The 118,824-nt window shown below is 37.6% G+C and overlaps 2 protein-coding genes across 4 annotated transcripts; one reads left to right on the top strand and one right to left on the bottom strand.

Annotated features, from left to right (window-relative positions):
* Positions 1-7,230: 7,230 nt before the first annotated feature.
* On the bottom strand, positions 7,231-7,557 carry LOC122097831 (60S ribosomal protein L38). The gene has a single exon (XM_042668421.1). It carries the CDS (start codon positions 7,499-7,501, stop codon positions 7,289-7,291), a length of 213 nt encoding a protein of 70 aa, XP_042524355.1. The 5' UTR covers positions 7,502-7,557; the 3' UTR covers positions 7,231-7,288.
* Positions 7,558-33,248: 25,691 nt separating this feature from the next.
* Gask1b (golgi associated kinase 1B) lies at positions 33,249-87,247 on the top strand. 3 transcript variants are annotated; one of them, XM_042668433.1, is made up of 6 exons: positions 33,302-33,334; positions 33,691-33,837; positions 34,641-35,768; positions 53,043-53,257; positions 81,345-81,571; positions 86,868-87,247. In XM_042668433.1, the coding sequence occupies exons 3-6, from the start codon at positions 34,859-34,861 to the stop codon at positions 87,073-87,075; spliced, it is 1,560 nt and encodes a 519-aa protein (XP_042524367.1). In that variant the 5' UTR covers positions 33,302-33,334; positions 33,691-33,837; positions 34,641-34,858; the 3' UTR covers positions 87,076-87,247. The 3 variants fall into 3 exon arrangements, with proteins under 3 accessions (XP_042524369.1, XP_042524367.1, XP_042524368.1); XM_042668435.1 differs by lacking the exon at positions 33,691-33,837 and having other exon boundaries at positions 33,249-33,326; XM_042668434.1 differs by lacking the exon at positions 33,302-33,334 and having other exon boundaries at positions 33,826-33,837; positions 34,586-35,768.
* Positions 87,248-118,824: the final 31,577 nt, after the last annotated feature.

Genomic DNA, 118,824 nt, shown 5'->3' with positions numbered 1-118,824 from the left:
GGAAGAAGGATAAGAATTATACCAAACTATTCAGAACCATGAAATAGTAAAATATTTAGAAAATATTTAGAAATATTTAGAAAAACAAAAGTTGCTAACCTAGGGTGTGGTATCTAGTGTTATCATCCTTCAAAACTGAAAAAGAAGACATTCACAGAAAAGCAAAACTAAGGACAACTGCCTTGGAAGAAGTATTAAAAGAAGCTCTTCAAAGAAGAATATTGGAAAAAGAATATATTAAGGTAAACTTAAATCTTTCATTATACTTTTTTTGGGATTAAAGTCAGAGTCTTTAACACTTTTGACCCATGCTCTCAGTCAATTTTTGCCCCAGTTACTTGCTTTATGCCTGGGCAGGCCTTGACTGGGATCCTTCTACTTACACTTTCAGGTGTTGGTGGGGATGACAGGAGCGTATTTCCCCTGCAGTTGGAATAACAGGTGCTGGACACAGTGAGCCACTGGTTGAGATAGAGTCTTACAACCTTTGATTAAAATTCATCATTCATTCATAAACTGCTTTGGTGAATGGCAGCTCCTTTGTACTACTACTTGGGTCTTTTCTAGTCCTCTATTTGTAATGGTGCAAATTCACCATGCACATGCTCAGGATGAACAGTGCTGAACCAAACAGCAGCATCATTTAATTGAGTATTTACAGAATGTTTCATCCTATAATGGCAGACACTTTCTCACATAGAATACTAAGCTGGACAGATTACATTTGAGGCCCTATACATCTGTCAGAACTCATAGAACTGTACAACATAAGAAATGAATTAAGCTGGAGGCCATTGTCTAATGTATAGGTGGCAAAAAATTTTTAAAAAGCCCAACATGGGGCTGGGAAGGTGGCTCAATGGTAGAGTGCTTCCCTTGCATGCATGAGGCCCTGGGTTTAATTCCTCAGCACCACATAAGCAGAAAAAGCAGGAAGTGGCACTGTAGCTCAAGTGGTGGAGCACTAGCCTTGAGCTAAAGAGCTGAGGAACAGCGCCCAGGCCCAGGCCCAGTGGCTTATGCCTGCAATCCTAGCTACTCATGGCTATAATCCTATACTAAACTGAGGGCTGAGGTTCAAAAGCAGTCTGAGTAGAAAAGCTCTTCTCCCCAATGAATCAGCAAAACACCAGAAGTGGAGGTATGGTTCAAATGTTGTTAGAGAATTAGTCTTGAGCTGGAAAAAGCCAAGAAGAGAGTCAGGCCCTGAGTTCAAGCTTCAGAATAGGCACAAAGAAAGAGTAAAATAAATTTATGACAAATGCATCAATTATTGCTCTGCTAATTACACTAAGCACACTAATACCAAGGCCACTGTGATATGAGGGAGAAGGGCTAAATGAGAACTCACTGTCTTTTCAAATTTTCTGTTAACACTATTGTAAAAATAGTCTATATCTTACTTTAAACTTGTAATTGTTTTATATCAGTTATACTATGTCTCAACCACTTAATTAAACCAATTACATCAGCTATCTATCTATCTATCTATCTATCTATCTATCTATCTATCTATCTATCTATCTATCTATATGTAACTGTATAATATATAATATATAAAGATACACACACATATATACATATAAATGTATTTTTCCTTTCTTTCTTTCTTTTTTTTCCTTTTTGCTTTAGAGACAGGATCTCCACACTGGCATCAAACTCACAATTCTGCCTTCTTAACCTCCCCAGTCCTAGGGAGTATAAGTTTGTGCCAGCTCTGTATTTGCATACTGGAATATATTTAAGTTACTTGGTATCTTTTTACATTCATTGAATAATAGAAGTACTTTCTAAAGTGAGAGATATACTGTCAAGTAATATTTTATTCCTTTCTATAGAATCCAAATGAATTATTTCCACATTTAATCTCTGAATACCTATTTACTGTTTTTTGAGGTTTCAGAGGTATGTCTATGGAAGTTTTAACAAGTCTCAGCCACTTGCCATTGTCTCCTGATTGCTAAATGCTTTTCAGACTGAGTGATCCTGCTTCTTGTTTTGAGGATCACTGTTTATCATGAGGAAGTATGAATTGTGTTGGGGGTGGGTTGGGGGCTGCTGACTCCTTAGATTATGAAATATATGCACTGTTAGTTTATTTTAGAAGGAAGAAGTTAATTTAACATACATATTTAGATTACTAAGCATGTTCTCATTAAGCATGGGAGAACTTACAGATACCAATGAGTCTTCTGGATTTCACAGGCACAAATTGCTATCATTGTAAACCAAAGTGTTCTTTGGTTCTTCATGGTGACTAACTTAAATTACTCCATTGACATAGTGACTGCTTGCTTTGCCTGGCACATCAACAAATCTTCTTCCACTTAAGTTGTATCTTTTGCTTTCCCACATGCCAGAAAAAGTCTTGCAGTTATGTGCAAGTGGACTTTCTTTCCTCTTGGGAGACTGGGTGATGTTTCCTGCCCTGTGTTGGTCCTACAAATCTGATCCCTGTCACTGTTCATGAGGCTGAGAGATAGGATGACATCTTGAGATGGCACTGCCATTCAGATATCTGACTCAGGAAAGTCTCCAATGGCATCGTGGGAAGGGGAGGCCATAGAGGAGCCATTTCTGCTATCCTCCATGGGTCAGAAGCATACAGCAGTTCAGGATTTTCTTACTTGTGGACCCAGATGTCCCCATCACAGGTGGCATGTCCCACTCTGTTACTGTTACAGCTCTGAGGTGAACAGATGAGGCCAGTCAAGTGTGTGCATGCTACCATTCCAGTTCCAGGCTTCCAAGGCTTCATTTTGAAAATATCTGCCTTGTGGGTGGGTGAAGTCTTTCATTTCACACTGTTGACAATGTACTAATCTGACCGTGTCATTTTATTCATTTTGATTTATTGGGAACCAAAAGCCATTAATAAAATTCAGCTAACTACATTATCCTAACACAGTTTTTCAAGAAAAAATATATCACATCATGGACCCTAGGAAAATTTCCAAGAACAAAGTGAAATTAAGATGAAGAGTTGGAGAGTGAGAGAGAGAGAGAGAGAGAGAGAGAGAGAGAATGAGAATACGAGAGAGGGAAGAGAGGGAGAGGAAGGGAAGGGCAGGCCTCACTGAGGGAGAATATTCACTTAGGAAAGACCTGAAGGAGGCATGTGGGGAGGACAGAGGCCCTGTGGTGATCTGAGGAATGGTAAAGATGTGATTTTAGTTGTTACACAGGTGATCCAAAGAGTGAGTTACATTACAATAGGTAATGTTTGTGGGCAGCATGAGAGAGGACTGGTAGTTTCTGAAAGGACTTAGTTATTCCTCAGAGGGAAATGGGGACTCACTGGTACCATATAATCATAAAATCATATAATCACTGGAGTCATATAACCACAGTCAGCCATCTGTTTTTGTGTGTAATGAATGCAAATATGTAATGGTAGCAAGAGAAGACACTAAGATTTGGTTATCTCTTAGTATCTGTGGGCCAAGAATTTAGGAGCTGCTGCCTAGAGGCTGGAGATCATCTAAGGAAATAGAATCCTGTCTATAGGGTTTACTCACAGCCTGGAAAAGTTGCTCTGGATGTCGAGGAAGACCTCAGGTCCTCCTCACAGCGATCTTACAGTGGGGCTGCTGGGCTCTTCAAGTAACTTGGTGTTAGCTTTCCACAGAGGTGAAAGGGCTAAGGTGAGAGAGTCATTGTCTTGCTGACCTAGCCACTGAAGTCACAGCTGCCGCCTCTGCTGGGCTGTCTTCATCACAATGTCCATCTCTGGGGAATTGTGGATGTCAGGAGCTGAGGATCAATGGGCTACCTTGGAAGTTTGCTCCTAGCAAACAGAAACAAGAGAGTTACTACAATACTGTCCTCCAATGGACACACATGGGAGGATTGAGTGCAAAAACAGAGGGAATTACCTTTGTTAGGTGCATGAAGACATCAGTAGTAAGGACATGTTGCTGCAGTTACAAGGAGGGGAATAGTGTGGTAGTGTATATTTGGTTATATTTGCTTCAAGATGACTGCTTCTTAGTAAAAGAGGAATAAAGAACCTAGGTCAAGGGTAATGACCAGGAAGTAAGTGATGGAGGCTCATAATTATTTTAAAAAATTCAGTATCCTTCAAGTGATTCAGATGTCATTGTCACTAACCCTTGCTCAGTTATATTGCAAAGGAAAATTATTGTCTGTCTGTCTGTCTGTCTGCCTATTTTTGTATCTAGAAATGTGTGCTGATACTGGAGCTTGAGCAGGGCTTTATGTTTTTGCTTGTCTTGTCTACTTAAGGTTGGCACCCTTCATCATTGGAGCTACACCACCACTTCTATTTTTTGTTGATTAATCGGAGATAGAAATCTCATGAAATTTTCTAGCTGTCATCTCAGCTTCCTGAGTAGCTATTACAAATGTGAGCCACCAGGATTCAGCTGAAAAAAGATATTTTGACCATTGTTCAAGAGACACAGCCTTAGTGTTACAATAGAATGAAAGAGAAACAGTTCCTGTTTTTGCTTTGGGAACTTTTATGCCATACACATCTTTTTGTTTGTAATCTATTGTTATTTCTGCTTATGGAACAATGACAGAAATATGCTCATAATTGCAGTTTTAACAATAACCAGGTTACTTTCAAATACACATATTTTTAAAAGGTGGCATCTTTTTTCCTCTTTTTCTTAGTCTTCTATTTCTCACTTCCAATCCTCTGTGTGGGAGAACTCAAGAATGTCATTACAGTTCCAGGCAAGGTCACCACATTCCTCTCCTTATCTTTCTGCATAGGAAGATGAAAGCACATTCAGGACAAGGAATACAACTCTGCAGTCTAAAACCAGCATAGGAAGAGATAAGCAATCCATGGTCAATAGCCAGCAGAAAGTCACAGCTCCCCACAGACATCTGGAAGTCCATTGATCCTAGGTATTCTGTAAAAACTATCCTTCTCCCCATACCTACTAAAACTGTGCTTCCTTCTAACATAACAATTCAAGCAGTCTTCATTTTGCCTGGCAAAATCAATAACCTTTATTGCCTGATCTCACCATTGTGAATTAGCATTGTGTTCAGGGACCACATTTCAGGTAACATTTCTTATGGAACACAATATATATAATTATACTTACAAGAAAGATTTAACAATGAGATATCATCTTGTCCTGGCCAGATCAGCTCATAACTACCAAGGGCAAATCTATAGAAAAACTACCAGGTTTTTAGAGCAGTGTATGTCACCGGATGAAGAAAAATAGAGTTAAGGAAGAATATTTTGAGCTATGCTTTTGCTCATGTAAAATAATATTTATCAAAATGAAAAAAGCATATTTTGAGTGGAGTTAAAGAGCAGTGCAAATGCAAAGTGGAAGTGAAAGGAGTCAGCATCATCTCTAGACTGTTAACAGGACCTGTTTCCATGGAATCAAAATGAAGATATCAAATGTGTCCACAGAGGCCCTACCTGAAGCTCTGCACATAGGAACCAATGCTAATTTGCTGAGTCACAATGTCTCAGCCCCTCCAGACAACAGTCGGATGTTCTAGTCTCAGTGAAGTGATTTCAAACAGCAATGTTTCTGACAGTCCATGCTTTCAGAAAATCAAATTTCTCAGTATGAAAATCATAGTCTCTCCAAGAATTGGGCCATTGGGACATTTTATAACTATGATATGTATTTGGGAAAAAGTGATTTTTTTTTCTGAGAAATGCCTATATTGGCTTTATCTGTGGCCCTGATCCTATACTGGTGAATGTCAAAGAAAATTGTGTTTTGGACAATAGAATGAAAACTTAAATAACTTCAAAATATTTATGTATATCACTATCCCTTCCTGAGAAATCTAAGTCACCACACAGAGATGTTTATCTCATATTCTTAGTATAGAATATAATAACATCGGAAGAAGTTCTTGCCAGCCTATGTATAGAAAATCAGAGTGCCTTGATTTTTAATGCCCAAATTACAGTGCAATAAGGCATAGTTTTCAGCACCCCAAAGTTCTTCAATAAGGCTTACAGTTGCCAAAGGTAACTACCGTTGTGTCATGTTTAAAGTTTTGTCCTTTTTATTTATTTTTATTTTTTTTTATTGTAAAGGTGATATAAAGTGGGGTTAAGTCAGGTATTGAGTATGTTTCTTTTTGAACAGTATCACCCCCTAATTGTTAGACCTGGCTAACAACTACAGCCATCAGACTCTTCTGAGGAAGACCTGCTGCAGTGAGTGATATGTAGAGCGTTGGGTTGCAAGGCCTTATCACCGTGCACATATCTGCAGCTTCCCATTGCATTCATATTCTGCTGGATTCTGTAATATCCATAATGAGGATCTCATTATTTGGTCTTCACCTCGAAGCAGTTTAAGTGACTCATCTTCTGCAAGTAATCCTCTCAATCAAAACATATAAACAACATCAAATGAAAAATGGGAGCAGCAATTAAAGACAGTAGCAAAATCAATTGGTTACAAAAAGAGAAAAAATAAATGAGGCTAATATTCTATGTCCCCAGTTTTAATTCGACATTATACAGTGATCAAACTATGACATAACCTCATCTTACAATCCAGGATCTTTTGTCAGGAATAAGTACTTGATTACACTGGTACCAAAAACTCAGTAATTTTGTAAAATAAAAAAGTAAAGGAAAAAAACGTAAAAAAAAAGACAAAAGGATGAGAAAAGAAAAAGAATAGTGTGTTGAGGTAAAAGTCTGTCAATGTTTAGAGAACAGAAAATAGTTATCAATGTTAGCACTCCCTTTTTCCTGTGGGTCACTGGGAGCTAGAGAGCTATAAAATACTACTATAACATTGTTAATGTCAATTAAAATGTCTATTGTAAGCATATCTTTTAATGTTCATCTTCTCTTTGAATGTGCTGAGATATTGATGGTGGGACAATTTGATCCTCTAATTGACAGCTCTTAGACTCTTTCCTGGGGTGCTGGCTACTTTCTAGTGAAGGACTATGGGCCAAGCAGCCAGTCTGAGTGCCCTCATGCCAGCATCAGCTTCTTTGCTCACTCCATGGATTCAGTGAGGAAGCTACGCATTGAAGCACAGCTCTGGCTCCTGAAGGCACTGTCTCAGAAAACAACTTGTGCAGGACATTAAAATCTTGGCAAACTCTAAATGATCTCGCTTCCATTTCTACCCAGATGAGAGAAGGCCACTAGCAGAAGTGGCCTGCTAGTGGCCTAACAGAAGAGGTGTGCTTACTGAGCAGTGCTTCATTTGCATAAGGGACTGCCATAGTTGCTGCAAACTCAACCTATTATTTTTTTTTTTTTTTGACTTTTCAAGGTTTTAATGTACAGTTCCGATCTGTGTCTGGTTCATTTTAGCTCCTTCACCGCCAAACCTGGAGGCAGGGACTGCTTCAGCTTCTCTGCCTTCTCCTTGTCTGTGATGACCAGGGTGTACAGGTATCTGCTGCAGCGCACCTTGAACTTCACATTGTCTTTGTTTTTCTTGATCTTGACAGATTTGGCATCCTTCCTCCTGGCCGTGAGCAGGAAATCTTTGATCTCTTCGATTTTGCGAGGCATGGCGACGCGCGGCGCGGGCCGGAGCAGCAAGCGGCAGGAGCCAAAGAGACCCGAAGAGTCAACCTATTATTTTTAAGGGGCAGACACCCTTGCCATCTCTACTTCCTTCTTATTTTGTGTAAGTAGACTGCTCAATTCACTTTGTGGACACTGGGTGACATCCTCCTGTGCTGCTCCCCCTGGTATTGCAAAATTAGGTCCCAACGAAGACTTTAAAGTGATCTTGCCTGCCTGACTTGGCTGAGCTGGTAACAAAAGAAAAAGAAGAAAAGAAGCAATGGTGGTAAGAGAAGTGGCACCAACGTCAGTCAGGAAGGAAGCAGTATTGCAGCAGGGCAACAGCAGACCATCAAGGGGTTCCCATGGCAACAGGAGCCACAGTACCAGGGCAGCTCTGTGGAAGCCCAATTGGCCTGGAGGTGGTGATGACCGGAGCTATGGAGGTGGTAGCAAAAGTAAAGCTGGCATGGACAGTGAAAGTGAAATTGATAGCAGCTAGCTGGAACTGTCAGTGAAAGAATAATTTCCTGTGAAGGCCTCTGCCTGGAGGCACCAAAGAGCTGAGACACATAGGACCTTACCCAGGACCTAGAATAACCGGATAAACTTCACCTTGCTCCTTCATGATTGCTATAGATTAAAAAAACCCTAGCCTTTTGGGGTCTTTTTGAGGTCCCAGCTGGTTTTCAATAGTGTCATGATTAAATACAAGTTAATACTTGATTTTATTCATTAAGAACTTCAAATTGCTTGAGTCTAATGTAAGCTAGGCCATCCCATTTAATGAATAACCTTTAAAACGTCTCTTATTGAATACAACTTCCTACCTCTCTTGTAGTCATGAATATAATCCTCTTCAGCAGTGTCACCCAGTTAGGGAGTCAGGTGAGAGGTACTTGGTACCTATGGTTCAAGGACAGATGAGAAAGTTTACCAAGAATGCTAATGAGAGTATTATTGATGGGACCCAGCAAGAACTCTAAGAGTAGTAGAGAGATAAGTGAGCAAAGAAAGGCCTTGGTAGAAAGACCTAAAAGATCATTTGTGACTTGTTATAACACTATGCATTACTAATAATTATAAGGCGCTTGCCACAGGCAGGTGCACAAAGACCTTTACCTACATTGCCTTGTTCAGTTCTTTCAGCCACTTAATGAGTTAAATGCTGTTAAGATTATGTGTATGAGAATACAGACATCGAAGAGCAACTTGTGCAGGTCCAACATGGCTCATTTGTGGTAAGGACCATTCTTAAACCAAAGCCTTTCTGATTTTTGTTTATTCTCCATGTTTTCCAAAATATGAGATATAGTCTTCATTCTGGCCTCTTAAAATAGAACTGAATGAACACTCAAGTAACTATTTGAAATTGGTAAAAAGCTATACATACATGTTCAGGAGACTCTAGTTCTGCTTCATACTTTTGTTTCTAATTTCTGAGTCTCCCCATTTTGACTCACTTCTCATTATCCTCCTAATTTGTAGGGAAATATTCATTGCCAAGCTATATATTCTCATCTTAGAGTCTTATTTCAGTGATACTCAATTTTATAAACCAAATCACCACTATGACAAAACTTTAGAGTTGCCAGAAAACTTCAAGAAAAAGACTGGATCCTCAAGAAAATGTTCAACTATAAGCTATGAATATGATATAGGAAATGCATTGGTAAAAGCATAATGAAACTGGGTGCTGGTGCCTTATACTGTATTCCTAGCTACTCAGGCGCTAGATCTGAGAATTGAGGAACAAAGCCAGCCCAAGCAGAAAAGTTTATGGGACTCTTATGCGCAATTAACCAGCAAATAGCTAGAACTGGAAGTGTGATTCAAGTGATAGAGTACCAGTCTTGAGTGAAAAAAGCTAAGCAAGAGTGGAGCCCAAGGCTCTTAATTCAAGCCCCAGTAGAGGCACAACACACACACACACACACACACACACACACACACACACACACACACACACACACACACACGCACACACACGAACCTACATAAAGGTCAACTATTGAACACAGACAACAAATCTAATATGGATAAAATGTAGTTTCTTCGGGTTTTGTCTACAGTTATTTTGTTCTTTACTGATTTAAAGATTAGTCTGATCTTCTAGTTTAAAAAAAGAAGCTTTATCCAAGACTCAGACATTTTGGAAAAAAATTAAAACAACATGAGGAGTGCTTAATTTATCAATAATCTTGCAACCTCCTAGTTATTTCCCTTAGGTAAAATATTTGAGTAGGTATGTATAAGGTAAGGATGTTACTTACTGGACATTATACATATGGAAGTGTCAAAGTTCTAATATGTTCCATGTTTTGGAATTACTCTAGCTTTCAGAGCAATGTCCTATCTAATTTATGTCTTTGCTGTTGAAAGTCATTTCTAAGTTATCATTCATTTTGTTACCATCACTCCATGAGCTGTCAAAAACACCAAAGGATGATGTGTTGCCAGGTCCAGTGGTTAATCCTCTGTGTGATTTATGTGACCCTTTTGCAACATCTGCCATTGAGTTTTTTTCACTTCTCCTTGATGTTTTTTATTCATAAGGCTTCCAAAATGCTACAATCTTTTCTGGTCTTTTCCAAGTACTTTAAAAACTTCTCCATCCATTTCCCTGGAAGGTTTTTCTATTTATTTCTGATACTTTAATTTAGGAGTTTCTGGATTATTTTCTAAAATCTGGTCCCATTTTTCTTTTATAAAGTATTTTTGTATTTGTAAAGGTGATATAGCGAAGGGGTTACAGTAACATAAGGCAGGTAATGAGTACATTTCTTTTGAACTGTGTCACCTCTTCCCAGTTTTCCCTCCCAATATCCCTCCCTCACAAGTTGTATAGTTTATTTGTAACAATGTTTAGTAAGTATTACTGCTGAATTTATTCACCCTTTGTCCCACCATTTCTGTGCTCACCTTACCCTCTCCAAAACAGATAAACTTACATACAAGACAAAGGTATAGAAATGAAAAACAGAGCTGGGTGCTGGTAGCTCATGCCTGTAATCCTAGCTACTCAGGAGGCTGAGATCTGAGAATTGTGGTTCAAAGCCAGCCAGGGCACAGGAAGTCCATGGGTCTCTTATCTTGAATTAACCACCAGAAAACTGGAAGTAGTGCTGTGGCTCAGAGTTCAAGCCCCAGGACTGACGAGAGAGAGAGAGAGAGAGAAAAAAAGAGACAGAGAGACAGTGAGACAGAGAGAGACAGACAGAGAGAGACAGAGAGAGACGGAGAGAGACAGAGAGATAAACACAGAGAGACAGACAAAGAGAGGGAGAGAAGGAGAAAAGGAGGGAGGGAGGGAGAGAGTGGCTCAAAGTTCAAGCGCCATGACTGACAAAAGAGAGAAGGAAAGGAGAGAAAGGGGGAAAGGAGGGATGAAGGGAGGGAGGGAGGGAAAGAAGAGAGAGAGGGAGATAGAGAAAATAACAAAAACTCTTTGTTTCCATTTCTTGGAGGTTTTTTTTTTTTTTGTCAGTCATGGGGCTTGAACTCTGGGCCTGGGCACTGTCCCTGCACTCTTCAGCTCAAGGCGAGCGCTCTACCACTTGAACCATAGCGCCACTTCTGGTTTTCTGGTGGTTAATTGGAGATGAGTCTCATGGGTTTTCCTGCCCAGAGTTGGCTTTGAACCATTATCCTCAGATCTCAGCCTCCTAAGTAGCTAGGATTATTGGCATGAGCCACCGGTGCCTGGCTTGGAGTTCATTTCATAAGTAGAAAACCCACAGAATAGGAGAAGATTTTTACTAACTATGCATCAGACAAAGGCCTCATATCTAAAATATACTTAGAGCTCAAAAATTTAACCCCCCAAATAAACCCTCAAAAAATAACAACACTATTAATAAATTGGCTAAGGACTCAGACATCTCAGAAGAAGTAAGAATGTCCAATGGACACATGAAGAAATATTCAACATATCTGACCATAAAAGAATTTCAAATCAAAACAACATTAAGTTTCCACCTCATTCCAGTTAGAATGGCCATTATCAAAAAAGTAAATAATAACAGATCCTGAAGAGGATCTGTCCAAAGGGAAGTTACTACATTGTTGGTGGGAATGTAAACTTGTCCAACTACTCTGGAAAACAATATGGAGGTTCATCAAAAGACTAAACATAGAGCTTCCCTATGACCCAGCAATCCTACTCCTGGGCATTTATACAATAGACCACAAGCAAGGCCACACTAAAGCTACCAGCACAACCACACTTTTTATAGCTTACTAAATATCTCCCATTAGATATCTGAGAAACAACTGAAATTTATTCTTATTAGAGATCTATGCAATCTTGAGGTAAAAGTATACAGAGACTTTGAAATTTATCATTTGAGAAAATCTGTTTTAGAAAAATGAAATGCATGAACTGTCCTTTACAGACTTGAACAACCATTTCAACTAGACATATTTCCTTGACTTCCTTCTAGCTCGCCATGGAGTCTCAAATTCAACATGATTGAAACACCATCCTTCTCATATGTGATGCCTTTTACCATGATTGCCCATGTTCTGGGGATAGAACTTGTGTTATTTTTGGATTTGTTTTCTTCCTGGTTGGTGGCTTTTTGAGTATTCAAATTTTCTTATAGCCATTTTACTGCTCCATCTCGTTGGTTCAGGGAGTTCAATATGAGCCAAGCTATTTCGAAACCCTCATTACAATTCCATCTGTGATACTAAGTTGGTCAGTTACAATTCTTTCTTAAGACTATTTTAACTAGAATTCTAGTTATTATCCCCTTTTGAGTTATAACGAGTGAATATAAAACTTGGTAGCTATATGTACACTTGTAATCCTAGCTACTTGGATAGTTAAAATGTGGAATATTGGGGGTTGGAGGTCACTCTTGGCAAATTTTAGTGAAACCTCATCTCAATCGATACCAAAAGCTGATATGGTGGTATGCACCTATCATCTCATCCATTCAGGTAGCATAAATGGGATAATGGCAGTCCAGACTGGTCTGAGCAAAAAACTAGAACCTATTAAATATACATACTGAGAGCAAAAACAGCTGAAGGACTGCTTCAAGTAGTAGAAAACTGCCCAGCAAGCACAAAGCTCTGAATTTAAAATCCCAATATTGCCGAGGAAAAAGGAAGAGTTTGTAGTCATATCCCACCCATACACAATAAGGTAGTATTCAGTGAGAAATAAGGAAACCAGTAGCTGGAGAAAGGTCCAATTGGAGAAAGACCAATAATATTCTAGTCCTTGGATCTAGTTTTTCCTGGACCCAAGTTAACTAGCTTAGCTGGTATCAGCAAAGAATGTTGTAGAGACCCATTACTAACGAGTCTAAAGTAGGGAAATACATTTATTCTTTTTTTTCATATGGCTGGGAAAGATATCAAAGTAGCTAACAGAATCAAAGAAATAGCTGCAGGATCTAGTTCTTTATTTTTACCTGTAAATGAGTGGCTAGTTTTCTCTTTTATCCATCTCTCTTTTTTCCTTGTCTTAGATTTGAATTTGTTTCAGTCAGACTTAATGTCATTAGGCTTTTACTATGGGGCTTAGGAAGATGAATTTTAGCTGCTCTGCTCTTTTACCCTTCATGAACGATAAACCAAAGGACAGAAGATCTAGAGGGAAAACTCTTGGCTAACTTCAATTCAAGAAGTCAGATGATGCCTCCTGATTAGTGTAACTCATGTCACAGGACTACCTCCAAGTCAGTTATTCTGGCTAGAATCATGGCCTACTCTGGATAGACCCAATTCACGTTCTGCTTTAATGGCTGTAGATAGACCAGGTAGGTACTCAAAATGGGAGAAGCATGGTAGGGTAATGTTAGCACAGGGATATTATAATATATTCTAAAGAGACAACACTACAGCTACCAGTCTACTACAAATTTTTGTTGATCTAATTATTTCTAGGGGTCTATGTAGCCACAAAAGCAATTTTCTGAGTAAGCCAGTCGAGCTGTTTTCTTATTTGCAATCAAGAGTTCTTATGAATGCACACTTATATCTCTTTCTTCTTAGATTCCTGTCACCCCAAATGGCACTGCATACTGAATTAGCCTACTTAAAAATGTGGAATCTTTTTCAATTTCTCCCAATCTCTGATCTTCATACATAAAGTGTGAGATTATTTTCAGCTTTTGCCTAGTCTTTTTTTTCTGTATCCAATCAGATTTCTTGCTATGTCAGATCTAACTTTAAAATATCTCTGAAATCAATCTTGGTACCCCATCTTGTTGTCATACATTGCTCATGTCTTCATCATCATATGCTTGTTATGTATCCTTCATTTTCTTGCTTTTACTGTTGCTTCTTTTCTATCTTTCACTCTACTGTGAATGCTGTGAAGGTTACCCTATTTGTCCCTTGGTGCTCAGAACTCAGCATCAATCTTACTGGTGTCTGTTTTCTCTTTTTATGGTGTCATCTTTGTCTTGTCCTTTTCAGTTATTACTGTCCTGACCCTATTCCTGCTCCCAGAATGAGATAGCTTTCATTTGCTTTTGAGATTCCCTGATAGCTGATTCCTTCAGACTTCATGACTTATTAAATGACTAAATCTTGTATTATAGATAGAGATTGAAAAAATTGCTTCTTTTCTTGGACCAACACAGATGCACTGCATTAGAAATATTAAAAATAAGTAGCACCTGGAGATTCAGAGGCAAGTGGTTTATGAAAATATTATTTGACAAATGTGATGGTTGGGTATCTCTGCTCCTGTCTAATACTCTCCATTAAGTTCTTCACAGACTAGATTTCTTCTTTACCTACTCCTACTCCTAATACTTTTTCTAATTGGATGATTTGGCTTTTAAGTCTCCTCTGGTTTTTACTATAGTCATCTCTGCTCTGTATCCTTGGGTCAGAACCTAGAATCAACTGTTTCAAACATTTTATTCTCACTTAGTTACAAGAGTAAAATTCATTTTACTCATGCATTTATTCTGTCCATCTTGTTTGATCATCCCTAATTCAATCTCCAGTTCCAGCCTAAACAATTTTTCCTGACTACCTCAGTTACATCTCTAGGCACAAATTCTCCTTCTACTTGGCAGCATGAAGCTGCCATTGCTAGATGCTCTCTGGCACTTTACAACCACAGGCATGATTCCAGTCAGTGAGTGGTACACTATAGTGCAGGGCAGATTGTGTGCATTGCCTTCCAACTCACATTTAACAAAATCACATTGGTTGGTTGACGTTGGCTATGGTGGGAATATTTACATCTCAGGAATCAGCAAAAAGGTTTTATTCTCCCTGGAGGAGCGTGGTTAAATATTTATCAGCATATCACTAGTTCCAGTAGAAAACCAAGCTTGGGGCACTTCTTACTGGCTTGAGGTACTAGTTTAATTAATTCAGGCAAGCAATGGGCACCATGGACAAAAAATAGCTAAATGCAACGGTGGATTGAGCCTGGTGATTAGTGATCTCTAGACTTTAATAAGTCCAAAACTAAATTACTAACACAGCTCTGAAACTATTCCACTCCTGTCAAGATCTTTCAATTAATGGCAACAGTATTTTGCATTCACTGGGAACATAAAATAGTCATTTAAGCAAACTGTGCATCCATTCTTCATCTCTTGTTGGTAGCATGTATCTTGTAGGTTACGAGGATTTGATGAATTGTGATCAGTAAAGTGCCTAGAACAATATCTAGCACAATGAACATTTTCTGAAATAGTATACAAGTATCTACATAATTTCTCTGACTAAAACCCTTAGAGGCAGCCTTGATGCCATCTTTTATACTGTCTCCGGTCTGTCAGGAGATTCTTTTTCCTAGACTTTAAAATATAAGCCATATCACTGAATTGTTTTGATAGCCCAAGGATAGTTTCTATGCTTTCTCTCCCTGAATCCCTCATTTTTAGTCTGTTTCTTTTTCATTCCTTCTTTCCATCCCTTTCCTTCCCACCTTGTTCTTTTCCCATTCCTTCCTTCTTTCTTTTCTTTTGAGACAAGGTATTTCAGGCTGATGTTGAACTGGTGATCCTTCTGCCTTGAGATGACATGTGCTGGAATTATAAATGTGAACCTGTACACATGTTCCTAACATAACAACCAGAGCGATCTGTTCAATTTCTTTCAGACCATTTCCACTCCTCAACTGAAAATCTTCAATTGCTCTTCATTTCCCTAAGGTTAAAGCAAAAGTTCTTACAATGGCTTACAAATCTTTGGCCCAACTCTGAGCTGTCCTCTGAATTCATCTTCTATAACATTTACCCATGAAAGCCAATATGGACCTAACCATGAATAGATGAAAGTGGATGCGTGTTGTGGGGGTTTTAAAGCAATATGGGCAGGAAGGCAAGAAGGGGCCTAGTGAAGATGACAGGGATATGTAGAGGGTATGGTTTTTCTTTAACCAGCCATTTGGAAGCAGGCCTAGTATGAGGAAGGCATAAAAAAAAGCTCCAATAAGAGTCTGAAGAGAATCTGGAGGCCTTGAGTACAACCAAGTCCTAGAAAGGGGCTAAGTGTGGTATGGTTTTGTTTGAAGAATGTTAGGAAGCCTATTCAGGTTCTTCCAGAAAAACAGTGAACAGTGTGAAATCAATTTCATTGAAAATAATGACCTGTTTTTCACCTAAAAAGTGATGGGATGGCTTTCAATAACTGAAATTTCTTACTATATGTGGCTAGCACATAACAAAGAACAAAGAATAAAGAACAAAGAACAAAACTGGTAGCAGCCAGAGCATGTAGAAGAAATCAATCTTCCTCTAGCTTATGGATAGCCCCTCTTTATATTCACAGGTGGAGAAGAAATATGCAGAATATCATCTTTAAAATATAGTCTGGGGCCAAGACTAATGGGTCACACATGTAATCATAGCTACTTAAGAAGTGGAGACAGAGGACCACGGCCCAGGGCTGGCCAAGGAAAATACAATTTAAAACAAAAATGAAAGTAAATGTCTGAAACATGACTCAGTTGGTAGAGTACTTGCTTAGTAAGTTTAAGGTCCATAGTTCAATGCCTAGTAATCTCCCTTCCATCTCTGTCTGTCTATCTATAGTACTTACTGTGCAGCCATTTGTGAACTTTAGGTATCTCTGACCACTTTGTTACAAGCATTTGCCTATCCTGGCCTCTTATTGACCATGTCTCTGAGTTAATCCAGCTTACCTTCAGAGATCTACAAGGTATGCTGTGCAAACATGTCATGACATGGTAGAAATTCCATCATAGCACATTCAAACACCAAATACAATGTGCTGACATGTAATAAGGTCAAAACATAGTCTTACTATGAAAAGCTGTCCTTGGTGAGAATTTAGGATTACTCCATGATTAGTCCTTCCTCTGAATCTCTTCTGAAAACCTCTAATAATAATAGTAGATCATTTCTACTGATACATGACTGGTGTTATTGCTTTCACAGGAGCTCTTCATTCTGTAATGTGCTCTCCTCCAGCTGCCTGAAGTACAGCAGCTCAGGCTGCAGAAGCAGTCCTTGTTTTCAGAGATTTCCTTGGCTGACAACACCTACATTGGACAGACCTTCTGGGAAGTGATTCCATTTTCTGCCATTCATCTACCTGGATGAGATTTAAAATTTCAGGGTTTGTGCAGGATGGAGCTAAGGGGAAAATATACTTTCTCTCTCAAAATCACCATAAATATTTTTCTGAGAAAGGGTCCTCATTTATGACTTCATGCCATTGGGTGATGGAACATTAAAATTATGTGGGTCTTAAGTCTATTTTGTGATTTTTATATTTTTAGTCATTTCAACCATTAAACCTTCTCCCACTCAGATTAAGCCATTATTTCCTAAAGAGAGCTCTGATGCATCTACAGACCATCAAATTTATACTTCATACATGCTTTCTCTCCCTGTAAGGATGTGCATCCTTTCAGGTAATAGATCTTCAGATTCTTAAGATACAGGTAGAGGGTTGTATATTAGCTTCTCTCATCAAATTGCATTGATGTGAAGTTCCAGAGAGAGGTGTTGGAATCTGTTTCCATGGCAACTGCTTCATTGCTCAAGGGGAAAACAGGAAGGCAATTGAAGTCTGTGTTAATGGCAGCTCTAAAAATAATCAGCAATGTATTGAAATCAAGTGAAAGACCCAGGAAGCAATAGACAAAAATGATACCCATGAAAGGTGGAATTGAACAATAATGTGTTGTACAAACAGTGTTACAGTTATAATATGCTTGAAAAATTGCAGGAATGATTGGCAACAAATACATTTTTTAGGAGAACCAATTTTTCTCTTCTTTAGTCATTCATTTCCATTAACATGTTACTTGCAATTATAGGCAGCCCTGAAGTAGAATCAGAAGACACTGTCTAGGACCTAGTAATTTGATGGGGGCAATAGACAAGAAAATTTACTCTGTGATTGTTATAGACATTGTGTTTGCCTACCCAAGAGCCATTTTAATCTTTTCTCACTGCTTAGCAGCTAGAAAATGTTTTATATAAGAGAGATTCCCTCAGCCAGCTCTGGGGACAATTCAAAACCATTTACATCTGTTCATTGGCTTAGTAAAGGCCATTTAACCTAAGTATAAACCTGCATGGCACTGACTTCTACATATAGTTCAGAAATCTTGTTTGGTGCTTGTGGAATGTTTATAATCTGTTAACCTAGACATTCAAGGAGGCATATATAGTATCTGTTGCTTCTAATAACCATTTTGTGATCAAGGGTACAGTCAGCTTACATATGAAACCCGGTTTTAGGCAAAGGAAAAGCAAAGAAAATTGGCAAGAGATTTAACAGGACCTGACTGAAATACACAGAATCTGCCTCTGCCTCTTCTCATAGTAGCAACATTGCCTTTTGTGGAACCTTGAGTTTGTGTTCACTTTTTCCTATTGCTTGAAATAAACAAACAGAATACCAATGGGATAACTTTCTACAATGAGAAGTACTGCATTTGGACTCAGCTTCACTGTCAGTATAGCTCATGACTGTTCATCTTTAGAACTGCTGGTTTTGGGCAGATGGCCCTTTGTTCATCCAAGCTTTATGTAGAGGTTCACAGTTATGAGCACAAGGAATCTCAAGTTCTGCTGTTCCTTGGCCACACTACACCTTTAAGTTTGGTATAAAAGTGTCCAACCTGGTGATATGCTTAGGTTATGGATAAAACAGTAGACCATCAGTCCCAAGTCTCTATTTTCCTAGGCTCTAATAACAAGCATTGCTGGGCCCATTGTCTAGATCTCCTGAATTCTGACTCCAAAGTAGTTAAAAGTACAGATATGTGCCACCATGCCTGGCCCTGCAGTATTTCTTGATCTTGAAAAATTCTTGGTAATTTTCTCTTCAAGAATTATTGTATTTTTTGGGCTGGGAAGGTGGCTCAGTGGTAGAGCGCTTGCCTTGCATGCATGAGGCCCTGGGTTTGATTCTTCAGCACCACACAAGCAAAAAGAAAAAAGCCAGAAGTGGCACTGTGGCTCAAGTGGTAGAGTGCCAGCCTTGAGCTGAAGAGCTGAGGGACAGCGCCCAGGCCCAGAGTTCAGGCCCCACGACCGGACCCCCTCCCCCCAAAAAAGAATTATTGTATTTTTAAACTATCTTTAAGTAGTTGTACACAGACGTTGCCATTTAACAAATGCAGTTTATGAATACAATGCATCTTGATCAATGTCATTCCTTTCAGTATTCATACCCATCCTTCCCTCACTCTTCTTAATTACATAGGATGTAATGTGAATTCTTGACTGCATTCTTCCCCCTCTTTTTCTTTTCATTCATGTACATCTCTCCCTTTGACTTCACCACACCCCTTTCAAGTATACATTTCCTGGTACTTATTTTTTGAACTTTGATTTGCCATTGAACCTACTGTATTTCAGTTAATAAATTTATACACACTTGCATACTACTTATGTATTTATTTACAAAGTTAGAAGCAAATTATAGCTTCCACATATGAGAAAAGAACATTCAACCTTTGTCTTCTCTGGGCCTTACTAACCACATTTAATGTAATTCTTCCCAGGTCTTCCCATTCTTTTTAATGGATGAGTAAAATTCCATCATGTATGTATACTACATTTTCTTGATCTATTCATCCACTAAAGGGCATCTGGTCTGATTTTATACCTTGGCTGTGGTGAGCAGTATTGCAATGAGCATGGTTGTGCTAATGACTACTGTATTCTGGCTTGTAATCTTTTGGATAAATGCCCTGGATTAGAATTGTTGGACCATAGAGTAGTTCTGTTTTTTTTTTTTTTTTATCATGGGGCTTGATCTCTGGGCCTGGGCGCTCTCCCTGTGCTCTTCAGCTCAAGGGGAGTACTCTACCAGTTGAGTCGCGTGCCACTTCTGGTTTTCTGGTGGTTAATTGGATATAAAATCTCAAGGACTTTTGTGCCCAGGCTGGCTTTGAACTGCAATCCTCAGATCTCAGCCTCCTGAGTAGCTAGGGTTACACGTGTGAGCCACCAGTGCCTGGCATATGTTTAGCTTTTCAAGGAACCTCCATTCTATTTTTCCAGGGTGGCTGAACAAGTTTACAAGGTTCTTCTTTGTCTAAATCTTTGTCAGCATCTGTTATTATTTGTATTTTTGATAATGACCTTTCTAACTGGAGTGAGGTGGCATCTCAGTATTGTTTTGATTTGTATTTCCTTTATGAACAGAGATGTTATACATTAATTCATATGTCTATTGGCCATATTTACTTCTGAGAAGACTCTCTTTAATTCATTAGCCTGTTTATTAATTTGGTTGTTGGTTCTTTAAGCTCTTTATACACTTTGGATATTAGGCCATTGTCTGGTATATAACTGGAAAAATCTCCCACTCTCTAGGCTGTCTTTTCAGCTGTTGGCTCTCAAAAAATATAAACTACCCCCCCCAAAAAAACCCCAAATCTTACAAATTAACTTAACCAAGGATATGAAGGACTCTATAGTGAAAAAGATAAAAAAAATTGAAGAATGAAATTGCATAAGGAAGTAGAAATACTTTTATGCTTTTGAACTGGCAGATTTAATATCATAAAAAATGGCAATATTGCCAAAAGCAATCCTCAAATTCAATGCAATACCCATCAAAATCCCAACATTCTGCAACAAGATAGAAAAAATAATCCAAAAATTCATATATGACTACTGATGGCCCCAAATTGCGAGAATAATCCTGAGGAGGAAAAGAAGTTCTGGGGGCATAATAACAACAAACTTCAAACTCATCTAAAGAGCTATAATAATGAAAACAGCATGGTATTGGTACAAAACAGGCCTGAAGACAAACGGTGCAGAAGACCCAGAAACAAACCCATAGGCCTACAGCCATCTAATACTTGATAAGGAAGGAAAAACATAGGCTGTAAGAAAGACAGCTTCTTCAAAAACCGATTGGGAAAATTAGATATATACATGCAGAAAACTGAAACCATACCTTATCTATCATCTTGTACCAGCATCAATTCAAAATGGATCAAAGACCATATTTTATTGTCTAATTTGTTACCCCTTCTCTTGATTTTCTCCTACTTTCTCTCCTCCCCCTTGGATTCATGTCCTTTTTCACTATGAAAAATCTCCATCATTATCTTTTCAAGAAGTGTTTATGACGCATGTTTTACTTTTTTTCTTCTGGACATCTACTTACATATGTATTAAACTTTTAACCATCCAATGCATCTCTTTAACACTCCAGATCCAGTGTCTCCTACTGCACTGAGGCAGCTAATATTTTATCTTATTTTAATACATATATGAATCTTACTATTGTAAAGTCCATGTTACCTGTGGATGTCTTATTCAGAAAGAAATTATTCTGTATTTATTTATAGATAGAAAAACTAACATCCATTGAAAAATGATTAGTATGGTTAAATTTGTTTTTTATTGTCAAGGTGATATACCGAGAGATTACAGTTAAATAAGTAAGTTAATGAGTAGATTTATTGTCTAATTTGTTACCCCTTCCCTCGATTTTCTCCTACTTTCCCTTCTCCCCATCCCCAACCCCCAAGTTTTACAGATCAATTCCAACATATTGACTTGTGTATATCACTGTTGCATTGGTTCCCCCTTTTTGTCTCACCATTCTATTATTCCCAGAATCAGCACCTTAATCGTTATTTTCCATTTAGTGTTTTCAAGAAATATGTTATAATAAAAGCCCAAATCATTTGCATTCTGGAATGTTTATAATGAATATAACTAGATTAGAGAAATTTAGAACTATTCACCATTCCCTGTTCTTTACATATTTAATGCACATAAACTTTTCACCCCTTTAAAAAAAACCAATGACTAAAAGTGGGATGCACAAAGCTTATTTATGGGTAAAACTTGAGCACTCCATCACATATTAATACAATTTGAAACTATCCTTTCTCCTCTGATACATAATCCAAAAAACTTTGTGCAAAAGAGAGTGAGATGAAGCTTTATATTTCATACAAGTTTATTTGGAATATTTTCTATTTTCTATTTCAATCCCACCTTATTAAGTAATTTTCAATTAAAAAACTATTGTAGAAGGAAGCTATCTACCTGCTAGATAAAATGTAACCAAGTATAAAGGATTTTTTTTTTCACATACAGGAAAAAGGAATGATTTCCCTTCTCCCTCCTCCCTCAAGGAATCCAATCAGTATTTAAGTGGAAATTAGTTTGGTCAGTTCAAAACACATAACAGATTAGTAAGGGAATTATTTATCAACTAAAATGAATTATCTATGCAACTACCCAAACCAGTCTAATACTGTCACTTGAAAGGTGATGAATCTGACACAGAATTATAATGTCTGAGATTGTATGTAGGCATGATATATTTAGTTGTGTCAGGATAAGCTAGAATAGAAATAGAAATCTTAGTTAACTAAGATCATTAGGCTTCAGCAGGTTCTCAGAGTAGGAAACTAGGAACTAGTTAAAGCTTAGAGTTTTTGCATGGAATCAAATCTCAAAGGTGGGATCCTTTAAATCTGTACTGCTAGGTCACTGTCTTATGCTTTTTTTTTAACCTCTGTGTCTAAAGTCACTTGAAAGGGCATATTACATAGTAGAGCTCACATAATATTTTAAATTAAAAAAAGAAAGAGTAATATAGCAGCCTAGATATATGATAGCAAACATCTCAGTCTCTGATAAACTATGACAAATGTCACCATATCAAAAAGATACCTGCTGGAATGATTGGCTAAGTAAACTGATACAATAATTGGAGAGTCTCTTCTCTGATCAAGTATGAGCAATGATGAATCTCTTTTTTGGGACCTAACAAATAAACAAACATTTCTAGCTTCTATTTTTCCCTACTACAGTTTTCTTCCTGGTCACGAAAAGTTAACTTTATGTGTATGTGTCTACTTTTATGTGCTTTAAGAACTTTCATACATTTATTTATCTACTGGTCACATTAACCCCATGGGATAGGTATTGTTACTAGGAATGTTAAGATTAATATTAATCTGTTATCATTAATAATTATATTATTAATTATTATTGATAATAATCATATTGTTATATTATTATTTTTATTATTAAACATTATAATCTTGGTGATATTTCCAGAGGCCTAAAAAACATCTTTCTAACCAGTATGTAGGTGTCATAAGAAGTCTTTCAGTTTCTCCACTACCCATACTATCCTTTATGACAACAAATGCCTCCAGTTTCCATTGTATTACCTTACCATAGCTACATCGTTCTAGATTTCAAAGGCAAAATTGATCAAAGGCTTGAACACAAAGTAGTGTATGGAACCTATCTGTGATTATCTCTTAAGCCCCATATTAGGTATAGAAAAAAATGGTGAAGCAAATTCTAGGTGATTTGCTACATGACTAGCTTGGAAAGTTTGACAACTATTCCATGAACCTGAAACTGAGTGTGGAGCAGTTAAGTCTATGGTTGCCTTCTCTGGGTCTCTGTAGAGCACTCAGCCACTAGTATCACCCTGGATAGAAAAGAAGAACAAATGAATGCACAGCCATTTCATACAATTCACTAAATATGGTGCAGGTGCTTTAGGTGTTACATAATTTAGATGTTGGAATTCCCTGAGGGACAGGTACAATAATATTTCACACAAGGAAACTGCATAAAATTAAGATCTTGATAAAAGCACTAGCTAACATTTTTTGTTTACAATTTCTTCAGCCCAACTAAATTAAATGTAAATTTAGTGTCATAAATGGTACCACTGGGCTATGTTTGTGTTATAAACAATTACTGTGAAAATAAAATGAGAGTTGCCTCTGAACTGGCGATTACCTGAGTTAAGGATGGTTTCCTTTTCTAAACAGTTGCAATCTAATTGCTTTCTTTATTAAAGCATTGGTCATTTCCTGTGAAAAAATAATTGAGGTGAGTCACATTTAGAAAAACTGCATATTTGTTCTTATGAAAGTTTAATCTTTTCCAGTGTTACACTCTGCTGTTTTTATCTTTCTCCTTTTTTATTGTAAAATCAATTCTAGGCTTCTAACCAAAAGCTTGAAGTTTATAATTATTGGCTATGGTACATGTTACATGACCATGAGAATTTGATGACTAGGTTTTGGAAAATACTGTGATTTTTTTTTTTATAAGAGGCTCCTTTATGGGCATACAACTGGTGATGCTGGTGGAGGATTAGTTTCTTATGGGTTTTCCTTAGATGGTTGCTCTCTACCTAGCTCATGTCATGAGCTATGAATTGTAATTGATCCAATCTATACTGCTTCTTGCTTTCCTACTATTTACATGCTCTGGCGTTGCTTTGAGAAAGGGGTTTGATTCTATTAGACGGGGTAAGTGAGGGTGGCAGGCTGGACGGAATAGGTGATAATAACACATTCCGGTTTTGCCAAAGCAATGGCAAATATGTCAGGAGAGAAATGGAACTCTCTGAACTCTCTGAAAAACAGGAATTTAGAGTCTGAATCTTCTCATAATTTTCTGTGATGTCCTTCCTTTTTGGATAGTTTCCTATTTTCCTTTGGCCTGCCGTATTCTTTTGGGGGCCTTTCATGTAGCACAGTGATTCTTAGCATGGAAGGTTGTGACAATACAGATTACAGAGCTGCTAATTCAATTGATCTCAAGATTTGCATTTCTGGTAAATTCCCAGGTGAAGGCAACACGGCTATTTCAGGGATGCTTTGAGAGCCACTGATCTAGTGACTGTGCTATGTTCCCTTAATATTTCTATAAGTCATTCCTTTTTATCCGACTTTATTGAGCCATTACAGAGCCAGGCATTAGAAATTGCATATCCTTTGTGGAACCCTCTGGGCATTTAGTAGTCTATATCCTCCTGATCCTCTTCTCCTGAGTAGTGAGTATTACAAGTACTGGCATTGGGCTATTATTATTATTATTGTTATTAACATTTTAGTAGTACAGGAGTATGAAATAAGAGGCACTTACTAGAAAACTGTTTTCCTACTTGAGCTATGTCTACTGCCACTTAGATTTCAGTTTGTTTTTCATAGTAATGTAATTTGGAGCCACAGAACTCCAACTTCTGGAACCACAAGTATGTTTGGCCATTATAGCCCAGTAGAAGTTAATTAATAAATGTTAAATGGATTAGTCATCTATGGCTCTCCATATCTCATTAGCTTAAGGCTACCAAGCCTTCTTTAGCAGGAGTGAGTCAAATTGCATTGACCCTCACTCTGTCCTGAATATGGTATGATAAGACCCATAATACTCTTTTTTTTTTTTTTTTGGTGGGCCATGGGGCCTGAACTCTGGGCCTGGGTGCTGTCCCTCAGCTCTTCAGCTCAAGGCCAGCGCTCTACTACTTGCACCACAATACCACTTCTGGCTTTTTCTGCTTATTTGGTGCTGAGGAATCGAACCCAGGGCCTCATGTATGCAAGGCAAGCACTCTACCATTAAGCCACCTTCCCAGCCCCACCATAATACTCTTGATAGAGCTCTCAACTATGTCTCAGGGATGCTGGGATAGTCATATACATGCTTATAACTCCAACAATTTGTGTATATGACATAGACACAAGTGTCTCTCATGATTGATTTCTGTCCGTATATTTGCTTCAGGGTAGCTCACTGTTGTATCTGCCACTGCTGCTGTTGCTGTTACTTACTGTGGATCCCTCACAAGAGGCACTGCCTATACGGGTTCCAAAAATAGCACAGCTGGAGGCTGATGGTCCTTGCTTGTAATCCTAGCTAGTCAGGAGGCTAAAATCTGGAGGATTGTGATTGGAAGATACAGCCAGGGCACAAAAGTCCATTAATCTATATGCAAAATAATCAGCAAAAGCCAAGTTGGAGTCATAGCTAATGTGGTAGAGTGACAACTAAATAAGCAAGTTGAGCAAGTGAGTGGCCCTAAGTTCCAGTCTCAGTACTGTTACAAACAAAGGCAGAAGTGGTACTCACTAGCCACTATGTTATAAATGAACTATACAACTTGTGGGTGGGGACAGGAGGGAAAAATTGGGAGAGAAGGAGGGAAGGGGTGACATGGTTTAAAAAGAAATGTATTATCTGACATGTAACTATAACCTCTCTATACATCACCTTTATAATAACAATCAAAAATGCATAGAAATATCATAAAAGCTCAACAGAGCATACAACTTAGGTTGCTACTACAGAACACAAAATAATGATATTAAAATATAAATTAATCTAAAAAATATATATGAAAACTAACCAACACCAAAGTGAGAAGAATGAGACACTTCCAGACCCTATACCACATCTTGTCACCTGACAACCAAAGTGTACTGCTGTTTTTTCCACATGTCACAGAGCATACATGAAAGTGTCTTTGTCAGTGTTCTTCTGTAGCAGGTGTCATCCTATTGGGATTTGGACACGGGAGTGGGTGGATGAGAGAGGAATGTGATATTAACCACTCTGCCTTTCCTATTCCAGTTGATAAAATCCATGTATGTGGTTACATATGCTGGCATGTTATCAGACACAACACATATGTTAGAATCACAGTAGGGGACAAAATACAGTCTCACAACTACTAGATACAAATAAATAGAAGATCAAACTTCTCTCTGACTTTTTGTCCTCCTGTGTTTCATTCTGACTGCAATGACTGCAATACCTTTCTTTCTCTCTCTTCTCTCTCTCTCTTTCTCTCCTTTCTTTCTTTCTTTCTTTCTTTCTTTCTTTCTTTCTTTCTTTCTTTCTTTCTTTCTTTCTTTCTTTCTTTCTTTCTTTCTTTCTTTCTTTCTTTCTTTCTTTCTTTTTGTTCGGTCATGGGGCTAGAACTCTGGGTTTAGATGCTGTCCCTGCCCAGGCTGGCTTTGAACTGCAATCCTCAGATCTCAGCCTCCTGAGTAGCTAGGATTATAGCCATGAGCCACTGGCATCCGGCTCCAATGCATTTCTAAAGTGCCAAATTAAAGATAGCATTGCCAGGGGCCCTTTCTTCTTTTAAATGTAGACTCCACAGCTCATTTAACTAGATCTTAGGTGAGCTGAGGAAAGATAACCCGCAGCTCTGCACATCTCCTACAAGGAGCCTGAAGACTGTGATGGCACCATCTAATCCTTACTCCTTCTCAAAGGCACAGAACTAGTGCTGAATATGGTGTTCTATCTAAGGTAAGGATGACTAGGGCCAGATCTTGCTTTCTTCTTTGTGTAAAGGGCCTGGGGGTGGAATAAGGGCAGTCTATTCAGGGCCTAGTGCCTACTTCTGAAACAGAAAAATAGTTGTCTAGATTGCTGGTGGCTTTTAATAAAGACAGGGTAGCCTCCAATTTGCCTATTTGGTTGTTCAGTTTTTTTAAAAAACAGTATTTTTCTTTTGTCTTTTATTTTTATTTTTCTTGGTACTGGGGATCAAACCCAGGACATTGCACTTACTAGGCAAGTGCTTTGCCAGCTCACAATTTATAATTTTTTTTTATAAATATTCCATTATGACTAAATTATAGGACTAAGAAGTGTAAAACAAAAGCTAATTATTCCAATATGCAAAGACCATTTACTTATTAATATGGGGAAAATAACCTTAAACATCTTTTGTTATATCTTTTACATTGGTTTGGAACAGGCTTTTTTTTTTTCAAAATAAATTAATTTTCTTATTATCTGTAAGTAGTTTCACGTGGGACTTTCAATTCAACATGTCGATTTATTTGTACAATGCATCTTGATTGATATTCCTCCTTCTATTGTTCTATTTATCTCAACCCATCATCCATCCCCTTACGGTTCCTAATTCCATTTTCACATGTCTACATTGGGTGTCAAACTGGCTGCGATCATTTCACCTGCCTGTTACATTCTGGACTTCATGCAAGCATTGCTCTGCCTCCAGTCATGTGTCAGAGCCATTCTAACAGACACAACTTCAAAGACATGGAACAAATATTCCCAGGGAACTGAGGCTAAAGGATTTTTTTCCCCAGAATGCAAATATATATATAGATATATATATTTTCTTTTCTTTTTTTTTGGTCGGTCGCAGGGCTTGAACTCTGGACTTGGGCGCTGTCCCTATGCTCTTCAGCTCAAGGAGAGCACTCTGCCATTTGAGCCACATCGCCACTTCCGGTTTTCTAGTGTTTTATTGGAGATAAGAGTCTCACGGATGTTCCTGCCTGGGCTGGCTTTGAACCACGATCCTCAGATCTCAGCCTCCTGAATAGCTAGGATTACAGGCGTGAACCACCGGCGCCCAGCCAGAATGCAAATATTTTATTAGGAATTTTCACATCAATGTTCATTAAAGAGCTTGGGCTATAATTCTTTAGTGGCACTGTGGCTCAAGTGCTAGAATGCTATCCTTGAGCAAAAACAAATTCAGGAACAGTACCCAGGCCCTGAATTCAAGCCCCAGGACTGGCCAAAAAAAGTCTCACAGCTGAAGGATGATTGCAGGAGATTTCCTTATTGTGAAAGCAAGCAGCCTAATTCTGTTCTTAACCAGGTTTAGTAGTAGGTTATAGTGGGGAGATAGTGGAAGGTATTTTATTCCCTGGAAATATGCCTGCTTGGTGCTCTCTTGGGAATGTCTGTGAGACTAAGCAATGGCATTATTTTGTGGATTTATAAGGCTATCTCTGAGGAGACACTGGTGTTCTTCTGAAGCACTTTTATACCAAGTGGATGTCATTGTATAGGTCAACAGCAACAGCAACAAATCTTTAGGTGAAGCATCTCATATTCTGTGATTGTGCCTGCATTGCTATGAAATATAAGTAACTTCTTTTCATACAGCTCAAAAGACAAAATATGAAGCATTATTTAAAGAGTTATAAATGTCTTCGTGCCAAAGACAAAATTTCAACGATTATTAGGATAAGACTTAGGACAGGCTCAGTATTAAAATAAATTGCAGAAGTGAAAGAAAACACCATGTGGTAAGTAACACTGAGGTTGTACATGGCATAATTGTTGGGCTATAATTCGAAGGGACAAAAATACCAGAGATTAGGAGGGGATTGAGCGGATTGATAGAAGGGTCTGTTCAGCCTAGGACTAGGAAGTTCTGTAGCCTGTAACAAGCCAGGGTCAACAACAGCAAGGGATGCTTGATACTCAGCTTCCCCGCATGAGTTCTTCCTTACTTTCCCAGTGTCTTTCTGGAGGTGGGCAAGCGTAAGTCCACAGCAGCAGCAAGTTAGACATCTACCTGATCACAGTGGGGAAATGAGATGCAGTAAGTGGAAAAATTTGAACCTGTTTACTGTTTAATCGGGTCCCAGAGTTGTTCCAGGCTGAGAACAAAGACAGCTTCCAACACACTCAAAACTTACAACTGGGTCTTGAAGGATTTACGGATTTCAATGCCTCTCAATCTTAAGACTCACCATTGAATTTTAGAAAAGGTGTAAATTTACTTTGGGACAAGACATTTAACCTTAAAACACTGAAGCATAGCCCTGTATGTGAGAGCTTTTTAAAAACTATGGATTCCTGGGCTCTATTAAATTAGAATCAATTAAATTAGAATCTCTGAGAAGATAGGAGGGGCCTAGGCATCTATATATCATAAGATTTTCAGTGATTGTATTTTTCAGTCCTTAAGTGACCAGAGCAATATGAGCTCTTCATTGTAAAAAAATGGTGTAAAAATGATTACTCTCATACTCTCTATGTTGAGGGATAAACTGGGCAAGGTACACACTGTGAAATGAATAGCTACTTAATCACCATCACCTCTTTTATAATGATACGATGTATGTGGAAAAGTGCAAAGATCAGAAATGCAGGGCTAGTGAATTATCTCTGAATAGACAGACCTTGGTTGGTGATATCTCAGGGAAGATGAAGAGTATTTCCACAGTCCCTAGGTCTTCCCTATCACTACACACCCTCCCTTACAGGGTGGATAAGAAAGTCCTCAGGTAGTTCTAATAGGTTATACTATTGTCTTTGTGTCTCTTTTTTAAAACCTTGTTTCCCTTGTAGATCCTCTTAAGAAGAGAGAAGGAAAAAAAGAGCTTGACAAGTCAATCACAGCAAGGCCTTCTTTCATAGAGGCTCTGCATTCTTCATCATGGCCTTCAGAAGTCACACAAGTAGGTCCTTGGGCATTACATCATGGTCCATTGCCCCAGGCTGATTGGTATGTGCTCTACCAGGTACCCAGTTTGAGGGGCTAAAGGATGTATGGAGAGCTGTGCAGAGTGTGTGAAGCCTGTGATTGGGTTTGGAAACTGATACGGCTGTAGGCTCTTCAATAATCTTGAAATTCATGTAGCTTTCTCCTAGAGACACCTTGTGAACTCCTGAATAAGGAACTCCATGCAGTGCCTTCCCTGGGGATCCCTCCTGTTTAGCAGGATCTCTCTTCACCTTTTCTCTTCAGTTAATCTTTGCCCCTTTATTTCTTCCTCTGTGTCCATGGACTCATTCTCAAAAATCATAAAGACAGGTGTTACAGTATTTCAGAATCATCCTTGTACAAGGAGGAAATACTTTAGGAATGAAGTTTATTAGTCCTCCTGATCTAGCAATAATTAATAGCAATAATTAATATTTTAAGGGCACTAGGTGTGCTCACAAGCTATATGGCAAGATTATGTCAACAAGTTTTCAAATTCATTTCTTTGCTGAAGGAATTTAGCTTTGTTAAATATAAAAATAAATAAAAATTTCTTTCAAGTATCAGGTTACCTTAGACTTGAGAAATAGATTGTAGGGAAGTAGTTGGCAGTTGCTCCCGCATTTTGTGATGAGGTGTGGCCCCATCTTGTCTAGAGCTGTGGGAAAGTTGAGGATGTGGCAAAGCAGGATGACTGCCCATTGGGCCATTTATGAAGCCCAGATGAGAAAATCAGCTTGTTGATCTTTTTAAATGATGCCCTGGAGAATGGGCTAGAGGACGAGATAAACTTGGTAAATCAGAGTGCTTGCCTGATTACAGTGGGTGAGGAGGTATCAACAACCAGCCAGAGCTGATTTTACAGTGGTGTCATTGCAGTGACTGCAATGCCCACCAGAGGGCACTGTTATACACCTGGGACAGGGACAGCCTGGGAGTTTCATTTTCTTTCTTTCTTTCTTTCTTTCTTTCTTTCTTTCTTTCTTTCTTTCTTTCTTTCTTTCTTTCTTTCTTTCTTTCTTTCTTTCTTTCTTTCTTTCTTTCTTTCTTTCTTTCTTTCTTTCTTTCTTCCTTCCTTTCTTTTCTTTTTTTTTATTGTGAAAATACTGTACAGAGGGGTTACAATTACATGGGCAAGATAATGAGTACATTTCTTATCAAGCATTGTTGCCTCCTCCTTTGTTTCCCCTTCCCATTCCTTCCCATCGCCTGCACCCCCAAAGTTGTAAAGTTCGTTTTTCGACATAACAATTTGTACATCTCATTGTTGCAATGGGCAGCCAGGGAGTTTCTAAGTGGAAACAACTGTTTCTAGGCAGAGGTAAGAACTTTTTACAATCTTTCCTCCGAGGAAGACCTCCAGCCAGACTTAGTGTGGAGGAGTAGGTGAGTAGATGAGAAAAGGAAAATTTGGACAGAAGGAAAAGAATCCCAGTTCCTCTCCTTATTTTCAGTAGGTGTGGACTTGTTTTGATTTTGGTGCTAGGGAAGAACCCCAGGGCTCTGGTGTATACTAGATAAGTTCTTCATGAGTAAGCTACTCCTTTAGATCCTGCTGTGTTTTCTGATAAATCAACTGTAAGAGAAGTTCAAAGGTAGGGGTTAATTACAGCTTCTCTGGAGCCAGAAATAGAAGGATGAAGGTCAACACTGGCAAATTGAAAGACTCTCTGAAAAAATAAGCTAAAAGAAAAGAATTTGGTGTATGGCTCAGGAGATGGTCCTTTGCTTAGTAAGCATAGGCCCTGAGTTCAAACTCAATATCACAGAAACACACAGAGAGTATAGTCTAACATGCCAATTAACTTGTTATGTATATATTTTATGGCCCTTAAATGGACTGGGAAACTTAAAAAAAAAAAAAAAACCTGCTTGAGTTTTCATCAAAGGGTATGAAGAAGAACTACTTGAGCAGGTTCTACTGGGTAGTGAGTAGAATGATTTACAGAATCATTCTGATCATACACAGGAAGCCCTATTTACTGCAGTATTGGTTTTATTAATGTGTTGGCTACAACAGTAATTCCAACGCAATTCACCCATGATATTATGAAGGTCTCAGAAAGAGCAATGAAGGAGGAGAGAAAGACAGACCCATCCCATTTATTCCAAAGGCTCATTTCATCAGCACAACTTCCTTTAATTGCCACAAGAAACCTATGGGATTGATGCTATCTGGTAAACTGAGGTTTACACAGGTCCACAAGACCCCATCTAGCAAGTGAAGGAGGAACACTCAAAACCAAGATTTTTCCTTCCTCACTCACTTTGTTAATTATCGTACACTTTAGTGGTATCTGCTAGTCACTATTCTGGCTTTAGGAGGAAACAATATATTGTATCTTTCTAATAAGGAGACATTTTTGAGGTAGGAGAGTATACCAAATTTAATATGTTACCTAACTCTTATCTGCTTCCTAGGTATTTTTCCATCAAAATAACAACAACAAAAAAGTCTAGAAGCAAATCTGCTTCTTATAATTGAGCTCTGACAAAGATTTTAAAGTTGAGGTAGATATGCTGTGTGATACTTCTTACTTCTTATAATTTTGGGGGACAGTTATTCTTCTGAATATATAAATATGATGATAGAAAAAAACAACTCTTCTATGGTTTCCTTGTAAGAAGTTTGATTTTGCCGTCTAGAAATAGATAGCATGTGGCAGCATGTGCTCCGAATGTTGGAGGACAAAGATTTGATATCCAAATTGTCACAGTTTAGTTCAAGCCTAGGCTTCTGTCAACTTTAAACTTCTTTCCATGGTGTGACAGAATTTTAAAGACAATGAGAGGGCTAAGTTTAAGAGTCTGAAGTAACAGTCCCATTATAACTTTTGGCATGTCACCACTTGAATGTTTATTTCCTTCTTCTACATAGATTTCCAATTCCTGACTATTTTTGCATTGTTAAATATAGTATTATAAGGATTATACATCATATTCTAATTTCTTATCCATCTCTCAGTATCAGAACCTTCTTTCCTAATGGGGGAGACTTGTCCCTTTGGAACCATCTGGCCTTTTGACTCTATTTGCAGTGGAAGTTAGAATAAGCTGAGTGAGACCCCAAGGTCATCAGCTCCTGCCTTTGTGCCAGGACATGCAAACAACCTAGGCCAATCACTAACCTGTTTTTTAAAAACCTCCAATCAGAGAGGACCTGCGCCTGCTTTTTATGAACTGCTGCCCTGTGTGACTGTAAATGTCGTTTGCTATCTCTGTGTCTCTTATCTCACTGTGGCTGCATTTTCCTCCTCACATGAACTAACCCTTTCTTAGCTTTTGCTCTACTTCTAGGCAGGCCTTCTCTTGTCAGAATGGATGGGAGACCAGTGTCACTCTGCAAATGACCAGGATGGTAAGTAGGTTCTGGTACGCCATGTACTTGGAATGGGTGGAGGAGTGAAGTCATCTCTCATTTTACAAATTATTTATTTTTGAACTCATCCTCATCAAGCTAGGCAAGCACTCTAGATCCTGTATAATAACAGAAGATGGATATTTCTCTGTGTGTTTGCAAATGGGACACTAGAGGGCTCCCAGGGGTTAAAAACAGGCAGAAAGTTGTTTGAATGAAAACGGATTCTCTATGGCATTTGCTTTTTCAGAATTGCAAATTAAAGTTTAGTTTTTAAATCATCATTAAAAATATCTCTAATATGTCTGAAAAGTATGCACTTGCCAGTTTACAAGCAAGCATTTTACTTTTTTATCACTGGAAGGGAATTTTTAAAGCTGAGCTGAAATGTTTGCACTGTGGAACTCTTGACCATGAAAAATATGTTCTACTTACATGCCTCAGCCTTCAAAAGTTCCTTGCATTAGAGTCAGGATCACATTCTTCCCGAGCCAAGCGTGGGGCCCGCTCTGTAAGTAAGGTCGCTTATGCTCTTCTTCTGCTACTTAATGATGTGAAAAAAAAATGCAGCTGGAGGTTTGTTTCTTTAAGCTGACTTTAGTGGAAAGAAAGAAATAAAAGAGAGTTGGATTATGTGTGTGTGTGCGTGTGTGAGAGAGAGACAGAGATAGAGACAAAGAGAGACAGAAAGATATTGAAAGAATGGAGAGAGATATTGAAAGAATGTCGGAGCTTCTAAGTACTATAATTTATGGCTTTATATTTCACAAAGTTAGTGTAAGATAATGGAACATATTGTGAAAGAAGTCTGTAACATTAAGTTCAGAGAATATGGCTCTGAATTTAATGCTGATTCTTGGTACTTTTGCTCAAATAATGTAAAAATAATGTGGGATAGCTGTAAGTTGTTAAAAGATGCTCTATTTTTTGTCCTAAGTTATTTCTGAATTGTGGAAAGGAAAAGTTCAGGTTGATTAAATTTTAATGCTTTGCTTCAGAATCAAATGAGATGATTCTGGATGGAAGTCACAAAAACCTTATTTTTAAAAATGTGTGTGTGTGTGTGTGTGTGTGTGTGTGTGTGTGTGAGAGAGAGAGAGAGAGAGAGAGAGAGAGAGAGAGAGAGTGGTTTGTTTTCACGACTTTAAACTGATAACCTAGCCTACATATCTGTTTTGTTTTGGGTTTTTCAACTTTATGTCCAGTTGGGTGGTGCTATTTATGGCAGGCAAGGGTTAATTTCTTCTTTCCCCTGGCAGAGGAAACGAAATGGTTTGAGATGGTGACTCAGTAAACTGTTTCCATTCATTCCAGAACCAGCCCTCCTTTCTCCTTGGGAAGGCAGATAGGAACTTACAAGGTTTGTTGTGGTTGGTGTCAAAAACATTCCCAGCTCAGGTCACCAACCCTTGCCTTCCACCTCTGCCCCCCTGGAGAGGACACTATCGCTGAATTCAAGAAACCATGCATCATGCCAGCAGGAGCCAACTGCAGACTTTAAACTCGGTTCAACATGCGGATGCGGCAGAGAAATGACCTGTCCAGGCAAGCCAGGGCCACTCATAAACTGGCTCTTCTGCTCCCTGTGCGGCCCGAGGCTGCGGAAACTCTGGAGCAGCCGGCGACCCAGGACCCGCCGGAACCTCCTGCTGGGCACTGCCTGTGCCATCTACCTGGGTTTCCTGGTGAGCCAGGTGGGCCGCGCCTCCATCCAGCAGGGGCAGGCCGCCGAAAGGCAGCGGCCTCACAGCCTTGACAAGGCCCAGGCCTCCTTCGCTGAGATCCCCCTGGATGGGACTCTGGCCCCACCGGAGTCACAGGACAATGGGACCACCCTGCAACCCAACGTGGTGTACATTACCTTACGCTCCAAGCGCAGCAAGCCGGCCAATATCCGTGGCACAGTGAAACCTAAGCGCAGGAAGAAGTATGCGGTGGCCTCTGTGGTCCTCGCACCGGAGAAATGGGTTGGACCGTCCCTTCGGCCGCAAGAAGCTGCAAGGGCAGCCTATGCTGAAATGCCTGGGTATTCTTGGGAAGGACACCTAGCCAAGGTCGGAGAGCGCCCCTGGAGTTTGGTGCGAGGTCCTGGAGTCCGATCTGCAGGTGCAAATTTGCACCTACCCGAGACCAGGGAGAGTAACATCAGGATCTACAGCGAGAGTGCCCCCTCGTGGCTGAGCAAAGATGACATCCTCAGGATGCGCTTGCTGGCGGACGGCGCGGTGGCGGGCCTCCAGCCAGTGTCCTCCAAGAGCGGAGCCCACCTGCTGGTGCTGGAAGGGAGCACCCCAGACTCAGTACGCCGTTGCGGGCCTAGCCCCTGCGCGCTACTCAAGCAGCCCTTGGACATGAGTGAGGTGTTTGCCTTCCACCTGGACAGAATCCTGGGGCTCAACAGGACCCTGCCGTCTGTGAGCAGGCAATCAGAGTTCATCCAAGGTAACAGATTCATTCCCACGTTCCTTTCTTTGGCAGCTGTTGGGGATTTGGGTTCTTTTTCCCTTTTCCTTTACTCCTTTTTTTTTTTTCTAAGTGATTTTTCTCCACCCACGTTTGGAGAGCAGCAGCAAGTGCGAGTCTTTCCATTCTCTTGGCATTCTTTTATTTTCCCAGCCGGGGAGGGTGTGAGTTCCAGCGAAACGCTGCACTGGACATGCAAGAATGAGCCCACAGTGTATCATTTCTGCTCTTCATTTCCTCGCTGCACTTCCCAGCGGTTTATTAAATCTAATTACAGCCCATGGCAATTGGCATGATGCAGAGAGGAAGACAGGGTGGAGTCACAGAATTTGCTGGCAGTCAGGAGTCTTATTATAGGTTACTATGGACACAGAATTCCCTTCTTTGGAAGTTTTATTTTACAATTAAGATTGAAGTAAGTTATCTATTTACACTACATAGGGTCTTTTTAGGAGGCCAACAGCCAGACCATGTTCTATTCCATCATTTTGATTCTCTCTCCCTAGTATTTAACCCCTTTACTTAGCAAATTAGAGAATGGAAGCAAGAATATTTGGCACTCAGTGTACATATTGACTTGCCATATGGTGGTCAAGCTTCAAGACAATGGCTTTGGAGCTTGATTTCTGAGAATCTCTCTTGGGAGATACAGGTTTTGGTAGGTTGTAAGGTATGCAGCAGTTACAGCAGGCAGGGCAAAGTGATGGCATTGGTCTGTGGTCGTGCCTATGCCACATAAAACACATTCTGTGAATGTTGAAGCTATGCCAAGATTGGCATCCAAAATCCAGGGAGTCGGTTGCTTGTGTTGAAAGCACAATGACCCTAGAAGTTACAAATGTTACAGGTGGGCACAAGGTGCTCAAAAGGTTCTCAAAGGTCTTACCATCACCCTAAAATTTAGTCTTTTGCTTGTTGCTGGTGGCTCATGCTTCTAATCCTAGCTGCTCAAGAGGCTGAGGTCTGAGGATCATGGTTTGAAGCCAGCCTGGGCAGGAAAGACCATGAGACTTTTATCTCTAATTAACCACCCAAAAAGCAGGACCTTCAAGTGGAGTTAAAAAAAAGTTGGAGTTCAAGTGGTAGAGTGCTAGCCTTGAGCCAAAGAAGCTCAGAGACTGTGCCCAGGCCCCGAGTTGAAGCTCCAGAGCGCTCTCTCTCTCTCTCTCTCTCTCTCTCTCTCTCTCTCACACACACACACACACACACAATTACACAATTAGCATTTCAGAGAGATTTCCTGGGATGGGTGAGTTAAAGCTCTTGGAGCTTCTAGAGAACATGCCACTTTTCCATTGGCTTTGAGATTATAATCTAGTTTTAGAATGGGTACTGCTTGACACACCAGTTATTTATATAGGGCATTCTTTCCTTATTCTGGTTCATGTCTAAGTGCTCTAGATTCACAGTGATGTTTTGATGTCTCAGATTCATAAAGCATGCCAATGTTAGAAAGCCCCTTGAACCTTTAATCTGATGTTGGGAAAAGCACTCACTGCTAAGCACATTACTGAATAATGGGCTTATAGAGTTCATGTAAGCATGGGCTCCTAAAGCTTTCACAGTGATGGTATGAGGTAGGCATTATTACTGTTTTCATTTAGTATTTAGAAAACTGAGGCTTATTGATGCAAAGTCACTGGCACCAATTGTCATAGCTGGTAAATGGCCTAGAATATTTCAGAAGCAGAAGTCTTGTTAACCAGCGGATTTAGGTAAGTATGTACCTGATTATCCCAACAGTACCATGCATGAGTGATAGCTCATTGGGACAGGCATTGGTTACACAGGTGTTCATGGAGCTGTCCTGGCTCAGTAGGACAGAGGTCTCTCCTGAGTTATTTTTCTTTACTTTCATGTCATAAAGGATACAGAGAAGAGAAAGTGGTATAGCTTGAGGCAGAGTACTGTAACATCTTCTTTGAGCTTTCTTAGGATGTTGGGAAAAATTCCAAGTAGCAATTAAGATCATGAGCTCTGGAGCTGGACTGCCTGGCTCTGAATTCACCAGCCATGTTATCTGGAAATGTTGCAATGTTTTTCCTCTCTCAGTTTCTTCCACTTGAAAAGACAATACTGTCTCCCTCACCAGGATGGCTGGTAGTTGGTACATGGAAAATACCGCTGACTCAAAGATTGGACTAGTTTTGTTAACTACACTAACCTCATGAAATACCAACCATATGGAGTTGAGTTGGAATGGGTGGCTCAGTGATCACTGGGCAAAAATCTTTTAGCCTTCAATCCCCAGTGATCATTTTTTTCATAAAAAATCCATGGCTGAATCTCTAGTCTTCTGATTGCTTAATTAAGTTTGCAATCTTGTTACCAGTATTCCTCTTAGATAATTATTTCTTTGTTCTCAATCTCCAGAGTAAAGATTTAGAATAAAGATTTGAATTTGAAGGAGGGGGAGTAGAATCTCAATATGGCCTGAGTGTTCCTCTTCCCATTCTCCTCCAAATGGTGATGGAAAGGAAGCAACAGGGCCAAAAGTATTTGGACTCAATATGATGGATTAAATCTGTAAAGTTATATCACATTTCTATATCTTCATTTGTTTTTCTTTTATTTATTTTTTTGTTTCTCTTTGATACCTCCTCTCATTTAGTTACTTGCTTATAAAGCCAAGTCTTATCAGGAACCTAAGAAACATGTATTTCTGAACACTCAATACAATTATATACATGCAGATTATTATACTAGTATGCAAAGTGTGCAAATAGAGTAGCTCTAGTTATGATATGGATAATCTTACAATCTCAGTAGCTCTTTCTGTCTACTTATTTATAACCTTTTCTTGCCCTGTGACTTTTTTATCCTAATTTCCTCAAGAATGTGTTTCTTTTTCCTTCTTGGACCATAAAATTGGTCTCCTAGTTTGAGCTTAGCTTTATTTGGACTGTTCTCTCAACCCAACAAGGTAATAGATCTTACCTACTAACCTGGATTCTCTTTCTGGCTCATTCCTATTATCACATTATACATATCTGCATTGTAATCATTGTCTAATCATCTTTTCCTTTTCTCTATAATCCAGGTGTAAGGAAGCAGAGATATTTTTTGTATTCTTTATTGTATTTGCTATGTCAGGGTCCTAGTAAAGAATTGAGCACATGGTAGGCACTTTGTAAGTCAAATAACTGTAGGGATGCATTCTCAACCCGTGTCACTAATACTTAAGTAATTATACTGTATTTGCTCCTCTTCTCCACGACTTAGAAGCACTATCCTTTTGAGTGTTACATTCAGACTAGAATTTCTCCTGGAGGTTCTCATAATGAGGCAGTGATAAAACTTGTGACTGTAATAAAATTTGTTTTGGAAGCATCTCTACAACACACATAATGATGTTTATAGAGCTTATTCTTGTGAAGCCCATCGTCAGTGTGGTCTGTTTGGCATTACTCTGTAGTGCAATTTGACAATGGGTTTTCTGACAAATAATAGGATTTGGTTTAGGTATGTGTTTCTCTGGTGGTGTGGCTTAGTCTTGAAATACAACTTTTAACAAAAAATGGAGAGGAATAGCTAGTAAATCTTTTAAGTAATCTGTTTCAAATGTTCTATATCTGTCTCAAATGATCTATCTACCTACCTATCTATTTATCTATCTATCTACCTATCTATCTATCTATACATAGATCTATATAGATATCTATGCGTCTATATCTGTATATCTTTCTATATCTATAGCCATACAGACATATAGATATCTATGTATCTGTATCTACATCTATATATCCATTATAGCACTATCTATCTATCTATCTATCTATCTATCTATCTATCTATCTATCTATCTATCTATCTATCTATCTATCATCTGTGTGTCTAGGACTGCACACAGATGCAGGCTCTTTTCTCAGTGGGAAAATGACTTCAGCCATAGCTAGGACTTCCTCAATGTTTCGTTATACCAGGCACCATTCTGTTCTAAGAACTTTGTTTCCTTTATCTCATTACTAAAATTCTTACTAAAATTCTAGAGGTGTATCCAGGTGTCATAGAGCCTGGGACTCTGACAGATATATAATGGACATGGAAATTGAGATCCAAAGAGAGAGTAGTTAGGTGCCTTGCTTGAAGTCACACAGATTGCCTGCAGACAAGAGGGATGCAAGAGATGCAAAGGGAGATTCAAGAGAAAATCAAACACTGTGATCTGAATGATTCTCTTGCCCTCTATCTCTCAGGTGAAGCTCTGTTGATTCAGTTTGAAGATAAAAGAATCTTTTTTTTATTACAGATGGCTTTGATTTACAATGTTGATAAATATCAGAAGTTGAAAATACATCCAATATACAAACTTACCAAATATCACAACTTAGTTCAAGCTATCTTAAATATGATCAGGTATTTTACAGAAACATTTACATTAGCTTACAGTTGGGCAAAGTCATCTAACACAACCTCTTATAGCTTTATAGTTAAATCTCATAACAGGTTAGAATAATGTATATATGATAAGCTACAAAATATAAAACATATATTAAAAATAAACAAAACTCTAGCCACACAGCATGCTATAGAGTATAGGTTGTGTACCCTCCTGATTATATCACTGTGATCATTCACTGTTAGGACATGGTATTATAGAAGAGTAACACAGCATTGTGCAGATATCACTAGCCCAGGGGCTGGGAAGGTGGCTCAGAGGTAGAGTGCTTTCCTGGCATGCATGAGGCCCTGGGTTCAATTCCTCAGAATCACATAAGCAGAAAAAAAACCTGGAAGTTGCCCTGTGCCTCAAGTGGTAGAGTGCTAACCTTAGCTGAAGAGCTGAAGGACAGTGCCCAGGCCCAGAGTTCAGGCCTCACAACCAGCAACCCCCCCCCCACTCCCCCAAAAAAACAAACAAAAAACCCCACTAGCCCAACAAAAGATTAAAACTCAAATTCTAAGTTCTGTTTCTATTGGATTCTTCCACACCATTCTAAAGCTGAAAAGTGAGTTGAACTAAGGTATCTTGAAGACCTTCCACATGCAGCAAATCTTCAGAGATGCTGTTAAATGGTCAAGCTAATATGGGTGGCCTGATCATCACACGCATTAGCCCAGTGACTCTGGAATGAGATCCTGGTGGTCTAACAATTAATTCTAAGTGATTATCTTTGAATACCAAAGATATATTTGAAGTTGGTAAGTTAACCAGTATTACATGAATACCACTAAGATATCCAAAGTTATGCTAGAAAATGAGAAGGGTCCACTTTGGGAATGGCAAGTTCATGAGTATTTAGATAGTGTACAGCAATATTAAATGTAGCAGTCATCCTTGGTGCAGATTCTCATACTGTGCATATCTGTGAAGAGGTTCAAACATAAAATACATTATCTGGATTTTTAAAAAAAATAATTTGTTTTTGCTGTAAGGTCAGCAAAATCTTAAACAAAATATGTATGAAGTTCACTGTTATATACTACATAAGCCTATAATTTTTTTTTCTGGTACTTGGGCTTGAAGTCAGGTGCCTCTTGCAGGCTCTGCTGGTCTCTACCAATTGAGTCATACCTCAGCATTTTTCTGGTTAGAGATGGACTCTCAGGTTTTTCTAACCCAGCTGGCTTTGGACCATACTTTTTGAGTAGCTAAGTTTGCATGTGTGAGCCATGAAACTCTGCTCCACACTAATTTTGATGTCTTTGTCCATTATACTTCAAAACAATTCTAACAGATATTACTGTTGTTTTGAATAGGGAAATTCTGGGGCTCAGAGTGGTTATAAAAGTTATCTTGTATAACCTAGCTATTGAGCAGTGGAATTAACATCTCTATATGTTGCTTCTTTTAGCCCAGATATCTGTCATATACACATTGGCAAAATTATGAGTTACTGACAAATTTTAGCATGCTAGTTTCTGCTATTACTGCTTATGCCAACATTCCTACTTAATTTTATTTCAGGAATCTTACTTTGATAATATTTCCATTAAAGGAAAGTTGTAATATACCATTCTGAGCACTTGAGTGCTCAACACTTAACAAATTTTCCAATGATCAGCCAATCTTATTTGCCTTTTTATTCTTATAAGAGTCTCAGAGCCTTCTAAAAGGCACTGATGTTGTGTGGTGATGATACATTTATATAACCTTTTTGAAGAGCATATTTTCAATATTTATCTAGAGTAAGGCAAAAAAGATATGTTTTTGTGAAGTCAAGAGTGTAAGAAAAGAAAATCCAGTACACAAGTGTGTTCTTTGATTTAGTAGTTCTGCCTGAGCTTCCTTCATAATGCCCACTGTAATGTGAATGGATATCAAGGGACATCATTTTGGTAGCATTTAGGCATCGTCCTATTTTTCATGCCCAGCGTGGAAGATGAATTATGCATGTTTTATTTTTAGGATTCTGCTTTATTGCACCAGAGCTGTCATACTGAATCAAGGTAGCCTAGTTCTGGGGTTTCTGAAGGCAGGCTGTTGAGATGACAAACTGCAGGCACCCCACACAGTTCCATTTAAATTCATTGTAGAGCCCAAATTCCTCACTGTTTTTCAGCTTGCGTTGCCTCTTCTCATTAGATAGCAGGAGAAGTGGGGTCTGTTTGTCATATTTTCCAGTATACTCAGACAGCACTATGAGTTCTAAGAGATGCTGTGCTAGATGAGGAAGCAAAGATGGCATCTTTGCAACTGTATCCTTCAGGCTGTCAGATAAATGTGAGGGTCTATTTGCATAGTTTTTTTCTTGCGGAAAATTTTTTTTTCCCCTGCTGATATGGGGTTTTAATTCAAGGTCCTATACTTACTCAGCTTGCTTGCTCACAGCTAGTCCTCTACCACTTGAGCCACATTTCTAGCCCAGCTTTTTGTGATTCTATTAGAGATGAAGTCTCTTCCCTGGGCTGGCTTCCAAATATGATTTTTCAGACCTCAGCTTTCTGAATGGTTAGATGAGGCATAAATAAGCCACTTGGTGGCTGGACCTTGAACACAATTTTGAGGGCAATTCTGATGCACCTATAACTTGGAAATACATTGCCTTCCAGACTGTACAAATCTTTGACATATCTTTAAATTTTCTTCAAAAACATTTAATTGGGAGCATATAATCATATTTTATTTTGAAATTTTAGACTGAAAGTACATTGTATTCTTTATTAGAGAAGCCCTGAGGATATTTCTTTAAGAATCACTTTGAATTGGTCAGCCTGATACTTGCATTCATTCAGTGAACAAAAGTTTACTGAGCTTGAATTCTAAGCAGCATTGTGCTATAGTGTCTCTTGTTTGCTCACTACGTACCTTCTCTGGCCCCCTGCAGGACCTGGCAACTGACAACTTTTTTGGTGTTTCTGGTGTTTCTTCCTTGATCCTGTATATGGTTGGTATAGAAGAGGCCTTGAATGGTTGTTGCAGTGTAAAGCATGCATGTGCCTTAACTCCATGTAATCTTTTCCCATCCATGGAATATTTCTCTTTATCCTTTAGCAAGTAGTTATTAAACACCTACTATATGCCAACCACTCTTTTAGTCATTGAGGCTGTATCAGTGATCAAAGCTGTCCAGAATCCCCATCCATGTGGAACTGATGCTAGTGGGTGCCCTGAAAGTTTGGAAGCCTGGAGATAACTGTGGTTGATTGCAGACTTCCTTAGCACTTTCTGATCTCCACACCATACCATCTCCATGGTAGCTAAAGCTGCTGCAGCTCTGGTTTGGTCTAATAACCACACAGGTATGACTGGACTAGACAGTCCTTCTTTCTAACTCAGCTAATTGGCTCCTATTTCACCTTTTAGTCCAATTTGGGTATCTCCATTCAATTCAATGGCATTTACTTTTATGTGTGAAGCATGGGCCTGGCACTGGGGAAGAGAGCTATGTGGTTAAGGGTCTGGACTGGCAGAAAAGATATCCCCACTTTGAATCCTGTTTCTGCTATTTGCTGCTGTGTGATCTGGGTTAACTTAACCAATCTCTTTGTGTCTTATTTTTTTCTCTAGTGTTATTGGGATGATGATAAAATAATGATGATGAAGGTGGTAATAGCACTTACCTTAGACTTGTCATAAGAATTCAGTTGAGGGGCTGGGAAGGTGGCTCAGTGGTAGAGCGCTTGCCTTGCATGCCTGAGGCCCTGGGTTCGATTCCTCAGCATCACATAAGCAAAAAGAAAAAAGCTGGAAGTGGCCCTGTGGCTCAAGTGGTAGAGCACTATCCTTGAGCTGAAGAGCTAAGGGACAGCACCCAGGCCCAGAGTTCAGGCCCACGACCGGATCCCCCCCCACCAAAAAAAAAAAGAATTCAGTTGATGTATATACCACAGTGCCTCCAACCACAGAGTAGTACTCATAAATAGCACTTTTTTATTTTCAATCAATTTCTAAGCTGATTTAGTTCTCTGTGATATATGATTTTTTTAGATTTTAGTTTATCTAGATATTGATAAATAAATGGGCACCTAAAAATTGGAGACTATATTGAATCATAGCAATAACTTTCATTCATGGAGTACGACACACTTTCATTCTGTATATCCTTAATGCAGATTTTCGGTGAAGAAACTGAGGCCCAGAGAATAGCAAGTCTTCTGGGTAGTATGCTTGAGGCTGAGGATGGGCATAGGTTGGAGGGACTCAGTAGTATCATTCTTCATCACTGTGACTTGCTTCACTTTGACTGGCTCCTATGAATGCAGCCTGGGGCTTTCTCCATCACTCATGATCTAGACTATAACCCGCCTAACGTTGAAATATGGTTCCTGCACGTAACTATGATGTCTCAAGTTTTTCCTTTTCCATAACAGTGTCTTGGGTTGGGCAGTGAGAGGCAGTGGTGTTTCCCCCATCTGCCCTCAGTATACCCAAGTCTCACTGAAATATGGACACTTGGAAGTGAATTGTTATTACCTGGACAGAACAAGGGCCTAGAAACCTTTTCACATCCTTGGAACTGCTTCAATCTCTCTGAATTCATTTATAGTATGAACATTGAGATTAAAGATTACTAGGAGATCACATCAAATACATTTTTTATTTTGAGTCCATTTTGATCTCACAGAGCTCCCAGATTGGACAAGAGTCAGTTAAGTAGACTTGCTGCATAAGCAGCATAGAATAAATACCTCAATTAGTATATTTTTACGAGAAAAGAGAAAGAGAGGGAATTTGTCTTAGACTGCACTAATAGGCGAGTGGATTCAGAAATTATAAAAACTATCTGAAGAAATAATGCCCTAATTGACTCTTAACAGGTAAAGTGGGAGAAAAATAAGAGAAGGGTAACAAGTTCAACAAGTAATGTACTCACTACCTTGTGTAGGTAACTGTAATCCCTCTGCATCTCACCTTGACAATAAAATTAAGCTTAAAAAAGTCACTGTGAGTGGAGTGTGAAACAGGAAGGGTAAATAGAGTAGATATGAAGCACTTAGGAGGTAGAATATGTTCAGGAAACTGCAAATAGATGAGGATATGGCTCGAGATAAGTCTATGGTCAGTGGATATTGAGCATCGCTTTATCTTGCAGACAGTGGTGATAGCTGATGAAGACTAGACGTTATGTAGTTGGCCCTGTGATGTGAGATTACTCTGGTTAGGTATTCATGGCTCCTTTAGCTACATCAATAAACATAGAATCACTCCAGGCTGGGTAACCTGAGTGTGATTAAGACTTTATCTGTACAATGAGATTGTTGCTGGAGTCTGGCACAACTGAGAATTCACATCTCATTCTTATTTTTTTAAATGGAATATAGAGACAGGAAGAGTCTAGGAGTTTCCATTTATATAACTGAAGTCCAGGGCAGACCTAGAAAGTAGAAATTTCTGCCCATTAGTCAAAGGTTCAGAACAAAGAAGGACATTGTTTTTAACAGCAGAACTGGTCATTAAATTGTTGAGTAGTTCCTGATGGAGTCACAAGACATTCTTCCTTCCTACCTCCTCAGCTTCTAACTTTTGCGGAAATGTGATAATTTTAACTCAACCCAACTTAGAGGAAGATAAACTATGATGTAGAAAATATTTGTACAAGTAAAAAAGCTTACTTTCATTTGAAAAAATATATTCTAGACTGCAAAGTAATCTATTGCTTCTCTAATTATTACTAAGTTTAGTCAATTGATTATCATATAAGTTTGGTGGGGTTCAATGGGACATTTTGATATATATGTGTATATATATTTATAGTGTGTAATGATTAAATCATGCAAATTAACTCCATCCACCCACATATTTAGAGTTTCTTTATTATGAAAGCATATAAAATCTTTTTAAGTAGAAATATACAATGGATTACCCTTTATTACAGTTGTTATATAGAGCAATAGATCATTATATATAATTCCTCATTTCTTCAGAATAAGAAGGAAATAATAAGGAAACAAAATAAGGAAATTTAACTGAAACTGTGCACTTAAAAATATATTCAGGATTGAACCCACAGTTTCACACTTGCTAGTCAAGCACTTGACTTTGAATATGACTTTAATTTTGTTTTTGAGATGGGATGTTGATAACTTTGCCTGAGCTGGCCTCAATCTTAGGATCTTCTTATATCCATTTCTGGAGTAAGAGGATTATATATCATATACACACTACCATATTTAACTTCTTTATTATGCCTTTTAATAGACATTTCCCTTTTACTTGTTTATCCTCCTCATCCAGGCTCTGGTAACTATGCTTTTATTCTCTAGTTTGGTTTTCTTTTAATACCAGTTCTATAGCTTGAACTCAGGGCGTGAGCGCTGCCCTTGAGCTTTTCCCCTTGCTTTTCTCTCAAGGCTAGTTAGTGCTTTGTCACTTGTATCACTTCTGACTTTTTTGGTGGTCAATTGTAGATAAGAGTCTCATGGACTTTCCTGCCTGGGCTGGCTTCAAGCCCACATCCTCAGATGGCAGCCTCCAGACTATCTGGGATTACAGGTGTGAGCCCATGGTCCCCACGTAGTTCCCCTTTTTTAATATTTCATATATAACTGAGATTACATACTATTTGTCCATTCTGTTATTTTATTTAACATAATATCCCCTACATTAATCCTTTTAGTCTCAAGTAATAGCGTTTCTCCTTTTTATAGGCTGAATAGCATTCCATTATTTGCATTTTAATCTGATTGTGTATACATAGCTCACTTTCTTCACCCATTGATCAAACAGTGGGTGCCATTTACTACTATAACTTGGCCATGGTAAATGAGGCCTCAATGATCATGGTAGCTCAGATATCTCTTCAGCATATTGTTTTCAAGTTCTCTGATTTTTACCTAGCAATGGGCTTACTAGACTGTATATCCAACTTTTATTATTCCTCTGTTTTCTGTAATGAATTTACATTTTCCTAATAGTTAATGAAGTTTCTCTTTTCCTTACATAGATAAAAAGAAATTTATCTATACTATTTATGATAATAGCCATTCTAACATGTATAAAGGAATTTGTCACTGCAATTTCAATTTGCCTACAAATTGATTTTTTTTTTTTTTTTTGGGTCCGGTCGTGGGGCCTGAACTCTGGGCATGGGCGCTGTCCCTCAGCTCTTCAGCTCAAGGCTAGCATTCTACCATTTGAGCCACAGCACCACTTCCGGCTTTTTTCTTTTTGCTTATGTGGTGCTGAGGAATCGAACCCAGGGCCTCGAGCATGCAAGGCAAGCGCTCTACCACTGAGCCACCTTCCCAGCCCCTACAAATTGATTTTTAAGACAAATCATTTATAGGTTTTATATTCAAGACTTGGTTGGTTCTGTTGACCCTAGATTCTAGATTCTTAGAATCTAGATATTAGAACTATAGAATCTAGATTTTTAGATGTTAAGAATGTAAAATGTTGCCTCTACATACATCTTCCACCTGAAAGATCATGAAACTTTATGTAGATTTATTTATTTTAAAGATTTTTAGTTTTTTTGTTTTGTTTTGATTCACCCTCAAACCTTCCAGGTATATTTGCAAGTACTCTTTGTGTCTCTAAGAGAACTCAGTGCCTTAGCAGAACAGTTGAAAACACTCCTCAGGTCCTGTAGAGACCAGTTGGTGGTCTTTGAAATATATTGAACAATTGTAATTCCTTTCCTTACTATCTTACCCTACTTTTGGTTCCCTCTCAGCAGAAGTTATCTTTTCCTTGTGAACCATTGCATCTAATTGCCTTCCTGAGGCACAACATTTCTTGATCTCTTTGTTTTAAGCCGAGATCTCAGCTAGATCTTCACTGGTCCCTTCAAAGCACCCATTCTCTTTGCAAACATTTACAGGTTCTACTAAATGCTGAGCCTTCAAGACTCAGATCTTCCCTTGGGCTGGGGCTTTCTATAGTCTCCATTTTTAGTACATATCACTCTAAATTCTTTCCATCCAAGCAAAAATTAGGGCCCAAATAGATACAAATAATAGGAGTGCTTGCAAACACTTCTTTAATGAATTAACAATGTGAATTAGCATGTGAATTAACTATTTAAAATCCTGAGTACATGTAAAATTGCATCTGATTTTTCAAAGTCACTTATTTTTGGATCCTGTAGGTAATCCTGAATTTCTGCTCTGCCTACTCTCTTGCTTACCAATGTGTACATTGGTCCACTTCAAGCCAAGAGATTTGGCCTGCTTTTTCTCATCAGTCTATTATTTCTTAATTGTCCTACTAAGATGAACACTGAAGAAAAATAGAGCTAATAGTACTTAAGGAGTCATTAATATCCAGATTTTTGTGATACTATGGAGCTGCATGAGCATTAGCAATTACCTTTTGCAATGGGAAGACTGTAATATATATGTTTGCTGTTACTCTCTTGCTGCCAGTTGTTTTGTTTCTCTTACCAAAGGTATCCCACAAGGTTTGACTGGCCTTGGTTTTCTTTAGTGAGTTTACAGAGTTGTTTTAATGAAGGGTTCTGAGCTGGTTTATCACTTTGTTTTATTTATCTTATTTACAAGGAGTTTTGGAATTTAGTCAATATGGTAAAAAGGACTTTTAATTTCTGAGCTCAGGACATTTTTGCTTATTTTTGCTTACTGCTGATTACAATCAGACATTCACAGCTCCATCCAGTATTCTGTGTTCACCTCTAATTCAGCAAAGCCAGTGGGCCAATGTTAGAATGAATGGCAGACACTTAATTCATCGAGACAAAGGAGATTGTGTGAAGCATACCTTCCTGCTTAAGTTTTATATTCATTGTTTCAAAAGAATGGTCCTCTTTGTACTTTTAAACAAAAACAAAATGACGAGAAATATACAGATATTGGGCAAAAGTTTTTCTGGCAAGTCTTATTTTTTAAGAGAGCCATATAACCTTTAATTCACATGAACACCCACATATCTTTTAAAACCTGCTTTCTCACCACTCTGACAGTCAGAATTTTATGTCTTCACTGTTAAATTTCTCTGGAGAGCACAGTACTGCATCATTTTGACAAAGTGGAATGTGAAGAGATGAATTCGTCTCTGAAACACTTCAGGGTAAGTTGCTTTAACCAGGCTCCTGTGTTCAGAGGTTATTTTTTTAATGCCATCATTTCATATCTATCAAATTTCATTTAATTCTTTTTAAAGCTGGAGAAATATATATAATGAAATTCTCCTCATAGTGGTACTCGAAGCTTGCTCTGAGTTTTGGAGCCACAGTGACTATTGTGATCATTTTCAGGGCTAGACATGGCATCCAGGCATGGCAAGACCTCAGAAGGAACACAGGAAGGAGGCCTTGCCATTCAGGGCTGTATGGGTATTACACTTCCCTACTTTCTTTGTATTTTCTGGAAATCCCCTTTCCTAACATGCACAGATCTGCTGGGCAGGAAATAGCATCTTTACTTGGTATTCAGTATTCTCATTGCTAGATGACTATGGAAAAAAATACAATCATTCCTATCAGCCACCATCATTGGCAATTTGAGAATCACCTTTTAATTATGGATAGAAAATAAGCCATTTGTACAACTTGAGTTACTAAAGTAGAGAAAAGGTAAGAAAAATAGAGTCAATTACTAGGCTAGAAGGAGTTCTAACATATAAGCCAAGATAGCACATTATTTAGCTTTAGTTTATGAACTGAAGAGTTTCTACAATTTTAAATGAGTGACACTTGAAACTGACATGAAATTCAATTTTCAGTGGTCATAATGGAATACTACTGGGTTAGTCACAACCAATTAGTTATTGTCTGCTACTGTATTGGTGCTTACTGACATGGAAATAGGTAGTCGCACAGTTAAGGGCTCTGAAGAAGGCTCCGTGGCTCTCAAAACTTAAAATAGTTGAAGTTGCCCTTTACTGAGCTTGCTCACCATGGTGCTACATTCCTACATCACAATTATTATCTTACAATATAAAATGTGTTTGTGATATATTTAATGAAGGAATTCTGACAAACTATATATATGTATGCATGTATATATATATAAACAGTATGTACAAGAATTATACAACTATTGCTTTTTTTCCCTGATAGAAATATAATCACCAGGAGGAAAAAAGGCACTTATTTACAAATTTAAGCTTCAGGTTCTAGATAATTTCTGTCACATAGTAGTTGTTTAATAAGCAACAAAGATCAGTTAAAGACAGATACATTATGTGACATATATGTTGTTATAGTCATTATACAATGCTGCCAGAGCTCTCCAGTGGCGTGGGTTAAGAGTATTGTTTATATGTTGACTTCTCTTTATATTTTTCTCCCTTTAACAATGAAAGGGATACATGAAAACATTATAATTACATATTAGGGAAGTATATGTGTTTTGTTAACATATGGGCTTTGTATAATATTTAGATCAGGTTTAGCATATATGTCATACCTGCCACAGCACCACAGAGTGGATAACATTAAGTACTGCAGAGTTCAAAAAGCCAGATGAAAGCATCCTGAAAGTTTTCATCATGCAAGTATGATAAGGGTTTAAGTGCATGGTATCATTTAATCCTAACACACGAGCTCTTGTTATAAAGCTAAGAAGGAACATTAATATAACTCAAAAGATCTTGTTGCTTCCATAGTCTGAGCTGAGCTCAAACTAAATGTTAGCTGTATGTCTAAGTTTCTACAGGCCATTTGCATAGATGTGAATAGCTGAGGTAAGAAACAGCTGGAAGTAAATATACAAATAATAGAACGATTTATTAATTATCAATGATTTTGATTTTCTGTGCTATGCATTTTGTTTTTCCATATTTCTTTTTTTTGGGGGTGTCCAGTTGTGGGGCCTGAACTGTCCCTCAGCTCTTCAGCTCAAGGCTAGCGTGCTACCACTTGAGCCATAGCACCACTTCTGGCTTTTTTTTTTTTTCTGCTTATGTGATGCTGAGGAATCGAACCCAGGGCCTCATGCATGCAAGGCAAGCACTCTACCACTGAGCCACCTTCCCAGCCCTTCCATATTTCTTATAATGAAAAGATTTACTTGTAATTATTTTTACAAGGGAACAAATGCTTCTAAAGAATGGGAAAATAGCCCAGGAATTTGTGATTGTTCTTGGACAGCATTTTCTTGTACCTCTGGGGATTTTCTGTAAATTACCAAGGGAACCATGATGTCTTGCCTATTCTGTGCATTAATATATGCTTTTGAAATTCAATATTAGCGTTAAGGCCCCGTTGAATACTTTTAAACCCTAGGAATCCAAAATACTATTCATGTAAACTTTGGCCCAAAGACATTGATATATAGCTTTCTTGAATTTTACCTGAATGTGTTCTTTCTTTCTCTCTTTCTATCTCCCTCCAATTTTCCCTCCCATGTTCTCTTTCTTTTTAACTGGCATAGTATTTTGGGTATACACATTTATCACAATTTTATATCTAATAGAAATATTTAGGACCATCCTAGATAATTTAGTAAAATGAATTTATAAAAATAAGTAGAAAGGAGAGAGACAGTACAAGTAAAATTCTCTAGTGCTGATTCAAGTTTCTTCCTTTATTTTTCTCTTAATTATGCCAGCGAGTGTAACATATTTTGCATGATCCAAAGGACTTCACACATACCCTGGCTCAAATTGCAAGATGAAAAGGAGAACAAGTTCTCTTTTGAACAAAACTGAAATGGGGTGTTTAGAATGATTAGATGAATGCTAGTAAAATGATTGTGATTAGTGTGTCACCAAATTCAAGTATGGTTAGAGAAGATGACTGTTTCCTGTAGATAAGAACTCCACAAAAAGCAAGCAAGAAGGGAAGTGAAATAAGTTTCAAGGAAACATTGAAGAAGGCTGTAGACTGAGAACATCTGAGGCTTCTTCCAAGAGCTGCTAAACATTCTTGAGGCATGTCTAGACATTCCAGTTGTAATTTCAGAGGACTGTGTTGTTCAGGCCTGTTCGGAATGAGTTAAGTGGGCCTTTCAGATCTTTGTAATGTAGCTGTTCCTTTTCTTATATTTTCAAGATCATCAGTCCAATTTTTAATTTGTGAGCAAACTGCTGAGTACTCCCTCAGTGCCTTTATTTGGAAGAAATTGGGGCTTGAGAGTAATGTTGATATTCAGCCTAAAGTGATGTTCAGTGGGCCCCATCATGGTCTTTCTTGTTATAAGGACTTTAATCAGGCTTGTCATTCTTTACACAGTTTTGCAATAAAAGACATTGCATTGCTAAACTCTCAAGAGTGAGACAAAAAGCAATCTGAGCGACAACAAATTTTAAAACACATTATCCATGCACATGAAGTTGAATAAGTGACATTTGCTAAGTACACTTTGTGAAGTTGTGTGTGAATACATTTTCCTCAGAGCACCATTGTGCTTGTGTGGTTTCTATTAGAGAAGAAAATCAATCTGGGACTGCTCCTCTTCTTTGGAGATTACAGTTATTGGTATGAACCATACAATTTCTCTTTGAAATCATGATTTCTAAAAATCCTTTTCCCCCCTGATATTTTAATGTGGCCTCAGGAAATCAGACAGCTGTTATTACAGATATAGAGCAACTCCACTCAGACATTGAATAGACAATAAAAGTCTGTATTCTTTCCTTTTTTTGTAGTGGCTGCTTTTAGATGTGGAATAAAACCACATTAACTATATTACGTTGCTATTGATGGTTAGTAGCCTATTCCTGCCACATCTATAAATTGTCTTATTAAAAAATTCATTGTTTATAGTAACTTTCCACTTTATAACACTACAGCAGAATTACTGTTAAGGTATTCAAACATTCACAAGACCATGAAACATGTCTATCAATCTCTTGCACCAGATAGGTGAGAGAGTGCGGCTGCGGAGGAGTGAGTGACCTGCCCAAGGGCAGGTGTGCAGTCCATAGTATCACCTGCTCACATTATGTTTGCTTTTCTGCTTCCACAGATGGCCACCCATGTCCTGCTATTCTCTGGGACCCATCTTTAGCTCCAGCAAGCAATGACACCCATTCTTCAGTTAAGCTCACCTGGGGAATTTATCAACGATTGCTGAAACAGAATTGCTGGCTGAATGGCAAGGTCCCCAAACCTGAGTGGGGCTGTACTGAAATCCATCACTACGAGTGGTCCAAGATGGCTCTCTTTGACTTTTTATTACAGGTAAGTTCATCAAATCAAGAAGTTGTTATCCAAGACTGTCAATGAATTATGTAAGTCTGACTGCAAGGAATTTTTGGAGGTGTTTGCAGCCAGTTATTTCGTTTGTAATGCTGTATGTGGCAAGTGTAATATACACATGGTTAAAGCTTATGTATGAAAAGCTTATCACTTTTAAGTGATCATAAATAATCTTCAGTCTTTTCTTTAGTTCTGAAGAAGTCATTTGCTGGCAAGCTTCAGCAGTTGCATTAATCAGAGCTACAATGTATTGAGCCCTGGGGGGATTTTTTATTTATTTATTTATTTTTATTGTGAAAATACTGTACAGAGGGGTTACAATTACATGGTCAAGATAGTGAGTACATTTCTTATCAAGCATTGTAGCCTCCTCCTTTGTTTACCCTTCCCATCTCTTCCCAGCCTCCCCCCCGTCCCCCCCAACCCTCCCCCCCCGGGGGGATTTTTTATGTTGTTAGGAGGTGAGTAACTGACATTTGGGGAGGTTAGATATCTTATTCAAGTTATCTTGACTACTAAGAGGTAGAGCTGCACTCCCCTGGACCTGCTGATGTAAGGAGTTGTCTTCCTTCTATCACCCCACAGTTTTAATGGCCACTCAGCCGTGTATCTTACAGCTACCATTTCATTCTAGAATTTTTGACAATTTTTAAATTAAGACATTGGACAATAATCTGCATTGGCCATTTAGTTGAGTGATTCTTGATGTTTAATGTTTCCTATAACTCTTCTTCTAATAAAGATCTCAGGACTATCTCCAACCCCTCAGTGTGATTACTGCCTTTCCTACCCCCAATCTCAGAGAAACTGGTTTTCTGTTGTTGTTATATTGCTAAGTAGTAACATGTGGAAACTTAGTTCAGTTTTGAAGACACTTGGAAAACATTTTCCTGTTGTTAGTTCCCTCTGTGTACATATGACATGCAGGAAGGAACTAAAGAGGAACAAAACTGTACGGAGTAAATCAATCAAATATAGGATAGGAAATAGGAACATCTGTGAGGAAAAGACTGGTCACAGTGTTGGGTGCTGAGTGGCCAGTAAGGACCAAGTTACAGAGCTATCATTCAATCCGAGGAGAAGTAGTGTTAAGGAGTCTAGATTTGACTTAGGCTTGTTTTATGTATTGCATATATATCTGACTCTTCTGTTTAACATTAGCTCTCTGAGGTTTGTGCCTTGTCTTCATTCTACTTGTAGAGAAACAGATATAGGCAGGTTACCAAGAAACTATGAAGAATCTAGAGGTTTACTATATATGCACGCTAACATGTTAGATGGGAACAGATTGACAGGTAATTTTTTGTGGATGACACAAAGTTCCTGGATCAGACATATATGACATTATTATTCATGGTATAACTTGTGAACTTCATGCTTCCTTGCGCCGCTCTTTCTCGGTATAATATACTTAATTTTAGAATCCTCATCTAAATCTCATCCTTCCCTACTATGCTCAAATCCTCCCTTTTATTATAGGAAGCTCAAATGATTATCTAACCAACAAAAATATCTTTATGAAATTGCTATTATGCATTTTACTTTGAAAATACAGTCCCAGGGATATCAAAATAGTTTAAGATGATTAATTCATTATCATATTTCATGTCTTTTAAAAGCATTTAGTTAGGAAAATATGGCATATACAATGAAAATAGAGCATATAAGAATGGCTAGGTGAATATAAGTTTTAATTGTTCTAAGTTCAATAGGGCCAGGCTGCTTGCTGCAGAGAGTGAAAGAGGAATAATTGGAGTTGAGGAAGAACATGAGACTGGCAGTGTGCATATGGTAATTAAGTCCTCCTAAATAAGCTGTTTGAGGCAGAGTTCATATAAAGAAATATTGGTGCTTCCTGACTTCAAACTATATAATTCTATGATAAAGAAGAGACTTTTCAAAAGATGTATTTTGACTATGTAATTCTCCTGTCCATTACTCTGCTGGGCAGAGAACAAACTCTCTGAGGATACCATCAGCTTTTATCACCATTTTGTGTACTGTCTGTGATCTTGAAGGTGAATCCAGGCATTTGAAATGACTACTATGAGTTTTCAACAAAAAACAGATGCTTAAAATACCATGAAATAATAGTGTGAATTATCTAATGGTCATTGAACCATTACTGTTCTCAGTACTTCGATACTAGCATAATACACATCTACGTCTATCAATCCTATTAACTAAGTGGCATTATTAATCCTACTTTAGATATGAGAAAACTGAGGCAAACACAAGTTAGGTAACTTGGTCTGGGCCATGCAGGTCATGTGCTGTTGTACCTGGAGTCAAACATAGGAATTCTGGCTTAAGAATAAAACTTTTACACAATGCAAGCTTTCATTCATTAAATGGAAACATGATCTAATTTTCCAAAGCAAGAGTCTGAAAACCGTGTAAGTGCTTCAGTGATATTCCCACAACCACATAATGACTGACATACTGACATCATAATATCTTTTTTTTTGGTCCGGTCGTGGGGCCTGAACTCTGGGCCTGGGCGCTGTCCCTCAGCTCCTCAGCTCAAGGATAGCGCTCTACCACTTGAGCCACAGTGCCATTTCCGGCTTTTTTCTTTTTGCTTATGTGGTGCTGAGGAATCGAACCCAGGGCCTCAGGCATGCAAGGCAAGCGCTCTACCAGTGAACCACCTTCACAGCCCCCATTATAATATCTTTTAATTCACATTCTTGCAGGTATAGCTTGTGCTTCGATCTCAGATTAGGCTTTGTCCTTGTAGACCCAGATACATCTCTCCAGTCTACTCAGACTATTAATAAAATCAATTTTGACAGAGATTGGGGATATATAGAACATGGTTCTATCGGTGGATAAGTTTTTGTAGTATACTCTTTGTTCCCTTGACCTTCTTTCTCAGAACTTGCTCAAATTATAACATTAAGCTAGAGCTCTATTTTAGCTCAGGCTAAGCACTAAAGTTAAAACTCAGATTTATCTAGTTAAAAGTTAATTAGTGTGTACAAAAGTCTATTAAATTACATGCACAAAGATAGCATCTGCTGGAAAGAATCTGAAAATTTGTACTTCTTCATCATTTATTTCTCAAAGTTCCACAGCTTTCTTCTTGATGTTGAGCATTTTTCCAATTTCATGTTTTAGCTCTGAAAATACTAATTTCCCACTTCTTGTCAACTGTGGGAAGTACAAAGCAAATTAATATTCTTGGATATTATGGATGGTGTAGGTTTCTTATATTTTCAGTTATTTATTATGAGTGAGATGAATGATACTATATTTTCAAATATTTACTTTTTTCAGGGAATGTCTTGTTTAATCATTGTCACTTGATTGCCTTTTAGAACTTATTCTTTTTGTTTGAATTTTCTTTTTGGAATTAGGAAAATTAGACTTTATTTAGTTTATATGTTTGTATTACTTAGCTTTCTGTGCCTTAACAAGCTTATAAAGAGAAATGACTTTTTGTGCCTCCCAGTTTCACACATGTCAGGCCATGATTCGTTTTGGTCTGTGACAAGGTGGTACATCACTGATAAGGTGAGTGCTGAGGCAAAACTGTGTCTCCCATGACAAGGAAGTGACAGATAAAAAGAGAAAGAGAATCGGTTGAGTCATCCCTCATGAAATGACCTGAAGAACTGCCACTAGACCCATCCTTTTTTTTTTTTTTTTTTTTTTGCTGGTCCTGGGCTTGAATTCAGGACCTAGGCATTGTCCCTGAGCCTATTTGTGCTTGAGGCTAGCACTGTACCAGTTGAGCCACAGCACCACTTCTGGCTTTTCCTCAAATCTCAGCCTCCCGAGTCTAGGTGTGACCCACTGTTGCCTGGCTCTCTAGGCCCATCTTTTAAAAGCTCCATGACACCCAAAGTGACAAGACTCCCAACAGATCATCTAGGACACATGCTAGATTGAAATTATAGTAATGTCTCAGTACTCTCCCTCCCTTCTCTCCTTCCTTACTACATCCCTCCCTCCCTAACTCCCTGCCTTCCTTCTTCTCTTTCTCTTTTTCTCTTTCCTTCTCTCTCTTGTTCTCTTTTTCTTTCTTGCTCCCTTCCCTTCCTTTCTTTTCCTTTTAATTCTTTTCTTTCTGCAGGTCCTTGAACTTAAACTCAATGCCTGAGCACTGTCTCTGAGCTTTGGTGGTCAAAGCTAGTGCTCTATCAGTGGAGCCACAGCTCCAATTCTGGCTTTTTTTGGTGATTAATTGCAGATAAAAGTTTCATATAGGGCTGGGAAGTTGGCTCAGTGGTAGAGTGCTTGCCTTGCATGCCTGAGGCCCTGAGTTCGATTCCTCAGCACCACATAAGCAAAAAGAAAAAAGCCGGAAGTGGCGCTGTGGCTCAAGTGGTAGGGCACTAGCCTTGAGCTGAAGAGCTGAGGGACAGTGCTCAGGCCCAGAGTTCAGGCCCCATAACCAGACCAAAAAAAAAAAAAAGTTTCATATATATTTCCTGCCTGGACTGGACTATGATCTTCAAATCTCAGCCTTCTGAGTAGGTAGGATATAGGTGTGAGCCACTGGAGCCCAGTAATACTTTTTCTTAATGTGCTGTTTTTCTTTGGCTCTTTTTTTTTTTGTAGATTTTACTTTGTGTTTTATGTAAAATTGATTCTTTTGCCCCCTGTGTTTAGTATCACAAAATGTTTCTAAAAATATTTTTTGAGGTGTGATACTGGGTTTTGAACTCAGAATCCTGGCTTGATAGGCAGATACTCTATTATATGAATTATTTTCCCAGACCTATAAAATATATTAATTGAAATTTTTATTGAACAAATAAAGAATGAACAGATTTAGGATATTTTATTTAAGAAACAAGATTTTTTTCATCACTGACCCTGGCTATCTTATTTTAAAATTGGAAGTAAGCTTTATTTGCATGGCGTCCAATAATGCATTGGATGGGTATTGTGAGCTATCTTAGACAAGTTATGCTTGAATCAGTGTCCCAGCTCTACAATGTCCTCAGCTAGGGCAATGGAACACAGAACCCAGTTGTTAATTTTATACATCTAACATCCTTTTTTTTTTTTGTCGTTGTGGGGCCTGAACTCTGGGCTTGGGTGCTGTCCCTCAGCTCTTCAGCTCAAGGCTAGCGCTCTACCACTAAAGCCACAGAGTGACTTCCGGCTTTTTCTGTTTATGTGGTGTTGAGGAATTGATCCCAGGGCCTCATGCATGCAAGGCAAGCTCTCTGCCACTGAGCCACCTTCCCAGCCCCTAACATCCTTTTTATATATTTTACCCAACTAACAAATTGACATTTAGAAAGATTCTGCCATTTTACCCTCTGTCAAATGGATAAGAGACACAAGTGATCTTTTCTTCTTTCAGTGTGGGCGCATAAACTGCATAGACCAAAGTTCATTACTGTTCAATGACAAAGAGAAGTATTCTAGAGAACAGTTATTACTATTGTCTATGATTTGTCAAATTCATCTCAAATAATTTTATATAGAACAGAAGCAAATGTATGATGTAAGACCCTTGTTTTCTGACTTAATATTATGTGAAGTGGCTAGGACCTGAGTCTGTGGATCCATCTGTAAAATAGAAATACTACTGCTAATAATTACTAGTTCTTGAACAAAATTCTTAAGCTGCTCTCTGCCTTTGTTTTTTGTCTGTAATGGGACAATTGCAGAACATAGCAGAAACCTAAAGAGAAGATTTAACATCTCATGCACAAAGCTTTTATGCCTTGTGTATAAGACTGTCAGTATTACTTATTAATTAAGCAAATTCCAGAAAGTGAGAGAATTAAATAAACCAACTCTATATTATTTTTGTTCATTGAATTGAGTCATTCCCAAATGAATTTTACTTATTTGTATTATTATGGAGTATCATATTTATATTGTACACCATAGCCTATCATGGTTCATTTGTTTTTGATTAGTCTGTCTTCTTCAATATACCAAATTTTTCAAGGGCAAGTTCCTATCTTATCCGGCTCTGTAACCTTTGTGTTAGCTGTAGAACTGTCGGGAAATGTCACAGGTACTCAGAACATTTTTTAAAAATCAAACAATACTATCTGGTTACATTAAAATATTAGATCCAAAGTGTCAAATGAAACCCATTAAAAGTGAAATAGCAGTATACTTGTAATATAGAAGCAACCAATTTTGTTAAGAGTATTAGAAGTTCAAATTAACATAAGAATTAAATGAATACTAAATTTTTATTGTTACCATTGCTTGATGGAGTCTTTCATATACGTATATTTTCTAAGGATATTGGTTCAGTGCAAAATTAACATGTTTATTTTCCCTTAAAGACAAAAAGTTAACATATACCAGTCACATTCAGGAAAGCCTAAACTTGAAATATACAATATTATTGTACAGAATGAGTGATTTGATTGTGATACAGTCATCTAAAAGTATAGATATTGTAGGGCCTATTGCAAAAACAAATTAACTAAACTTATTTAAACTTAAACTTATTAAAATAAATAAAGCTAAATATTTCAATGCTCAGTTGCACTCACCATATTTATGTGTTCAATAATCATTAGTAGATCATGGATATTGTGTTATATGGCATAGATATGAAAGTGTGAATATAAAACTATCTCCATATTATGGAAGTACTTTTTGACAGTTCTGTAAACATTGAGAATAAATAATGATGTGTAAAATGTGATGGCTGAAACTCAAAACCACAATGTTGAAGAAAAGAAGCATAATGAAGTAAAAAAAATAACATGTTTACATAGAGGGAAACTAAGGAAATTATCAGTGGGAAATCCTTGCTTCCACCCTCTATTACAGCAAAATTACACATCCTTTTTTCCACTTTAATTTAGGTTTATTTAAACTCTTGTCTGTTCTAGACAGTGAGCAGTGAGCAGGTTTAGTGCTAGTGATAAAAAGGAATGAGGCCATCTCCTGGCCTGAAAAAGTTACAGAATTTAGTAGAAAGTTCAGATGATCACAGCAGACTATATTAGGAGCCACAATCAAATTTAAAGTCCTCCAGGAAGAAAGAAATATTGTGGTCTTGGTTAGAGAACATGGACAGCGAATGTGACATTTAATCTAGAAATGGAAGAACCTGCAGAAATGGGAAGGGAGTTTCAGAAGAAGGATCCTGGACAAGGGCTGAAAGTGTAAAATTGTACATTGAAAGGGAAAAATGATACATACTGAAACTTCCTATTTCCTAAAGATGGTTTTCGCTCAGATGGCTATGAATAATGAACTTATTCCATAAATTTCACAACAACCACATGAGTTGATGTGCCTTGTTCCCAGCTGTCTCTTTTCAGTTAACTCTCTCCTCTTTGATTCTGGCTTTTAAATAGTTATTTCCTAAATCTGATGGATTACATCAAGAAGTTGTCTGTCCTGCTTTTTCCTGTAGGTCATTTTTATACCATTTTAATGGTGAGATGAAATAAAAACAAAAATTTCAACTAATACTTTACACCAATAATGAATTTATTGCTTTCCTAATAAGGAAACTTAGTACTTTTACAAAATAAATATTTGATTCTTCATGAACATTCTATGAGTTAGGAAAAGAAAGATTCTGATTGGGTTTCTTTTGATAGATTATAAAAATCTCCCAAGATGCCTTTCTTTTTCACCCTATTAGTGATCGAGGGTCACTGAGTCAAGAAGAAGATCACATGTTTTATCTACAGCTGTCAGGTGCCAGGGAGGAGCAAATCATAGGTTGGTGTTCTGACAACAAGAGGCATAGGAGTCCAGGGGCCCAGGCTTTGGGATTATAAATAGTTTGGGTTAGTTCTGTTGTTTTGCAAAATGGAACACTGCCAATCTAGATGACTTCTGGCCTAATACTTATTGGTCAGACCAAGAGAGTAAATGGTATAATTTCTCCTTTTTTGCTAGCTCACAAACAATGAGCAATGGTGTAGTCAGGAAATGTTCTGGCTCTAAGCAGCAAAGAAAGTCTGGGATTAGATCTAGCAATATTAGTTAGCACGGTGAATTGTCTGGGATATTTACCATGCAAAAATGGATGAGGACCATTGGCTGTAGAGAACAATGTATTTCTGCAGTTTATTGTTTGTTGAGATGTCTTCTCAATTTCTTTTTAGAGAAAGAATCAGTGATTTTCTTGGTCTTATGGAGTCACTTAGTAAGGTAAAAATGGGGACTGTGTCATTCTAAGCATAAAAATAACAGGACTCCAAACTTCAGGTATGGAAACACTAATCATTGAAATGTACTGTGTTTTATAGAATGCTAATTCTATAAGGCTAAGTTTGATCTTTTCCATAAATATAATTCAAGAGAACTCATATCAATAATGATGATGTTACTTAAGGTAATTAGTAATGTTACAAAGGAAGACAAGGATACCATCTTATTTAAGAGGGTTCACAAGACAAATTGTTTTGCAGCATTAGTTTTTTGTAGTATTACAATCTTTTTCCTGTAGCATTACAAATTTCATTCCAGTGTTCTCATACTGCTTATAATAAATGAATGAGTTGGTCAGAAACTTTAGTATTTATTTATACTCAACCCATTTATATTCAATGTGCTGATTGCTTTTTTATGTTTATATGTGTGGAGATGGAAATTGTGATAAAAATATTACATGTGAGACAATTTGCAAGAACAAGAAACAGATTTTTGCAGAGACAATGATTTAAATTAAATGTATAAGATATGCAAAGAAACTTTTTTAATTTAGAGGAGAAATTGGTCTATTTTAATATTAGTACCAAGAAGATCTGACTTTCCTTATGTCAAAAATGAGCTTTACAACTTTGGTGGGGGGGTGGGGGCAGCAGAGAGGATTGGGTGGAGGGGGGGGGAGGGGAGAGGATGGATAGGGATGGGAAGGGGAAACAAAGGAGGAGGCTACAATGCTTAATAAGAAATGTACTCATGATATTGCCCATGTAATTGTAACCCCTCTGTACAGTATTTTCACAATAAAAAAAAAAAAGTCACATTACCTTCAAAAAAAAAAAAAAAAGAAGATCTGACTTTCTTTTTTCTGAGACAAGGACTCACTATGTAGCTTAGGCTGGCCTGGAACTCAAAATCTTCCTGCCTCAGTTACTTCTAGTGCTGGCAATACAGTCATGTATCATCATGCCAGTTTATTTATTTTTATTCGTTTCCCCCCAATATTCTATGGTGAATTTATGATACCTTATTTTTAAATACACCATTCCTTTTTGGTAGAGAGTAGTATGGTTTCATTTTTATGCCAGAGTAGCTAAATAATTTGCTAACAGTAGTAATTGGACACTGCACCGTCTGAAATTTGTTGCTTGGAAGCAAAGTAGTTAACCCATCTTTAAATGATTTGCCCTCTTGGCTTACCTGTTTTTTCATTATTTTTATATTACTATTTTAAAATATGGCATATTTGAATGTTTTGTGTCATCTTTTAATCTTTCTTTGCTTTGTGCCTCATAGTCAAGCAGTGGCAAACTTTGACAATTCTTTGAAATCATGAACTACTCTTCCTGTTACCAATTCTATTATCATTTTAAGAGACTCTTTCCAATGTATGCTGAGACACTGTAAGAGGTTCACAACTGATTTCTTTTTCTCAGTCTTAGATATCATTTCATGAGCAAATCATTGCCAGATTAATCTTTCCTACTTCCTTTTTATCATATAATCTCTGGCCAAAAAACTTAGTCTAAGAGGTTCAATTTCTTTATATTTTAAGGCTTTTATTATGTTTAAGTAGTTGTACAGAGAGGTTTCAATTCAACATATCAGTTAATGAATACAATGCAACGTATTCAATGTTACCTTTTGATCTTCTCTTCAACTTGTCCCAAATGTCACCCATTGCCTCAAGTTACCTGCTCCACTTTCACATATATACACTGAGTGTTATAACTATGGTTGCCCACTTTTCCTCTCTTCATTTAACTGCCTAAAGTTTCTATTTGATTAGAAAATAATGTTTAAATGTTGAAGTGCACTAAAATCTACTCAGTTTGGTGATGTAGCTGAGTGGGAAAGCATGCGATTGGCATATATAGTATGCCAATGTGGGTTCAATCCCTAGCACCAAAAACATCATGGAAAAGTTAAACACATCCAAATGTTGACAAGATACTACAATGGACACCTATGTGCCCATCACTCACAAACAATTACAAGCATGATTTTTGCCCTTTCCAACAATGTCTGATCTCAAAGGTCCCCAAAATCTCTCTCTGATCAGGTCAACTAGGCCTTTTCTAAAAAAGAATATAATTTTGTCAAGATGATGTACAGAGGGGGGTCACAGTTATGTATATAAGGTAGTGAGTACATTTCTTTTCAAATATTGTTACCCCCCTCCTTCATTTTCTCCCACTTTTCCTCCTCCAAGCCCCCCTCCCTGCAAGTGGTAAAGTGCATTTCCAACATATTGTCATGTGAGTATTGTTGTTGCCTTGGTTCTCCCTTTGTCATTTATCTCACCATCTTGTTGTTCCTCTTTCCTTTCCTAACTCAGATAAATATATATACAATACACTGGGTAAATATCAAGTACAGTGACAACAAGGGATCAAACCATAGCCTTCTCATCTGGGGATGAGAGAAAACTAACAGCAGAATTTCATTGGCCTATTCTTCAAATGGGTTTTTGTTTGTTTGTTTTTATTGTTGTTATTTTGCTGTACTGGTCCTAGGGCTTGAATTCATAGCCTTGCAATCTCGCCTGGCTCATTCCCTCAAGGCTGGTGCTCTACCACTTGAACCTCCACTTTTGGCTTTTTGCTGGTTAATTGAAGGTAAGGATCTCCTGGACTTTTCTGCCTGGGCTGGCTTTCAACTTCACAACTTCTGTTCTCAGTCTTCTGAGAAGCTAGGATTACAACTGTGAGCCATGGGTACTCAGATTGGGTTCTTATTTTATCGGCCTTGAATGACATACTTCTGGTGCTAAAATTCTCCTTAAGCATATGACTGATGGGGAAGTAAATAAAAAGGCTCTGAGTTATGAGTCTTCCTTGAGGTTTAAGACCATTTTTCTAGTGGTGACTTGACTTTTAGAGACCACATTCTCTTACTTCACAGAACGAACATGTTAGAAACACTGGGGAGAAAGTTACTTATCCACACACTGACCGATGCTTACCATAGAGGCCCAGTTTATTAGCCACTTGGCCTCTGCAGTCAGTTTGTTGGTGTATCTGAGCATATTATTCTTATTATTGTTTCTTTCTCAGACAGCGTCTCACTCTGTAGCCCCTGAGCCTCAGCTTCTCACTTGTTGGGATTATAGGTGTATGTCAACATGCCCGTCCTTTTGAGTGATCTGCCTCAAAGTGTATCTATCTCCCCAGTTTATTTCTCAGAAATCTGCTTCTAAAAGAAATCCTTCAGATTTTATAAATATTTTTTCTTTTACATAATTAAAACTTTTAAATCAACACTTAATTGTACATACTTATCAAATACACTATGGAATTTCAACACAATATGAAATTTCAGCTCAATATGAAATTTTAACTCAATATGAAATTTCAACTAATATGAAAGGATCAGATTGGGGTCATTGGTCCATCTATAATCTCAACATTTATCATTTATTTCTGTTAAGACTATTTAAAATCCACTCTACTAGCTCTGAAAATATTCAGTTAATTGTTGTCAACCTTATTGTGTGAGAGAACATTATCTTATTCTTCCTGTCTGTCAGTATCACTTTCCCATCCTCCCTTTCCTCAAATTCTCCAGCTTCAACTTCGATGACATCAATTCTTTCAGCTTCCACCGGAGAACATGTGCTTCTTGTCTTTCTGTGTCTGACTTACTTGTTGTCCCGTGCCAGGATTTCACAACTTTTATGGCTGGATAATACTCCATTGTGAATATATATTGCATTTACTTTATTCACTCTGCTATTTTAGCTTCTGATCATAATGCTGCAGTAGGCACGATCATGTAGTTGTCTCTTTGAAACAGCAATGCCATTTCTTGTGAATATATGCCTAGGTTACTGGGCCATATTTTAGTACAACTTTATTTTTATACTTGTTATTTAGCATTGTTTCACAGAAATTCCTGTTATTGATTGTCCTAAAGCTTTATCTATATAAAATGCAAACTAAGCAATTGGTCAAATAGGTCTTTGCTCTTGTATTAGTTTAAGGGGAAAAATATCCAGTCAAATATGTTATTTTCTTAGTCTTGTATATCCAAGACAACCATAGTTTCAACTATGTTGAAACACCTTAGTGCCTAGTTGGTATGTTTCAGTCATAAGTGTAATTCCAAATTGCTGCTGAAGAGATTAGGGATCTGGAAAAGCGTATGTGAATCCATAAATAGCCATTTGAAATTCATAGGCAATTTGACACATCAGTTATCAGGTTTGTATTGTGTTTTTACTAATATTGTGTCATTGAATCAGAGACTTTCTGACTAGCATTTTCCAGGGGAAATGGAGTCTATGTATTAGACCTCAGTATTATTGTGTAGGAAACAAATTTAAAACTTGGTACCTCAATGCCTGATATTTACCAGAATCTAAGGTTTGAAAAACTTGCATGTTCTCTGAGGTATTCCTATTAATACACTGCTGTGTATCTATGCATTACATATATATTTGTATGCAAAAGTTTCGAAACTGGTATGGCTCACTATAGGTTAAGGGAGAAATAGACTCAGGGAGAGAAAATGAAAGGTTACCTAGGAGCTTCTTCACCAGTGTGAGACTAGAACAAGGACCACATTTGTCTCATGCTTTTCTGAGCCATATTTGCATTGTTGTTTATGAATATATCTCATTAAGAAATACATGAAATGGGGCTGGGAAGGTGGCTCAGTGGTAGAGCGCTTGCTTTGCATGCCTGAGGCCCTGGGTTCGATTCCTCAGCACCACATAAGCAAAAAAAAAAAAAAAAAAAAAAAAGAAATACATGAAATGTATATGTTCACATTAAATGAGACTGTTTTGGGGGCAATGACTTTTGTGGGCTTTTCAAGGAGTCCATAGGACAAAGATATTTTCATAACAACATTGAGACTTTTTTTTGTGTTTTCCATGTTGGTATTTTTTTAAATTTTTATTTATTTTTTGTTGTGAAAATACTGTACAGAGGAGTTACAATTACATGGACAAGATAATGAGTACATTTCTTATTAAGCATTGTAGCCTCCTCCTTTGTTTCCCCTTCCCATACCTTCCCAGCCTCCCCCCCGCCCCCCCACCCATTCCTCCTCCAAATGTCAAATTCTTTTAAGAATGTTTTGGTGAAGCAATAGAAATTAAAATTTTTATGTTAAGTAAGTGAGGCCTAGAAAGACAAATGATAAATGTCTTCTTTCATGGGTGGAAGTTAGATCTAATTTGTAAATACATAAGTAAACACATACAAGGTCAAATGCAAGGACACAAACATTAATGGAAGTGTATTATGTGTAGAGATGAATTCAAATGATGTAATTCCTTAGAAAAACCAATGTGGCACTTGGGATGTGAGAGATGGAGGTCAAGGGGAGGGAGAGATAAATGAAGTCAAGGGAAGGAAAATGCATTCCTATTTTTCAGTATATATGCTGTGAAACTAGGAAAATTGATAGGTGGTATTGGGAAGAAGGGGAGAAAATGGTGGGGTTGGGAAGGAGATGGAGAATGATGAACTGAGGTGACACTGATCAAGATGCATTGCACTTATAAATTGACATTGAATGGCAACCCCTTTGCATAACTACTTAAAGATAATTAAAAAAGAAAACATTTTTAGTAATTATTACCTGTAAGTACATCTGTGTGACAACACTTTTGGTGCCTTGGTTGACAAGAATGTATAAAGCAGTCACATGTATTGTATCTAACAGTGCCATGTTTTTACTGAGGGAAAGCTCTCATGTATTTGTTTGGGATGAAGGGTTAAAACCTAACTTGAAAGAACAATTCTACTTCTCACTAAAAAAAGGTATTTCAATTTCCCATAGTACTTGTTTTGTATTAACATGTGTAAGGTTGTTTCGCAGTGAATTTGATATATAGCAATTTGAAAATTCTCAGCTTTTATTTTGATATGCTAAATAACCTTTATAATAGAGGACTCCTATTCATTATTTAAGAGTACCCAGCATCCTGGAATCACCAAGTTTGGATCATCACTGTTCTGCGATAGCTTTTCAGAAAAAATAAGCAAGCACCTATGTAACTAGGAAAACTGAGAGGAGGGTGGGTTTGGGAGGGATAGGAGCATACTTAGTTACTGCCAGATATCACATTTCTGTGATTCTCAGATTCTATAGTGTTGAGAGTTTGAGATTTTATTTTATTTTTTTTGGGGGGGGGTCCAGTTGTGGGGCCTGAACTCTGGGCCTGGGCGCTGTCCCTCAGCTCTTCAGCTCAAGGCTAGCGCTCTACCACTTGAGCCACAGCGCCACTTCCGGCTTTTTTCTTTTTTGCTTATGTGGTGCTGAGGAATGGAACCCAGGGCCTCAGGCATGCAAGGCAAGCGCTCTACCACTGAGCCACCTCCCCAGACCAAGAGTTTGAGATTTTATAAGGCAAAGCTCAGGGAAAATATGGAAGTCTAGCTTGATTAGATATCTTTTCAAAGTCAATGACCTGTACTTTGTAAGTAAGCTCTTGATAGGTGTGCCATCCTGCAACCAGTGTTCAGTCTTTCAATGTTTGCAAGAAGTATTTATTAAGAAGGCATGCTTTACAAACACAATGCATGTTGGAGTCGATGACACACAGTGAATACCACTTTGAGGCAAGAGGTTGCCTCTAAGGTGACCTCCAGGAAAAGTAAGGTCATTGTCTTTCCTGCATGGGAAGTGTTATGGTAAGTGAAGCAGATTCACTTACTATACTGGGTCTAGCACCTTAACAGTATTAACTCTCTTTGATACTTTTAATTCATTTGTGATATGGGAAAAATGACAGGCATAGTTTAAGATTATTTTGATAACTATACATTTTATGATGTAAAATGCTTTCCTTGTGTTGGTTTAAATTATTTTTTTTGGCAATACTTGAACTCAGGACCTCATACTTACTAGGCAGGCATTCTTCTACTTGAGACACATCTCTAGCCCTTTCTGCTTTGACTATTCTATGGATACGTTATAGAGATTTTACCAAGATGGCCTTAGATCATGATTCTTTTACTTATTGCCTAATATGTAGCTATGATGACAGGCATATTATTGTCATGCTGGGCATGTTTGTTGAGATGAAGTCTCATGCTTTAGCCAACCTTGCTGGGAAATCACAATCTTCTGGATCTTTACCTTCCATGTAGCTGAGATTATAGGCATAAGATACTATGCGCAGTGTGCTGTAAAATTTTGTAACCAGGTTGCATAAAGGCTTTATTTACAATTTGATAGTTCAAAGAGCATAGCAACAAACACATCTTAGTATAGGAAATTATATGTGGATATGTGAAAATAATTTTTTAAAAAATAGTTAACTCAAGCCAAATTTATTTGTAATGTCAAGTAAAGAATCAATTTGTCAGAATTTAGTTTTTAAAAGAGAAATGAGGTTGATTTAAAATATGAGCCTAGAGAGGTTTCTGACATTAGATTCTCTTAAATATCACCAGATCTTCAGTTTAACAGAAGAAGAAATAAAATTTAAAGAAAGATTAATAAAACCTGTCTATATTAGTACACAAAACGTTAAGAAAGAGACATCTTCACAGAGATAATATTTTTTTCAGATACAAATGAACATGATTTCTACCTTTCTTACAATCCTACTTAATGATAAGAATGAAAAAATAGTTCACTTGGTTAAATGAAATAATTTTAAGAAAATCTTAGATTATACTTATTTTATTTGAGTTTTAGGTTTCTTTGTTTAATATAAATTCATCTATCAATCAAAATTTTATGAAATGTAAGATTGGTCTTTTAAAATCTTCACAGGAACATAGGTATCTGTTCGGTAAAGGTTATTTTCATTCAGCACTACTTGTTCAAATTATAGAATATGAATATTCTTTCACTAAAAATAGATTGTTACTTTCCTAGTGACTCTTTCCAGAGTCTTTCTGTGGAACAGCACTTAGCTTCTTTCTGGTACTTGTCCAGGGGTATGGGGCATGGATTTTTAAATTTGGCATCTACAGAACGAGATCCAAATATATTATAACATTAATCTTATTTTTTTCATTCACAAAGAACCATTACTATGTCTTTACTTGAGATTTGGTAATGGAAGAAAGTAGAGTTTCTTATATATTGACAGTGATTTATTTTTAAATGTGAACTTTTACAATGGAATTTGAATAGAGCAGAGCTTGCTGTTTAGAAAAGCAGAGATACAAGGAGCCTGGGCCCGTTCTTAGATTCACATTTAACACATTTTACATTTCTCATCTTTCATCAGTGGTTCTGCAAGTCACATTTGCATACTGACTGAGTTAGCAGGTACCTGTTACCATGGCAGCAAGGAACAAAATGAAATCCATTGTTTCATGAGGTGAGAGATCTCAAATGCTACTGTGCAGGCAAGAGAAGGGGAGAAGCACTGTGGGCTTTAGCTTTGAATAGCTCCCAGGGTAGGAAGTTAAATCTGTATAACAAGTCCCCCGGGGACTGTGGGTTTGTCAGGTTGCTCTTGTCCATGGTCTCCAAAATGTACCTTGACACACTCAATAGACAACATGGATCCAACTCTAATCCCACTTGTAAGGCTTATATTATATACACACATTGGCTTATATTAGACAAACATGAAACAAAAAGATTTTCCTATGTGAGTAGGTGATAAATAAGCACATATGTTTTGTATCTGTCTATGCTGAGGGGATGCTGATAATAGTATCACTGACTTTGCCTTTTTAAAAATAATTAAGACTCTTGTGGAAAATGATTTTTTCTGCAAGCATTTTTAAAAGTCAAATGAGATGTCCAGTGAAGTAAGTTAGAGTCAGAGTTATCTGCCAGCAAGTTGCTAATTAGAAAAAAGAATTTTCTTTTATTATTTTGGTCATGGCTGTTTTCGGAGTATTTATCAAATGCTTATTACAGGCAATGCATATGGCCGGTTCTCTATGAGGTATTAGAATTCATGACCCATGCTTAGTGAAATTAGGAGAAAGAAAAAGAAAGAAGAAAGAAGGAAAGACAGAAGCAAGGAAGGAAAAAAGTTGCTGTGTACTGGTGGCTCACACCTGCAATTCTAGCTTCTCAGAAGGCTGAAATCTGAGGATCTTGGTGTGAAGTCAGTCAAGATAGGAAAGTCCTTGATACCCTTGTCTCCAATTAATCACCAAAAAGCCACAAGTGGAACTGTGACTCAAGTGTCAGAATACTAGCCTTGAGCAAAAAAGATGAAGGGCAGTGCCCAGGCCCTGAGTTCAAACCATTATACTAGCAACCAATTGACAATGATTAGCATTTTCCCTTCCCATTTCTTTGTAATTTTTTCACTCTGTATTACTTAAAAAATTCTATTGGGGAGCTGGGAAGGTGGCTCAGTGGTAGAGTGCTTGCCTTGCATGCATGAGGCCTTGGGTTCGATTCCTCAGCACCATATAAGAAAAAAGCCGGAAGTGGCACTGTGGCTCAAGTGGTAGAGTGCTAGCCTTGAGCTGAAGAGCTGAGGGACAGTGCCCAGGCCCAGAGTTCAGGCCCCATGCCCGGACCCCCCCCCCCAAAAAATAAAAAAAATAAAATAAATTCTATTGGGCTAGGACACTGTCCTTTTGTTGATTTGATTTTTTCTAGCACAGGACAGTCCCTTGGAGAAGCTTTGTAACTAGCTGAATACTAAATAAGTGGCAACTTTCAGCAAAAGCCACTCAATAATGTCATTCATTGAATGGGCTTTTGTGAATTACTATGACTAATTGCTAAATTCTACCTATTACATATTTTATTAAATATGTTGGCTTTCTTTCTTCAAAGTTCAGTTTTCTTTCTAAAGATAAATAGTTTAAATTGGCAAAAATATGTAGTTTGAAAAGATACGATGAGAAGTATATGATACTGACTCACGAAACCAGAAATACAAATTAAGATGTACACAAGTGGATCTAAGTTCATATAGACTCTTAAAAAGGGTGGAAAAGTGCACATGTTGATGTGATTTAACTAAAACTAGTAAATGAGAAAAAGATTTGGATACTGGGTCTTCAGTGTCTTATTTGAGGTAGACGGACCTAATTTTGTTTTCTCTCAGCTTTCAGGTACATTCAGATTGTTTGTGTGTGTACATGTGTATGTTTGTGTGTGTGTGTGTGTGTGTGTGTGTATTGTTTTTGTTGTTGTGCCTGAGTGCTCTTCATGAGCTTTTGTGCTCAGGGCTCTACCAATTGAGCCACAACTCCACTTCTTGCTTTTTGGATACTTAATTGGAGATAAGTTTTACAGACTTTCCTACCTGGGCTGGCTTTGAACCTTGATTCTCAGATCTCATCCTCTTGAGTAGCTAGGATTACAGGCATGAACTACCACAGCCCAGCCTCAGACTGTTTTTATTCATGATACCCCATGATCCTAGCTCCCTTGCTCCTTTGCTTTCTGCTTTTCTTCCAGTTCCACTGAGGATACGAGGAGGCCCACAGGCACACCTGTCTTTAGCATGTATTTATAGATACCAGACTAACTGTCCATGTGGTTCTTCACTTTCCAGGGATGTATTCTTGGACTGTGCTGTGTAGTGTGTCAGACCAGGATGAAACAAACACCAACATTGCAAATAAGCATGTAGAAATTTGTTAGCATTGTGATGGAGCAATTTTATCCACTGAATCTAAAAATTTATTAGGTATTTCATATTTTTAAATGTTCATTTCTCCAGCATTTATATTATTATAATTATTTTATCAAAACAGTCTCTATAGAGAGGCACTATTTTAATAGTGTCTGTTACTTTACAGCTATCTTTAGATTTTCTATACTGATACCTTTGTTTTTTTTTTCATTTAATTTTTTTTCCAGTCCTGGTTTGAACTTGGCTTAGACACTGTCCCTGAGATTCTTTTTTTCTCAAGGCAAATGCTCTACCAGTTGAACCACACAGTCAATTTAGGAGTTTTTGAGTAGTTTATTGGAAATAAGAGTCTCATGGCCTTTCCTGCTCCTTTCAAACTCCTTAGTAGCTAGGATTTTAGTGAGCCATTGGCACCATTGCTTTTTTCTAGCTGATACTTCCTGGTTCTTACATCTTACCAGAAGGTCTCTTATACATGAGCTCTCATAAAGTTCTGCATGGAGGTTCAGCTGAAACTTCTATAAGCCAATATGGACCAATGGCACATCATCTAACATTCTTTGCCAGTGCACAAGCTACTCATGCTCTGGAGGCTTCACCAGAGACACCCAGGGACTCAAAGTCAGGAGCAACTGGGTTGAGTCCTGAGTACTGTCCTTTGTAAGCTGAGGGACTTTGCGGGAGGAAGTTGGTTACACCTGTACTTCCTGACTTACTAGCAGTGACTATTGTAGTACCAGTCATTAAAGGTTTCTGTTTTGTTGGTATCGGAGTTTGAATTCAAGTTATTAAGCTTGCTGGGATGCTTGATAGGTCCTGTATCAATTGAGCAATGCTGCCAGTCCAGCTTTTTGCTGGTTAACTGAAGATGACATCTCCACTTAAAACTCCAAGGACTTTTCTGCCTCAATTGGCTTCAAACCTTGATCCTCTGGATGCGTCTCATTAGTATACAGGACTACAGGTGTGAGTCACCAGCATCTGATTGATTTCTATAGATTTTTTAATAACTTTACTGTAAAGGCAATAAAGGGGGAGGGATTACAGTTACATAAATAAGGTAACAAGTACATTTCTTTCCAGTTACTCCCTCCTTCATTTTCTCCTACTTACCTTTCTCTCCTTGTTCCCCTCCCACAAGTTGTATATTTCATTTCCAACATTGTCTCTAGTGACTACCATTGTTGCATTAGTTCATCCTTTTTCTTGCTGTTTCTGATTACCTTTCCTTTCCATGAATCAAATAGACTTATATATAAGACAAAAGGTACAGAAAACTAAACCAGAAAAAAATAGAAATAACTGCATAAGGACATAATAAGAACCTCCTGTTTCTAATTCTTGGAGTTCATTATAATACACTTGATTATATATGGTCCTATGTATTTAGTAATTGAGCTATTGTGATTCCCTGTTAAGCATACCATAGACATATTCTAGTTATTACCAATAAGGAAAACCATGCAACCTACTTTTCTTTGGACCTGGCTTACTTAGCTTAATATAATTTTTTCTAGGTCTTTTCATTTCCTTATGAATGTGGCAATGATATTCTTTCTGATGGAAGCACAGAACTCTATTGTGTCTATATACACCATTTTTTCTTGATACATTCATCTACTGAAGGGCATCTGGGTTGGTTCCATATCTTAGCTATGGTAAATAATACTGCAGTGAATATGGTTGTGCTGGCAGCTTTAGTATAGCCTTGTTTGTAGTCATTTGGTTGAATGCCCAGGAGTGGGATTGCTGGGTCATAGGGAGCTCTATGTTTAGTCTTTGGAGGAAACTTCATACTGCTTTCCAGAGTGTTTGAATAAGTTTACATTCCCACCAACAATGTAGTAGCATTCCCTTTTGGCCACATCACCTCCAGCATCCAGTTGTTATTAGCTTTCTTAATAATGGCCATTCAATTTGGGGCAATGTGGAATCCCAGTGTTGTTTTGGTTTGCATTTCTTTTATGGCCAGAAACATTGAGCATTTCTTCATGTATCTATTGGTCATTCTTATTTCCTCTTTAGAGAAGCCTCTGTTTAAGACTTTAGCTCACTTATTAATGAGGTGGCTGTTTCTTTGAGGATTTTTTTGTAGGATTTAATTTTTTGAGCTCTAAGTATATTTTAGATATGACACCCTTGTCTGTTGTATGACTAGTGAAGATCTCCCAATCTGTGGGCTTCTATTTATTTTGCTATATCTGTCCTTTGCTATGAAGAAGCTCTGCAGTTGCATGCAATCCCATTTATCCAACAATTCTTTGATTTGCTGTGTTTTCTGGTCTTTATTAAGAAAGTTTTGAGCTGGGTGCCAGTGGCTCACACCTGTAATCCTAGCTACTCAGTAGGCTGAGATCTGAGGATTGTGGTTCAAAGCCAGCCTAGGCAGGAAAGGCTGTGAGACTCTTATCTCCAATAAACCACTCAGAAAACTGGAAGTGCACTGTGGCTCAAGTGGTAGAGTGCTAGCCTTTAGCTGAAAAGCTGAGGGACAGCATTCAGGCCCAGAGTTCAAGCCCCATGACCAACAAAGAAAGAAAGAAAGAAAGAAAGAAAGAAAGAAAGAAAGAAAGAAAGAAAGAAAGAAAGGAAGGAAGGAAGGAAGGAAGGAAGGAAGGAAGGAAGGAAGGAAGGAAGGAAGGAAGAAAGAAAGAAAGAAAGAAAGAAAGAAAGAAAGAAAGAAAGAAAGAAAGAAAGTTAGTTTTGATCTGTGCCAAGGAGCCCTTGTGTTTCCCCTATTCCTTCCTGTAATGTTTTCAGGGTACTGCTCTTACCTTAAGGTCTTTGATCGATTTGGAATTGATTCTGGTGCAGGGTGATATATAAGGATATAACTTCAGTTTTCTACATGAATATAGCCACTTCTGCTGGCACCATTTTTTGAAGGGGCTGTGTTTTTTCCATCCTGTTTTTTGGCTTCCTTATCAAAGTTTAGGTCTGCATTTCTGGGTCTTCAGTTCTAGTGCATTTGTCCTCAGGCTGTTCTTATGCCAGTACCAAGTTTTTGTTTTTATTACTGTGGCTTCGTAGTAGAGTTTGAAGTTTGATATTAATATTACTCCAGCACTTTTGTTTGGTTTCTGCAGATTTTTAATGGGTCTCAGGGATCCAAGTCATTGGGACATAGGTGCCATTACTTGGGTGCTATAATGAGTCATTCATAAGATACTTTTTCCTATAGGCAAACCCAGCACAACCAAAATAAAATTGAATAAAATAATATCTCAAAAAGGAAATATATCTAAAAATATCTCATCCTGAAAACCAAAAATAAATTGGCTGGAACACCTGAATATTTTTCAGTATAATTTTAGTTAGGTAAACATGGAAAAGCTATATTTCCCCATAAAAGGAAAGAATGCTTTTTGTCGGAGATAGTGGTTGGCAATTGTACCCAAATGCACAAGGTCTGTTTTGCAAGAAAATTTCTCTTTCTTGAAAGCAAGTTGTTATAATAATTAACATTCAGAATTGCTTAGCAGAGAAAGTATATCCCCCAACAGCCTTCTTTGTAAGATAATTACCTAAGAACATAGACACTTAGGTGTGAACTACAGTGTTTAATCATGAGGTACTTAAATGGAATGATTGTTTTAATGTGTGCACTAAATAAGTATATTAAAAGTGCATTATGGACTCATAGCTATGTAGACTGTGCTTTATTAGGTTTTAAAAATAGACCAGCTGTCTTCAAAATAAGCAGAAATGCACTCAATCTACAACTAAATCACCTGCCAAGCAAAATGATACTGGATTTAAGGGAGTGGATTATACTTTTGTAGCCAAAGGATTTTTGGTAAAATGAATGGGAGTTTGGAAGGAAGATTATAAACAAAATTTAGAGAAGATTCAGAGAGTATGATTTAAGAGGTATATAAACTCTTGGCTAGACAAAAGCAATAATCCAAACACATAATTCACTACAACTGAAGATCAGGAAAGCAGAGTAAACAGATTATTTGAGGGTTTATAGTCTTAGTTTAAGTCTCTAGGCATATACACACAGCGTATATCACACACAACATACAACACATACCTTCACATATAAATTCAACACAGACACCATACATATACTCACATACCAACCACACACATATAGCACACACATACCACAATACAACACACATTCACATACACCACACACATAATACAAAGTCACACACACACACACACATATATACATATACTCTGTATGTGATAATATTTCCTCCAAGTCCTCGTGTGGATCTGAATAGAACAAGGGGCAACATTTTGTAGAAGAAAACACAAGCCCATTTTCAGCAATAATGTCTGTTAGACTTGTATAGCATCACCGTCTGTCAGGGAAGTGGTGAAATCACCAGACTGCTGAGTGATTCAGAATTAGATCAGACAGAAAGAACACTTTAAAAATACTCTGTAGGAAACAATCTTATGTTGCCATTGTGGAAAAAGATGATTTACGTAAGTATTTTCCAAATGTAACTTTTCATGTAGTTTAAAATAGAAAAGTTTTATATTTATAGAAGTGACAAAGTTAAAGCCTATCTTGGAAGAGCTCATCATATGTAACAATATATTTAATATTCTGAGGACTGAATTCCCTTGTAAGCAGCATGCTAACCAAGCCAATTACCACTTGAGTTATATCTCCGGACATTTTGTGTTTTGAGATAGAGTTTTGCTAACTTAGCCTGGGCTGATCTAAGCTCATAATGCTTCTAACTCTCACTCCATAATAGCTTGGAATTAAAAGAATGTACCACCACATCTGGTTTATAGCTGAGATCTTAAACATCCAAGGAGGCCTGTGGTATTGGATAGTATTGGAACCATAACCAGGTGGCCCTAATGAGAGGCATTCAGTTCATTGGGTGGATCTTTTGAAAGTGACTGTGAGACTCCAGCCCCTCCCTAGTCTTCTCCTTTACTTCCCAGCCATGCAGTGAGCAGCTTTTCCCCATGTACTTCTTTTCTTGTTAAATTTAAATTTTCTTTTCTTTTCTTTTATTGTAAGGGTGATGTACAGAGGGATTACAGTTACATAAATAAGATAATGAGTATATTCCTTGTTGAACATTGTTACCCTCTCCCTCATTTTCTCCCACTTTCTTTTCCCCTACACTCACTCCCCTCCCCCAAGATTAAAGTTCATTTCCAACATAGTGTCTTGTTAGTATCGCTGTTGCATTGGTTCACCCCTTGTCTTTTGTCTCACCATTTTTTTTATTCTCCTTCCCTTCCTCAAATATGATAAACATATATACAAAACACAGGATATGAAACCCAAAAACAGTGACAACAGGGGATAAACCAAAAGAAAAAAATGAAGGAAAAAAGAAATTATTCACACAGTACATCAAAAAACAAGAACACAAATACCGCCCCCCCCCAAAAAAAACCTCTTGTTTCCATATCTTGGAGTTCATTTTGATTAGCATCATTTTATATGGTCATACGTACATAGCTATTAGCTATTGTGAACCTCTGTTAGGACTACCCTAGACGTATACTAATCATTATAAATGAGGGAAACCACAGAGCTTATGTTTCTTTGGGTCTGGCTTACTTCACTTACTATGATTTGTTTCCAAATCTTTCCTTTTTTTTTTTTTTTTTTTTTTTTTTTTACAAATGGGGCCATGTTATTCCTTCTGATGGAGGCATAGAATTCCGTTGTGTGTAAATATCCTCTTGACCCATTTATCTACTGAGGGGCATCTGTGTTGAATCCACATATTATCTATGGTAAATAATGCTGCTATAAAACAAACAAGGGTCTCATATCAAAAATATTCTTAGAAATGTACTCATTACCTTACTCATGTAAATGTAACCCTTATGTACAGTATCTTTACAATAAAATAAAATTAAAAAAATTAAACCCTCCAATAACAAATCCTCAAAGAAATACCACCCCATTAACACTTGGGCTAAAGAATTAAAAAGAGACTTCTCTGGAGATGAAATAAGAATGGCCAATAGGCACATGAAGAAATGCTCAGCATCTCTAGCCATAAAAGAAATGTCCATCAAATAACATTGAGATTCTACCTCACCACAATTAGAAAAGCCATTTTCAAGAAAACAAATAATAAAGTGCCCACTCCTCAGTAATTACCTAAATGATCACCCACAATGCCACACTAAAAGTATTCCAACACACTTCTGCCATGATCTTGTGCCACAGACCAAAGCAAGACCAAGTTGTCATGACCTGAAAGCCCTAAAACTGAGAACCCAAATAATTCTTTCCTCTTTATAAGTTCGATTTCTCATATACTTTTCATAGTGAAGGAAAATTGACTAGCAGAGCTTTGTTGTGGAAGTAATACAAATGGGTATCCAACTTCTTTCCCCACAACCATGAAAATAGTGAAGAAGGAGCTTAGCAGACAGAACTGTAATTAAGAAATTTTTACTCCTCTAATTTTATTTCCTTGTGATAGTGTGTGTGTGTGTGTGTGTGTGTGTGTGTGTGAGAGAGAGAGAGAGAGAGAGATGAAAAATTTAGGAGTTAACTGCATGTGTATTATTCATTTTAGTTTTCTTGTATATAATGTATTATAAAATTAATTTATAATCATTCTTAAAAATTATTATTGCAGTTGTCTATAGTTGGACAGAGGTATGAATGCTCTAGCTCAAGCATAATTTCAATCTGTAAAATATTCATGTACGTTATACCTTGATCTCAAAATTGATCACTTGGCTGCTAAAATTGATTGTCTTAACTTATCACTTAAAATTAATAAACTGTCTTAGAAGGGAACTTTACTATTATTGGTGGGAGTGTAAACTTGTTCAACCACTTTGGAAAGCAGTAGGGAGGTTCCTCAAAAGACTCCACATAGAGCTCCAGCAATCCCACTTTTGGGCATTTACCAAAATGTTCACAAACAAGACCACACTAAAGCTACCAGCACGACTATGTTTATTGCAGCATTATTTACTATAGCTAAGATATGGAACCAACACAGATGCCCCTCAGTAGATGAATGGATCAAGAAAATGTGGTATATATACACAGTGGAATTCTATGCCTCCATCAGAAAGAATGACATTGCCCCATTTGTTAGGAAATGGAAAGGCTTGGAAAAAATTATGTTAAGTGAAGTAAGCCAGGCTCAAAGAAACATAGGTCCATGGTTTCCCTTATTTGTAATAACTAGTATATGTCTGAGTCAAGCAGAAAAGGTCAGATAAGTTGATGTTAGGGAAATGAACCCTAAGATACGTATTCAAATAGTTTTTTTTCTTTCATGCAATTGTTTCTAACACATTTATAAGATTATTTCTTTGTTGCTTTGTATGTCCCTCCCCCACAGTATAACCCTTGCTTTCATTGTATTTGATGTCGGTATAATTTGTGGAGGGGAAGGGTAAAAAAAAATCGTTTAAATAGGGATACAGGTGGACCCATTGCAACAATGAGATGTACAAGTCGTTATGTTGAAAGTGAACTTTACAACTTTGGTGCAGGTGGGGGGAGGAGGATTGGGTCGGGGTGGGGGGGCCAGGGGGAGGATAGGAATGGATGGGAAGGGAAAACAAAGGAGGAGGCTACAATGCATGATAAGAAATGTACTCATTACCTTGCCCGTACATAACCTCTCTGTACAGTATTTTCGCAATAAAAAAGCATAATATATAACAAGAGTTAGCCAGAAAAAAAGTTAATAACCTGTCTTAACCCCTCAGCAAGCAGTTATGAATGGGTACTGATTATTCTCTGGTTAAACTAACTATACAAATCTAACTATACAAATTATGTGGCTTTGGACAACTAGTTTTGTTCTCATCATCTTAACATTAAAGTTTCCATAAATATTAAAAAATAAATTTTTAGTAGAGTTGTCCTTAAAAGTTAAATTTTGAACACATGTGATCAATATGGTAGATCTTTGTGCTGTAGCTAAGAATTAGAAAGGATCAGCCTGAGACTGGCCTGAAAAATAAAGTAAAAAGAGTTATGGTGACTTAAGTGGTAGAGCAATTGTGTAACAAGTTCAAGACCTTGAGTTCAAATCCCAGAACTGCCATAAATAAATAATAAGTTAAACAAAGTTATGAAACATCTGTAAAATTATGAACATATGTATCATGACAGGGAAGAAAATGAGATAGGAAGTGGTTGGGTTAGAACCCAAAATCCCTTTTCAGCCACTCCCCACTACTTAAGACCTCTTACTAGAGGGCATCTTTTAAAATTTCCACCACTTCCCAATAGTGCCAATATAGGACCTTCACATTTGATAAATGAACCTTTGGTAAACTTTTATGATCTCCCAATTTATGACAGCAAATATACCCCAACTGTGTAACATAAATATCATCATTCCTATTGCCCAGGAAATTAAATAGGGGATTAGTCATATGAAGAAATCTTCACAATTTTACAGAGCTAACAAGTGTGAGAGCAGAGATTTAATATACTTAATTCACACTTATTAAAAAGAATTTTTTCATACTATTAACTGTTTTCATTTCCCTATAGAAATTGAATGACACAATTTTCCAATGAATCTGTGTATCTCTTCTATAGTTTATTCTAAGAATAAGCTGCAAGCCACCATCGTTTTGCTTTTTGCTTACTATTCAGAATCTCTCTGTGACCTTCATCTGGGTAACACTTCATTATTGATCGTCTGTCTTTTCAACAGATCGCTTCTATATTATTATTGTGTGTGTGTGCACATGCGCATGTGTGCATGGACACGTGCACACATGCACATATGCTTGTCGGGGGACTTGAACTCAAGGCCTGATTGCTGTCCCTGAGCATTTTTGCTCAAGGCTAGTGCTCTAGAACTTGAGCTACAACTCCACTTCCAGCTTTTTGGTGGTTAATTGGAGATAATTTCGTGGACTTTCCTTCTCTTGCTGGCTTTTTTTTTTTTTTTTTTTTTTGTCAGTCATGGGGCTTGAACTCTGGGCCTGGGCGCTGTCCCTTTGAATCATGATTCTTAGATCTTGGGCTCCTCAGTAATTAGTATAACAGGAATGAGCCACTGATGCCCAGCTTCTTCTGTATTATTTGAGGCTAGCTGCAGTAATACTGAAATCTGAAACAGTAGTCTTTTTTAGAACCAATGAGTTGACAGATTTCCTATATTCCCATTTGAAGGGCTCAAAAATATCATATGTAAAAGTGTAACGGTGTCATCATCCTGAGGGCTGATTCTTCTGGCCACATGTCTGCCTGTGTGGTCAGTGGGAACTCTAAATACTTAGGGTGGAGATACCTAATTTGGCTTATCTGACTTTAGTGCTATTACCAGAAGCTGCAAATGCTTAGAACCATGGATGAGTCAGAAGGCATGGATGTTGGATTTATTCTGACTGTTGCCTAGCATTAAATGAACCTCAAAGCCAGAAATCCCCAGCTCTTTGGAAATCTGATTTTCTCAAGTTTTCTACCCCCTTAACATCTTGGATTTTGTTTTTATTTTCTATTTTCAGATTTATAATCGCTTAGATACAAATTGCTGTGGATTCAGACCACGCAAGGAAGATACTTGTGTGCGGAATGGATTGAGACCAAACTGTGGTGACCCCAGTTCTGTGACTCTAGCCCACATTGTCCAACGAACACATGACCCAAGGCATTTGGTCTTTATAGACAATAAGGGTTTCTTTGACCGAAGTGAAGATAACTTAAACTTCAAATTGTTGGAAGGCATCAAAGAGTAAGTTTTCTGATTGGAGTAATATGCTTAAGTATGTATACATACCCTATTAGATTTAATCCTTGAAAGGATTTTGATGTGAATCTTGGAATAGAGATCTAGAAAAGGGAAACCAAACATAAAGGTAGCCAGAGCACTTTTCAGCAGCTCAGGAACCTACAAGATTCATACCATGTTTTCTGTCCAACATGTTGCTTGGCTCTCATTGTAGAAAAGCCTTGTGGGGTTACATTGGACAAGCATAGGAGTTCCTAGAATGGAGACAGGACAAGCGTAGATAAGCAGTGGGCAAATGCTCTGACTTTAGGGAACAAGGTAGAACATGGGAGAATGTAACAGACATGCAGATATTGACATGGCAGGAACTCTAATTTCATAATAAACAGCAATTACTTCAATACAGGAGAAAAAGACAGCCAGTTAGGGAATAGGGCACAATATAATTGGACAGCTGCTGTTGAAGCCAGACAAAAGGGCTTTTGAAATAGATGGGGAGAGGGAGATATGAAATAGCAGAAATGAAGGCAGAAGGAGGCTAGCTAGGGAAGTATGGTTATATTCAGGACTGACCAAAAATTCAGGGGAAATCTAAAAACTTTGGGGACATCTGACAGGACGTAGAAAAGATTTAGAGTGGACAGGGATCTATGTAAAAACAAAGAAGGAATTTAGTGTGTCAGAGGTAAAATGCAAGAAGTGATTATGAGGCATTTGATCTTACAACTATTTGTAGAGAGGAGATTAAGATTCCCCCCGTGGCAGGAAGTAGCTATAAAATCTGAACTATACAACCTCAATTTCAGAAATTGTGGCTGTACTATCTGCTTGGCTTCACAGCAAGTAGATATGCTTTCCATTTGCTTCCTGCTTTAGTCAAGAATTAGACTAAGGAATTAGGGATAGGTTGAGCACTTAAAATTATAAGGGTACATTAGCAGGATTATAAAGTGAATCTAAGTGACTATAGGAAAGCATCCTAGTAAGTCTAAAATTAGGGAAGCATTCAGCTCTTCCAAACCTAAGCCCATTGTTTTTTCTTGTAATAACCTGAAGCATTCATGCTGTTACCGTTAATCTTGTTAATAAAGCTGGAAGAAAGCACAGCACATAGAACACTTGCCTAGTATCAGTGAGACCTTAGGTTTTATTCTTAGCACCAAAGCCCAAAGCAAAAGCAGGGAAACACAAAAAGCATAAAACTATTGGTTATAAGCCAGGCAATGGTGGCTCACGCCTGTAATCCTAGCTACTCAGGAGGCTGAGATCTGAAGATCATGATTCAAAGCCAGCCCAGGCAAGAAAGTCTACGAGACTCTTTATCTCCAATTAACCACCAGAAAACCAGACGTTCTTCCTAAACTCTATGATTTTATGAACTATATGGATTTTATATACTTTTGACATCAAAAGCAACATTGTGAGTTCCTGAGAGTTTTGTGAGACCCACTTTCTTGAGTTTTTGCCATGTCCTTCCCCATTAAGACCCTGTTGCTCACATCTCTTTGTGAATCAAAAGCAGAATTCTTTTTTTGGCAGATTCTGTTTTTACCCGTCTAAGTGAAGGAAAATTTATGCAAAGAGAAATTCACCTTCTTAAGTCATCACTTACTCAGTTGATATTAAAGGGCCTTAAAATTCCTCTTAGAATTAAAAGTGCCTGGAGCATATAGTTCATCCATTTCACACATTCAGATAAATATGAATTATTTTATTTATTCTTTCAAAGAAGATTAAACTTTAAATGCATCATGAAAAGTATTGGGTTTAAGGCTAAACCTTCTATGAATATATAATTTTCACATTGGAAAACAAAGTTGAAGACATTGCTAATCTCACATTTATGCATTGAGAATTCTTATTAAGCAAAGGTCATGAAGGGACCAGTAATATTTTTGTTTTCTTTTATTGAAAGTATTAGTCACTGAAGAGAGTAATAGTTTTAACAGTTTTTTATACTTTTTTATTGTAAAAATGCTGTACAGAGGGGTTACAGTTACATGAGCAAGGTAATGAGTACATTTCCTATTGAGCATTATTGCCTCCTCCTTTCTTTTTCACCTACCATCCCTTACATCTCACCTCTACAACTACTCCCCCCACCCACCTACAAAGTTAGAAAGTTCTTTTTCAACAAGATGTCTTGTACATCTCATTGTTACAATGGGTCGATATTTAATGGTCCTTGTTTTTTTCCCTTCCCCTCCCCGAATTAGAGAAGTGTATATACACTTGTGTATATACAAGATGCAGGGCACCAACAACCAATACAGTGAAAAGAGGGGTTATACCGTGGGGGAGGAACATACAAAGCAACAAAAAAATCACATGGTGCATTATAAATATGTTAGAAACAATAGCAAGAAAGAAACTTTTATCTCATCCTTTCTGCCACAGCTAAATCTGTTGAAGGGCTATAGAATTTATAACTCATGGATTCATGATACTTTCATGGAGCAAAAAAAAATGCTATTTAATACTACAGCCCATGTGTCATGCAGGAATTCATTAAAAGCATTATTTAATGTGATACTCTGAAATTTGTTAAACATGTCCAGCTCTGAGGCTTTGGGCCTTTGGGTATCATCAGAATCACCAGGCCCTGGATCCCTGGCATGTACACACCCTGTGTACTATCTATGCTGTAGTTGGTATGTCATGTCACCAATTCCAGATAAAGTGTTTATTAGATCTGGGAGCTGGGTTCTGGTGGCCCATACTTGTAGTCCTAGCTGCTTAGGAGACTGAGATCTGAATATAGTGATTCAAAGCCAGCCTGGGCAGGAAAGTCCATGAGACTCTTATCTCCAGTGAACAACCAGATATCTGGAAATGGCGCTTATATAGCTCAAGATAGAGCGCTAGCCTTGAGCTGAAACGCTCAGGGACAGCACCTAGGCCCAGAGTTCAAGCACCAGGACAGTCAGAAAAACAAAAAAAGAATCTGGGATTTTTGGCAAAGTGTGCTCTTGAAGTAAGTGCTTCTCCTTGCTGAAAAATTTCAGAAACAACTGAGTTTATTCAAAATTCCAATAAGTGCTGGTATTTTCACAATGCCTTTTTCAGATCCTAAGGAGAGCTGACCAAAGCCAAGTTATGCATTTGGCACACTGTCTCCTGTGATATTTGAACCAGACAATTTACAAAGCTCATCAGATACTATGCATAGCAATTCTTGAATTTGTACTTTCTACAAAAGAGAAGCAACTGTAATATATTCCCTAGGTAAAATAGCTAGGACCTTTCTAAAATGGCATTAGGTCCCTGGTAATAAAACTTGAATTTGACTAGATTTATTTAAAACTGGCTAGCTTTTCCTACTGCAGTGGCTGAGATAATAAACATAATATAGAAAGTTTGCAGCTTTGCAGGTTTAATTCCATGACCATTTGCTTCTGTTGTCCTTATAATGGGAGTTCTTAGAGAAGTCTTGTTCATTGCATATCCAGAAATTGAAGTCGAGAAGAAGAGGAATGGCTGAAGTCCTTCTATCTGCTTCAGTGGCATGACCCCAAAGATGTAAAGACCTCCCACTAGGCTCTACATCTAAAGGCTCCACCAGCTCCTCACAGTGTCACCAAGGGAACCAAGGCTTTTGGGGACACCTGATATCCAGAGTATAGTAGAATTTAACACTTCATTTAAATATAATGTTCTCAAATAATCCAACATTCCAAAAATATAATCTGAATCAAAGGCAATTCTTCCTCTAATTGGACACTTTTGAATGATTCCTTTCTCATTGTACCACACACATTTAGAATTGTCACACTTCAAATTTAGTTGTGTAACTTTTATTGGGGGAATGTTAATTAGCAACACTATCAGCATTTGCATCAAATTTTTTTTCACAAAAATCTCACCTTAACATGATGAAGGTACTATTCTAGAGGTTCTATTGGTAAAATGAGTTTAAGTAAATTAGGGAAATATTTTTGGTGACCCAATGGAATACTGTACCCTTCTTTGTCTGCACACAATGTGATTAAGTCAGATAGTAGTATATGAACTTTTTAAATAAGTTTTTTATTGAGAGAATACTGTATAGAGGAGGGGTTACAGTTACATGAGAAAGGAAATAAGTACATTTCTTATCAAGCATTGTTGTTTCCTCCTTTGTTTTCCCCCTACCATCCTTTCCCTCCCATCTCTACAACTATACCCCTCCACCCCCGCCTAAATTGTAAAGTTCGTTTTTCGACATAGTGTCTTGTACATCTCATTGTTGCAACGAGTCAGTCTATATCCCTGTTTAAACAATTTGTTTTTTCCCTTCTCCTCCCCAAATTATACCAACATCAAATACAGTGAAAACAGTGTTATACTGTGGGGGAGGGACATACAAAGCAACAAAAAAAATCACATAGTACATTATAAATATGTCAGAAGCAATAGCAAGAATGAAAAAAAACCACTTGTGTCCTTATCTTGGGGTTCATTTGTTTAACATCATCTTATTTGACCTTTTCTGCTTGTATCAGACATATACCAATTATTGCAAATAAGGGAAACGATGGGACCTATGCTTCTTTGGTCCTGGCTTACTTCACTTAATATAAAGTTTTCCAAGTCTTTCCTTTCCCAACAAATGGAGCAATGTCATTCTTTCTGATGGAGGCATAGAATTCCATTGTGTGTATGTACTACAATTTCTTGATCCATTCTTCTACTGAGGGGCATCTGGGTTGGTTCCATATCTTAGCTATGGTAAGTAATGCTGCAATAAACATAGTTGTGTTGGTAGCTTTAGTATGGTCTTGTGATCATTCAGGTAAATGCCCCAAAGTGGGATTGTTGGGTCATAGGAGTGCTCTATGTGGAGTCTTTTGAGGAACCTCCATACTATTTTCCAAAGTGGTTGAACAAGTTTACACTCCCACCAACAATGTAGTAGGGTTCCCTTCTGTCCACATCCCCTCCAGCATCTGTTGTTATTAGAGTTCTTGATTCTAATCATTCTAATTGGGGTGAGGTGGCATCTCAATATTGATTTGATTTGCAAAACTAGAGGCTATAGAGGTTGAGCATTTCTTCATGTGTCTATTGGCCATTCTTATTTCCTTTTCAGAAAACTTTCTCTTTAAGTCTTTAGATGTATAAAAAATTGAGTTCACTTGAAACATGTTCTAGTATATTATTATTAAGAGAGGTGTCAGCTTGGCAGTGACAAAATGTTTTGGTTCTCAAGGTATCATTTGGTAGTGTGATTTATGTCAGATTAATGAGGAGCAGAGTAATTTGGGAAGGGATAATTTTTCCAAGCAATTACTAAGCATGAAATATCATGTTATCTTTTCAGGTTTCCTGAATCTGCAGTTTCTGTTTTGAAGAGCCAGCACTTACGGCAGAAACTCCTACAGTCTCTGTTTCTTGATAAGGTTTACTGGGAAAGTCAAGGAGGTAGACAAGGAATTGAAAAGCTCATCGATGTGATAGAACAGAGAGCTCAAATTCTTCTCACCTACATCAATGCACATGGGGTCAAAGTAGTACCTATGAACGAATGACAAAGATCTTTTGGCTAGATTGGTTTTGTTTAAAATGAAGTAAACAAACCTAAATCGTTCTGGGAGTGAAGCAGTATAGATAAATACATAAAATGAACAAATAGAGAGACCTACATGCTATATGCACCATTAAAAAGGGTTCTAGAAGCCGGGCTCCATTGACTCACACCTGTAATCCTAGCTACTCAGGAGGCTGAGATCTGAGGATAGCGGTTCAAAGCCAGCTGGGGCAGGAAAGTCCGTGAAACTCTCATCTCCAATAAACCACCAGATAACTGGAAGTGGCGCTGTGGGTCAAGTGGTAGAATGATCGCCTTGAGCTGAAGAGCGCAGAGACAGCGCCCAAACTGAGTTCAAGTCCCACGACCAAAAAAAAAAAAAAAAAAAAAGCGTTCTAGAAAAGATACTGTTAAAATAGCTCTTGTTTATATTTTTGTCTAAAGTCATAACTTTATATCCTTATTACAGAATAGTCCCAACTATCATTCTAAAGTGCCTTTAAAGTAGCTATCTTGGTATTTGATGTCAGTATAACACAAAGGGGTCCAAGCCTTCATATTATATTTTATACTATGTTAATGGATCTAACCAAGTACAATGGAAAATGTTTATTGATATTCTCCTATTGCTGATTGTTAATACAGCCATTCCACACTGCCCAAAGATAATTCTACATTGAAGAAATGAGGCACATGTTGTGGAAAAAGATCTGTGTCTCTAAAATATATTCTAAATAAAAATGGTAGATTAATTGCAAAACCACCAGTATATTTTCTATAGTGAATAATAATCAATGGTCAGACTTATGTGCTCCATTCCTTCTTTGAAATTTATTTTATTGTCAGCATAGAAACATCCACATCTAACAATTTATATGTGCTAATTTTGCTGCCTTAGTTTTGATCCAGTTTATATGGAGTCATTTATAAATAAAGCAATTCTAAGTCATAGAGTTACCTATTGCAAATATATTTTCAGAGAATATCCTTTAAATGGATGATATAAAATTATTTTGCCATATTAAAAAGAATATACTTGGTTTTCTATATTTTATTCATTGTATTTGGTTTGTATTCTCTATAATTATATTTAATTGATATTGCCCTGCTATTGACAGTAAGTCTAGATATTGAATGTATTTAAATAATTTTATGTCATTCCAATGTGAGATCCACAAGCAAAACAAGTTAAAACTTAATTCTGATCAAGTCTCCCCAATGAGAACATATATTTAGAAACAAAAAATGAATTTGCCAATTATAAGCCTTAATAATTTTTACCAAACATCCCCTACCAAGGTTTTAATGAGATTGGTAGTATTTGGACATAATTGCATTCATTTGTTGGGATCTTTATGTTTCTGTAAGATACACATGTCATCATATCATGGACACTCATAAATTTTAATCTAGAATAAATCATAATTTCATCCCCTGATATGTCCCTTATTTAAAGATTCATTTTCTGGTTGAGTGTGGTGGTAAATACCTATAATCCCAGTACTTGCCAAGTCAAGGCAGAAGTATGGCAGGTCTGGGTTACATAGTGGGACCCTGTCTCCCCTTGCCTCAAAAATGTTTTTACGACCTTTCCTTTCTTTGAATGTCTAACAAGGACAAATGATGATTCTTTTATAATACAGTCCATCTTCCCTTTATAGTTCTGTTATTTTTGAAGTAGGTTATTAACTAAAAATGTTTACCACATTGCAGCCAGGTGCAGGTGGCTCATGCCTGTAATCCTAGCTACCCAGGAGGCTGAGATCTGAGGATCATGGTTCAAAGCCAGCCCGGGCAGGAAAGTCTGTGAAACTCTTATCTCCAATAAACCACCAGAAAACTGGAAGTGGTGCTGTAGCTCAAGTGGTAGAGCACTAGCCTTGAGCTAAAGAGCTGAGGGACAGCGTTCAGGCCCAGAGTTCAAGCCCCATGACCGACAAAAAAAAAAAATGTTTACAACGGAACATTTTCTGCATTTTGAACAAGGATAACTAAACATCAGTGTGAATTTATGCTATTAATGACATTACAATATAATCTAGGTTTATAAAAAAGATGGATCTATTGGCATATACAAAAAATAATTTGCCCAAATAATGTTTGCTACAAGAGAAGAAAGACCAAAGAGAGAAGGAGCATTTGATCATGGCTCACATAGGTTCATATTCAAGAATTATGCTTAGTATCTCTATTTTTTGCTCTTACCCTTGGAAAAGTGATCTTTGAAGCATTCTTTTCTTCAAATTCTCCACGAAGGCCTTGAGTGCCTCTTTCTGCTCCTACAGATTCATGGTGATTGGTGGCTTCTACCACCAAAGAGCTGTCTCTCATAAATCATCTTCTTAGTGAAAATAGCAGAATAAAGGTTTGGAAAACATATGTTCTTCTTTGAACTGCTGACTTGAAATAACTTTTTTGGCAAGTTTCCTTGGGTTTTGTCTTATCAAGGTGACATACTTAGATTTAATAGGCTATTTTTAGGATTCACTATCTTAATCCAAGTTTGTGATACCAGTGATGGAATTTCAAGCACCTTAGAAGGGAGCCTTCAGCTTCACTTCCAAGCATCCTGGTTCTTCCACATGTGGCTTTCCTGTATTTCCCTCCAGTTATTCCAAAGTCCTGAATGTTAAATAAAAGATTCAGGGAACCATGTTTATTTTAGTTACACTTACCTTGAAACAATATATTTTGTTTTGTAATAAATAAATAATTCATGCTGTGTTATTTTTGAGTAATGGATAGTAGAAGCTTAAACTTCAATTCTAATAGTAATGCTTTCTGATATTGAAAGTGTGAATATACTTGTGGCTTTCAAAAGAACAGTTTGGTTCACATAAGCACATTATCTTGTTTATTTATAATGTTACAAAAAGATTGAAATAGGAAAATTTACCATGGCAGACATTCAAGAACTTACCCGTCTCTGACTTATTTCCTTAAAGCAGTTGCTAAGGAAATAAATGTGATTTTTTTAAGGTTAAAAATCTGTAATAAAATGATAGAAATAAAAGGTGTATGACTTTTTTTGTAGATGTGTTCTTTTTTATTTTACATATGGGTCAGTTTTCAAAAACCAAATATGGAAGGAGATTTTAGTCTTCATTCACAGAGAAGGGAGCAGTCAAAAGTTTCATTGGGCTGGGTTTGTGCATATCTTGATTTCATCAAGTATGTTCACATAGGATGGTATGCAAAATAGTTAGCAGACACCATATATCCTAAGACAATATTTCATTTATGGCTCACTTTCTTTACTTTATCAGGAAGCTTAAACTATTTTAAAAGTTGTTTTTGGTAAAATTCGTATTTTTACATTTATTAGGCACTGGGTGCCTAATAAATCTTTAAAATCATCCTTAAAATATTTATAAATTGTAAATTTGTGTACTATCCTGTATTCAACTGTATCTTTAAGTATGCATTGTAAGAGATGAATAAGATATTTAGATAAAGATTCATTTCTACATTGTTAGGAAATTCAAACATTGATCTCAGCATAAAATGAGTAAGGCACAGTTAGAATGCTATCCTAAAATAGATATGGAAATTGTAAATGAATATTATAAAAATAATAAATATCTTTTTCTAAAAATTAGATATTCTTTTCAAGAATCAAGCTAGGTGAGTTTTAGCTACTCAGGAGGCCAAGGAAGGAACAACACTTGAGCCAGTTGGAGATGAGCCCAAACCGCATAGTGAGTATCTATTTTTTGTTGTTTCTAAATATGAGCATGTTGTGCTTTGCCACCAGACTTTTATTAACTGATGTTTTAAAGTCTGATGTAGTGGCATATACCTGTAATCCTAACACCCAGGAGGCTAAAGTCAGAGGATGATGAGTTTGAAGCCAGCCTGGGCTACATAGTAAGATCATGTCTCAAAGATAACAGCAGCAACAAGAAGGAAGAGCTTTCATTTACAAGAGATAATCTGAGTTGTCAAACAAATTATCTGAAACTTGGAAATGTCCAGAAGTGATTTTTCAGTTAATATAAAGGGTGCTTTTCAGTTAATATAAGGGTTGATTGTTCTAGCAGTGTTGAATGGCTGCAGTTATGTTGCATATTTTCATCCCATAGAGATACAAATAATTATTACTAGTGGTAAAACAACCTTAATATTTATAACTTATTGCTCTCATAAATTAACCAGCTTTATACTTAGTTCAGAATTCCTATCATGATATTGTCTATAAATATATAGTTTTCAAAATACTTCTTAAAAATGATTTTACTATCTTACTTGTTCCCTCAATTAATTATTTGAATAAAATTTTGGTATGTATTTATTTTATATTTGCGTAAGAACCAATTTTACCTTTTGGAACATGGTGCTTTAAGAAACTTCTAACTGAATCTTATAATTTTTTTCTGCTTAATAGTCATGACTTTAAATTTCTGAAAAGTTTACTTATCCAAACTCTCAAAGGATAGTTGTATAATTTTATTATCATGTGACCCCATGGGATTATCATTTTCAACACACACATTTTGAGATTAAATAAAAAAACAACAGACTGAAGGAAGCAAAGTGATCTGCTCTGATTTCCATACATGTTTAATCTACAGTCTCTTTTGCTTGAACTGATTTAGCAATCCAGAAAGCCAAAGTACCAAGGGTTTCGTTATCTACCAAGGAATCCCAATTATATAAACCTGAAGGTTCTTCCATTGAGGTAGCTAGATGGAGTAACAATGTGAAGGCACTTTTTTCTGGGCTTGGGGAGAATGAAATAGAGAAGTTAAGGTAATAACTTTTCATTATTGACTGGGATTCTTCACCTTTTGTTCTGTGTTCAGCAGAGCAGAGGTACAAATTAATAAGCAAACTTTGAATGCATAAGCCATGGCTTGTTGCCTATAGTCAGTCTTTACATTATATCTTTGGGAACAAACTATAGGATAGTAATTTTTCTAAAGGTTGTCCAGAAACAAATTAACCTGTAAACCTAGAGAAGGATTTTTATATTCATATTAATTTGATTCTAGTTATAGCCTAATGTTGACTACTAATATTTAAAGTGATAATTTAAAATCATTTTATGGCTAGATAAATAGCATCACTCTGTCCTGTTTATATAATTGTGTTCCAGTATGGTGGCACAATAGTACATACTTACTCATCATGAATACCTTGAATGAATATGCATTACCTTATGTCCTGTGTGGTGCCACCATTCAACATTTTATAAGCTGGATCACTCAGAAAGGCTGATTAAAAGTACAGTCTGCCTATAGTTATGTATGTAGTTTCAAGGGGGCTCTTAGATCTGTAGACACCCATTGATGGAACTCTTTCCCCAGCTCTTCTTGTGCTTTCCCTGGTTAAGGATACAAGTTGCTTGCCAATGTAATTAGCAGGATGGGAAATTACATTATATACTTTAGAAGGATCTTCTCTTATAATGCTTAACTTTACTTCTTATATACAAATTTGAAAGTTTAGTTGTTGAAATAAAATAGCTACTTATTTAAACAATGAAAGTCGAGCAGTCATTTATTTTAGATAGTTTTCAAGATTTTTTAGCCCCTATCTTTAGTCCCCAACCCATTGCCATTTATTTAACCAATGATAGAATGTAACCTTTGTTCATTTCTATTTAATCCTTTCATTTGCTAAAAAAACAGTTGCTGTGATTTGTGAAGGATTTCACTTTTAAGAGCATAATGGGAGCTATGATAATATATAGTGTTAAAAGAAGTTACTTGATCATTGCTAATGGTTTTCTGAGCACTGCCATAATAATCTAACCTTAAAAAATGAACTTCCTAAATAAATGAATATACTTTTTTTTTCCACTGGAGTTACTTGTTCAACATTCATGCAGGGATGTATTGCCCTTTCCCACTGTTCCTTGGGCCTCTTGGATGAGTTCAGTGTCTACTCCTTTCACCTTTTGCCCCCTTTTCTTTCCCACACAGCTGTCTTATGTCAAACTATGGCATCTTCCCTACTTTCTAAGCTCTTTAGTCCCCTGGGATAGAGCTCTGCTTAAGAAAGGGCTGACTCAGAGTTGCTGGCAGATTCTTTCACAACCTCAAAATGCATGTGGGAGGTGGGGAAGTGAATGAAGTCACAGAAATCCATTCTTACAGGCGGAGTCCATATGCTTCAGTTAGCTCAACACTATTTTCCATTGTGGAAAGATTGGTACCCTTTGACCTTCATGATTACAAAATATATTTATTTTTTGTTGATAAAAATACAAACAAATAGGAGCACATTGAGAAATTCCTGTGCATCTTTGTTCTAAAACTATGAATTTCTTGACAGATCTTGTCAAGGTTTTCTAAAGTCTTTTGTGACCAAGAGCTAAAAAAAGAAAATCAAGAAAACTTCCCTTGTTTTTTTTCTCTAGTCACATGTACAGAAGAGCTAGCTTTGCTATGTTTCAAAAGGCAAAAAAAAAAAGGCTTCCAAGGCTGAGGTCAGTCACTAAATGAGATGGAAACAGCTGTGATTTTTGCAGTGTCTGCCAACAGTTTCTTTAGCTCCAGGACATCAGGCATTATTTGGTTTATAAAGTACCCTATGTTACTGGCTTTACTGTGTTGAAGTGAATAAGATATTGTGTTCTGTCTCATTTCAGGCCCCCAGAGTGTAGAAAATTGAGGTAAACACTTTTTTTGTAACTTAACAGTATTTAAAAAAAAATGAACTGTGACCTAGACATTCCTTCTAATTGTGTGAGATTATGATTAAGCTTTTAAAATTCAGGTCCTTCAAAACAGAACAATAGAATAACTTTTAGCTTCTCCTATGAAGGACTCCATAGTATGTTCTCTCTCTTTTAATTTTGAAAGTACTGAGATTGAATGCTTGCTAGGAAAGTGTTCTATAATTTGAACCTTGCCTCCAGTCCTGCTTTTATTGCATTGGTTATTTTTTGAGGTAGAGTCTTACTTAAGGCCAAGGCTAGTCTGAGATGAGATCCTCCTACTTATGCTTAACCATGTTGGTGGAGATAGTACAGAAATATCACTGAACTAAGACATTGATTGAGATAATCTTGTGAAATTTCAGTGCCTAGCTAACTTTGATTTCTGCCTCTCAAGCTGGTAGGATTACAGGTTTAAGCTATAGCACCTGAAAAATCAGGTAACAAATGATGGTTAAAATATAAAACATTACCAAAAGATTTAATGGCAACACTATTTGTTGATAGTACTGTGTCATTTCTTTTTTTTTTCTCTTGTCTTATGTCAGTTATTTTGTAGACTGCAATGCTCAAATACTGTCTCCAGTAGAAGACAATACAAACATATACTATGGTTAAAGGGCAGGATCCATAATAGAAATCCATAATTAATGACAAAAGTCATAATTAAACCTTGAAGTTAGCTCATGTTCTCTCCATCTCCGTGCTAGAGACATTTTGGACCAGATGATTCTGTCATAAGCAGATGCTCTGTGCATTGCCACATGTACAAACAGCATCCATGCTCTCTACGCATGAGCTGCAGTAGCAAAGACTCCTCTAAAAAGGGCAAGCAAAGTCTCCTGATGTTGCAAAATACCATCTGGGACACCATTGTAGGGATACAGATGGACCCATTGCAACAATGAGATGTACAAGACCTTATGTGGAAAAACGAACTTTACAACTTTGGCCGCGGAGTGGGGGTGGGAGTGGGGCGGCGCGTGGGGGCGGGGGCGGGATGGGAAGGTATGGGAAGGGGAAACAAAGGAGGAAACAACAATGCTTGATAAGAAATATACTCATTCAGGCTAGGAAGGTGGCTCAAGTGGTAGAGCGCTAACATTGAGCTGAAGAGCTGAGGGACAGCGCCCAGGCCCAGAGTTCAGGCCTCACAACCGGACCCCTCCCCCACCCCCCCAAAAAAGAAATATACTCATTCTCCACATAGAGCTCCCCTATGACCCAGAAATCCCACTTTTGGGCATTTACCTGAAGGATCACAAGCGAGACCATACTAAAGCTACCAGCACAACTATGTTTATTGCAGCATTATTTACCCTAGCTAAGATATGGAACCATCACAGATGCCCCTCAGTAGATGAGTGGATCAAGAAAATGGAATTCTATGCCTTCATCAGAAAGAATGACATTGTCCCATTTGTTAGGAAAGACTTGGAAAAAATTATATTAAGTGAAGTAAGCCAGGCACAAAGAAACATAGGTCCCATGGTTTCCCTTATTTGCCATAACTAGTATATGTCTGAGACAAGCAGAAATGGTCAGATAAGTTGCTGTTAGGTGAAATGAACCCCAAGGTAAGGATTCAAATGTTCTTTCTTTCTTGCAATTGTTTGTAACACAAGATGATTTCCTTGTTGCTTTGTATGTCCCTCCCCCACAGTATAACCCTTGTTTTCATTGTATTTGATGTTGATATACTTTGTGGAGGGGAAGGGGAAAAACAAATTATTTAAATAGGGATCCAGGGGGACCCATTGCAACAATGAGATGTACAGGACGTTATGTAGAAAAATAAACTTTACAACCTTGCGGAGTGGGGGAGATGGGAAGGGATAGGAACCAGAAACAGAGGAGGAGGCAACAATGCTTGATAAGAAATGCACACATTACCTTGCCCATGTAATTGTAACCTCTCTGTACAGTATTTTCACAATTGAAAAAAAAAAAAGAAACATACAAATTCCTCTGAATTTTAGAAGTTGGCTTTAAAGCATATCAATATTATAAGACAATGTTAGATTTCGCCTGTTTCAGTTAAAGAATTGACCTTTCACATAATATGGTTCTCTTTTTAAATTAAAAAAATGTCTTTAAGTAGTTGTACAAAAGGGTTTCAATTCAACATCTTACTCAACTCAACACACCTCTTGATCGGTGTCACCACTTCCATCAAGTATAGTTTGTGTAGAAAACTCTTTGGATATTGTATACATTTATTCTATGGAATTTAATAAATTTTATCATATTCCAAATAAAAGAGAAATGTACACATCACCTTGCCCATGTAATTGTAACCCCTTTGTACATATTTTCACAATTAAAAAAAAAAGAACTCTTGCATATTTCCTGAAATGTAAGTATTTCTTTATCTTTGCCTAATTGAATTGAGCTTATCAGGATATTCTCTGAAAAATTCCTTGTACTAGAACTGATTTCCACTTTGTATGAAGGTTCTCCAGAGATGTGGTAGCTGAAGGCTTTGGATCCACCCATGAAGAAGAGACAACTAGGGCTCTGAAAGAGAATTATTAGGCGCATAATAAATTTGGGAGCACATGACACATTAAATATGGCGTCTGCACTTTAGAATAGTTTATTGCTGTCATCAGCTCCGTGTTTTGCCATTCACTGCCCCAGAGCTCAGGATCTTACTCCTTGAGAAGACTCCTGGAATATAAAGAAGCCATTCTTTCTCTAGTGACCCCAAAGCCCAGTGTGAACCATCTCTGAAAGAGGGTCAAAGAGAGGGTGTTTCCTCCTAGCAACAGAGGAAGAGCAGCAAAATGCACTGATGTGGAATGGCTCAGCTGGGATAATTGAGTAGCCAATAGACTTCACAGAAAGGGAAATGGCACGGAAAGTTAGGCGTATGTAGGTCAGTTATCTGCCACAGCAACAAAATACTTGAAACAGTTAACATATGAAGAGAAAAGGTGTGATTTTAGTTCATGATTGTGGAGGCAATAGTCTAAGACTGAGTGGCCTCCAGCAAGGGTGGAACATCACGGAGGGAGTGTGCATCAGAGCAAACAATTTATGTCATAAAGTAGGAAACAAAGAAGAGGAAGAAGAGAGCCCAGGGTGTCACAGTCTCCTTCAAGGGCCCAGCTCCAATAGCATAAACCTCCTGCTAAACCCCACCCCTGCCTTCCAGTGGCACCATTCTGGGGATCAAACCTTCAACACCTGGGCTTTGGGGACACATATTCAAATTAATGTAGTAGATTACTTAGCTATAGTCTAAGTGATTCTGTATTTATAAAAATGCCATCTAATCTCAGTGGTCTAATATAGCAAATGTAGATTTCTCTTGGTACAGTCCCCTTACAGGTTCACAAGAATGTTTTGTACTTTGTAAAACACTCAGCAGTTGTCCAAGCTGGTGAGGGGGGTGGGAGGTGGGAAAGAAGAGGAAGAGAGAGACAGAGAGGGAGAGAAAAAGAGGGATAGGGAGGAGAGAACAGGAGAGGAGGGGTCTATGTGAGCATACACACACAAGTGAGAGAGAAAAGGGAATAGGAAAGTTGGGGGGAGGAGAATAGAATAGAGAGAAAAAGAAAAAATATATGGAAGCAGGATGTGATGGGAAAAACAGAGACATTCCTGGCTTTTCATTTGTGTGAACTGCTTTGAAAGTGTTTTCTAATTTTTAGTTTCTGAGCAATGGCTAAGCATCCTTCCATACATTACCTTTTTGAATCAAATTTGTTTAGGTTAATTCTTTATTGTGCATAATAAATGGGAAATATATGATTAGTTTCTAAAGCAGTAATAGCTTTTTCTAACCTATCAATTTTAGAAAGGATATCATATTTTTTTTATGCCATATAAAGAAGTTTGTGTTCTTATGTTTTTTTTCTCCCAAGTTAACATTTATAGTACACACCACAGTTCTGACATTGTCAGGATCCCTACTACTGACCTGCTTCTCAGTTGGTGGTGGGTGCTTCATTGTTCTTTGAATGTATTTCTTGCCTTCTAGCCATTATGGCTTCCTCTTGTCCTCAGGTTATCATCTGTTTCCTTTCATTCTTCTAATTGTTGACTGTCTTTATCATGAAATTATTTTTACTCATGTTGTTTTTACTCATGAGTAACAACTTACTGAGTCTTCCTCATTCTGTTGTCTATATGTTTAAATGACAGTCTGACTGGAAAACTAGGAGACTATGTTTTTATTTCCTTTGTAGTCTTGTAGATATAATAACCCTGGTGTCTTTTGCTATCTGATATTGAACATTGTAAATGGACTATTGCAGGTAAGGTTTCTGGGCACTGCATTTTCCCTCGTCTAACTGTTTAAGGTGACTTTGGCTTTTCTACTTTTTTAAAATACATTTTTATTGTAAAAATAGGGTACAGAGGGGTTACAGTTACGTGAGTAAGGTAATTAGTACATTTCCTACCGAGCATTGTTACCTCCTCCTGTGTTTTTTCCCTACCATCCCTTCTTTCCCCACCTTCCTAGCTCCTCCCTCCCTCCCAGAAGTTGTAAAGTTCGTTTTAAACATAGTGTCTTCATCTGAGCGTCTGCCAGCAGCTGCTGCTGCGGCGGCAGGGTCGCAGCGGCGACCGCAGCCGCGGCCATACCTGAGCGCTCACACAGAGAGTCCGGGACGAAGGAGCCAGACGCAGCGGGCGAGCGGATTCTACTCAACACCAGCAAGAACCGACAAGGAGCGGACAACTTCATCCTGCACTTTGCAGACCAGAGATGACCCAGGATCCAAGAATCGGCATGAGTAGCCCCACTTCCTCACTCCTTCCCAGGGAGCAGAGGAGGGAAGGCCACCCCTCCCCCGCCCCAGCACCGGTGATCTCCATCTTGGATACCGACAAAGCTCGGAGGAGCGGCTAGCTCCAGCTCAGGCCTTGGAATAAAACGAGTCATTTAGCAGGTCACAAGAACTTAACGGCGAAGTGACCTCACAGACTCAGTTCCATCCAGGGAAAAGTCACCCAGCTCAGGCGCCAGCCATTGGAGTGGCTCTCCTCACCGGGTAACCAGAGCCAGAGGCTGCCCCTCCCTCTAGCAGCCACCACAATCAATTGAAAAACAGAAACCCTGAGAATGGCTCCAGGCTGGGTGCTGTGAGTTTTTTTTCACAAAATAGCCCCAGGGAAAAGCTACTGTTTGTTGAAAGGCCTCAACTCTACCCAGAACCTAGCCTCATCAATGCATCCCCCTCTTTTGTGATTCTCAAAGCAGATCACCCTCCCAGTAAACTAACCTGGGAGGGGGAATCTCAAAATCTTGGGTAAAGCAGAGCATTTTTCTGCCTGTTCCAACAAACTGACTTAAGAAACCAATCAAGCCACAGGACCTCAAGCTGACCAGAGACTCCAACCACACTCTGGTTACAGACAAAAGGGAGATACAGGACTCTTCCCACCCCTCCCCCCCCAAAAAAAAAAATCAAAGACCTTTTTTTTTTTTCTTCTTCTTCTTTTCTTTTTTTCTTTTTTTTTTTGTTTTGTTTTTTTTTCTTCGTTTTTTGTTACCTTATATATATAAAAAAATTTTTTTTTGCTTTTCTAAAACTTTTATTAATCTTTAATTTTTGCTTCTTCTGAAAAAATAATTGTTTTCCATTAACTTTTTTTTTTTCTTTTCTCCTCTTATAATTTTTATTTTAGGAATATGTGAATGTGTGTTTTCCTTTCTTTTCTTGTCTTCTTTCTCTTTTTCTTTCATTCTTAATTATCTTTTTGTTTTTTGTCTAGCTCTACTGAACTTCTGATCTTTTCTTCTCACTTTCCTATCCTTTCCATCTTTTCCTCTTTGTTCTTCTTTATGTGACTTAACTCTTGTCCTGCACATCCTCAGATAAACCCATAGTTAACCAGTAGACCCTACCCCCCATTGTGTACACACTTAACCCACAAACTTATTACTCAATTCAAAACCTCTGAGACTTAAATTAATTAATAGCAGTACTACCTCTTTATACCTATATAATATTTTAAGCATTTTTTTAAAGTTTTCCACATCTCCTCTATGTCCCTCCCTTTCTCTCAACATATTCATATTCCTCTATAAATAGATGGTTTTTTAATCTCTAAAATAACATTAATTTTTACGTTTCTATTTTTTTTCTGGTCTCTTTTCATTCCCCTTTCCCTTTCTTCTTTTTCTCTCTCTCTCTCTACTTGCATCCTACCCAACCTATTTCCTGCACTGTGATTAGGACATAGTTAACTCTCCCTGTGCCTCCCCACACCAATCTATTCCTATTTTTCACCCACATCTCTCCCTAACCCTAATAATTTCTGGTTTTCCAAATTCTTCTCTGCGGTTCGAAGTCCTTTAACATATAGTTGTTTGATGTCGAATAGATGTATCTGTTGAACTAGATTGTATCTGTAGACTATTGACTGTACAAATGCAAACTTTGGTTGATGGTTGCCTTAAGATAGTGTTCTAGCACAAAACTGGTGCTATCTTCATCTCAAATGGGCAGAGTAAGCCGGAAAAACACAAGAAAAATGGCAAATTCGGGTATCTCAATTCCCAATCTTGATAATCAGGGGCCAGAACAGATAATGAATAATCCAGAGGAGAGTTCCCAAAGAGCTCTACAAACACTGCTGGCAAACATGATAAATGAAAAGTTTGACAATGTACAAAGGACTCTGTATGAGCGTGACAGGGAGAGAGAGGAGGCATCCCAGAAGTTTATACAGGAATATCATAAGCGTGAGGAAGCTACTCAAAAACTGATACAGGATTTGCGTGAACAACTTGAGAATACTCAAAGAGAAAGGGAGGAATGGCGTGAGCAGGCTGAGAACACTCAAAGAGATCTGCAGGAATCCCACGAACGGGAGGAAGCTAATCAAAGAGTAATACATGAATTGAGAGACCAGATAGAGAACACACAAAGATCACTAAAGGCATTCATGGAATCCATTAACAAAGAGCTGAAGGAAGTCAGGGAGACCACAAAGGGAATGCTGAATGGAACCCAACAGAAGCAATGGGAGCCCAAAGAAACCATAACCAATCAACTAAGTGATTTGAGGACAAACACTGAACACCAAATTAAGGAAGTAAAGAAATTCATACAAGACCTAAAACAGAGCTTCAACAAAGAACTTGAAGCCATCAAAGCTGACCAACTAGAAGGAAAAGAGATAAAAAACAAAGTAGAGAGTCTTGACAGCAGGTTAGACCATGCAGAAGATCGAATCTCAGGGATTGAAGACAGCCTAGATATTATAGAGAAAGAACATACAACCATCCAAGACAAGTCCAAGAAATATGATAGATCTATCCAACACCTGGAAGACACCATCAGAAGGCCTAATCTAAGGATAATGGGTGTAGAGGAGCACCTAGAAACAGAAGTTAATGGTCTAGGAAATTTGTTTAACAGGATCCTAGCAGAGAACTTCCCAAACATGCAAAAAGATAGGCCTGTCCACATATAAGAAGCCTTTAGAACCCCAAATAGACCAGACCAGAATAGGACATCCCACCGCCACATTATAATCCACACAGGATCAATTCAGAACAAGGAAAAGATCCTTAAAGCTGTCAGAGAGAAAAGGGTAATCACTTATAAAGGGAAACCAATTAGAATCACCTCAGATTTCTCAGCAGAGACAATCAAAGCAAGAAGAGCCTGGAACGATGTATGCCATGCCCTAAAAACAAACAACTATCAACCAAGAATACTGTACCCAGCTAAACTCTCCTTCATAACCGAAGGCCAAATAAAAACCTTCCATAGCAAAGAAAAATTGAAACTATACATCTCCACCAAACCAGCCCTACAAAAGATTCTTAAAGATGTCCTACACATAGAAAACCAACAAGACCGCAATAAAGGCCAAGAAACTGCACCCAAACTGAGAATCCAAGAACCATAGGAAGAACCCAGTTTTCGCAGCCCCCAAAAAGGTAGATAACATGGCAGGAACTCCCAAATACCTCTCAGTCCTATCTCTTAATGTTAACGGACTGAACTCTCCAATTAAGCGACATAGACTGTCTAGTTGGATTAAAAAACAAGACCCTTCTATCTGCTGCCTGCAGGAGTCACATCTTGCCCGTAAAAACAAACACGTTTTCAATGTTAAAGGCTGGAACAAAATCTACCAAGCAAACGGACCGCATAAACAGGCGGGAGTTGCAATCCTAATATCAGATAAAATAGACTTCAAATTAAAATTCGTGAAAAGAGATAAAGAAGGTCACTACATACTAATTAAAGGATCTCTCCTTCAGGAGGATATTACAATTCTAAATATCTATTCACCAAACAATGGAGCACCCAAATTTATCAAAGAAACACTACTTTCCCTCAAATCCCATATAACTCCAAAGACATTAATTGTTGGGGATTTTAACACACCACTCTCCCCACTAGATAGATCAACTCGGCAAAAACTCAACAGAGAAACCATAGATCTAAACAGCTGCATAGATCAACTAGACTTAACAGACATTTACCGAACATTTCACCCAGCAGCATCAGAATACACGTTTTTCTCAGCAGCACATGGAACGTTTTCTAAAATAGACCACATTTTAGGCCACAAAGCAAACTTGTCTAAATTCAGAAACATTGAAGTTATACCTTGCATTCTCTCTGACCACAAGGGAATAAAAGTAGAACTCAACACCAAAAGCCACCAAAGAAAGTCCGGTATCACATGGAGGCTGAACAACACACTGCTGAATCATGAGTGGGTCATGGAAGAGATTAGAAAGGAAATTCAAATGTTCATGCTATTCAACAAAAATGAACACACAAATTACAAGCTCCTCTGGGACACAGCAAAGGCAGTACTCAGAGGCAAGTTTATAGCTCTGAGCTCCTACATCAACAAATTGGAGAGATCTGAAACTAGCAATTTAATGACGCATCTAAACCTCCTTGAAAAAGAGCAGCAAGATAAACCCCAATCCAGTAGACGGAAAGAAATAATCAAAATTAAATCAGAATTAAATGAATTAGAATCCAAAAAAACTATAGAAAGAATCAACAAAACAAAGAGTTGGTTCTTCGAAAAACTTAACAAAATTGACAGACCCTTAGCAAATCTTATCAGAAAAAGAAGAGAACACACCCAAATTAATAAACTCAGAGATGAGAATGGAAACATCACCATGGAAACAACCAAGATTCAGAACATTATAAGGGAATACTTCTCAAAACTGTATGCTAATAAGTTTGAGAACTTGACAGAAATGGACCTCTTCCTAGCAAATATTGACATGCCAAAACTAAACCAAGATGAGGTAAACTATCTTAACAGGCCCATATCAAGCATTGAAATAGAAACAGCAATAAGAGACCTCCCAGCTAAGAAAAGTCCAGGACCAGATGGTTTTACAGCGGAATTTTACAAGGCCTTCAAAGCAGAGCTCACACCAATTCTCCTCCAACTCTTCAATGAAATTGAAAGAGAAAGCTCACTACCGAACACATTCTATGAAGCCATCATAACCCTCATCCCAAAACCAGGCAGGGACTCATCAAAGAAAGAGAACTATAGACCCATTTCTTTGATGAACATTGATGCAAAACTTCTCAACAAAATTTTGGCCGACTTCAACAATTCATCCAAAAAATCATACACCACGATCAAACAGGATTCATTTCAGGGATGCAAAGCTGGTTCAATATACGCAAATCAATTAATATTATTCATCACATCAACAGGAGCAAGAATAAGAACCACATGGTTATCTCAATAGACGCAGAAAAAGCATTCGACAAGATCCAACACCCCTTTATGATGAAGGTTTTGGAAAAATTAGGAATCCATGGAACATTCCTCAGTACAATAAAGGCTGTATATGACAAACCTACAGCCAGCATTATACTCAATGGTGAAAAACTAAAGCCATTTCCTCTTAACTCAGGAACAAGACAAGGATGCCCACTCTCTCCACTTCTCTTCAATCTAGTGTTAGAATGCCTAGCTAGAGCAATAAGACAAGATGCAGACATAAAGGGGATCCAAATAGGGAAAGAAGAAATAAAACTCTCCCTCTTTGCAGATGACATGATCTTGTATTTAAAGAATCCCATAGACTCCACTCCCAAATTACTTAAGCTGATTCAAAACTTTGGCAAAATAGCAGGTTATAAAATTAACCCCCCAAAATCCATGGCTTTTCTGTATGCCAACAATAAGAAAAGTGTGGCTGAAATTAGGAAAGCAACTCCATTTGTAATAGCCCCACAAAAAATAAAATACCTAGGAATTAACTTAACTAAAGAAGTGAAGGACCTCTATGATGAAAACTTTAAAATCTTGAAAAAGGAAATCAACACAGAACTTAAAAAATGGCAAAACCTCCCATGCTCCTGGATTGGAAAGATTAACATTGTGAAAATGGCAATACTTCCCAAGGCTATCTACAAATTCAACGCAATACCTATCAAAATTCCACCCTCATTCTTCAAGGAAATAGAAGAGGCAATCCAAAAATTCATATGGAACAATAAAAGACCCGAATAGCAAAAACGCTCCTCAACGGAAAGAACACTGCTGGAGGAATATCAATACCAAATTTCAAACTCTACTATAAAGCCATAGTAATCAAAACAGCTTGGTATTGGCATAAGAACAGACCTCAGGACCAATGGAATAGAATTGAAAACCCAGAAATGAACCTACAGACCTATAGCCATCTAATCTTCGATAAGGGAGCTAAAACAATAGAATGGAAGACAGGCAGCCTCTTCAGTAAATGGTGCTGGCAAAACTGGTTAACTACATGTAGAAAACTAAAGCTAGATCCTTATATATCACCCTGCACCAGAATCAACTCCAAATGGATCAAAGACCTTGAGCTCAAAGCAGACACGCTGAAAACATTACAGTATGGAATAGGAGAAACCCTGGGTCTCCTTGGCTCAGGCCGAAATTTTCTGAATAGAGACCCGGAAACACAACAAATCAAAGAAAGGTTGGACAAATGGGATTGTATAAGGTTGCAGAGCTTCTGCAGGGCAAATGACATAGCTAGCAAGATCAATAGAAAGCCCACGGATTGGGAGAAGATCTTTACTAGCCATACAACGGACAAGGGTCTCATATCTAAAGTATACTTGGAACTCAAAAAAATTAAACCACCCAACAACAAATCCTCAAAGAAACAACTGCCCAATAAGTAAGTGGGCGAAAGACCTAAAGAGAAGCTTCTCTGAAGAAGAAAGAAGGATGGCCAATAGACACATGAAGAAATGTTCAACATCCCTAGCCATAAAAGAAATGCAAATCAAAACAACATTGAGATATCACCTCACTCCAGTTAGAACAGCAAAAATCAAGAACTCTAACAACAACAGATGCTGGAGGGGATGTGGACAGAAAGGAACCTTACTTCATTGTTGGTGGGAATGTAAACTTGTTCAACCACTTTGGAAAGCAGTATGGAGGTTCCTCAAAAGACTCCATATAGAGCTCCCCAATGACCCAGCAATCCCACTTTTGGGCATTTACCCAAATGACCACAAACAAGGCCACACTAAAGCTACCAGCACAACTATGTTTATTGCAGCATTATTTACCATAGCTAAGATATGGAACCAACCCAGATGCCCCTCAGTAGATGAATGGATCAAGAAGATGTGGTATATATACACAATGGAATTCTATGCCTCCATCAGAAAGAATGACATTGGCCCATTTGTTAGGAAATGGAAAGGCTTGGAAAAAATTATATTAAGTGAAGTAAGCCAGGCCCAAAGAAACATAGGTCCCATGGTTTCCCTTATTTGCAATATCTAGTATAGGTATGAGTCAAGCGGAAAAAGTCAGAGAATGTGATGTTAGGAAAACGAAACCTCAAATATGTATTTTAATGTTTTTGTTTCATTCATGCATGTGTTTCTAGCACATTTATAAGATTATCTCTTTGTTGCTTTGTATGTCCCTCCCCCACAGTGTAACCCCCGCTTTCACTATATTTGATGTCAGTATAACATGTGGAGGAGACGGGGACAAACAAGTCGTTTAAGGATTCAGGTGGACCTGTTGCAACAATGAGAAGTACAAAATGTCATGTCAAAACCAGCTTTACAATGTCGGTGGAGGGGAGAGAGGGGGGGCATGATTGGGTGGGGGGGAGGAGGGAGGCTGGGAAGGGAGGTGAAGGGTAAACAAAGGAGGAGGCTGCAATGCTTGGTAAGAAATGTATGCATTTTCCTGCCCATGTAATTGTAACCCCTCTGTACAGTATGTTTTCAAATAAAATAAAATAAAATAAAATAAAATAAAAAAAATAAACATAGTGTCTTGTACATCTCATTGTTACAATGGGTCAACTTGTATCCTTATTTCAGCGTTTTGATTTTTCCCTTCCCCTATCCAAATTAGAAAAGTGTATATACAAGATGCAGGGCACGGGGCTGGGAAGGTGGCTCAGCAGTAAAGTGCTTGCTTCCCATGCATGAGGCCCTGGGTCCAATTCCTCAGCATCACATAAGCAGAAAAAGTCAGAAGTGGTGCTGTGGCTCAAGTGGTAGAGCGCTAGCCTTGAGCTGAAGAGCTGAGGGACAGCGCCCAGGCCCAGAGTTCAGGCCCCATGACTGGCAAAAAAAAAAAAAAAAAAAAAAAAGATGCAGGGCACTAGAATCAAATACAGTGAAAACAGGGGTTATACCATGGGGGAAGAACATGCAAAAGAAACAAAAAAATCACTAGTACATTATAAGTAAATTAAAAACAATAGCAAGTAAAAAAAAAAACCACTCGTGTCTCTGACTTGGGGTTCATTTCGCTTAACATCATCTTATATGGTCATATGTACATAGCTTTTGACCTTTTCTGCTTGTCTTAGACATATACTAATTATTGCAAATAAGGGAAATCATGGGACCTGTGTTTCTTTGGGCCTGACTTACTTCACTTAATATAATTTTTTCCAAGTCTTTCCATTTCCTAACAAATGGGGCAATGTCATTGATTATTGATTTCTTTAGTGGTGTTCATTTTTTTGTTTTGTAATTTGAGTTTAAACTAAGGCCCTGTGCTTGCTTTACTTGCTCGCTTAGCTGGTACCCTATTACTTTAGCTACTCTCCAACACGAATTTTGCTTGTGATTTTAGAGGAGTATCATGGAATCGGCTACCTAGCCTAATCATGACATGTCATGATTCTTGACATGTCAGCTGTATGGATAGCTAGGATTAAAAGTATGTGTGCCTGGTGCCTGGCTTCTTTCTCTAATCCTGAAAAATATTCTCAGAAGGTGTCTTAAATTTGGTCATTCTGTATGACAGGTTTCTGAAGCATAATGTGGCATCAATGTATTTATGCTTAATTTCAGAAAAATTGTATGAAATATATTTGAATACATCTTGGCTCTGTTTACTATATTTTCAGGTAAAGAGAAATTTAATCCATGTGTTTAGAATTTTCTTCCCAGTATTTTGTATTTTCCTTATTCACTTGCTTTGTTCTGTTCTTATAATCTATACTCCTTCTTTCCTTCCTTCCTTCCTTGCTCCCTTCCTTCTTATCTCTTTCCCTCCTCTCTTCCTTCCATTTTGTCTCTTTTCCTCTTTTTTCTTTCTTTCTTTCTTTCTTTCCCTTCCTTCCTTCCTTCCTTCCTTCCTTCCTTCCTTCCTTCCTTCCTTCCTTCCTTCCTTCCTTCCTTCCTTCCTTCTTTCCTTCCTCCCCCCCCCCTTTCTGTCTTCTTTGCTTAATTTTAAATTAATTTTTTTGTGTGTGCTAGTACTAGGACTTGAATTCATGGGTGCCATTCCTAAGCTTTTCCACTCAAGACTGGCACTTTGACACTGCACTTTTTAGTGGTTGATTGAAGATAAGTGTTTACACACTTTCCTACCCGTGATGGCTTTGAACCTTAAAATCTCAGCTTCTTAAGTATCTTGGATTACAGGCATGAGTCACTGGTTTGCAGCCTGTATCTCTTTCTTAAGCATTGCCATTGTATATCTAACTCTCACTGCACAGTATATATTCTGCTTCTTACTGCTTCTAATCAGTTTTAGCTTCTGTAGTTATTTTGTTACCTTTATCTATATTTTATTTTTCTAGCTCAGTGTTCACTTTCATCCAATGCTTTATTGACTTTCTTGAGTTTTCATTTCTTTTAAATAGGCTCTCATTTGGAAAAGTTTTTTTTTTAAGTTCTTTGAGATATGACTTTGAGAGAATAACTTTGAAATTGTTACAATTGAATTTTATATTGAAATAAAACAAAATTGAAAAGTCACTTCCTTAATCGCACTAGCAACTTTGCAAATGCTCAACAGTTGTGTGTGTGTGTGACAGGGTCTGTGCACCACTTCCAGTGTGGCAGCTCTTAAACAGTGCATACTGTACGGAATCTCCTGTATTGTGCTGTCCTGGGGCCATTGGCTCTCTGTGCAGTTTCCTGTGGGCTAGCTTATGCATTTTCCCTGCTTAGCCTCAGTAACAATTGTTCCCCTTTTCCTTTTCCTCTTCCTCTTGTTCTACAAAACAGCACATCTAAGTTAGGGTCTATTCTCAGAACAATAAGAAAGGACATCTCTGCAGATACCAGTGTGGCTTTCTCCCCTGCTCCTTCAGGCTGCAGGACCAGTGCCCCATGGTTTCTACTTCTTTCTACCCTTCATCTATTCAGGACAAAATGAAGGACGTGTAGGACTTTTAGAACCTTGCCACTTATTTTAAAAGAACTTTACATAGTGCTTTGCTCCTCAGAGAATGTGCATGTTTTTTTTTTTTTCTTTTTAGTCCTTCAGTTGTCAGGAAGTTATGAAAACTGCCTGATATCCTCAGTATCTGTTTTCATGGTACCCATTGTTCCTTTGTTAAACCAGACCCATCATTCTTCCCATGTTTCCATCTTCTTCGTTCATTTCAGCAGTTCCCACTAAGTGGTGTTATTTTTTCATTCCTTTCTGGTTATATCGAAGGGCCACTGTAAATTTTTCAGAAGAGTGATAATGTGGTGAAAGCAGTGGGTTGGAGTGAGTGCTGTGGAGAGCAAGTGAGAAGACATGGGGATTTAGTTTATGAAGTTCTAGAAGTTTCTAAAGAATGACATCATCAAGGAAGAAGGAAGATAGATCTTGTTTTGAATAATTATGGTGTTTCTTATGAATAATTATGATCCTTTACATATTTTAAGACAGTAAATTTACTACAGAGACATATACTGCTTTAGAAGATAATTTTTTAAAATATTCTAGAAGCATGGTGTTAATTAGGCTTTTTCGGGCTTTAGATAATTGTCTTCAGCCTTCACATCAGAAGTCTCCAAAGAGATTTCTCTAAGCCAGGGAAGATCACCTGGGGATAGATTCAGAAGGACTCCCCCCGCCCCCATCTCAAATTCAAGTAAGAAGTTAGATGGTTTCCTTTTTCTTTTTCTTCATTTCTCTTTTTGTGATGAACAAGATGCTTTCTTTTCACAGTTGATTGTAAGACAAATTATTTTCTATTGTTAGAAATGAAGCTCTGATCTCAGGTTGTGATTCCCTAAAGCATGAGTTGCCATTTGTACATCAGGGCTTTCTGATCTAAGTAGCTTACATTTGGTGATAAAGAAAAAAATTTTCTTGCTAATTTGATTTCTCTAAGGCTTTATTAACTCATTCACATCATAAATATTTGTCAACTGCCAACTAAGTATCGAGGACCTGAGATACTTTGAGAAGATGAAAATAAGATCATTCATGCTCAGTTGCATCATTTCTTCAAGTTAATGCCTGCATATTTCTGGCAAAGCACAAATCAGGAGTATTTGCCAGGATTACTCATACATAAGAAAGATTTATTTCCTATAGGGTTTCTTATCAGACTCTTTCCATTCTCCAAATATTCCTCTTAAAAACATTAATCTTCATACATCTGTATATACACAATCAGAATCTCTTGGATAATAACATCTATGATCACTCTAGCCAAACATTTTATTATCAGGAATTGTATGTTTTGTACAGTTTTATGTTCTTGTCTTTTTTCCATTTTGTCATTGGTAGGACAAGCTATGCTATAAATCATGACAGACCCTACACAAAGAAGGAGTTTGGATTGTGGCCAATCTTGGTAGTATATTTTCAAGTAAAGAAAATGTTCTCAAAATCAAAATTTAAATAGCATATTTGGCAAGATGTTCTGCCCTGAATGAAGTGGATGATGTTTTGAAGGGGAAGCCTAATGGAAACCAGACAGCAAAGTTCAAGAAGTCAACCTCCACCTAACAAACAGTTTAACAAAATGAATGCCAGGAAGCTAAAGTGTGTCTTTATGTTGGGAGGTAGAAAGACTGTTAAGGAAAGAGGGGACAGATGAGTGGAAAGAGGGAGTGCAGACAAATGCAGTCAAACACATAGTCACTATGCATGTGTGAAAATGGAGCCATATAAATTGAGTGTAGAGATGGGGTTGGAAAAGGTGGGTATCATAATGGAAGGGGTCACATTGATCCAGATGCATTGAATTCATAATCTGAATTGAAACCCTTCTGTATAACTATAAAAGATAATCACACATACACACAGACACACAAACACACACACACATATTAAGAAACCATCTGCTGTGAGCTGGGGGATGAACTTTTTGACAACATCACCCCATTCCAGGCCTTCCAACCTCCCACAATTTTCCCATGACCAGAAACCTTTTTCTCTTACTCTTTATACTGTTTTTATGTGCATTAAAATTGCTACAGCAACTTTTCCCCTTAGAAACCCATGGAGTGCATCTCCTATTTATTGAAGTAACTTCTCTGTAATGCTTGCCTGAACATTTCATATTTTTAAAGCCTTTGGTGTTTTCCTTTCCTTCTTTTCCTTTGTTCTTCCTTCTCTTCCTTTTCCTTCACTATTGTGAATTTCCCTTCTCTGCTGATACTCAGGCAGGCATGTGTCCTTTGGTATTCTAATCATTTCCATGCTTCTTCACATCCCTTAATTCTTTATCATTTACCCCCAAAGCATTTCATGCTTTCAAGAAGAGTTATAACTTTGTGCAACTAGGCAAGTAACAGTCTTGCTTGTCCTTACCAATACCTCCATAAACTTCTTGTGTACTTTCCAAGAACCAGGGGAAACTAATGGGAAGCTGACACAGTTGGAAAACCTGATTAGGTGATTTGGACTCATTTGGTATGCATTTCTCACTTACTTTTTAAAATGATTTCAGAAGTATGGTTGAGAGTTGTGACATGGAAAAAATATATTCTGCCTAGTGACAACTACTTGTATCAGCATCTTATATCAAGGAAACATACATGGCACCATCCACTTCTAAAATATGATTTACTTTTAAATTTTGTTGATAAATTATATATTTTGGGGACACAAGTAATTAAACCAACCAACCAACCAACCTATCTTCTCTGATTTTAGTCTTCACAGCAACTCTATGTGACAAATGTAAAATTGGAAACTGGGAAAAAAATCTTTAAGATGTTCATGATCAATTAGTCAAGGAGTGACTGTACTTGATTTGTGCTTAGTCAGGTCACATGAGTTTTCCCTCTCTCACACAGGCTTTCCTGAATTTGTATACAGTGTGATAGTGATCTTCACTGTGTCTTTCCATGCACCCATGTTGAAAAGGATTTTCATGCCTGGCCATATGTCTAGGCTTCATGATTCGTGGAGGCGTAGAGAACTTGAACTCTCTATTGCAATCATAATCAATTTGTCATGATGCTGAGTTGTGCAGAACTAGGGCGCATGTAAAATAAATACCCTTTACTGTTCTGAGCCTCACTGAGCATTTTCCTTGATGCACTTGGATTCCTAGGGTAAGAAAATCACAATGTAAAGCCCTCTTTACATTTCATGTTGTGAGTGAGAACAAAGGCCTGTGAAGCTCTGTGGTGTGAAAGCTGGCAAAATTCACAGAACAAAAGCTGGTAAAGCCCCCTTCAAATCACAGCATTCCACTTCATTTTACTTTGTGTTGTTATGTCAGAAGTTGAATTTGCCAGTTTGCAAGTAGATATAATGGCTAGTAGAGCTTTGGTCAACTGATTAGTTAGTGTGTTTTAAAGCAAAAGATTGGCAAAAAACAAAGAACAGATTTCAACATATAAATTCAGCTCTGCACAAGGCAAAGATCCTTACTTTCACTTGGAATAATAACAATATTTAGTTTCATAACCAAACTTTAGTTAGAACATTTTAAGTAATATACTTTATCCCTGCTGTAGGACTAATAATACCAGATCCCTATGACAGGTTCAGCAGCTCAATATCTATGATTAATTTATATAAATTTTTTAGGACTTTAAAGAATAGTGAAGCCTAGAGAAGACTGTGAGGCAAAAATGTGTTTCTTTTAAGGGCAAGCATAGTTTTTCTTTTTTTCCATTTCTATCCTAATTACTTGTGTAATCTTTTTTTAAAATTTTTATTTTTAATTTTTTGTGAACATACTGTACAGAGGGGTTACAATTACATGGGCAAGATAATGAGTACATTTCTTATCAAGCATTGCAGCCTCCCCCTTTGTTTACCCTTCACATCCCTTCCCAGCCTCCCCCCCCCCACCAAATTCCCCTCCACCCCCCCTCCCTGCACCAAAGTTGTAAAGTTCGTTTTCCACATGACAACTTGTACTTCTCATAGTTGCAATGGGTCCACCTGTATCCTTAAACGACTTGTTTTCCCCATCTCCTCCACAAATTATACCTTCATCAAGTATAGTGAAAGCAGGGGTTATACTGTGGGGGAGGGACATACAAAGCAACAAAGAGATAATCTTATAAATGTGTTAGAAACAAATGTATGAAAGAAAAAAACATTTAAATACATATCTAAGGGTTCATTTTCCTAACATCACATTATCTGACCTTTTCCGCTTGACTCATACATATACTAGATATTGCAAATAAGGGAAACCATGGGACCTTTGTTTCTTTGGGCTTGACTTACTTCACTTAATATAATTTTTTCCAAGCCTTTCCATTTCCTAACAAATGGGGCAATGTCATTCTTTCTGATGGAGGCATAGAATTCCATGGTGTATATATACCACATTTTCTTGATCCATTCATCTACTGAGGGGCATCTGGTTTGGTTCCATATCTTAGCTATGGTAAATAATGCTGCAATAAACATAGTTGTGCTGGTAGCTTTAGTGTGGTCTTGTTTGTAAACATTTTGGTAAATGTCCAAAAGTGGGATTGCTGGGTCATAAGGGAGCTCTATGTGAACTCTTTTGAGGAACCTCCATACTGCTTTCCAAAGTAGTTGCACAAGTTTACACTCCCACCAACAATGAAGTAAGGTTCCCTTCTGTTCACATCCCCTCCAGCATCTGTTGTTATTAGAGTTCTTGATTATAGCCATTCTAACTGGGGTGAGGTGGTATCTCAATGTTGTTTTGATTTGCATTTCTTTTATGGCTAGGGAGGTTGAGCATTTCTTCATGTGTCTATTGGCCATCCTTTTTTCTTCTTCAGAAAAGTTTCTCTTCAAGTCTTTAGCACACTTATTTATTGGGTAGTTGTTTCTTTGAGGATTTGTTGTTGGAGGATTTAATTTTTTGGGTTCCCGAATAGCAAAAAAGCTCCTCAATGGAAAGAACACTGCTGGTGGAATATCAATACCAAATTTCAAACTCTACTATAAAGCCATAGTAATCAAAACAGCTTGGTACTGGCATAAGAACAGACCTCAGGACCAATGGAATAGAATTGAAAACCCAGAAATGAACCTACAGACCTATAGCCAACTAATCTTCGATAAGGGAGCTAAAATAATAGAATGGAAGAAAGACAGCCTCTTCAGTAAATGATGCTGGCAAAATTGGTTAACTACTTGTAGAAAACTAAAGCTAGATCCTTATATATCACCCTGCACCAGAATCAACTCCAAATGGATCAAAGACCTCGGAGTCAAAGCAGACACTCTGAAAACATTACAGGATGGAAGAGGAGAAACCCTAGGTCTCTGGCTCAGGCTGAAATTTTCTTAATAGAGACCGGAAACACAACAAATCAAAGAAAGGTTGGACAAATGGGATTACATGAAGTTGCAGAGCTTCTGCATGGCAAAGGACATAGCTAGCAAGATCAATAGAAAGTCCACGGATTGGGAGAAGATCTTCACTAGCCATACAACAGACAAGGGTTTCATATCTAAAATATACTTGGAATGCAAGCATAGTTTTTAAAGAACGTTGGGATTCTACTCAGTCATGTCATTATAAGCAGGAAGCAGTATCTGTGCTTGTGGTTCAGAGAATATCTAAATTCTTGTGTGACACAGCTAGTAGCACGGAAGTCATGACCTCACTCCAGTTCTCCTCGGTGATGCACTGGTACACTACATACTGTGCCTCCAAAGCAAAAATGATAGTCTACTGAGTCCCTGCCACTGCCATAACAAAGAAGTGAGGGGGAAAAGAAATAGCTACTAAGAAAGCCATGCAACTGTTGGAAACAAAGCTGTACAAACCTTATCCAGATATCTATCAAGATATGCCCTTGTGAGCTTGGCACTAATGGTTCATGCCTGTAATCCTAGCTTCCTAGAGGGCTGAGATCTGAGGATCATGGTTCAAAGCCAGCTTGGATAGGAAAGAGCGTGAGACTCATCTCCAATTAAGCACCAGAAAAATGATAAGTGGTACTGTGGCCCCAAGTGGTAGAGTGCTAACCTTGAGTGAAAGAGCTCATACCTGTCTGAGGCCCCAAATTGAAGCCTCATGACCAACATAAAAAGAAAAAAGAAAAAAGATATGCCTTTGCACTGTTAAAATTCAGGGTCTTGTGCTTGCTTGGAAGGATCTCTATCACTTGAGCTATGGCATTGTCCTTTTACTTTTAATTTTTAAATAACAACTCTTTGTTCAGACCAGCCTGGGCTGTGCTTCTCTTTCCAGGTAGTTAGGGTGACAGATGAATATCACTAAGCTCCACTTTCTATTGGTCAAGATGGACTTTCATTATCTCTTTGCCTGGGCTGCAATCTTCCCAATCTCTCTCTGCAAGATTCTGATTGCAGTAATGAGATACCATTCCAGGTTCAGCAATTCATTTAATAGTAGTAGATTACTCAATCTCATTTTAAAAACCCTTGAAAAACCTGGTTTCCAGCTAATAGCAGCAATATACTTAAGCTATAAAAATACTAATGATGAACAATGAAGATTATGGACAATGGAAAGGACAGAGACTAAGGAAAAGATAGTTGTTATGGAACTTGTGAAGCATAGAAAAATAAATAGGCAAATCACTCAAGGAACTAGAATAGTCAATGTGATAAATATCAAGAAGATAGATATCTCCCATGCTAAGGCAACATAAAAGTTTAACCAATTCCTGTATTTCTTTCAATGCTAAACCAAATTAAGCCTAGGCTTGGTGATACTCAAGATGCAGAAATAGTAGGTTTATGGTCTGAGGCCAAGCCAGGCAAAGTTAGCACAAGACACTGTCCAAAAAACAAAGTAAAATAAAAAAAAGAAAGGGCTTGAAAAATAGCTCAAGTGTTAGAACAATTTCCTAGCAAGTACAAGGCCCTGAGTCTAATCTACAGTAGTATAACTAACAAAAAACTCACTTAGAACCAAACATATTTATATGATATAAATATAGTGCATTATTCTATATATTAAATGTATTTGTATATTGGATTTGTATATATTTAATATTCTTATTTATGCATAAGATTTACATATATGAAGATATATATAACTATGTATATAAAATGCCCATGTATATTGTATTCATATACGTGTCTACATTTTATCTGTGCCTTATATGTATTATGTATCTACATTTTATCATGCATAATTATTTAGTAAATGTATACAACTTAATTGATAGTATATGGTCAGGTACATCTACCTAAATATATTATAAATACAAAATTGAATTAGTTTTTTGGGCTGATGGTTGCTAGTTATTTCTTTTTTAAATTTCCAGTGCTAATTGCTCCAACATACTGAATAAATGCTGTATTCCAGGTGCAACAAAACAGGCATGATTATTGATCTTCTGAAGGTTACAATTGGGGGAATTTTTATATATATATATATATATATAATCAAATTGAAAATTGTAGTATTGTGAGAAATCACAAGAAGGGTGTGTCACCAATTGGGACGATTGTAATTTTAAAATGAGACTTGAAATCTAAAAACTAATGACCTTATAGAGGGAAAAAATTCTAGGCAGAAAAAGAAAAAACATGTGAAAAGAGTTTTGGAGGTGTGAAAAGGTTCAATGTCTCTTAGAAATTCAAGTAGGCTAATTTTTCTAAAGGACAGTGAAATGAGAAAATGACAAAAAACAGGGGGAAAGGAATTGTGGAGCTATGATTAGTGAATGCTTTTCTTGATTACCTTGCTATGGAATGTGAACTGTGAAGTTTGCTGGGTTTGCAATGAGAAGGTCATTATGACATCTGTGTGAAGAGTAAACTGGAGTCAGAAAGATAAGAAGGAAAACAGAAATGAGGGACTAAGATGGAGGGAGTGGAGCAGGAGAAAAGGATCATATTTAGAGGATAAAAATCACCCAGATGACAAGCATGGCTATCAAGTTTCTGACTCTCTCCATGAGAAGCCAGTAGTAACTACTCCTGAATAATAATCAAAACTACCTCCTGAGGTGGACAAGTGCCATCAGGAGTTAAAACTATGGCCCATGGAGAAGAATAAGTTTAGGAGTATAATTTGGGAGTGCTCGAAATACACATGAAAATCTAAACCTTGTGAAAGTAGAAGTTACTCATGGAGTTTGGGTTCCATTAAATGTTTTTACAAAATAAATGTATGAACACATTCACTATGTTAAAATGCTTGATAAAAATAAAATTATTAAAAATTTGGCACTGAAATTGGATGTTGGTGACTCATGCTTGCAATATTAGCTACTCAGGAGGCTGAGATCTGAGGATTGTGATTTGAAGTTAGTCAGGGCAGGGAAGTCTATGACACAAACTCTTATCTCTTACTAACTACCAAAAAGCAAGAAGTGGAGGTATGGCTTCTGTGGTTGCACACCAGTCTTGAGTAAAACAATGAGGTGATAGTGTAAAGAACTGAGTTTGACAAGACCACACTAAAGCTACCAGCACAACTATGTTTATTGCAGCATTATTTACCATAGCTAAGATATGGAACCAACCCAGATGCCCCTCAGTAGATGAATGGATCAAGAAAATGTGGTATATATATACAATGGAATTCTATGCCTCCATCAGAAAGAATGACATTGCCCCATTTGTTAGGAAATGGAAAAACTTGGATAAAATTATATTAAGTGAAATAAGCCAGGCCCAAAGAAACAAAGGTCCCATGGTTTCCCTTATTTGCAATATCTAGTATATGTATGAGTCAAGCAGAAGAGGTCAGATAATGTCATCACATTATTAAGGGTTCATTAAGAAAATGAACCCTTAGATATGTATTTTAATGTTTTTTTTCTTTCATGCATGTGTTTCTAACACATTTATAAGATTATTTCTTTGTTGCTTTGTATGTCCCTCCCCCACAGTATAATCCCTGCTTTCACTATATTTGATGTCAGTATAACTTGTGGAGGAGATGGGGAAAAACAAGTCGTTTAAGGATGCAACAATGAGAAGTACAAATTGTCATGTCCAAAATGAGCTTTACAACGTCGGTGGGGGGGGGGGGGGAGGAGAAGGACTGGGATTGGCGGGGAGGGGGGAGGCTGAGAAGGGATATGAAGGGTAAACAAAGGAGGAGGCTGCAATGCTTGGTAAGAAATGTACGCATTATCTTGCCCATGTAATTGTAACCCCTCTGTACAGTATGTTCACAAATAAAATTAAATTAAAAAAAAAAAGAACTGAGTTTGAGTCCTAGTACACACACACACATACACACACACACAGATTTAACACTGAGCATATAGTAAATAATGAATACCCTATCTGTTAGAATAATATTTTTTAAAACAAGTATGGAACTTGAGTTAATAAGCATGGAGTTGTAGCTTCTGTGACTGTAAAACTCAGAATAACCTATGCTAGGAAATAATTAAGAGCTTTTTTGAAAAGTTTGAATAATGTCTGGAACATAAAGAATTCGAAGCTTCAGTGACAGGTAGATATTACATACCTGCCCTGTGACTCAGTGTTTGAGTCAAGGAGTCTGTCTACTATCAGGGAAAAAAGTCTCCAAGCAATCAAAGCCTGACACAGCTAACCATTCTAGTTGGAAGTTCAGATTTAGGGCATGAAGAAAGTCAGAATCCCATCTTAGATAGTATCATGAAAGGAAGCCTTTGTGAAATCCTGGGGAAGCAAATAAATAATGCAAAAAAAATTCAGGAAGGTCATTCTCACAAATGATTAGCATGAAGACACCAGTAAATCACAAGCACACACACACACACACACACACACACACACACACACACACACACACACACACACACACAGGAGTCTCTGCAATAGTATAAAATTAAAATATAAATAATTAATTTACATGCACCCAAGTTTATAAACAAGTAAAATAGAAAAATTAGTTACTTGATGCAATAAATAACCACACTCTGTAATGATAAGGAGGAAAATGTTTCAAAATACTTAAATTAATATGTGACAAAACAAGGGACCATGCAGCAAGAACAAAATGGGATTTCTCAAATTGATTCCTCTAATAAGTAAAATTATAAACACAATGAAAGCCATTTGGCTATTGTAAAAAGAATCTTAAGTCTATGAAAGCCAGAACTGAAAGAACACATCGTAAAGAAATAAATGGATGCTTTCTCAGAGTTTAAACGTAACCTTTTAATGAAAAAGCACGACATACCTATATGAAGTTCTAAAAGGCTAGAAAAGAAAGAAGGAAGTGGAAGAAGTTGAAAAGTGCCTACACATTTTCAAATTAGACCAAAGACATACATCTTCAGGTAGGAGAATTAAACAGGAGAAAACATCTATTTCCATGAAGATAAATAAGAAATTCAGTACAGATGAGATGTCAGGAAACCGTAGAACTCTAAAACAAAGTATTTTAGAAAGATATCACCTGAGCAAGGGAAATGGACAGAGAAGAGAGTTTTGGATGAATTCCTTACGAATTTCAACAGTTAAAGGGGACAAGTTAAGTACATGAAAAAAATGTTAGAGTCCATTATCTGACTGAGTTTTCTCTTTTGGAGC

This window comes from Dipodomys spectabilis, unplaced genomic scaffold (genome assembly GCF_019054845.1).
Source record: "Dipodomys spectabilis isolate Male_0828 unplaced genomic scaffold, ASM1905484v1 ptg000436l, whole genome shotgun sequence".
Classification (NCBI taxonomy): Eukaryota; Metazoa; Chordata; class Mammalia; order Rodentia; family Heteromyidae; genus Dipodomys; species Dipodomys spectabilis.
This window is presented reverse-complemented; position numbering and strand designations above follow the sequence as displayed.

Bases quoted from the DNA above. Each gene is read 5' to 3' on its own strand.
- Gask1b (XM_042668435.1), top strand. From the start codon at position 34,859: ATGACCTGTCCAGGCAAGCCAGGGCCACTCATAAACTGGCTCTTCTGC. The intron at 35,769-53,042 runs GTAACAGATTCA...CTGCTTCCACAG, and splicing joins GCAATCAGAGTTCATCCAAG to ATGGCCACCCATGTCCTGCT. The intron at 53,258-81,344 runs GTAAGTTCATCA...TTCTATTTTCAG, and splicing joins TCTTTGACTTTTTATTACAG to ATTTATAATCGCTTAGATAC.
- LOC122097831 (XM_042668421.1), bottom strand. From the start codon at position 7,501: ATGCCTCGCAAAATCGAAGAGATCAAAGATTTCCTGCTCACGGCCAGG.